This window comes from Bufo gargarizans, chromosome 4, assembly GCF_014858855.1.
Source record: "Bufo gargarizans isolate SCDJY-AF-19 chromosome 4, ASM1485885v1, whole genome shotgun sequence".
NCBI lineage: Eukaryota > Metazoa > Chordata > Amphibia > Anura > Bufonidae > Bufo > Bufo gargarizans.
This window is the reverse complement of record NC_058083.1, coordinates 142392368-142536546: the sequence shown is the minus strand read 5'-3', so window position 1 is coordinate 142536546 and position 144179 is coordinate 142392368. Positions and strand designations below refer to the sequence as shown.

Below are 144179 nucleotides of genomic sequence, written 5' to 3'. Positions count from 1 at the left end.
ATGAAAGTGTCACAGCCTATGGTGTCACAAAGAGCCGTTTGAGTAGCAGCAGGACTGCAACACCCTCTAATGACAGGTTTCTCGGTGCAAGAAAATACATTGAGATGAGTGTAAGACGTTAAGCTTTCTGCCGCTGTACCCTTCTTAATTAGAATATTCACACATCTAAGAGTTGTGAGGGAGCTGTTGGCACCATCACAGAGCTAATTCTATTCAGCGCCACACAAAGAAAATTCTTCTAAATGTTTTCCCATGAGGAGCCGTTAGAGGCACAGAGGGACCCAGTGGAGTAAATTAAGCACTGTGGGTCCTTTTTATAGGGAATTGTATTGTCAGTATTGCTATGAAGCATTTTATTTATGTTAACTTTGATCTCCGATTTGCAGTCATTGCTGGTAAAGTTGGCATAACCAGATGTTAAAGTACAGTGGCATACGATGGAGGCATACCACATGACCGTTATGGGTAGTGTTGTGCAAAGCATTAGAAGCAGAATTCAGCCCAAAGTTTAGGAAAACTTCAATTTGCAACGCAGCCAAATTTTCTTGTGCTTCGTAGGAATGAATCAGGTTTTCCTAAAATGGCGGCTGCACGTGTTACAGAGTGAAACTAAGAAGCCCGGGAATGCAAAATCACCCATAATGCCATGCAGCCGACTGGTCCGCAGGGAGCCAACCCCTGTGATGTCACAGCGCTATAAATGTCTTATCCCGCGCAGTCTCCACCATTGTCCTGTGAGCTGAGCATAAGCTGAAATGGCCAGGGACATTGTTGCTGCAATAATCCAGCGGCCATGTTTGATCCATGCGGCATCTGGTTTTAACCCTAATAATTTTAAAAACAAAATACTATTAGGTTCATAGTAGAGAGGGATCCCAGACCTTGTGGACAGATCCACATTGGATTATGGTCATCCCAGTTGTGCATTCCTCAATTTTATTGCTTTTAGGAAGAATTCCTAACTAAATGCTGTGTACCATCACACAGCAGGACAGGGGCTGCTAGATATACATTTTGGCTCCACCGATCACTGCCGGTGGAAGCCAGAGCACACCTGAATGACCACAGAATCTGAAGGGCTAAAAGTCCACGACCCCCATTACTGCCGATCACAGACATTAGTGCCAGGTGTCTGCTCTTTAAAACAGAAGACACCTTGTGGCCATGCAGCGTGCAGTGGGTGCCGTTTTTAAATTTACTGAAACTTTAACAGTCAGTGGTCAAGAAAGGGTTAACGTTCAGGCCTTAAAACTGAGATTTGGCCACCAAGTAGGAAGAATATGATTAGGCAGAGTTACCTGGGTATACCTGATTTATAGTGATTCATGACCAATTAAATTTCTTGGTGAACTTCGGCGAATCAGCCAAATCAAATTTTTCAAAACTTTAATTATCTCTAGCTATGGGACTCAGCAGGAGTGCGGGCCTAGTGCTGAAATCCTTCTTCTGTTTACAACATAAAACAACTGTTATTTCTGCCAACTGTCAGTAGGAGGAGCTCTGCTTCTGTTACTTCCAAAGGCATCTGTATAAATTCCTATACATTGTGCTCCCTCTAGTGGTGGCTGCAGGCAGCCAGGTTTATCACGTACTATGTGATCATTTGCTATGGGGCCCCATAAGATATGCCCTTAAATAAAAGTTATTTAGCTTTCATTTTTTTAGTTTTTATTTCATTTTTTTTTAATTAGCAGAAGCAGAGCAACTATTGCCCATGAGTTGTGTTTAGTAGGCAGTTCAATCGCAAGTGTATAGCCAAAACAATCACATAAATAAATCTTCTTACTCTTTTATTTCATATATCCAGACTTATAAAATAGCACATTTCATAGAATATTATATAAAAACCTCAGTCCATATGATTTCTTTAGAATCTTTGGATCCAAATGATGATTGCCTGCATCTCCATGTGCTCTGTACCGCTCGGTCCTCCCCCCACCTCCCAGTTTCCTCAGTACTAAACTCCTCCGTTGCGCCACCGTTTCGCCTGCTCTGATACTGGCTTCAGGCCTTTCTGCTCGGGCCGAGACAATCTGTATAATGTACAGTAGGTGTAGCTGAACAGGAAGACTCAGAAACACACCCAATCGGGATAGGCCGTCTGAGCAGAGGAGAGAGGTAAGTACTGAGGAAATCATCTTGCTTCCACTGGTCAGAAGACAGCAAGATTTCCAGGAAAGCCTGGAGAACTGCTTTAACTCTCTGCCATCTCATTAACTGTACGTGGATCACAGGATCTTTGCTTTCAGCATTCAGTGGGGGCTCTCTGTTGAGTTGTTGCTGTGCCTGTGCTGTTTTTTCCTCGGTTTTCACTCCTGAGTGGTGAATAAGACATCATCAGCTGGTCACTCAACACATCTCTCTTTTGCAACATGTCATTCCTCTAGTTTTGCAGCACACTATTGCCCACCCCCACCCCAGTTTTGCTTAATATTTACTGACACAAGCATGTTGTGCAGCTTATGAGGATTGACTGTGCCAATTCCTCCCCCTTGTTCCCAAGGGATTTCAAAGCACTTGAACACAGAAAACGTAAAAATCACACTCCTTCTCCCACCTCCATGATTATGCTTTGCAATATATCTCCCAGGATTGTGCAGTGCTATCTCACAGACCCCCCCCCCCCCCCACACACACACCAGAATTGAAGTATCCTGCAGAAAGTCACTACCGCGTACTCAATAACCTCGATAGGCAGGCAGCAGACACCTCACAATATCTTGGGGCTTAGACCAATAATCCCACTCAGTCTACTGTCCCAGTCGGAGTCTAAACTCTCTTGTTACTGTACTGCGCTGCTCCCTCCTCCCCTAGAGTGCATTTGGCACTGCAGCTGCAGTGCACACACATACATGCAGGCAATCTGTGTCACAGACGGAAGGTTTAACCCTAGAAATTGATGCCGCAGCACGGGACTTCGTCAGGGCCATATAGTAACTTCTCTTAGTGGGCGGTGGCCTGATGTGAAGCTGGACTTCATTAATGAAACCTGATGATCTAGCACTGACAGATGACTGTTAGATTATGAAGTCTACTGACATGACAGGTTAGTGGGAGAGCAGCTTGTAGTATCAATGTCACTTTTGTGGTGACACACACAACTCGCCTCCTCTGAGGAGTAAATTTCACTCTTTTCAGGCAACTTAGCCCTCTCCTGGCAGGGACTTATTCTGGCAGTAAGTAGTGCCAGCAGAATACAGTCAGGAGGGTGGATTGGCACAACACAGCTCTGCACTGACACCACAATGAAGAGCGATAGTGATGCTGCTGTTCTACCAATCAACTTAATTGCAGAGGAGAGGGAGGAGAGCTTTTATCTCCCCTCCTTCTGGCCTGCCTGTCAGTTTAATAGTCAGGTAAAGTGGCGCCGTATGATGATTCTAGCTCCACAAGAAAATAAAAAAAAGATTTTGGCACCTAGAGGCACCTTAGACACAAGACCTCCAGTGCCTAGTGACAAATACAGCCCTGTTCTGTGTCTTTAACTACATTACATAGTCTATATTTGGGCATTACTGCCTCTACACCATCACAAACAATTCATTCCCTGAAAGCAACACAATCTTTGGATCTAGATTTCATTGCACCACTACCTCTTGGAATAGCCCTAGTGTAGTTGGCAACTGACACAACAGACTCAGAATCATAAGTGCAAGGCACCAGAAGCACAAGCAAGATCATAGACAGAACCAGACTGAGGACAAACAGGCAAAGTACATGCAATATCTATGGAACAGACTACTCAACCCAGTTCAGACATAACAGATACATGTGAACTGTGTATCTGCACTTCAGTGGTGGCCATAACCCCTGGAAACAAACAGTGTACAATGCGATGGAAAAATGAATCACGACAGCAAAAGAGGCAATAAACACCATCGGAAATAATGCCTAAAAAACTTCCATCACTGTCTTTAACACACATGTGAAAACATCTATAACTGTGTCTAAACAGGATTATTTTGTTCTTCATATTCTCAGGACACGGGATTTTAGCCGAAAGTAAGCATGCGTATCATAAATTGGTCTCATGCCAAGATATAGCCAAGGTCAGTGTGTTCAACTAACAAGAGAATACCTGGATAATTGGAACTTGGCTTCAAGAACATAAGAAACTATGTTTAACCCTCAGCTTACAGTTTCAGATACTAAGAAAATAAATCTTTGCAGCTGCACATAAAACAGAGCACACCGTAATATGGAGGATACGTTCACATCCAAAGTTGAAACAATGTCAGTTAAAAATCTGATTTATGTGATTGATGACGTCATCCTGAAATCCATATCATTTGAGAATCTCAGAAAAATAGATTAACCCAGTTTACAGAGCTATATTAGCATTCTGGACATTTTTCATTGCCTAATAGCAATTTTTCTCAGCAATGCGGGCACATAAGATGGGACCAACACAGATGCCTTCGGCTGCCCAGTGCACATGTAACAGGTCAGCCAGTGTCATAGGTACAAATCTGCTGACAGAAGCCCTTTAACCTTGCCAGTCACTGCACCATCCCCAAGTGGGGTACCGTGTAAAGCTCATGAATTTCTAGGGGGGAAATGATGCCCTTGTGCATGTTAGATTATTACATCTATCTAATGTGTGTGGTCTAGTGCTGTGTTTATGTGCAATCTTTGTGCATTATCTAGCTACTGTAAGTCATTTGCTTCTCTACAGTAAGTCATTCCCAGCAGCATTTGATGATAGGTAATTTCTAATAAGCTTGCCTGTAATAATGAAATTATATGCAGCAAATTATAGTTCAAATGAATTATAATCATTTCTTTGCATTAGCATGATTAATATAATTTAGTTATGCACTACTTTTGTCATATATGACCTCAAAGAATTGCAGATCAAGGCATCCTTCCCTTCCGGATAAGCAGTATGTGGTTGCTATATTTAGCTAGATCAAGTTCTGGGCTTGACAAAAGCACAGCCGGGCGGTTTTCTACCAAATGGTACATTTTCCTTCTTTGCATTCAATGATGACTTTATTTAGTACTTTTGGGAAGCAGTTTTTTATTTTTTTTCTATTTGTTGGATAATAAGTACTTCTGATTGTTGTAAGGAGTATATTTCGCTATAAAAGTAGTGGTAAGCTATGACGGTGAAACCTGACGCTGTTGTGCCCTATTTATTAGCGCAACAATCGCTGTCTTGATGGATCGAGCACATGTGCTATATAGAAAGTGAATAACAGTGTACTGCTTTTCACTATGTTCCCCTTACAAGCTATGTCTATCTTTCCAATCATTGTCTCAATGCCTCTAAAATGAAAAATTAAATGGGGCCACACAGTGGCTCAGTGGTTAGCACTAGTACCTTGCAGCACTGGGGTCCTAGGTTCAAATCCAAGCGAGGACAACATTGTCCTGGAGTTTGTTCTCTTCATGTTTGTGTGGGTTTCCTCCCACACTGTAAAGACATACTGACAGGGAACTTAGATTGTGAGCCCCATTGGGAACGGTGTGATGCTGATGACTGTAAAGCGCAGCGGAATATAGTAGCGCTATATAAGTGCATAAACTAAATAAATAAATAAAGGAAAATGAAACCTGTCACCATGACAATGCAGTGCAAACTGCAGGCAGGAGGAGCTGAGCAGATGGATATATAATTTTGTGGGAAATGATTCAGAATAACTTGTAATTTATTTATTTTGCCTCTAGAGGACACAAATGTTTTTTTTATGGTTTGCACTCAAACTATTAAAGGCATCTTAGTTACAGGTGAAAACAGCCCCCTGTATGGGGCATTGTACACAAGTAGGCCTGCTGACACCCTGGAGCTCTACTTTCTCTCCGGGACACCCAGCAATCATGTGATCGTCGGGTCCAGTAGAGTAAGCGGTACAGAGTTGTTTGTTGTCCGTTACCATGGAGACACATAATCTGCATGCGAGCCGTGGACAAAAGCACTTTATAATATTGTTATTAAAAGGGGTTGTCTGCTTTTTTTGATATTGATGACCTATCCTCAGCAGAGATTTCAATAAATTAAATTATCGACACGTGTAAAAATAAGTACAAAATTCCAATATAAGTAAAAAAAATGTCCACGCCAACCAAAACTGATGCCAAAGTATCCCCGTTTACACAAAACTATAATTATATTTTAAAACGACTGACCCAAAATAGGGAATCCATTTTAATATACAGTCCTGATCAAAAGTTTAAGACCACTTATTTAGCATGGCTGGATCTTAACAAGGTTCCAAGTAGAGCTTCAACATGCAACAAGAAGAAATGGCAGTGAGACAAAACATTTTTGGAGCATTCAATTTAATGAAAACAACGCATAAACTGAAACAGGCTGTTTTTCAGCTGATCAAAAGTTTAGGACCACAACTCCAAAAAAAAACTAAACCACCCCCAAAACTGAAATCCAACTTCCAAACATGAACTCAGTAATGAGTAGCTCCGCCGTTATTGTTTATCACTTCCAAAAATTTGTTTCGGCATGCTTGATGCAAGCGCTTCCATGAGGTGAGTGGGAACATTTCTCCAAGTGGTGAAGGCGGCCGCACAAAGGCCATCTACTGTCTGGAACTGTTGTCCATTTTTGTAAACTTCCCTTGCCATCCACCCCCAAAGGTTCTCAATTGGATTTAGATCAGGGGAACACGCAGGATGGGCCAAAAGAGTAATGTTATTCTCCTGGAAAAAGTCCCTTGTCCTGCGGGCATTGTGTACTGTAGCGTTGTCCTGTTGTAAAACCCAGTTGTTACTACACAGACGAGGGCCCTCAGTCATGAAGAATGCTCTCTGCAACATCTGGACATAGCCAGCGGCCGTTTGACGCCCCTGCACTTTCTGAAGCTCCATTGTTCCACTGAAGGAAACAGCACCCAGACCATTATGGCGCCCCCTCCACTGTGGTGCATAGAAAACATCTCAGGTGGGATCTGCTTGGATCCCACCTGGAGGTGTGTTTGGGGTAATTGTCCTGTTGAAAAATAAATGATGGTCCAACTAAACGCAAATCGGATGGAATAGCATGCCGCTGCAAGATGCTGTGGTAGCCATGCTGGTTCAGTATGTGTCACAACCAGACAGCTGAGAAGCTCTGACAGAAGCCTTTCAGAACCTCCTCCTTGAGTTTTCTTTGTTGTGGTGTTCAGTTCCTCATCTCGTTAGCCTCTCTCAGCTGTCATGTAGTTGGACTGATTGCTTCCCTTTAAATTCCTCCCCATAATGCGTTACTGGCTTATACTTCCTCCTGCAGTGTGTGTGCATGCTGATCCTATTTCCCACTCTGCTACTAAGTTAAGTGCTGTACATTTATCTGTTATTTTCTGTTTGCTGGATCCCAGGTGACCCTGACTCCCTCCGTGTCTGGTGTAGGGAGCCGGTGGTCGTGTCCCCTCACTATTGTAGGGTGTTTAGGTGTTATATAGTCGAGGTACGTGGATATGCAACCATCCACCTTTGGGATTTTTGCATAGGCTGAGCAGCCAAAGGTCTTGTGCCAGGTCTTGTGCAGGGGTCTCCCTTTTGGTTCCTTAGCTTTGGATCCAGTGAGTCATATATGCATGTTGCATTGTCTTGTTTCCTGTACACCGTCCGTGACATTATAAGCCGCCAAAACCGTCTCAAGCATGGATCCGGTTTCACTTTTGGCTGAACGCTTCCAGGGTCTTTCATTGGAGGTAGCTGATCTCCGTAAGACTTTTTCTCAGCTTCAAGTGACCAGTTCAGCTTGCGTTCATGGAGTTTGTTCTGAGCCTAAGATCTCGCTCCTGGATACGTTCTCCGGGGGTAGTGAGAATTTTGTGCGTTTTAGAGAGGCTTGCAAACTCCATTTTCGCCTTCTTCCCCATTCCTCTGGTGATGAGGAACGGAGGGTGGGGATCATTATATCGCTGCTCAGGGGTAACGCTCAGTCTTAGGCCTTTTCGCTGCCGGAGGGGGCACAGCCTCTACGTTCAGTGGATGAATTCTTTTTAGCCCTGGGTCAGATATATGATGATCCGGATCGTATTGCTCTGGCTGAGTCTAGACTACGTCTATTATGCCAGGGTAAACAATCCGCAGAGATATACTGCTCAGAATTTCGGAGATGGGCAGCTGATACTGGTTGGAATGATGCTGCACTCCGAAGTCAATTTTGCCATGGTCTTTCAGAGGGATTGAAAGATGCATTTGCCTTTCATGAGAGGCCTATTTCCTTGGACTCTGCTATGTCTCAGGCCGTTCGTATTGACAGGCGTCTTAGAGAGAAAGGAGAGATATCTCCTTCCTGTCATACTCAGTCCCAGGACAGTGCAGCGGTCTCATTCTGTGCGCAGGGGTCTCGGTCGCTGTCAGCCCCTTCTGAGCAGGAGCCCATGCAGCTGGGGTTGATTGCTTCTGACAATAGAAGATTCAGCTCACATGAAAGGGTTTGTTTTTGTTGTGGAGGTATAAATCATTTGGCAAATGTTTGTCCCTCTAGGAGATTCAGGCAGTTTTCTGGGAGTAATAAAGAAACAAACAGGAAAAAATCTTTTAAAAATGTTCCGTCTGTTACTATTGGCAGGGTTGAGGTGGAAATTGAAGGTTTTCCGTTTGCTTGTAGTTCCCGTTTTGTCCTGCCTGCTAGGGTGGCGCTACAGAGCAAGAGCATTTTTTGTGAGATTTTTGTGGATAGTGGAGCAGCTGTCAATCTCATTGATAATCAATTTGCAATAACTCATGGTTTCCAGGTGCGCACTTTGGGAAAGGATATTCCTGTTTTTGCTATTGATTCCGCTCCACTTTCTCAGAAATCATTAAAGGGCATAGTTCACAATATCCGTTTAATTGTGAGTGATGCTCATGTTGAGGATGTGTCATGTTTCATCCTTAGCGGTTTGCCTACTCCTCTAGTGTTGGGGCTACCCTGGCTCACTAAACATAACCCCACCATTGATTGGCAAGCGAGGCAAATAAATGGTTGGAGTGACTTTTGCAGAGAGAATTGCCTCACGACATCTGTTTCTGAGGTTGCTACTAAGACTGTACCATCTTTTCTCTCTGAATTTTCGGATGTCTTCTCTGAGAGTGGAGTTCAGGATTTGCCCCCGCACAGGGAGTACGATTGCCCTATTAATCTCATCCCAGGCGCCAAGCTGCCTAAATCTCGTTTATACAATCTTTCCCAACCTGAGAGGATCGCTATGCGTGCTTATATCTCTGAGAGTCTGAGAAAAGGACACATACGACCCTCGAAGTCACCTGTTGCCGCTGTTTTTTTCTTTGTTAAGAAAAAAGATGGTTCTTTAAGACCTTGTCTGGATTTCAGGGAGCTGAACAGTATCACTATTCGTGACCCTTATCCGCTTCCTCTGATCCCGGACCTGTTTAACCAGGTTGTTGGGGCTAAAGTCTTTTCCAAATTGGATCTAAGAGGGGCATACAACCTGGTCAGGGTCAGAGAAGGAGACGAATGTAAGACGGCCTTCAATACCCCTGAGGGCCATTTTGAGAATTTGGTTATGCCTTTTGGTTTGATGAATGCCCCAGCCGTTTTTCAGCATTTCGTGAACAGCATTTTTTATCATTTGATGGGAAAATTTGTATTAGTGTATTTGGATGATATTTTGATTTTTTCTCCTGATTTCAAGACTCATAAGGAACATTTACGTCAGGTCTTGCTCATCCTGCGGGAGAATAAATTATATGTGAAACTGGAAAAATGTGTGTCTGCGGTTCCAGAAATTCAATTTCTGGGGTTTCTTCTCTCCGCTTCTGGTTTTCGCATGGACCCCGAGAAGGTCCGCGCTGTGCTTGAGTGGGAGCTTCCTGAGAATCAGAAGGCGCTGATGCGTTTTTTGGGCTTTGCCAATTATTACAGGAAGTTTATTTTGAATTATTCCTCTATTGTTAAACCACTCACTGATATGACCAGAAAGGGGGTAGATTTTTCTTCTAGGTCAGTAGAGGCGCGTAAGGCTTTTTCTAATATCAAGGAGAGTTTTGCTTCCGCTCCCATCTTGGTGCAACCTGATATTTCTTTACCCTTCATAGTTGAGGTTGATGCTTCTGAGGTGGGTGTGGGGGCGGTCTTGTCTCAGGGTTCCTCTCCTGCCAAATGGCGACCGTGTGACTTTTTCTCGAAAAAACTCTCCTCCGCAGAGAGAAATTACGATGTGGGAGATAGGGAATTGTTGGCCATCAAGTTGGCTTTTGAGGAATGGCGCCATTGGCTAGAGGGAGCCAGACACCCTATTACCGTATTTACTGACCATAAAAATCTGGCCTACTTGGAGTCAGCCAAGCGTCTGAACCCGAGACAGGCCAGATGGTCTTTGTTCTTTTCAAGGTTTAATTTTGTTGTCACGTTCCGCCCTGGAGTTAAGAATGTGAAGGCAGATGCCCTGTCACGTTGTTTTCCGGGAGGCGGGAATTTTGAAGACCCGGGTCCCATTTTGGCTGAAGGTGTGGTGGTCTCTGCTCTTTTTTCTGAATTGGAGGCAGAGGTGCAGGCAGCCCAGTCAGAGGCTCCTGATCTTTGTCCTCCTGGGAGGTTGTTTGTGCCTCTCGCTTTAAGACACAAGATTTTTAAGGAACACCACGATACGGTCCTTGCTGGGCACCCGGGGGCAAGAGCCACACTGGATCTCATCGCTCTGAGATTCTGGTGGCCTGCGCTTCGTAAGTCGGTTGAGGGTTTTGTGGCAGCCTGCGAGACTTGCGCTCGTGCCAAAGTCCCTCATTCACGGCCATCAGGTCCTCTCCTTCCCTTACCCATTCCTTCCCGTCCTTGGACACATCTGTCCATGGACTTCATAACGGACCTGCCTCGTTCCTCGGGGAAGACTGTGATTCTGGTGGTGGTGGACCGTTTTAGCAAAATGGTGCATTTCATCCCTTTTCCTGGTTTGCCCAATGCTAAGACGCTGGCGCAGGCATTTATTGATCACATTGTCAAATTGCACGGTATTCCTTCAGACATAGTCTCTGATAGGGGCACGCAGTTTGTTTCCAGATTCTGGAAGGCTTTCTGTTCTCGCTTGGGGGTTCGGTTGTCATTCTCTTCTGCTTTCCACCCGCAGTCGAATGGCCAGACAGAGCGCGTCAATCAGAATCTGGAGACATATCTGCGCTGTTTTGTGGCAGAGAATCAAGAGGATTAGTGTTCTTTTTTGTTCCTTGCTGAGTTTGCTTTAAATAACCGTCGTCAGGAGTCCTCTGATAAGTCACCATTTTTTGGTGCATATGGGTTTCATCCGCAGTTTGGGACTTTCTCGGGAGAGGGGTCTTCTGGTTTACCTGATGAGGACAGATTCTCCTCGTCTTTGTCATCTATTTGGCAAAAGATTCAGGATAATCTAAAGAGCATGAGTGAGAGATATAAGCGTGTGGCAGATAAGAGACGTGTGCTTGGTCCGGACCTGAATGTTGGTGATCTGGTGTGGTTGTCTACCAAGAATATCAAATTGAAGGTTCCCTCCTGGAAGTTGGGTCCTAGGTTTATTGGGCCTTACAAAATCCTGTCTGTCATCAATCCTGTTGCCTACCGTCTTGATCTTCCTCAGACTTGGAAGATCCATAATGTTTTTCATAAGTCCTTATTGAAACCTTATGTTCAACCCATTGTACCCTCGCCTTTGCCTCCTCCTCCGATTATGGTTGATGGCAATCTTGAATTTCAGGTCTCTAGGATTGTGGATTCTCGTCTTGTCCGCGGTTCTACTCAGTACCTTGTTCATTGGGAGGGTTATGGTCCTGAGGAGAGGATGTGGGTCCCAGTGACGGACATTAAGGCCTCTCGTCTCATCAGGGCTTTCCATAGGTCCCATCCTGAGAAGGTGGGCTCGGAGTCCACTCGTAGAGGGAGGGGTACTGTCACAACCAGACAGCTGAGAAGCTTTGACAGAAGCCTTTCAGAACCTCCTCCTTGAGTTTTCTTTGTTGTGGTGTTCAGTTACTCATCTCGTTAGCCTCTCTCAGCTGTCATGTAGTTGGACTGATTGCTTCCCTTTAAATTCCTCCCCATAATGCATTACTGGGCGGCTTATACTTCCTCCTGGAGTGTGTGTGCATGCTGATCCTATTTCCCAGTCTGCTACTGAGTTAAGTGCTGTACATTTATCTGTTATTTTCTGTTTGCTGGATCCCAGGTGACCCTGACTCCCTCCGTGTCTGGTGTAGGGAGCCGGTGGTCGTGTCCCCTCACTATTGTAGGGTGTTCAGGTGTTATATAGTCGAGGTACGTGGATATGCAACCATCCACCTTTGGGATTTTTGCATAGGCTGAGCAGCCAGGGAAAGTGCCAGGTCTTGTGCAGGGGTCTCCCTTTTGGTTCCTTAGCTTTGGATCCAGTGAGTCATATATGCATGTTGCATTGTCTTGTTTCCTGTACACCGTCCGTGACAGTATGCCTTCAATTTTGAATAAATCCCCAACAGTGTCACCAGCAAAGCACCCCCACACCATCACACCTCCTCCTCCATGCTTCACGGTGGGAACCAGGCATGTAGAGTCCATCCGTTCACCTTTTCTGCGTCGCACAAAGACACGGTGGTTGGAACCAAAGATCTCAAATTTGGACTCATCAGACCAAAGCACAGATTTCCACTGGTTTAATGTCCATTCCTTGTGTTCTTTAGCCCAAACAAGTCTCTTCTGCTTATTGCCTGTCCTTAGCAGTGGTTTCCTAGCAGATATTCTACCATGAAGGCCTGATTCACACAGTCTCCTCTTAACAGTTGTTCTAGAGATGTGTCTGCTGCTAGAACTCTGTGTGGCATTGACCTGGTCTCTAATCTGAGCTGCTGTTAACCTGCGATTTCTGAGGCTGGTGACTCGGATGAACTTATCCTCCGCAGCAGAGGTGACTGTTGGTCTTCGTTTCCTGGGGCGGTCCGCATGTGAGCCAGTTTCTTTGTAGCGCTTGATGGTTTTTGTGACTGCACTTGGGGACACTTTCAAAGTTTTCCCAATTTTTAGGACTGACTGACCTTCATTTCTTAAAGTCATGATGGCCACTCGTTTTTCCTTACTTAGCTGCTTTATTCTTGCCATAATACAAATTCTAACAGTCTATTCAGTAGGACTATCAGCTGTGTATCCACCTGACTTCTCCACAATGCAACTGATGGTCCCAACCCCATTTATAAGGCAAGAAATCCCACTTATTAAACCTGACAGGGCACACCTGTGAAGTGAAAACCATTTCAGGTGACTACCTCTTGAAGCTAATCAAGAGAATGCCAAGAGTGTGCAAAGCAGTAATCAAAGCAAAAGGTGGCTACTTTGAAGAACCTAGAATGAGACATATTTTCAGTTGTTTCACACTTTTTTGTTATGTATATAATTCCACGTATGTTAATTCATAGTTTTGATGCCTTCAGTGTGAATCTACAATTTTCATAGTCATGAAATTAAAGAAAACTCTTTGAATGAGAAGGTGTGTCCAAACTTTTGGTCTGTACTGTATATATATTTATTATTTTTAATTTTTTTCCTAGTGGGCCCCATGGCTACTTGTTACATCAGTGTCTAAATAAAAATATATCTCACTCAGTGTTACGATACAATGTACAATGTGTGCAGATGGCCATTCTCTAAGTGCATCTAAAAAGTTGAGTAGTATCAGCATAGATGTGCAGATCGTGGTCAGATTTCAAGTTTTACAGATTTTAAGATTAATTTGCCTTTAGGATGCACTAGGCAAATAAATTCACTAGTCTTGAAGATATATTGTCCAGGTGAGTTTAACCCTTTCAAGACAGAGCCACTTTTCACCTTAACCTCTTCAGGACACATGACGTACCGGTACGTCATGTTGTCCTGGTACTTAAGGACACATGACGTACCGGTACGTCATGTATGGTTCCGATCACCGCCGCCCGGCGGGCGGTGATCGGAACCCGGTGCCTGCTTAAATCATTGAGCAGGCACCTAGGCTAAATGTGTCAGGGGGTCCTGTGACCCCCCCCCCCATGTATCGCCTCTGATTGGTTGGTGGAGAGAGGAGTGCTGCTGCACCTCGTGGATCTTTGCCAGCATCACCCCATCTGTGCCCCCCAGGACCCGATCTGTGCCCCAGCACCCCCCATCTGAACCGCAGGTACTTAGGGAAAGAATAGGAAAAGGTTTAGCTAGGCTGTGTGACCCTAGACCCCCCAGGGGTGCTGCTGCTTGCCCCCCCCCACACTTTTTCGGGGTGCAGGATTTTTTACTTTTTATATTTTTTGTGTACGCTGACTGTGGCTGGCACTCTTAGCGTCCGGCCACTGTTAGCGCATTGCACACCCCACCGCTGATCAACTTCGGACGGTTGATCAGCGGTTTTGAATTATTTTTTTTCCAATTTTTTGCCTTTTTTCATTTTTTTTTTTCTGTTAGTTCTAGGGTGAGTTCGTGAACACCTGTGCTCCCACACACACGCACACCAAATAAAGATTTCCACACACGCACATACATACACGCAGACACACACTCCCCTATGGCCCGCCGGACGTTCTCGGCCGAGGAGGCATACGCCCAGCTTGCCTCCAACTCCGAGAGTCCCAGTGAGGACGAGGATGACCCCACTTTCCTGTTGTCATCCATGTCCTCCTCATCACCTAGCGATGATGATGAGCCCCCAAGGTGGTGGAGATGCCGCCAGGCGGAGCAAGGGGACCGCCATGTTAGGGACCCTGTGGCCCACCCTAGTACAAGCAGCTCTGGGGCTCGTACTAGTTTTCCGGCCCACCAGTTAAATCCACCGGAGCACCCTGCCGGTGAACTTGTCTGGTGTACCCCAGAGCGATACGAGCCCGTGATTCCTGATTTTGTAGTCCAATCAGGAATCCAGATTTCCACAGTGGGCTACACTGAATATGACTTTTTTTGTCATTTTTTCAGTGACCCACTGGTAAATCTGATGGTGGAGCAGACGAACCTGTACGCCCAACAGTTCGTTGCTTAAAACCCGGGCTCCTTTTTGGCCAGGCCTGGTGGCTGGACGCCGGTCAGTGCAGCCGAGATGAGGACATTTTGGGGCCTCATGCTGCATATGGGCCTGGTCAAGAAACCCAGTGTCAGGCTGTACTGGAGTGGGGATGTCCTCTACCAGACCCCACTTTACAGTACGGCCATGACACGCCCCCGGTTTGAGGCCATCCGGAAATGTCTGCATTATTCAGATAATGCAGCATGTCCCCCCCGAGGTGATCCTGCCCGTGACAGTCTGTATAAGATACGGCCGGTCATCGATCACTTCGGGGCCAAATTCATGGAGGCCTATGTACCTGGAAGAGATGTCGCGGTTGATGAGTCTCTCATTGCGTTCAAGGGGAGACTCATTTTCCACCAGTATGTGCCCTCCAAGCGGGCGAGGTATGGCGTGAAGCTATACAAAATTTGTGAGAGTACCTCAGGGTACACTTACAAGTTTTGTGTATACGAGGGGCGAGATTCCCGTATTCAACCCCCAGAATGTCCCCCCACTCTGGGTGTTACCGGGAAACTTGTGTGGGACCTTATGTACCCACTGCTAGATAAGGGTTACCACCTTTACGTGGATAACTTTTATACTAATATCCCCTTGTTCCAGTCCCTTGCCGCCAGATCCACGTCCGCTTGTGGGACCATGCGGAAAAATCAACGCGGCCTCCCTGCCCTCCCCCTCCAGGTACCTATCCCCAGGGGTGAGACCCGTGCCCTTACCACTGGAAATCTGTTGCTGGTCAGGTATAAGGACAAGAGGGATGTCCTTGTACTGTCCACAATTCATGGTAATGGTATCACCCCTGTGCGAGGTACCGCGGCAACGGTCCTCAAGCCTGATTGTATCGTCGACTTAAATCGGTATATGGGAGGAGTTGATCTCTCTGATCAAGTCCTCAAGCCATATAATGCCATGCGCAAAACCCGGGCATGGTACAAAAAAGTTGTGGTCTACTTGTTACAGGTTGCCATGTACAACTCTTTTGTGCTGTCCCGGAGCGCTGGCAACACAGGAACATTCCTTCAGTTCTATGAGGCAGTCCTCAAGTCCCTGATCTTTTCGGACTGGGAAAGAGCAGGCCAGAGTACCTCGGGAACTGTAGTCGCCCGGATTGTCCCTGGCCAACACTTTCAAGGTGTGGTTCCCCATACTGGAAAGAAGGGACGAACACAAAAAAGGTGCAGAGTGTGTCACAGGAGGGGGATACGGAAGGACACCACTACTCAATGTGACACGTGCCCTGATCATCCGGGCCTCTGCATTATTGGTTGCTGCAGGGAGTACCACACTTCCATGGAGTACTAAATTTATATCCCAATTTAGCACTCACATCGGATAAAAAAACTAATTCTCAGACTTGAGACACCCAAAAAAATTGTAAAAACGAAAATAATTTTATAAAAGTATACAAATTAGGTATCTCAGCGTCGGTAAGAATCTCCTCTATAAAAATAGCCCATGACCCAACCCCCAAGATTAACACGGTCCCCCCAAAAAAAAAAAAAACTGTGCAAAAATATATATTTTTGGCCCCTTACGTAACAAAAAGTTTAATAGCAAGCGATCAAAAAGTCATATAGCCCCCAAAATAGTGCCAATAAAACAGTCCTCTCATCCCGCAAAAAATGAGCCCCCACATAAGATAATCGAGAAAACAAAAAAAAAGAAATGACTCTTAGACTTTAGAGATACAAAAATTATTTTTTGTATCAAAAAGGATAATAGTCTAAAACCTAAATAATTGTAAAAAAAAGACTTATTAGGTATCGTTGCGTCCATAAGAATCTCCTCTATAAAAATACCTCATGACCCAACCCCCCAGATTAACACGGTCCCAAAAAAAAAAAGGTGCAATTTTAGTTTAATATTTTGTCACCTTACATAACAAAGTTTAATAGCAAGCGATCAAAAAGTCATATAGCCCCCAAAATAGTGCCAATAAAACAGTCCTCTCACCCCGCAAAAAATGAGCCCCCACATAAGATAATCGGCTAAAAATCGACTCTTAGACTTTAGAGATACCCCCAAAAAATTTTTGTATAAAAAACGATAATATAGTCTAAAATCTAAATAATTTTATAAAAAGTAGACTTATTAGGTATCGCCGCAATGGTAAGAATCTCCTCTATAAAAATACCCCATGACCTAACCCCCCAGATTAACAGTGATTATACAAACTTTATTAGGTGTTTCTCAACAGTTAACGGCAAATGGAGATGAAATTTCAGATTTTAAATTTTTAGTAACCTTCCCTCCAAAAAATGTAATATAGAGCAACCAAATATCATATGTACCCTAAAAATAGTCCCAAAAAAAGCCTCCAGGGGTGCATCAGGGGTGCAAATAAACCGGGCCTTAAAAATTAGCCCTCCAAAAACCACAGGGCGCTCCGTTCCCTCTACACCAGGCCGTGTGGCCGTACAGTAGCGTACGACCACATATGGGGTGTTTCTGTAAACGGCAGAGTCAGGGCAATAAAGATACAGTCTTCTTTGGCTGTTAACTCTTGCTTTGTTAGTGGAAAAAATGGGTTAAAAAGGAAAATTTGGCAAAAAAATGAAATTCTCAGATTTCATCCCCATTTGCCAATAACTCTTGTGCAACACCTAAAGGTTTAATACAGTTTGTAAAATCAGTTTTGAATACCTTGAGGGGTGTAGTTTCTTAGATGGGGTCACTTTTAGGGAGTTTCTACTCCAGGGGTGCATCAGGGGGGTTGAAATAAACTGGTCCATAAAAAACAGCCCTCCAAAAACCACACGGCGCTCCGTTTACTCTACGCCCTGCCATCTGGTCGTACAGTAGTGTACGGCCACATATGGGTGTGTTTCTGTAAACGGCAGAGTCAGGGCAGTAAAGATACAGTCTTGTTTGGCTGTTAACCCTTGCTTTGTTAGTGGAAAAAATGGGTTAAAATGGAACATTTGGCAAAAAAATGAAATTCTCAGATTTCATCCCCATTTGCCAATAACTCTTGTGCAACACCTAAAGGGTTAATACAGTTTGTAAAATCAGTTTTGAATACCTTGAGGGGTGTAGTTTCTAGAATGGGGTCATTTTTGGGTGGTTTCTATTATGTAAGCCTCACAAAGTCACTTCAGACCTGTACTGGTCCCTAAAAATTGGGTTTTTGAAAATTTATGAAAAATTTCACGATTTGCTTCTTAAAGGGTTTCTACCACTTCGTTTTCACATAATTAGCTTTCAGACACTAGCGATCCGCTAGTGTCTGCTCTGCCAAACAATCCTAATATAATAGCTTTTGGGGAAGCCGTTTCGCTAAAAAAAGAACTTATATTGATATGCTAAAGACCCTCTAGGTGCTATGGGGGCGTCATTAGCACCTAGAGGATCGGTCTACCTTCACAAAATGCCGCCGCCCAGCGCGTCCCTCCAGCCTGCCCATCTCCTCCGGAATGCGATCAAGCGGACGAATTCTCGCGCATGCGCCGTGCGCGCCTGCATTCGGCGCATGTGCAGTGAATGTTCCGACCGCTTCCCTGCTCAGACATCTCCACTGCGCCTGCGCCGATGACGTCATAGTGCTCCGAGGAACAGGCGCAGTGGAGATGTCTGAGCAGGGAAGCGATTCACTGCGCATGCGCCGAATACAGACGCGCACGGCGCATGCGCGAGAATTCGTCCGCTTGATCGCATTCCGGAGGAGATGGGCGGGCTGGAGGGACGCGCTGGCCGGCGGAATTTTGTGAAGGTAGACCGATCCTCTAGGTGCTAATGACGCCCCCATAGCACCTAGAGGGTCATTAGCATATACAATTTAAGTTCTTTTTTTAGCGAAACGGCTACCCCAAAAGCTAGCGGATCGCTAGTGTCTGAAAGCTAATTATGTGAAAACGAAGTGGTAGAAACCCTTTAACTTCTAAGCCTTGTAACATCCCCAAAAAATAAAATATCATTCCCAAAATGATCCAAACATGAAGTAGACATGGGGAATGTAAAGTCATCACAATTTTTGGGGATATTACTATGTATTAAAGAAACAGAGAAACTGAAACTTTGAAATTTGCAAATTTCAAACCTGGTTGATGGACTATGTGATGAGCGCAGTGACGTCACCAAAGGTCCTTGGAAAATGTGTATATGAGTCAATGCTTGTGTTTTCAATAGAGAGTGACTGTTTTACCCGTCATCATGTTGAGGCTGGTGTTTGGGTAACTGATCGACACTGGGGATTGCTATACGCTGAAGATTTGCTATACTCCCCTGGCTAGAACTACTAGCTCTTGTAAGAGCTGTTCCTGTTTCCTGTGGTGGTTATGGTGTCGAGTGGAGTGCGTGGAGTCCTCGGGAAGCACTAGGAGCATCCATCAACGGAGGTACCCGGTCAGGGTGCCAGGAGATCCGTTACAGGCACAATTCTGTATTTGAAGAGACCCTGACCCCTACAATGAAAACCCTCGAAAAGTGACCCTATTTTGGAAACTTTACCCTTCAAAGAATATAGTAAAGGGGGTACTTTGACCCCCTAAGCATTCTACGGAAGTTGGAAACACTTGGCTGTGAAAATGAAAAGTTTGTTGCTTTAGCCCCACATTTTTCATTTTCACAAGGGGTAACTTTTCTTCTGAATACGACAACACCCCACATGTGGTGGTAAACTGCTGTGGGGGCACATGGCAGGATTCAGAATAGAAGGAGTGCCATATGGCTTTTGCAGCACAGATTTTGATGGATTGGTTTACAGGTGCCATTGGTTTTTATTTTTTAAGTGATTGTCTTATGTGGGGACTCATTTTTTGCGGCATGAGGTGACAGTTTGATTAGTACCATTTTGGGGTACGTAAGATTTTTTTGTTCACTTGGCATTACACTTTTTGTGAGGCAAGGTGAAAAAAAATGGCTGTTTTGGCATAGTTTTTGTAAAAATAATTATTACAGAATTCACCTGAGGGGGCATATAATGTGATATTGTTATAGAGTAGGTTGTTACGGACACGGCGATACCTAATATATGTTCATCATTTGTATTTTTGTTAAGTTTTACACAGTGAAAGCATTGTTGAACAGAATAAAATCTTGTTTTTGTGTTGTCATTTTCTGAGTGCCCTATGTTTTGGGCGATTGTCTTAGGTAGGGCTCATTTTTTGCGGGATGAGATGATTGGTACCATTTTTGGCTAAAAATGACTTTTTTCATCGCTTGATATTACACTTTTAGTGAGGCAAGGTGACCAGAAAATTGCTTTTTTTTACACTTTTTGTTTTTAACTTTTCTCACTTTTCCCACTCTAGGACTTCAACATTTGGGGGTCTGATCCTCTTTACAATGCATTACAATATTTCTGTATTGTAATACATTGGCTGTAAGTGTATTACCAGAGTAATACACTTACAGCCTTCCTGCCTGTGAGATCCAAGGGTCTGGATCTCACAGGCTCACACGGAAGGCAGCCACAATGCCACAGCAGAGCGGGGACCCGATGGCCACCCTGCACCTGGCAGAATACCGCACGTGCCGCGGTCAGAGCTGTCCGCGGCAATGCAAAGGTGAATGTGCTGGCATCAGTGTTTTCACCAATGCCGGTGCATACAGAAGGGGTCCGGCTATCAGTGACTGCCGGACCCTGCAGCTGATTGGGCAGGCACAGCTCCTGCACCCGCCTGATCAGAGTGCCGTAGCTGTATGGCCCTGGGATTTTTGTCCCAGTTTCCAGCGCCGTATTCTAAGGGTTAAGGACCCTTGTGATAAAAGTGCATTAGAGATGTTGACGCTGTTCACACCACTTATGGAAATTGGGCATCACTGTGTGTTCTCTTTTGGGAATACTCAACAGTCCAAAATACCATGTGGAGCACAAGACGCCAGCCTCTAAGTCCCAGTTCACAAAAGAAAAAAAAAATGCAGCAAGCCACTTAAAATGAAGGATATTGTCCTATTATTAACACAATAACTGCAGCGTTTTAAACCATATCCAATTCTTTCTTAAAGGAGTTGTCTCACGAAAAATATTTTACAGGTTTTCAAACTAGCACCTGCATGTGAATACGTTTGCAATTGCATGTAATTAAAAATGTTGCATAGCCACCGAGTTATCCAATAAAATGTTCCTGTATAGCGTAACCTGCTGTGTTTTTTTTTCTTATTTCTTTGCTCTGCTCACTGAGAAGGCCGCACATGCTCAGTTTCATCCTTCACCTGCTCCTGAGCTGTGATAGGGAGAGCATGGACACGCCCCCTTAGCTGCAGCAGAAAAGACACTCCTCCTTAGCTGCCTGCTTGATATAAATCTAGGAGAGCAATGAATGGGAGGAACGCTGGATCCATGTGAGGTACAGGGCTGGTTCTAGCTTTGTTAGAAAGAGATTGTCATGTAATATATGATGTCTAATTATCATTTTTGAAAAAAAAAAAATTATAATAATATGCAACAGCACTCTGCAAACTCAAATAAAAGTACAATAATACCATAGTTATAGAAAATATTCTGGTGCTAATGCTACACTTAATTTTGTAAGTTTGAGATTCCTGGCAAAAACATTTTGTACAAAATTATTTGGGCCTGTCCGCCAAACGTCAAGGCGATCTCTAAAAGACGGGAACCTAACACTAAATACCAACTGTTATGTGCCATACTGGCCGCCATAAAAAACAGAGAATGCAGGTTCCACATGCATGCTGGGTCCACTCTATACCTCTCCTGGTGCCAGACGGCTTCCAATGAATGCAGGGAGAGCAGGCTAGTTTTATACTTACACTAATTAAAATCAGTCTATGGGGCAGATAGGCTGGTCAGGGGTGCAAGACTAAGGCTACTTTCACACTTGTGTTTTGGCTTTCCGTTGGTGAGATCAGTCATGGGCTCTGACAAGCGGTCCAAAATGGATCAGTTTTGCCCTAATGCATTCTGAATGGAAAAGGATCCGCTCAGAATGCATCAGTTTGCCTCAGATCAGACTCCATTCCGCTCTGGAGGAGGACACCAAACCACTGCCTGCAGTGTTTGGCTGTCCGCTTGACGAAACTGAGCCAAACAGATACATCTTGGCACACAATGTAAGTCAATGGGGACGGATACGTTTTCTCTGACACAACAGAAAGCAGATCCGTCTCCCATTGACCTTCAGTGGAGTTCATGACTATCTGTCTTGGCCATGTTCACAGATAATATAAACAGCTCAGTTTATGACAGATGCATGCCGTTGTATTATTGTAACGGATACGTTTTTGCAGATCCATGACGGAGCCACGCAAAACGTCAGTGTGAAAGTAGCCTAACTAGAGTCAGCCACACCTCCAGCTCAGTACAACTGCAACGATTTTCATTTTTTACATCAGTCTTGGGATAACCCCTTTAACCTCCTCAGGACCGCCGCACGCAGGATTGCTTCTTTGCGGCGGCCCTGTTATTCCTCCTGGACGTGGCGGCGCGTCCTCTCGCAATAGCAGAGATTTCCTGTGAACACGCGCACACAGGCGCGCGTTCACAGGAAGTGCAGGTAAACTAGCTGATCTACAGCCTGCCAGTGGCGATCATTTGCTGGCAGGCTGCAGATGCGATTTTTTTAACCCCTAAAAGGTATATTAGAAGCCGTTTTGATAACAGCGTCTAATATACCTGCTACCTGGTCCTCTGGTGGTCCCTTTTGCTTGGATACACCACCAGAGGACACAGGCAGCTCTGTAAAGTAGCACCAAACACCACTACACCCCCCCTGTCACTTATTAACCCTTTATTAACCCCCTGATCACCCCCCTGTCATTGATTACCCCCCTGGAAGGCTCCATTCAGATGTCCGTATGTGTTTTGCGGATCCGCGGTGTCCGTGCTTTGCGGATCCGCAAAACACATACGGACGTCTGAATGGAGCCTTACAGGGGGGTGATCAATGACAGGGGGGTGATCACCCCATATAGACTCCCTGATCACCCCCCTGTCATTGATCATCCCCCTGTAAGGCTCAATTCAGACATTTTTTGGGCACAAGTTAGCAGAAATTGATTTAATATTTTGTTTAGTTTTTTCTTACAAAGTCTCATATTCCACTAACTTGTGCCTAAATAAAATCTCACATGAACTCACCATACCCCTCACGGAATCCAAATGCGTAAAAATTTTTTGACATTTATATTCCAGACTTCTTCTCACGCTTTAGGGCCCTTAAAATGCCAGGGCAGTATTAATACCCCACATGTGACCCCATTTCGGAAAGAAGACACCCCAAGGTATTCGCTGAGGGGCATATTAAGTCCATGAAAGATTGAACTTTTTGTCCCAAGTTAGCGGAAAGGGAGACTGAGGAAAAACAAAAAAATAATCAATTTCCGCTAACTTGTGCCAAAAAAGAAAAAAATCTATGAACTCGCCATGCCCCTCATTGAATACCTTGGGGTGTCTTCTTTCCAAAATGGGGTCACATGTGGGGTATTTATACTGCCCTGGCATTTTAGGGGCCCTAAAGCGTGAGAAGAAGTCTGGGATCCAAATGTCTAAAAATGCCCTCCTAAAAGGAATTTGGGCCCCTTTGCGCATCTAGGCTGCAAAAAAGTGTCACACATGTGGTATCGCCGTACTCAGGAGAAGTTGGGCAATGTGTTTTGGGGTGTCTTTTTACATATACCCATGCTGGGTGAGAGAAATATTTCTCTACAATGACAACTTTGTATTAAAAGAAAATGGGAAAAGTTGACTTTTAGAGAGATATTTCTCTCACCCAGCATGGGTATATGTAAAAATACACCACAAAACACATTGCCCTACTTCTTCCGAGTACCACATGTGTGACACTTTTTTGCAGCCTAGGTGGGCAAAGGGGCCCACATTCTAAAGAGCACCTTTAGAATTTCACAGGGCATTTTTTACACATTTGGATTTCAAACTACTTCTCACGCATTAGGGCCCCTAAAATGCCAGGGCAGCATAAATACCCCACAAGTGACCCCATTTTGGAAAGAAGACACCCCGTGATGGGCATAGTGAGTTCATGGAAGTTTTTATTTTTTGTCACAAGTTAGTGGAATATGAGACTTTGTAAGTAAAAAAATACATAAATAAAAAAAAAAATCACAATTTTCTTGTGACAAAAAATAAAAAGTTCTTTGAACTCATTATGCCCATCAGCAAATACCTTAGGGTGTTTACTTTCCGAAATGGGGTCATTTGTGGGTTTTTTTTCTACTGTCTGGGCATTGTAGAACCTCAGGAAACATGACAGGTGCTCAGAAAGTCAGAGCTGCTTCAAAAAGAGGAAATTCTCATTTTTGTACCATAGTTTGTAAACGCTATAAAACTTTTACCAAAACCATTTTTTTTTACCCAAGACATGTAGAACAATAAATTTAGAGAAAAATTTATATAGAAATTTAGTTTTTTTGGAAAAATTTTACAACTGAAAATGAAAAATGTCATTTTTTTAATAAAAATTTGGTAAATTTCAATTAATAACAAAAAAAGTTAAAATGTCAGCAGCAATGAAATAGCACCAACATTAAAGGGGTTCTCTAGGAATTAAGAAAGCAAACATATTGATTTACTTTTATTATAAATATATTCCCAAATACCTTTAGTTTAGTTATAATGGCTTGTTTTGTCTAGGGAGCAATCATTAGCAGAAATAAAATGGCTGCCATCCTATTAGTACACACAAAACCTGTCCTAATCACTAAAGAGCTGCCTCATCCTCCTCTCTACTATGTTGTGTGTACTAATAGGACAGCAGTCATTTTTTTTCCCCTAATTATTGCTCCCTAGACAAGCTATTGTAAGTAAACTAAAAAGGTATTTGGGAATATATTTATAATATAGTAAATAAGTATTTTCGTTTTCTTAATTCCTCGAGAACCACTTTAAATCCCACAAAGTGTGTAAATAGCCTGTATTGATTAAATTTGTATGTGGATTGAGAAAATCTAATATGGTTCAAAAGGTTACATAGTAGCCATACATAGCCAACAGTGGTTGGATGACATGGGCGTTGGAGGAACATAGCAAGGACCTATTATATTAAAGAGATTGAACAAGAACAGAAAAACATAGCCACTTTCTTGTAAGAAGATCATCATACCTGCCAATGGTTTGTGTCTGGTATTGCATCTCATCTTCATTACAAAGAATGGGGTTGAGATGCACTACCACACACAACCTATGGAGAGCTGTGGGACTGTTTTTGGCAGAAGGCAGCCATATTTCTTTAATTCTACACAACCTTTTTATTCTGTTTTATCAAATTTTACATTAAGCAATCTCTGTAAGCGTAATGATATTTAAATTCTATAATGTTCTTGCAGTATTCCCTCATAACCAAGGACACAAAACCCAATATTTGTACCAGGAAATTTGAGGTTGGGCAGAGGTGCACAAAAGCATCCTTTTGATGTGAAAGGCACCATTGTGCTAGAACGTGTGGAGGTACAATATATCAGCAGATGCCACTGTCTTAACAAGCTAGCTTATTTCTCAAGTGTGTGCAAGCACTCAGCAGCTGTTTTATTCATTTTCTAAACACAGTAAGTGTCTTTATTTAATTCTAAAATTAAAATGCCACCTCCAAAACATAAAGGCCGGGTTCCCTTTGTTTCTACAACCTGTTAAATAATCTGATGGTTAACAACTCCACATAATGCAAGTCAGAATGTGTGCTCCTACTTTAGCTTAGCAGATTAGTCAGGAGAGTGAGCTCTGGAAAACCTTTTCTTATATTTAAAGGGGTTCTGCGAGAGTAGACCTGTCCTCAGGATAGGTCATCCATATCAGACTGATGGGCAGTGGCGGATTATAATTGGGGCGTTTGGGTCTGTAGCCCCGGGCCCGACATCACTGGGGGGCCCAACGCCGACCCAAATGCCCAGCATGGGTACATGGGTGCACCCTTTAGGATGAGTGGTGCTATAGTCACATTTAATATAAACACTGTCCAGGAGCTGTACTATTATAGGCCTAAGTGTTTGCATTAAATGTGACTATAACCCCCCTCATTCATAGGAAAACACCCATGTCCAGCAGTGCATGAGTGAATTTCTATGGATGAAGGGGCTTATAGTCACATTTAATATTAACACTGTCCAGGAATTGTGTAGTGTCCCACTAGGTAAAGGTGGGCACTACACAAAAGGGGTTAATATGTCTTATTGCATTGAATGCCATGTGCATGTATTTCCCTGTGTTAACTGGGTGTCAGGCCTGTCAGGGTGCAGTTTAGCCTCCCAGGCGTTAGAGGGAGCTAGAGAGCCCTAGTTATGTATAGGACGGCCCAGACAGGGGAGGTGTAGTGTATTCCAGGGGACTAGAGGAGTCACCTAGTCAGCCTGAAGCTCCTGAGGCTAAGGATAGCTCAGTTGAGATACCCCAGTAGTAGGAGAGCACCTCCTGGGAGAGACCTGCAGCCACCTTTCCCTTCCAACAGACAAGACAGCCAGGAAAAGGAGGTATTGTAATCTAATCAAGTGCCAATACTGGAGGAAGGATTATATACCAAGGATTCAAGCCAGCACTTAGGCATCCGGGCCTTGGGATCCAGCCAGCTAGAATAGCTGAGGGGATAGAGCAGCATTGTACTGCAAAGCATTAACTGTTTGCCCTCCAAGTATCTTGCAAGATTATACCTGCCATATTGTGAAGTAAACCTGCTGTGCACTTGTACTAGAAAGGACTGCATTATTTTCATCTACTGCAACTGTATGTATAAAGTTGGACTGTTTCCATAAAGTAAAGCAACGTTTGGTTTACCAACTGCGTACTCTATTAATCCTCCTACAAACCGGCTGTGCCACCGTTACAGGCACTGGCGTCACGATCCTTAAAGGGACCTTACCTAAGGCACTCAAACACCTACAACATCCAGGGCACCTCACATACCATCAGGCCTGGTACCCTATCTACAGAGTGTGCCCCAGAGGAACTAGTGTCTGCCTCTCTTTCACTGTCGCATGCCTGCCCAGGGTTCTCCTCAGAAAAGTGAGTAACCCTCGATTGCCCATACCGTGACTTACATCCAGGTGCATATTATAAAGCAAAAAATACGGTATGTATTTTAAATTTGGCAACAAAAAAATTAATTTTGCTCCTAAATTTTTCAGTTTAGGAGCCAATGGCTCCTGGGTATTTTTGCAGTCCTATGTAACACTACAGATAGCATAAGGTAAAAGGTTTCTCTGGGATTTATATATTGATGGACTATCCTCAGGATAGGTCATCAATATGAGACTGGTGGGGGACCGACTCCTGGCACCCTGGCCAATAAGCTGTTTGAGGAGACCGCAATGTTCCAGTAAGCTCCGCAGCCTCTTTGTTCAGCAATGTCATTTGATAGCACTGTGCTTGGTATTGCAGCTCAGCCCCAACCACTCAGATGGAACTGAGCTGCACCTAGGCCAAGTAACAATGAATGTGATGTCATATGGCCTAGGAAGAGACTGTGGCGCTCACGAAGCACCACAGCCTCTTCACATAGAAAACTAACAACTAAACTAAAATAGAGGGAGGGGCCCAAGTTGGGTAGAGAGCCCCGGGCCCATCATGCACTTAATCCGCCCCTGGATACAATTGAGCATACAGCAGCGTAGACAGAAAAAGGGTATCAATGGTGACGTAGACGGCGTGGTGACATCATCGCACCACCTGCGATATTCCACAGGAGAGGCCGGGTCTACTTGGCTTCATTATGGGAGCGCTCGGGGACAAGTGAGTAGAGACAGCCATCCCCTTTTTCTACATATGCCCTATCCCTAATATTTTGGTTAGGGTTTCACTAGGAGGTGTCCATCTTCCTTCCCTAGTTCTCAGGCCTGATTCCCTGTTTCCCCCTTCCCTCCTATGCTCGGTGTGGTGTTTCCCTCCCACACCGAAGCGTGACTGGTATTCGCTGCAGATATTTTCTTGGGATGGAAGACGAAAACCAGGGAATCCTCATCTATCCTGTACTCATCCGATCATGTTCCTCAGGTTGTGGAGCACCTCAATGTGAGAGGTGTTGGGCCCTTCTCTATGAGTTAGAGCACAGCCACTGAAATTCCGGAACTCCTGCTCCAGCAGACACAGCCCATTTACAGCCACTTGAATGGCCTTTAAAAGCCTGAGGTGGAGAAGTGCCCCAGGAGTGGTGACCTGGAGGTTGGAGTCCATTGATAGCACATTTGGACTCCCTTCACTTTCCCACGTTTGAAGCGTACTCACCTCTCTTTGCTCGGGCCTTCAGGCTGGGCAAGATGATAATTTTTTTTATAAGGCACACTTTATTTATTTATTAATTTTGTTTCACTGTGTGTTAACTTTTCACATTGTCCGTCACAAGGACTTGCAGGGTCCGGCACCCTTATGGGTTATCCCTGAGGTCTGGGGATGGGCGTGTATGGCCATTAGGTTCCTCGCCCCCCTCAACCTCTTGTCTTTCGCCTTTGGGGGGGGGGGGAGCCACACCTCGACTAAGGGTCCTTTTATTCAATACAGTGATCTATCAGATTATCAGGTAAGAGTGTTTCTACAAATGCCCATTCCCAATAAGCTACTAGCGATCACCGTCAGGTGATTGTGTCGTTCCGGCAGCACCAGAAATCATCGTTCCTGCTCAGCAGATCGTGGCGTATAAACAATGATCTACTGCACTGGAACAATGACTTTCTATGGGGACCAGCGGTCGCTGTATCGCTCTCTTGTCCCCATACGGCGAGGGATGTAAATGCTGATGATTATCGGGAGCATCTGCTTCGTTCCTGATAAACTGTCAGCTCATCGGTCCAAGAAGAAGGACCCTAAGGCTCTTGGCTAACACCTGAGGTGGAAGCCAGAGCAACAACAAGCTCTTCCTTGGCTTTGGCTGAAGTGGGCCACCTGTTCCTGACCCTCACAGGGCCTACTGGCTTGGAGGGATGGGGAATGGTTTTATGGGGGGCTTGCAATAGACTGCACCTTTTGAGGCACATGGGTGAAGAAAGTCACGTTCCTCAGGTCACCATGTAGTAGGACGGATCACGGACCCATACAAGTTGAACATGATGCCCTGTGCATTTGGGAGCGCAAATTGCGGTCCCCAATGCATTCATTTTCCTTTCCGTCCTAATAGAAGTCTATGGGCAGAGGAACGGATCCGTCGTCCTTCCGTCTTATGGATTCCATTATAACCATGTTATAATGGAAAGCCATAACGGAATCCCTAACACTAGTGTGAACCCACCCTACGTGGCATTCTTAGTAACGGTACTGACCCGGAGAGTAACCTCATCATGTTGTTTGTGATTGATGAAAAATTTAGAATGTAAAAACGTAGTATTGTTGTTTTTTTCCTATCTCCCATGCAGAAAGGGTTAATGAAAGTTATGTGTACCTCAAAATGGTGCCATTAAAAACTGCAACTTGTCCTACAAAAGCCAAACCCTCATAAGGCTACATAGACAGAAAAATAAAAAAAATATAGCTCTTTTAAAAAAATCCCTTGGTCAATAGGGCCCTAAACAGGCTGGTCATGGAGGGATTAATTATGTAAAATACCCTCACAACACCTCAGTTCAGGGGGTCGGGGTCTTGTGAGACGGCATGTGGTTACTATATGTTGCCCCCATTGGAAACCAGTGTAATAAGATCAGATATGTTAGTGATGGGCCTTGGTTTGCCTCATCCGCACAGACTTTGTACATTCCCCTTCCCTTCAAGATGGAGTTCATGACATCACAATCCACTGCTGACCTCTGTCCACTGAATATGCAAATCCCATGACATCACAATCAAGTGCCCTCCTTCATCCACTGAATATGCAAATCAGATGACATCACAAACCAGGACTTGGCAACCTCCTGTAGACTATGACATCACAATCACCAATGACATCATAGAGTTCCTTTTTACAGTTCCGAGACTCCTGAAGCTCAGTCTTTCCAGACACTTCAAACTGGCGCGACACTTCTGTGTTATTTGCGAGTTTGGATGTAAATTGACTTTATTTTTTAACGTCTTTTGGAATCGTTGACAATGAGCTCCAGGAAAAGACGTAGAGGGAGGAAAAAAGAGGAGGCTGCGGCCGAAAATGAGGAGGAGAAAGATTCAAAGCGAGTTCCACATAAGAGACCCAGGATCGGGACCGAAAAAGAAGCACCAGATGGAAAAACGCCGTCCAGTCCATCACCTGCCATAGAGGAAAAGATCAAGCGAGCAACTTGACGGTAGCAAAACCAGAGAATCCAGACAGGGTAAGAAAAAAATCAAAAATGAGGAACCTGTGCTAGCTCTCAGCCAGTCCTGCTCCGGCCTCCAGAGAGTTTGCGCCTCTTTAAGTGCGGATAAGTTTTGCTACCATCACATACTCGGAGAGGGTGGGTTCGGCAAAGTCATCTCGGCGACAGATGTCGTCCTGTAGAGAGCAGGTGGCAATTAAGATACAGTCAAAATCCAAGTCATTAAAGTCCCACATTACCGAGAGATACATCCTAAGGCTTTCCAACGAGTGTCCCTTCCTAGTCCACGGGTATGGCGTCTTCCACACAGCAGACATTTTTTGATCTATCAACTGGGCGGACCTGGAGGCTGGAAGAAGCGAGTCCCCAGTAACATTGCCGGCTGATGATCTAAGTGACTTTCTCAACCAAGCAATTCCTGTGCCTTATAGTGAAGTCTACAAAAACGACATTGAAGAAATAAACCAGAATCTCTTTAAGAACATCTGTTTTGTGGGTCATGAATGGGCTGAAGATTACACAAATACCACCGTCCATTCAGATGTGTTACCACCGGATACAGCACAGGATCACAGATCTGATTCAATTACCTAATCATACCCGAGGAACACCATCGTTCAGAGGAGCACCATCCTGCTAGATATCCATGATGCAGAGGACCACCATCCTACCAGATTTCCATGATGCAGAGGACCACCATCCTGCCAGATATCCATGATGCAGAGGACCACCATCCTGCCTGATATCCATGATGCAGAGGACCACCATCCTGCCAGATATCTATGATGCAGAGGACCACCATCCTGCCAGATATCTATGATGCAGAGGACCACCATCCTGCTAGATATCTATGATGCAGAGGACCACCATCCTGCTAGATATCTATGATGCAGAGGACCACCATCCTGCTAGATATCTATGATGCAGAGGACCACCATCCTGCTAGATATCTATGATGCAGAGGACCACCATCCTGCTAGATATCTATGATGCAGAGGACCACCATCCTGCTTGATATCTATGATGCAGAGGACCACCATCCTGCCAGATATCCATGATGCAGAGGACCACCATCCTGCCAGATATCTATGATGCAGAAGACCACCATCCTGCTAGATATCTATGATGCATAGGACCACCGTCCTGCTAGATATCTATGATGCAGAGGACCACCATCCTGCTAGATATCTATGATGCAGAGGACCGCTATCCTGTTAGATATCTATGATGCAGAGGACCGCCATCCTGCTAGATATCCATGATGCAGAGGACCGCCATCCTGCCAGATATCCATGATGCAGAGGACCTCCATCCTGCTAGATATCTATGATGCAGAGGACCACCATCCTGCTAGATATCTATGATGCATAGGACCACCATCCTGCTAGATATCTATGATGCAGAGGACCACCATCCTGCCAGATATCCATGATGCAGAGGACCACCATCCTGCTAGATATCTATGATGCAGAGGACCACCATCCTGCTAGATATCTATGATGCAGAGGACCACCATCCTGCTAGATATCTATGATGCAGAGGACCACCATCCTGCTAGATATCTATGATGCAGAGGACCACCATCCTGCTAGATATCTATGATGCAGAGGACCACCATCCTGCTAGATATCTATGATGCAGAGGACCACCATCCTGCCAGATATCTATGATGCAGAGGACCACCATCCTGCCAGATATCCATGATGCAGAGGACCACCATCCTGCCAGATATCCATGATGCAGAGGACCACCATCCTGCTAGATATCTATAATGCAGAGGACCACCATCCTGCTAGATATCTATGACGCAGAGGACCACCATCCTGCTAGATATCTATGACGCAGAGGACCACCTATCCTGCTAGATATCTATAGGACCTGCTAGATATCTATGACGCAGAGGACCGCTATCCTGCCAGATATCTATGACGCAGAGGACCACCATCCTGCTAGATATCTATGATGCAGAGGACCACCATCCTGCTAGATATCTATGATGCATAGGACCACCATCCTGCTAGATATCTATGATGCAGAGGACCACCATCCTGCTAGATATCTATGATGCAGAGGACCACCATCCTGCTAGATATCTATGATGCAGAGGACCACCATCCTGCTAGATATCTATGATGCAGAGGACCACCATCCTGCTAGATATCTATGATGCAGAGGACCACCATCCTGTTAGATATTTATGATGCAGAGGACCACCATCCTGACAGATATCCATGATGCAGAGGACCGCCATCCTGCCAGATATCCATGATGCAGAGGACCGCCATCCTGCCAGATATCCATGATGCAGAGGACCGCCATCCCGCCAGATATCTATGATGCAGAGGACCGCCATCCCGTCAGATATACATGATGCAGAGGACCGCCATCCGGTCAGATATACATGATGCAGAGGACCGCCATCCCGTCAGATATACATGATGCAGAGGACCGCCATCCCGCCAGATATCCATGATGCAGAGGACCGCCATCCTGCCAGATATCTATGATGCAGAGGACCACCATCCTGCCAGATATCCATGATGCAGAGGACCACCATCCTGCCAGATATCCATGATGCAGAGGACCACCATCCCGCCAGATATCCATGATGCAGAGCTCCACTAACATCTCCAGAATTTCTATATTATTAATGAACTTAGTTAATAAAATCTTTCTGGGTTCTCTAAGTTCTTTGGTTCCTTTTTATTTATGCAGTTCAGGTCTATACACATGGTACAAGGAGACCCCAACCAGGAGTAACAGCCACACCCCAAAAACAGCCATAGTGCCTCCATTAAGAGCACTGTTAGCGTGACCCCCATCATTAGTGTCAGCACAGTGTCCCTTTAGACAGTATGACCTTGCCTTCCGACCATTCCAGATCCAGCAGGACTGTCCCTAATTTCGCTCTCTGTCTTCCGGTCCCTGAGAGCTGCCGCATATTCCGACTTCATCTGTATGTGGATCCTCAGGACACAGCGGTGAAGAAGGAACCATCAGCTTCCTCCTGCTCCACCATTTAGCTGCTGCCAGTAGTTCAGCGCAGGCGGGCCCGATACAGTGACATCACCGAACCTGCTGCGCTGGGCCACACATGACGTAGACGGGAGAAGAGCAGTCCTGCTCTGCACCGCTCCTTGTGGGAACATGGGATGGGTTTATTTCAAAGTTAGGAATGCATGGGGCACTTAGGGGGCCTCATAATGTGTGGAGTGCACTTTTGGGGGTGTCACACAATTTATAGGGGGCACTTAAGGGGCCTCACACTGTGTGGAGTGCACTTATGGGGGTGTTATACTGTATAGGGGGCACTTATGGAGGCCTCATACTTTTTGAGGAGTACTATGGGTACATTATACTATAATGAGGCATTCTTACAGTGCTGCCACTGGGTGGAGTAATAGGCTTGGCTTAGTGTATAAATATATATTGCCATGGTGGGCTACACGTGACAGATTTTTTTTCTCCCCTTGGGCTTTCCACAAGGGGGGGGGGGGTCTGAATATTGCTCCCTATTTGTAATCAGTAAATTCAGCTGAAAACGTCCGGCTGCCTGCAGCCACCACCAGGAGGAGCTCAGTACATACCTCCCTATAGGTAGATAAGACTGTGGCGCACCCCATACTGCTGACTGAACCCCTGCCGCGGGAGCGAGACCGTATTGATTTCCTGCCACGTCCTCTGCTCCTGCATTGTGTCTGCGCCATTTATACCCGCAACTCGCCTGCGCCTCTTTACACGCTGCCTGTGGGGAGTAGTAGTCATTCACTAGGCTGACACATGTAATCACATATGTTTTGGGCACATCCACACAGAATGGATCCACTTGGGATGCATATCTTATTTAAAGGGTTAATACTGCCACCGACCCCCTGTATTTACACCGGCTGGGTTAAGTGTAACGTTATAAGCCAATGAAAGACTATTATTACCGCTGTCCTGAGGATCGGCCATCAGTATTAGGTCAGTGGCGGTCTGACTCTCGGCATCCTCGCTGATCATGTGTTTGAAGGGGCTCCAGCAGGAGCGGTAGATGTTTAGGGCCGCCGTTTTCTGACTGCGGACCCTGCACTCAATTGTATCTGCTTCCACTGGACCGAGATACAATCAGTGGCGGATTATAATTGGGGCGTTTGGGTCTGTAGCCCCGGGCCCGACATCGCTGGGGGGCCCAACGCCGACCCAAATGCCCAGCATGGGTACATGGGTGCACCCTTTAGGATGAGTGGTGCTATAGTCACATTTAATATAAACACTGGCCTAAGTGTTTGCATTAAATGTGACTATAACCCCCCTCATTCATAGGAAAACACCTATGTGCAGCAGTGCATTAGTGAATTTCTATGGATACAAGGGGCTTATAGTCACATTTAATATTAACACTGTCCAGGAATTGTACCATAATGACCTGTGTATATTAAATGTGACCATAAGTCCCCTCATCTATAACATTCTTATGGATGAGGGGGGGGGGGGGTTATAACACAGGTGAATTACGGTACACTTAACAGTGTTTATATTATATGACTATAACCCCCTTCATCCATAGGTATGAACCCATGTACTGCACATGTTTTAGCCCACCTTTAGGTTGAAAATTTATTTTTTTATTATTCTCCTTCTTTAAACCTGGGGTGTGTCTTACATCCAGGTGCATATTATAAAGCAAAAAATACGGTATGTATTTTAAATTTGGCAACAAAAAAATTAATTTTGCTCCTAAAATTTTCAGTTTAGGAGCCAATGGCTCCTGGGTATTTTTGCAGTCCTATGTAACACTACAGATAGCATAAGGTAAAAGGTTTCTCTGGGATTTATATATTGATGGCCTATCCTCAGGATAGGTCATCAATATGAGACTGGTGGGGGTCCGACTCCTGGCACCCTGGCCAATAAGCTGTTTGAGGAGACCGCGATGTTCCAGTAAGCGCCGCAGCCTCTTTGTTCATCAATGTCATTTGATAGCACTGTGATTGGTATTGCAGCTCAGCCCCAACAACTCAGATGGAACTGAGCTGCACCTAGGCCAAGTAACAATGAATGTGATGTCACATGGCCTAGGAAGAGACTGTGGCGCTCACGAAGCACCACAGCCTCTTCACATAGAAAATACAACTAAACTAAAATAGAGGGAGGGTCCCAAGTTGGGTAGAGAGCCCCGGGCCCATCATGCACTTAATCCGCCCCTGCTGATGGGCGTCCGACTTCTAGTACGGCCATCGATCAGCTCTTTGCAGAGCTGCAGTGCCATTGGGCACTGCAGTCTCTTCCAAGGCCAATCATGTAACGCTTATTGGTCACTTGGCCTACGTGAAGCTCAGTCCCATTCAAGTGACTAGGCCTGGGCTGCAGTGCCTCTGCGTGGTACTCTGTGTGAAGGATGCAGTGCTAGTCAGAGCTGCGACCCTTTCAAAGAGCTGATTGGTGGGAGTCGGACCCCCACTGATCTGATATTGATGACCTACCCTGAGGATAGTTCATAAATATTGTACTCCTGGAAAGCCCTTTTGCTGTAGAAAAATACCTGCGGATATTGATGCAAATCTACATCAAAATCCAAGACAACAAAATACACTTGAATCAAATGTTTTGATTTTGCTGCAGATTTCACTCTGACAAAATATAATGTAAAACCTGCACCATATGTCACTTTCCATGAGGTTCCCACACACTTTTTTAAGCACCATGTAAAGGAATTTTGGTGAAATCCCATCTGTGTCCTGTCCGCATCTGTGCAGCTGTGTCGCAAATGATAGAACGTGTCCTATTCGTGTCTGTTCTGTGGGCAAAAATAAGCATTTTGACAATGGGGCCTGCGGAAAATGCGGGATACACACGGTCAGTATCTGCATTTTGTGGATTCTATGTGTGTGGACTGCAAAAGAAACAGTTGCGTCAATTTAGCCTAAAAAGGCAAATTGACCTTAAAATAAAATGATTAAAATTGGTTCCCTATTTTGTGCCTGTCGTTTTGACATATGTACAGTTTTATGGGAACAGGACCACTATGGCAAAAGTTTTGGTTGTGTCGATGTTTTCCTTTGATATTATTTTTTACTTTTTAAAATTTCTTTTTAGCAAATAACATGTCCCCCTAAGAGGTCATTAAAAGACTTCTGGGGCACCCAAATTATTATTTTTTTTATAGCATTTTGCACTTTTCCAGTGTAACTTGGACATCCAAAAGGAGCCTCAGTTATAGGAAAAAACAGCCACTCTTTGGGAGGTTTGTAAATGGCAGAGTTGATCAGGGTCTGCTTAGACACCCGGAAATCATATGATCTCTGGGTCCACTATTCCCTGCATAGCGCTCATTGAGTGAGGAGAGGGCAGACTCAGTAATACACTGCTTCTGTCTTCTCTTCTCCACGGCTGTCACTGACAGATGGGGACCTGACCTGTTCCTGCCAAATTGCAGGAGCTTTAATCAGGTGCCGTACGGCGCTCTGGATTAAAGCCCAATACCAAACGCTGTTATGGAGTTAAACCATGACTATGATTGGATTGTTAAATTATTTCACCCCTGAAGGGTTATGGCCACACTTGGCAAGTCCACAGCAGGAAATCCTCAGTGGAACTACTGGAATCCTACATTTTGTTGTGAAAATCTTTGTGGATTTGCTGTGACTTTCAGTGCAGAAGATAATGATATGCCACAAATGGAAATATCCCTTTAACCACCTCAGCCCCCCTAGATTAAACCCCCTTAATGACCAGGCCACTTTTTACACTTCTGCACTACACTACTTTCACCGTTTATTGCTCGGTCATGCAACTTACCACCCAAATGAATTTTACCTCCTTTTCTTCTCACTAATAGAGCTTTCATTTGGTGGTATTTCATTGCTGCTGACATTTTTACTTTTTTTGTTATTAATCAAAATGTAACAATTTTTTTTGCAAAAAAAAAAAAGACATTTTTTACTTTCAGTTGTAAAATTTTGCAAAATAAACGACATCCATATATAAATTTTTCGCTAAATTTATTGATCTACATGTCTTTGATAAAAAAAAAAAATGGTTTGGGTAAAAGTTATAGCGTTTACAAACTATGGTATAAAAATGTGAATTTCCGCTTTTTGAAGCAGCTCAGACTTTCTGAGCACCTGTCATATTTCCTGAGGTTCTACAATGCCCAGACAGTACAAACACCCCACAAATGACCCCATTTCGGAAAGTAGACACCCTAAGGTATTCACTGATGGGCATAGTGAGTTCATAGAACTTTTTATTTTTTGTCACAAGTTAGCGGAAAATGATGATTTTTTATTTATTTTTTTCTTACAAAGTCTCATATTCCACTAACTTGTGACAAAAAATAAAAACTTCCATGAACTCACTATGCCCATCACAAAATACCTTGGGGTGTCTTCTTTCCAAAATGGGGTCACTTGTGGGGTAGTTATACTGCCCTGGCATTCTAGGGGCCCTAATGTGTGGTAGGTAGTTTGAAATCAAAATGTGTAAAAAATGACCTGTGAAATCCTAAAAGGTGCTCTTTGGAATGTGTGCCCCTTTGCCCACCTAGGCGGCAAAAAAGTGTCACATGTGGTATCGCCATACTCAGGAGAAGTTGGGGAATGTGTTTTGGGGTGTCATTTTACAAATACTCATGCTGGGTGAGAAATATCTTGGCAAAAGGCAACTTTTCCCATTTTTTTTATACAAAGTTGGCATTTGACCAAGATATTTATCTCACCCAGCATGGGTATATGTAAAATGACACCCCAAAACACATTCCCCAACTTCTCCTGAGTACGGCGATACCACATGTGTGACACTTTTTTGCAGCCTAGATGCGCAAAGCGGCCCAAATTCCTTTTAGGAGGGCATTTTTAGACCTTTATTTTCCAGACTTCTCACGCTTTCGGGCCCCTAAAATGCCAGGGCAGTATAAATACCCCACATGTGACCCCATTTTGGAAAGAAGACACCCCAAGGTATTCAAATGAGGGGCATGGCGAGTTCATAGAATTTATTTTTTATTTTTTTTGGCACAAGTTAGCGGAAATTGTTTTTTTTTGTATTTTCTCACAAAGTCTCCCTTTCCGCTAACTTGGGACAAAAATTTCAATCTTTCATGGACTCAATATGCCCCTCACGGAATACCTTGGGGTGTCTTCTTTCCGAAATGGGGTCACATGTGGGGTATTTATACTGCCCTGGCATTTTAGGGGCCCTAAAGCGTGAGAAGAAGTCTGGAATATAAATGTCTAAAAAATTTTACGCATTTGGATTCCGTGAGAGGTATGGTGAGTTCATGTGAGATTTTAATTTTTTACATAAGTTAGTGGAATATGAGACTTTGTAAGAAAAAAAAAATAAAGAATTTCCGCTAACTTGGGCCAAAAAAAATGTCTGAATGGAGCCTTACAGGGGGGTGATCAGGGAGTCTATATGGGTGATCACCCCCGTCATTGATCACCCCCCTGTAAGGCTCCATTCAGACGTCCGTATGTGTTTTGCGGATCCGATCCATGTATCCGTGGATCTGTAAAAATCATACGGACGTCTGAATGGAGCCTTACAGGGGGGTGATCAGGGGTTAATAAGTGACAGAGGGGGGGGGGGGGGGGTGTAGTGTAGTGGTGTTTTAGTGCTACTTATTACTGAGCTGCATGTGTCCTCTGGTGGTCGATCCAAGCAAAAGGGACCACCAGAGGACCAGGTAGCAGGTATATTAGACGCTGTTATCAAGACAGCGTCTAATATACCTGTTAGGGGTTAAAAAAAAAAAAAAAAAAAAAAAAAAAAAAAAAAAAAAATCGCATCTCCAGCCTGCCAGCGAACGATCGCCGCTGGCAGGCAGGAGATCCACTCGCTTACCTTCCGATCCTGTGAACACATGCGCCTGTGTGCGTGCGTTCACAGGAAATCTCGGCTATCGCGAGAGGACGTGTATATGCGTCCACCCAGAATAGCAGGGCCGCCGCCAGGACGCAATCCTGCGTACGGCGGTCCTGAGGAGGTTAACATATGCAATAAAAACTGTATGTCAGCAAACGGCAGTATATAAAACAAGTCTTACTTATAAAACTTCTGTGTTTATAGAGGAAGGAATAAAAAAAAAGGAGTACTGATCAAGTGGGAAATTGAGCTTTTATTTTGATACTTTACATAATGTGATATAAAAAGGTTTAATTTTACACAGGTATAATGACTTTCTACATTAATATAACCTTCATAGTACAGTAGATAAGTTCTTGAGTATAGGCTCCTGCCCAAAGTGCATAAATCCAGAGAAATTATAAAGTTGAAAACCTTAAAATATACTCTCATACAAAGAGATATTATTTTTATTCTTTATTTAACAGATTGAAGAAAATACGTATGTCTTTATAAGCACTGCTTGTAAGATCTGCTGTAAAAGCAAATAACTAAGCTGCATAATAAATAATTAAAATTATAAGTCTGACCTATCTATTGTATTGGTAGCATTTTAAACCCGCACTTTACCTAGAAAATGGGTTTGTGCATCATGCCACACTTGTCACTTTGTATGTCATTCCTCCTGCAAACCTAGTCTTTAAAAGTATGTCCATTGTGCATAGCAAAGCGTATACATTGAAATGCTGCACCTCTAATCTGTGCTTAGAAGTCCATGAGATGTTTCAGTGCTGAGAAGAAAAAACGCATGCAGATACGGTTTGATCGTGTCCATTTCTTATCCCTAGCGTCCACTACTACTAGTAAAGCTTTCATCACCTAGCAGCTTTTCCTATTCAATATTCTGTAAATTTCTTTTAAGTTTGCCTGCAACCTCAAGACTTAATAGGCGGTATTTAGGTCATTGCTAAAGACCTTTTGTTGTGGTGAAAAAATAAGATTATTACATAGCATCAGATGCGTCAAGCACTTTTCACAAATTATGCCATTTAATAATTAAACCGTATTCCGTTCTTGAGAATCTCTTTCCAAGTTTTGCTGGAGCTGCACCACCACAGTTCCAGGGTTGTGCTCTTCATCACTGCTGTCACTGTCATCTGCGTCATCGTCATCTGCGTCATCGGCATCATCATCTTCATCAGATGACTCCACTATGCTCTGCTGAGAGCGCGATTCAGATATTGCTCCAAATGACTGGGTGCTGGCAGATGGCGCAGGTCGCAGTAGTGGGGTATTTTCTGAAACATCATTATCTTCTTGGCTGCTGTCCGAATCAGACTCAGAATCTCCATGGGATGGGACGACCTTTTGCTTGCAGACAGGGCACGTTTTCTTTGTTTTTGTTAACCATGGGTCAACACATTTGCAGTGATAAGCTGATAAAAGAAAATCTATTAAGACATCTGTCCAAATGATCTGGATTATTAAAACAAGTATATTATATTATTTCTAAAACAAAAAACAAATATGAGAAACATTCTTGAAATGGAATTTATTATGTAGAGAAAGGTAATGCCAGGCACTTATTAATGTATTGTGATTGTCCATGTTGCCTCCTTTGCTGGTTTGATTCATTTTCCATCATATTACACACACTTCTTGTTTCCACGGATTACGACCATCGCTGGAGCCAGATAAAGGGTGGCTGGGACAGGATCTGCTGCACATGCGTGCCTACGCGTACTCCCACGGACCTGGCCCTGGAGATTCCAGTGCATTTTCCTAGTGTGCAAGCACGACCGCTGCTGGATTGCAGGGTCATAACCATGGAAACGAGCAGCGTATAATGTGATGGAAAAATGAATCCAGCCAGCAAAGGAAGCAATATGGACAGTCACAATACATTAGTTAGTGCCTTGTATTAACTTTCTCTACATGATAAATGCCATTTACTGAAGTGAGACAACCCCTTAAAATGATTCGGTGATTCATTTCCTCCCTTTCCTAAAAAAAAGATTAGGGAAGTAAACGTGCATTCTTCTCTTACATCACACACTTTTAAATTTTTATTTATATTCGATCTACATTATATTGACATCAATAAAGTCTAATAAAAAGTAAAAAAATAAAATAAAATCCTAGATCAAAAAAATAAACAAAAATAAATAAAATCATAAACACTACTCCCTCTCTGAACTGTTCCTCTCTCCTTCCACCTAAAACTTAAATGGGTATTTCCATCTAGGACACTGATGGCATATCGCTAGTCTATGCCATGAATGTCAGAAAGGAGCAGGTCCTACAGGTTGAACCCATACATATCTCTAGAATTGAACTATAGCACACTGGGCATGCACAGCTTGCTCTCCATTCACTGTTATGGGACTGTTGGAAATAGTCGAGTCAGCACTCGTCTATTTTTGGAACTTCCATAGCGGTGAGCGGAGAGAAGCTGCACATACATGGTGGCTCTTCCTTCACTTCAGGGGCCCCGATATGGAGATAGGAGCGGATACCAGTGGTGGAATTCAGGCTTACCTGACAATGATCACAAATGCAAGTGATATGCCATCAATATCCCAGATGGGGATTGGACCAGAGCTGTGATACTGTCCAAAAACCACAGTGTAACAGCTCTAGTCCACTCCTTGTTGAGTGTTGCACCCCTGTGACAGTGAATGGCCAGACTAGAAAGGCACAGATTGCTTGGAAATGGGGAGGCTAGGCAAAAAAAACAAAAAAAAAACAGAATCTGTAGAGCAGCAGTTACAGCCAAGTAATGTTACCCACCATTTTTGAAGGACATGACAGGTCCTCTTTAAATCTTAAATTAATATAAAAAGGTGGGAGAATTGTGCAGTCCTGGATGACACATGGAAACCAGTTAACCCCTTAAACCACAGCCTTATAATAGTTTGTCACTGCAAGTTGATAGTTAGACCTCAGTAACATATTACTATTGCATTGTGATGGGGCATGCTTAAAGGCTATGGAAACCTTTGTGCAATAAAAATCAATAACCCCATATCTTACTGTAATCCAGCAGATAAAATTGCACTTGTTTGTTTACTGGTATCAGCTTTGCTTCACATGCTCTCAGAAATGCTCTTCTATGAGTTTTGCTCATTGCTCTGCTGCCCCGCCCCCACATCCTGTTACATAGCACAGCTAGCAGCCACTTACATATAGGCTGCTGGAACTTGCAAGTAACTTGGTAGTAAGATTTCATTCAAATGCACTACATTGTGAGTCTTACAGCATGCTACAAGCCTGTAATCAGCAGATCTATTTCTCACTTTCCATTCTGTAGAAAGTCCATTATTTGTAGACACGATAGATATTTCTGCTGATAACATTAGTGCAGCGATCTACAGTTAGAGCAGGATATAGAGCAGGATATATGGCGTTATAAGCAGGATATAGATCTCATTACTGATAGCTCTCCCTAGCTGTACTCTGTTCTGAATACAGTTGTCTGCAGTCTGCACAGTAAGCGCTCCTCACTTTTCCCACACAGATTAGTACAGTGTGACGACACACAATGCTATGTACACATATGAGTACACAGTGGGGGAGATTTATCAAAACTGGTGTAAATTAGAACTGGCTTAGTTGCCCATAGCAACCAATCAGATGCCTCCTTTTATTTTCCAATGAAGCTGTGAAAAATTAAAGGAGATTGGTTGCTATGGGCAACTAAGCCAGTTGTACTTTACACCATTTTGCGGATCCACCAAACTCGGTCACCGGCTATGTGTGTTCCGCATTTTGTGGACCGCACATGGCATTTCTATTATAGTGTCGGCCTATTCTTGTCCGTGGCTGCGGACAAGAATAGGACATGCTCTATTTTTTTGAGGGGCTGCGGAACATAAGTGCTGATGCGGACAGTACATGGTGTGCTGTCAGCATCTTTTGTGGCTCCTTTGAAAATGAATAGGTCCGCACAAAAAGAACGGAGGCGGACCCATTATGCGGACGTGTAAATGGACCCTTAGTTATGGTCCGTGGTAGCGGAATCCATAATGGAATTCTTACAAACCCCAAACCTGAACTTGAAACACAAGTTCGCTAATCCCTAGTTGCGACCACAGGGGTGAATAAAGTGTTTCTTTTTCTGAGTATGCTGCCATTTTTTAAAAATTCTTATATTGTCCTGGATTTGTTTCCGGATCCATTGGCCTGCATCTCCGTATTTATATTTGGCCTGATGTGCTGCCATTGTTATAATATCTATATATATATCTCTCTCTCTCTCTATATATCTATATATATATATCTCTCTCTCTCTCTATATATCTATATATATATATATCTCTCTCTCTCTCTCTCTATATATCTATATATATATATCTCTCTCTCTATATATCTATATATATATATATATCTCTCTCTCTCTCTATATATCTATATATATATATATCTCTCTCTCTCTCTCTATATATCTATATATATATATATATCTCTCTCTCTCTCTCTATATATCTATATATATATCTCTCTCTCTCTCTCTATATATCTATATATATATATCCTCTCTCTCTCTCTCTATATACTATATTATATCTCTCTCTCTCTCTCTATATATCTATATATATATCTCTCTCTCTCTCTCTCTATATATCTATATATATCTATCTCTCTCTCTATATATCTATATATATATCTCTCTCTCTCTCTCTATATATATATATCTCTCTCTCTCTCTCTATATATCTATATATATATATCTCTCTCTCTCTCTCTATATATCTATATATATATCTCTCCTCTCTATATATCTATATATATCTCTCTCTCTCTCTATATATCTATATCTCTCTCTCTCTCTCTATATATCTATATCTCTCTCTCCTCTCTCTATATATCTCTCTCTCTCTCTCTATATATCTATATCTCTCTCTCTCTATATATATATCTATCTCTCTCTCTCTCTCTATCTCTCTCTATATCTCTCTCTCTATATCTCTCTCTCTCTCTCTCTTATCTCTCTCTCTATAACTCTCTCTCTATATCTCTCTCTCTATAGCCTCTCTCTATATCTCTCTCTCTATCTCTCTCTCTAGCTCTCTCTCCTATATCTCTCTCTCTAATCTCTCTCTACTCTCTCTCCTCTCTATCTCTCTCTCTCTATCTCTCCTCTCTAATCTCTCTCTCTCTATCTCTCTCTCTATATCTCTCTCTTCTATATCTCTCCTCCTATATCTCTCTCTCTATATCTCTCTCTCTATATCTCTCTCTCTAATCTCTCTCTCTATATCTCTCTCTCTATATCTCTCTCTCTATATCTCTCTCTCTATATCTCTCTCTCTATATCTCTCTCTCTATATCTCTCTCTCTATATCTCTCTCTCTATATCTCTCTCTCTATATCTCTCTCTCTATATCTCTCCTCTATATCTCTCCTCTATATCTCTCTCTATATCTCTCTCTCTATATCTCTCTCTCTATATCTCTCTCTCTATATCTCTCTCTCTATATCTCTCTCTCTATATCTCTCTCTCTCATTTTTTTATGAGGCAAGGTAACCAAAAAATGGCTATTCTGGCAGTTTCTTATTTTTTGTTTTTACACAGTGTTCACCTGACAGGTTAGATCATGTGATATTTTTATAGAGCATGTTGTAACGATGCGGCGATACCTAATGTGTCTATTTTTTTAATTTTGGATCTACACAATAAAAGTAAAAAAAATTAAAAAAAATCATGTTTTTGTGTTTCCATTTTCTGAAAGCCATAATTTTTATATTTTTGGGGCGATTGTTGTAGTTAGGGGCTCATTTTTTGCGGAAAGAGGTGACAGTTTGATGGGTGCTAACTTTGGGTACATATGATTCTTTTTGATTACTTTATACTATTTTTGCGGAAGTGAGTTAGGAAAAATGTTAATTCTATAATTTATTATTTTTTTTATGCCATTCACCGTGTGGGGAAAGTAACATGATCCTTTTATAGACCAGGTCGTTACAGACGCGGTGATAACAGGTTTAGTATTTTTTTTTATTTTTAACTAATTATATTTGCGGATATAGGAAGAAGGATTTTTTTTTTTTACTTTTTTCCCAGACCCACTTTTTTGAAGATCCAGTGGGTCTGATTGTTTGCAATACACTGTATAGTCTACTGCAGTGTATTTTCAATTACATTTAGGCCTCATGCACACGACCGTTGTTTCATTCCGTGTCCGTTCGCGATTTTCTGCGGAGCCATTGACTTTCAATGGGTCCGTTGAAAACTCTGTTTATGCAGTTTGTCATCCGCGTCAGTGATCCGTGGTTTCAGTCCGTCAAAAAAATATAACCTGTCCTATGGGCCCGTGAAAAAATGCGGAGGTACACAAGATTGTCAACCGCGTCCACTTTTTTCCTATCATTTGCATGGCAAACTTGACTTTTTTTTACTTTCCTTCATGTCTGGAGATCCTCCAAAAATAAAGGAAGACACATGGAAACAAAAACTGACACGGATCACGGAACGGAACCCCTTTTTGAGGACCGCAAAAAAATACTGTCGTGTGCATGAGGCCTTAGTCTGCTCAGGCTCTTGCATTTAGCAGGAGCCTGATCAGGCTCAGATATACCACAGCAAGCCGGGATGCCTGTAAAGGCGTCTGGTTGCCATGGCAGCCTGATGATTAGGCCCTTCCATTCAGTGGGCCCTAAGGACCGCAGCATGGAAGGGGTTATCAAACAGAGAGGCAGCTGTATGTTACAGCTGACACTCTGCTGCGCTCGGCTAGCCTGAATGGGGGGAGGGAGGCGGTTTGGTGCTTAGCAGCCTTCAGAGGGTGGGGGGAGAGAGGGATAGAAGACGCTGCGCCAGCCAGGAAGGGGCGGGGGGGGGGGCAGGGTTATTTCCGTGGTTAGCCCCTTCCATCCAAAAAAGCAAATGGAAAAAAAAAATATTAGATATATATATATATAATATATCTTTTATCCTTTCCAAACACAATTAAAAAAAAATAAAACTATACATAATTGGTAGCTATGTAATACCTAAAAACGCAATAAAAGTGAATGGGTTTCAGCTGCAAAACCAAGCACAGCCACTATATAATATACTGACTGTGCTGTGTTTGGTGTACTATGAAGATCAGAGGAGTTGAAAATTTAACCCCCACTGATGTGATATTTATGACCCATCCTGAGGACAGGTCATTAATATTTTACTACAGGAAAACACCTTTCATTTTAACATGGGAATCTATGGGCAACAAATTTAATATCATCCTGCTGTTGTATACTTCCTTCTGTCACTGCAATTTTAGTGGGAATCACCCTAATGCACACACAGAGCCGATATCCATTCCTTACCTCTTTTCATATCTTGCCTGTAGGGCATAAGAAATAACACATTTTGCTGGTGTAGGGGCTGAAAGGGAACGTTTGGCTCAATTCTGGCATAAAAATAGGTCTCAAAGTAAGCCAATACCAGTAGTTGGTAGGTGTCGAGTTAGGGCTCGTTCAGACGGCCGTATGAATGAGTCTGCATCAGTTTTTTTCAACTTGGCGGAACAGGTGCAGACCCATTCATTTCAGCTCCACGGAAGAGAGTCCTTGTCCTATTCTCGTCCGCAATAGAGGACAAGAATAGGCATTTGTTATTATGATTGTGGAACGCACACGACCGCTATCCGTGTTTTGTGGATCTGCAAAGCACTATGGCAGTCTGAATGGGGCCTCAAGAGAAAGGTTTCTCTCCCTGCACCAGATTGATCATCCACCCTGAGCCCCTGTGATAAATCTGGTGCAGGTCTAGACAGCCTATCTATCCTTACACCATCTTTAAGATAAGTAAATCTGGGCCAATACCATGTAGGGCCAACTCAGCTGAATAAAATATCTTTCACTTTGTGATCAGTTGCTTCATACTGAAAATATATTTTTTATTCTTATGCAAGCAAACACTTAAGTGCCCAAGAATGGGCCCAAACCACTCTGTGCACCCTGTGTCCTCCTGCTTCATCCTCACTCACCTTAACTGACAAGCGTGGGCAAGAGCTTTATGCAGGAACCTAAATTACAAATCTATGGGGCACATTTATTAAGATCAGCATTTTAGTCGTCGGTCTTAATAAACCCCTAAGCTTGCGGTGGTTTCACCGAAGTTATGACGAGGCGCCGGCCTCTATTTAACGTCGGCGAATCGCGCTCCAGTTCTAAAATGTAAGAAAGATTCCTGGCAGTCTTAAATTTAGACCTTTTTCTACACCTAAAATAGTCAACGAGATGGGCCTGCTGGCCTGTCCCCTTCCCCGCCATGCCCACTTTTTTAGACCTGTTGCGAGCAGGGAATAGTCGCAGATTGCGGTGCAACTGACCACTGTGCTGCAATCTGCGCCTGAAATAATCTTAATATTGGAGTATTTTAGCATCATAAATTATTTTCTTTATATTTAAACACTGCATGAAACAGGGCCTAAAATCCACAAAAATTATCACAATTCATGTAGTAGCTTTGAATCCATATTGTGTAGAGATATCAGGTTTTTATTCAATTTCCAGTTACTTTGATCGTAAAGAGTTTTTCAGAGCTAATAAAAATACAAAAATGTACCTAAATGTGTGCCAAATATTTACCAGTTTGACACCATAGCTCAGAATGTTTTACTATCTCGCCCAGCTCTGTGAGGCACATTTGTTTTGATGCCGTTTGGGCTTGCTGTGGGTGAGACTACGATCTCCATTTCCACTGAGGCAGATTTACTAATACTGTGTAAACGTAAGACCGCGTAAAGATAGTCTTAAACTGCAACAGATTTATCACAATGATGCTGGATGATAACTCTGTTGCATCTTTAGACTGTCTAGTTTAGTTTATGTTGCCTTTAAATTGGCTTAAAGTAAAAGTATTCCAAAATTTTGGTGCATTTAGGTCACACCCCTTTACTGTGAAGCCAAATCCCTTTTCAGTAAGTCACATCCATTTGTCAGACAAGGTGTAAACAACTTACAAACTTAGGGGGACATTTCTTAAGACCAGCGTTTTCCACGTCTGTCTTAAGACCCTATGCGCTGGCCTCTACATAAGTTTGGCACTTCCTCCAGCAGGCTGTGCAACAGACTTAAATCTACAACAGCTCCCTTGCTGGCAAACAACTGCGACTTTAATACGCCACTATTGTGGCGTATATCTAGAAAAGTCCCCCTTTGCAGTTCAAAGCATGCAAGTCTGTTTTTTTGGTGCAAAGTGCGCAGACTCTTGGTATGTCTGCAACACAATGTCTGTCACCTATATAGTGCTGTCAGGAGTCTGCTAACATACATATAAAACAGGAGGACGTGTGGTTCCTGTTGGGAGAATGATAGTAACTATGCATGCATAAATACTGGAACATGATAAAAAATAAATAAAAATATATATATTTTTTATCTCATCTTTCTCTGCAAATCAGGGTATCTACAGACGTGTTCCGATTTCCTTACCATGTGAACATGGCAATACTCGCAGCTTATCCCCTTCCTCATACTCATCCAGGCAAACTGCACACACATCATATTCATCACCTGTAATTGAAACAGCATTAAAAAAAAGTTAACAAAAATAAGAGACAGATGGTGAAATATGTGCACAATGACAAAAAATGAAACGCATGAATATTACACATAGCGAGTGTCACAGGGTTAAATATAGACTCCTTCTGCACTGGACTAAGATGTCTCTGCTCCATATTTTCCCTGATTCATTACAGATGCTGATGGCAAATTCTTGCCGCATCCAAATATTTACACAGCGTTAAGCTGCTCACCATTTGGAAATGTTACAGCAACTTTACCGTACAAGGAGACACGGCTGTTCCCTTACACTTCTCCCTAGTTGTGTAGTTTCACTATAGACAGTCATTTTCACAGTATGTGTCCTTGTGTAGAAGACAAGCTGGTCAAAGTAAATCAAATATGAAAGTCCTCCAATTCACACATATGTCAGCAGAAGAACTTAAAGGGGTTGTCTGAGTTATGAAAAAATATATTATAGCACTGTAAATCTGATGGGCAGCAATATATAGCCAAGCAAGTTTTAGGCAAAAGTATATTTCCTCATTTCCCTGGTTCTCTTCTGGCCCTTTGTTTACCTGCAATAACCACAATCTGAGGTTTTCCTCATGAATGTGTGTGCCCCTCTCCCTGCTCTGCTAAGGATCCTGATCAGTCTTACAAATGCCATCAATGGAACTGCTTGCCGGATCACTCTGCCGCAAGTGTGAAAGTAGCCTTAGGGAGTTTACTTGCTACCAAACATGTATTTTACAGAAATCAGGTGAGGAGCACAAAGTCTGGAATTTGTAACTAAATGCAGAGTATATGACACATATTAAGGCTACATTCACACGTCAGTATTTTTCTATAATCCAAATTTCGGTCCTTTTTTTGCGGATCCGTTGTTCCTGAAAATGTTTCCGTATGTCATCCGTTTTTTGCGGATCCGCAAAAAAACTGAAACATGTATACATTTCAATAATCAAATAAAGTTGTTTGGATTTCTTTTAAAAAAAAAAAAAAAAAAAATTTGTTATGTGTTTCCAGGAACGGATTCTGCAAAAAACGGATGACATACGGAATGACATCCGAATGTCTTCTGTTTTTTTGCGGATCCATTGACTTTGTATTGTACCAGGATCCGAATTTTGCGGAAAAGAATAGGACATGTTTTATATTTAAACGGACATGCGGAACGGAACAACGGAAACGGACAGCACACATTGATTTTTTCCAGGACCCATTGAAAATGAATGGGTCCAGATCTGGTCCTGATCTGTTCTGCAAAAAACGGAACAGATCAGGAAAGAAAAAACGGACGTGTGAATGGACCCTAAAACTAATAACATGGCAGTATAGAATTCTTTGCAGATTTATTTTCCTCTTAAAAAGTGACAGAAAGTCACATTTAAATCAACAAATACCACTGCTGTTACAGCATGGTGGATGTGGTGACATTCCAGATTAGAAATATAAGTATAGTAATTCCTACCCATACCTGTGCTAGAAGAATTGTAACGGAGAACGATTTATGAACAAGTGTAATATGCCCATAATAGAAGATGAATAGCGTTACCTGGAATGCTGTATCACATCGACCCACATCTCATGATCTTACCTTTCTTAAATTTATGAATGGGTAGTTTTTTCAACTGGTCTTTGTGCAGTCTGTTCCTTCTTGCTCGGTGTCGATCTTGCACAAACTTAGTGATCTATGTTTGTAGAAAAAGAATGCAGATACAAAATCAGAAATGCTTCATTCTCATGGTCTGCTTATCTCAAAATGTCATTGGGATGCTTTGACTCGAACGTAGGATGTTAGAATATCCATCTCTCCTTTATCCAATATCCATTTAATATTCAATATTAGCCAATATCCAAAATTCACCAAAGAAAGCTGCAACTAAGTCTCTGATGCAGCACAATCACTAAAAGCTGAAAAATACAAAAAGAAAAAAAAGAAAAAGAAAAACCCATACGGTCGTGTGCAAGAGGCCTTATAATAAGTCGCATAAAATGCAAATCATTATTAGGCAGTCAGAAACTAAAGTCAAAGACTCATCAGGAATATTGCATCTTCAGTCTATTGATGGTTTCAATATCCAGCTAAACAAGTTGGTTGTCTCGTCAAACACAGATTACTACTTGAAGCTACAGCTCTACTGGATTAAAGCTCTGGAACAGAAAAAGATGGAGCACTGCAAACTCCACTTCTCCAGAAGGAAGATGTATCATAACACATCTGTTAAAAAGCACATATCACAAAAAGTGGCAAGATAAGGGGCTGGACTTGGCGTAAGGGGGCTGAAACTGGCATAAATCACAGCTGAAGCAGGACACCAGTCTTGATAAAATTCCCCCAACGTGCCTCCTTGTCCAACTCAAGTTTTATCTGATGGCTTCTTCTAGGACATAACCTCCATGGCACATCACACATATATACTCCATAGGGCATCACAAAATATTTAAAACACCCTAAACAAGCTCTAAAACCACATAACCCACTGTAAGTCTACTTTCACACTGGCGTTTTGGCTTTCCGTTTGTGAGATCCGTTCAGAGCTCTCACAAGCGGTCCAAAACGGATCAGTTTGCACTCTAATGCATTCTGAATGGAAAAGGATCCTCTCAGAATGCATCAGTTCAGTCTCAATTCCGCTTTGGAGACGGACACCAAAACGCTGCTGAAACTGAGCCAAACATTTTCACCAACACAATCTGGCACAATAGAAAACGGATCCGTCTTGGCCATGTTAAAGATAATACAAACGGATCCGTTCTAAACGGATGCAAACTGTTGTATTATCTGAACGGATCCATCCATGACGGATCGGCATAAAACGCGAGTGTGAAAGTAGCCTAATACATATATCACATCAGCAATGTCAGTGTATAATCTGTACATACATGAACCGGATTTAAAACCTAGAAATTGTGTTAATTTCAGTATTTATATAGTTTATAGACTGATAGTTTAATAGTTGTGATGTCACACGCTGTGCCTCCGGATTCCTTCACCATCACGCTCCTTCGTGCGCGTGCCAGCTGCCGGCCGGAGCGGCGTCCGCCTTTTTTGAAGTAGAGCAAGAAGAACTGCTACCCATCCCGCACTAAGACGTGGTTTCCGAACCGACATCCAGCTGAACAGGTATTCATTATTCGATTGTGCCCCATGTCTTTATTCCAGCGCTGATACCTCACTTTTGTATTTGATATATATTTATTTTGTGGATCGAGGCAACCGTCATCTTTCAGGTACTCAGCAGCGGCTCTGTGTACAGCTGCTCACAGAGAAAGGACATACTGTGATGGCGCAGATACAACTATTACATTTAACATACATTTTTATTATGTCCTGGTACATACTACCATAGAAATCAAGGTAGGTGTACTTTGTGTTTCTCATGACTGTAATATGAGCATCTTTTATACAGATATGTAAATTATCTTCATAATCAACGATATAAAAAAAATATAAAAAATAAAAAGTCCAAACTGTGCTACATACCATAAAAATGACGATTAGCACCAGACAAATCCCAACAATGATTAGAAACGGTATCAAGTAGTATTCCAAAGGAAGGTTTCCATCTGGCATCAATTCAATGTATGCACTATGCAAAAAATAAAATAAATAAAAAGTGATTATATATTATCTTTGACACAATGTAAAGTAGTCAGTGTGCAGCTTGTATAACAGTGTACATTTGGTGTGCCCTCAAAATAACTCAACACACAGCCATTAATGTCTAAACCGCTGGCAACAGAAGTGAGTACACCCCTAAGTGAAAATCGCCAAATTGTGTCCAAAGTGTCAATATTTTGTGGGGCCACATTTTCCAGCACTGCCTTAAAGAGGACCTTTCACCAATTATGACACTGAACTAAGAATACAGACATGGGGAGCGGCGCCCGGGGATCTCACTGCACTTACTATTATCCCTGGGCGCCGCTCCGTTCTCATGCTATGCCCTCCGGTATCTCCGGTCACAAAGTTATGGTAGGCGGAGTCTGCCCTTGTTCTGCTGTAGCACTGGCCAATCACAGAGCAGAGCTCACAGCCTGGGTAGTGAAAGGTCCTCTTTAATTTATATGCAAGTCCTGATGTGATGAGTTTTATAATATTTTTAAATTTGTTTTCATTACTCGGATAACCCCTTTAATGGCTGTGTGTTGAGTTATTTTGAGGGCACACCAAATTTACACTGTTATACAAGCTGTACACTAACTACTTTACATTGTATCAAAGTGTCATATTTTCAGTGTTGTCCCATGAAAAGACAAAATATTTACAAAAATGTGAGGGGTGTACTCGCTTTTGTGAGATACTGCACACACTTGAATATTTCTTGCCCCTCTTATATGATTCACCTAATGGAGCCTACACTTTCACTTGCTGCTAGTTGAGCAAGTGCAATGTGATGCAAGAGGCAAATGGAAAGTCAACATCTGTCCCCTAATTCACACTGCAGTCTCCGTGTATTCCTGTGTGATGCTGTTTCATTCCGTCTCCACTAGTTCCTGCTTGTGATATGTTTATCCCTATTAGTCCTTGCTGCTTCACACTGCTCTTCACACAGATAGTATAGCCAGCTATGCTGGCCAAACACATTCAATAGCTATCAGCTGAATTTCCTCATTCGTATGCACAGTTGGTTTGGCCAAGCATATACGGTTGTGTTCAAAATAATAGCAGTCAGACATCACTAACCTGATCAATCACCGTTTTTTGATATTGCTACATGGCAAATAATTTACTAGCAGGTGTGGTAGAGTAATAAAAATCCAACAGACCCTACAGTCATGACATGCATGCTGCTAATTCTGTGTAATTAAATCACAAATTGAAAGGGGCATGTTCAAGATAATAGCAGTGTGGAGTTCAATGAGTGAGGTCATTCATTCTTTGAAAAACAGGTGGCAATTATGGCCTTTATTTAAAGAAAGGAATGCAGCAAATGTTGTACATGCTGGTTACAGTGCATTGCTCTCTGAATTTGAGGAAAATGGGTCATTCCAGACATTGTTCAGAAGAACAGCATACGATGATTAAAAAGTTGATTGGAGAGGGGAAAACATATAAAGAAGTGCAGAAAATGATTGGCTGCTTAGCTAAAATGATTACAAATGCTTTAAAATGGCAACCAAAACCTGAAAAACATGGAAGAAAGCGAAAAACTACCATTCGAAGGGAAAGAAGAATAGCCAAAATGGCAAGGACTCAGCCAACAATCAGCTCCAGGAAGATCAAAGAAGGTCTAAAGTTACCTGTGAGTACTGTTACAATTAGAAGATGCCTATGTGAAGCCAAGCTACCTGCAAGAAGCCCCCACAAAGTCCCACTGTTGAAAAAAAAAAAAAAAAAACTGCACTGAAGAGGTTACAATTTGCCAAAGAGCACATTGACTGGCCTAAAGAGACATTTTGTGGACTGATGAAAGTAAGATTGTTCTTTTTGGGTCTAGTGGCCGGAGACAGTTTGTCAGACGATCACTCAACACTGAATTCAAGCCACAGTACACTGTGAAGACAGGGAAGCATGGTGGCGCAGGCATCATAATATGGGGATGTTTCTCATACAAAGGTGTTGGGCCTATTTATCGCATACCAGGGATCATGGATCAGTTTGAATACATCAGAATACTTGAAGAGGTCATGCTGCCTGATGCTGAAGAGGAAATGCCCTTGAAATGGGTGTTCCAACAAGACAACGACCCCAAACACACCAGTAAATGTGCACAATCTTGGTTCCAGACCAACAAGATTGACGTTATGGAGTGGCCAGCCCAATAACCAGATCTTAATCTAATAGAAAGCTTGTGGGGTGACATAAAAAATAAAATGCAGTTTCTGAGGCAAAACCAAGAAAGAGAAGAACTGTGGAATGTGGTCCAATCATCCTGGGCTGGAATACCTGTTCACAGGGGCCAGAAGTTGGTTGACTCCATGCAACACAGATGTACAGCAGTTCTCAGAAACAGCGGTTATACAACTAAATATTAGTCCAGTGATTCAAAGGAAAACAACATCTTCAAACATTTTTCAGTTTATATAGTGAATGTTTGGGTTTGTAAAGAAGAATACAAAACACTGCTATTTTTTTTTTTTAACAGTCTAATATTCACCACAAATTTGATATACATTTTTCTTAATGTTTTGATTTGGAATAGAATGTGTAGTGTCCCCAATGCATTGTGTGTATGGAAATAAAAGCCATTATAAGCATTTTGATCTTTATTCACTTTTTTAAACACACTGCTATTTTGAACACAACTGTACATGTTGTCAAGGGGGACACAGGAGAAAGTCGCTACAAGACACTTCTGGCAGTGGCTTATCTTCTGAGAGAACAAAATGATCATGTGAAAAAAAATTCAGTTGACCTGAAACTTTTTTGAAATCTAAGATATTTACATTATCTGTTAAACAAACTCCAGCTAGGACTGATGCAATGCCACTGCCACAGAGGACCCCCAGAAATGGCAGATGGGTTACTGTAGGTTCTGGAAGACTTAGAGTGGTGGATAGAAGACATGTCCCACAGTCGGTGATTCTCCAAAATTCATTTGCAGCACTCAGAATGTAAGGACAACATGAATATGGACTCAAGCACAGAGGGTGAGAAACCATCGACTCCTATGTCTAATGTATGCAAGACTGCAGCCAAGGACAAAAAAGATAAAGTGAAGTCTCAAAGGATCCAGCTGTTGCTGGGTGATTCAATCATAAGAAGTGTGGAGCTTAAAGAAAATGGTTTTGTGAGATGTCTCCCTGGGGCTACTGCTAGAAGAGATAGAAGATGTATTATTAATATTGTTAAGCAAGCAAAGCAGGAAGGGGACGTGGATGTTCTTGTCCATCTAGGGACAAATGACCTGGCTTGCAATGAAGTGTCAGAGGTGAAAAAATCTTTTATCACACTTGGTAATGACGTACAGGATTTTGCATCCACCATTTCATTTTCTGAAGTTCTGCCTGTGCATAATGTTCAGAATGATAGGCAGAGGCGCATAAAGGAGTTCAACATATGGCTTGGTAAATGGTGTCAAGAGCAAGGATTTGGCTTTGTTTCTCAAAATAGCTCTACTTGGAATAGAAAGGAACTGTACAAAAAAGATGGTTTGCATCTTTCTCTCAAAGGAACAAATGTACTTAGTGAACAACTCCAAGAATTTGCAAAAGAGTATTTAAACTAGGAAGGGGGGGCAAAAGAGTGAAAATAAAAGAGTCCAATTGCCCCCCGAAACAATGCCAGAACAGGTCAGAAGCACAGAGGGTAAGAAATGATAAGCTCCGAGTCCTCTCTACAAATGCTCGCAGTTTAGGTAAAAAAATCAATGAACTTGGGTCAATAATGGCATCTGAGAATGTAGATTTAGTGGCTGTTACGGAGACATGGTTTAATGAAAGAAATGACTGGGACATAACCATACCAGGGTACTCTTTATACAGAAGAGACAGAAGGCAAGAAAGGAGGAGGAGTGGCCCTGTATGTGAAAGATAGCATTAAATCTAGCCTAATACAAGTTGGTGAGGCCAACATAGAGTCAGTTTGGGTTACGTTGCAGTTTGCTAATCATGCAGTAACTCGTGTAGGTGTGATATATAGACCACCTGATCAAGTTAAAGAACTAGATGATCTACTAGTTGAAGAAATAGCTAAAATGACAATGAAAGGAGAAGTTATCATTATGGGAGATTTCAATCTTCCAGATATAAACTGGAAAACCAAAATAGCAAGTTCTACCAGGAGTACAGATATTCTAAATTCCCTACTGGGGTTATCCCTACAACAAATGGTTGAGGAGCCAACCCGGAGGGAGGCCATTTTGGATTTGATATTCACAAATGGGGATTCAGTATATGATGTCATTGTAGGCGAAACCTTGGGATCTAGTGATCACCAGTCAGTGTGGTTTAATATAAGAACTGTGAAAGAGTCCCACCACACAAAAACAAAAGTTTTAGATTTTAGAAAAACAGACTTTTCAAAAATGAAATTAGTCATAAATGAGTCCTTATCAGACTGGAACGGATTACATGGAGTCCAGGAGAAATGGGACTACTTAAAAGGTGCATTATTGAAGGCAACAGAAAATTGCATTAGACTTGTCAGTAAAAGCAAAAAAAGGAAGAGACCACTGTGGTACTCAGCAGAAGTGGCCCAAATCATTAAAAATAAAAAGCTAGCATTTTGTAATTATAAAAAAAACCAGAGCAATGAAGATAAGGAAATCTACAAGATTAGGCAGAAAGAGGCCAAGCAAGTTATAAGAACTTCTAAAGCTCAGGCAGAAGAAAAACTAGCTCAGTCTATGAAAAAAGACATTCTTCAGATATATAAATGAAAAAAGGAAATTAAAACAAGGAATAACTAAATTAAAAATAAAGGACGGAAGGTATGTAGAAGAGAATAAAGGGCTAGCCGACTGCCTTAATGAATACTTCTGTTCAGTTTTTACAAAAGAAAAAGAAGGAGAAGGACCTCCACTAGAAAGGATGACTATTAAATCGTTTGATGCATGTGTCTTTACAGAGGAAGATGTTCTAAGTTTGCTGTCTAAAGTGAAGACAAATAAGTCACAGGGGCCTGATGAGATACACCCAAAATTATTAAAAGAGCTTAGTGGTGAGCTGGCAAAACCGCTAACAGATTTATTTAACCAATCATTAGTAACAGGAGTCGTCCCGGAAGATTGGAAATTGGCAAATGTCGTGCCCATTCACAAGAAAGGTAGTAAGGAGGAATCGAGCAACTATAGACCAGTGAGTCTGACATCAATAGTAGGCAAATTAATGGAAACCCTATTAAAGGATAGGATTGTGGAACATCTAAAATCCCATGGATTGCAAGATGAAAAACAGCATGGGTTTACTTCAGGGAGATCATGTCAAACAAATCTTATAGAATTTTTTGACTGGGTGACTAAAATAATAGACGGTGGAGGTGCAGTAGACATCGCATATCTAGATTTTAGTAAGGCTTTTGACACTGTCCCACATAGAAGACTTATCAATAAACTGCAGTCATTGAGCATGGACTCCCATATTGTTGAGTGGATTAGGCAGTGGCTGAGTGACAGACAACAGAGGGTTGTAGTCAATGGAGAACATTCAAAACAAGGTCATGTTACCAGTGGGATTCCACAGGGATCTGTACTGGGACCAATTTTGTTTAATATCTTCATAAGTGATATTGCAAAAGGCCTCGATGGTAAGGTTTGTCTTTTTGCTGATGACACAAAGATATGTAACAGGGTTGATGTTCCTGGAGGGAAACGCCAAATGGAAAAGGATTTAGGAAAACTAGAAGAATGGTCAGAACTCTGGCAACTGAAATTTAATGTGGATAAGTGCAAGATAATGCACCTGGGGCGTAAAAACCCAAGGGCAGAATATAGAATATTTGACACAGTCCTGACCTCAGTATCTGAGGAAAGGGATTTAGGAGTAATTATTTCAGAAGACTTAAAGGTGGGAAGACAATGTAATAAAGCAGCACGAAATGCCAGCAGAATGCTTGGATGTATAGGGAGAGGTATAAGCAGTAGAAAGAGTGAAGTGCTTATGCCGCTGTACAGAACACTGGTGAGACCTCACTTGGAGTATTGTGCGCAGTACTGGAGGCCATATCTCCAGAAGGATATAGATACTCTAGAGAGAGTTCAGAGAAGAGCTACTAAACTAGTACATGGATTGCAGGATAAAACTTACCAGGAAAGGTTAAAAGACCTTAATATGTATAGCTTGGAAGAAAGAAGAGACAGAGGGGATTTGATAGAAACTTTTAAATACATAAAGGGAATCAACAAGGTAAAAGAGGAGAGAATATTTAAAAGAAGAAAAACTACCACAAGAGGACACAGTTTTAAATTAGAGGGGCAAAGGTTTAAAAGTAATATAAGGAAGTATTACTTTACTGAGAGAGTAGTGGATGCATGGAATAGCCTTCCTGCAGAAGTGGTAGCGGCAAATACAGTGAAGGAGTTTAAGCATGCATGGGATAGGCATAAGGCTATCCTTCATATAAGATAGGACCAGGGACTATTCATAGGATTCAGATATATTGGGCAGACTAGATGGGCCAAATGGTTCTTATCTGCCGACACATTCTATGTTTCTATGTAAACTTGTCTCCTCATAACATAATCTGTTGGAAGATCCCCATAAACATTAAATTGTTGGCCAAACCCACCATTCCCATAAGGTTCAGCCAACGAAACAGTAAGGGATATAGGGGTCTTTAGTGTGAATCAGGGGAGTTTTATAACTCTGCAGTTAAAGGAGTTATCCAATATCATTAACTGCCCCCCCCCCCCCCCCAATGTGCCGGGCCCCTCACAGGGAATATACTTACCCTGCTGGACCAGGAGCAGCGCAGGGAGCGGGGTAAGTATATTTAGCGTGAGGGGCCTGGCACATGGGGGGAGACAGTTCATGATATTTGATAACCCCTTTAACCCTTTCAAGACAAAGTCATTTTTCACCTTCGTGACCAGGTTTAATTTTGCAAATCTGACGTGTCACTTTATGAGTTATTAACTTTGGAATGCTTTTTTTTTTTATCCAAACCATTCTAAGATTGTTTTCTCGTGACATCTTATACTATGTTAGGGGCAAATTTGGGTCGATATGTTTTACCTTTACAAATAAATAAAATAAAAAATAGTCAAAATTTTTATTTCTACACCTTAAAAAGGCAGATAGTGATACCTCAAAATATAGTTTTTACTTAATATTCCCTATATGTCTACTTTATGTTGGCATCATTTTGAATATTCAATTTTATTTTTAGGACATTACAAGAATTTAAGAAGCAATTTTCGGTAAAATTTTCAGTTCTGAAGTCATTTTGAGGTCCTTATATAATAGAAACCACCCATAAATTATCTCATTTTAGAAACTACACCCCTCAAATTATTCAAAACTGTTTCTACACACTATGTTAACCCTTTCGGTGTTCCGAAAGAATTAAGGGAAAATGGAGGTGAAATTTAAAATTTTTGTGGAGGTTTTTAATTTTAATCCATTTTTTCCTATAACAGCAAAACGAACCTCAATATTTATTACCCTGGTTCTGCAGTTTACAAAAACAACCCATTTATGTTCGCAAACAGCTGTATTGCCACACCGCAGGGTCCAGAAGGAAAGAAGTAACATATGGTTTTTGGAGAGCAGATTTTGCTAGAACGGCTTTTGGGTGTCATGTCATATTTGAAGGCACACTAGGGCACCCCTACCGTAGAAACCCCCCAAAAGTCCTTGACCTCAGAGGTGTTTCATAATATTTATTAACACCACTGTGAAAATAAAAAATATATATTTCTTACAAGAAAAAGTCCCTTAAGGCCAAATTTTTCACTTCAACAAGGGATAACAGGAGCAAATGACCACCATAATTGGTTACCCATTTTCTTCTGAATACGGGGCAACACTCCATATGTGGTCGCAAACTGCTCTGTGGGCAGACGGCTGAATTCAAATGGAAAGGTATTCTCCATGTGGTATATTCGATAAGATACTTTTATTCTGTGGGTTGATACGGTTATGGTGATACCAAATTTATATTGGTTTTATTCATGGTATGCCACTTTTAAATCATAAAATCAACTTTCAGATTTTTCCGTCAGATCAGAGCCTGAAACCAGCATTTTTACACTGCCACGATCGGATTCGAATCGATTGTCGGCAAGGGACCACTAATTGGTCCCTTGCCAGCATTACTGCCCTCTGCACTGCCTGTGACAGTGGCAGTGCAGGGGCAGAAGCTTTAATCCAAGCGCTGTAAAAATCTGGGGGTATGTGCAGATAGCCGTATGGCAGTCGTGAAGGGGTTAATCATTGAATGGATTCATCTGTTATATCACTGCACCCTCGTCTTCAGCAGTACTCAATACATGGGAGGACCTACAGAGGAACAACAAGAGCTGGGATCCATTAATTCATACACTATGGCATGGCCAACACACTTTTCTAGAAGGGACTTCAAGTTCTAGAAGCACTCATGTAGTTGTTACCCGTTATACTTTCCATCATGTGCACATGTACACCATTATTGATCAAAGCAAAAGCCACTAGACCCTTACCCTTTATCCCAAGTAAATTGGTCTCGCATAATCTTTGCAGACTCCTCTCCAACAAACACTGATGGAATGTCAATTTTCTTGAGAATGTCAACTGAAAAACATAAAATGTGTGCATGTATATATTTACTCATGTATTATGCTACAATTTTAAATTCTATGAGAAAACATGCTAATATGCCCGTGGCATTTACTTTAGGCATATTTTGCTCATATTGGGTTCTGTTTCATTCAAAAGCATTTTTGATCAATGCAAGTCAATAAGAAGCTATTCACCAGTACAGTCATGGCCAAAAGTTTTGAGAATGACACAAATATTAGTTTTCACAAAGTTTGCTGCTAAACTGCTTTTAGATCTTTGTTTCAGTTGTTTCTGTGATGTAGTGAAATATAAATTACACGCACTTCATACGTTTCAAAGGCTTTTATCGACAATTACATGACATTTATGCAAAGAGTCAGTATTTGCAGTGTTGGCCCTTCTTTTTCAGGACCTCTGCAATTCGACTGGGCATGCTCTCAATCAACTTCTGGGCCATTACTTGCTGATTGGCAACCCATTCTTTCATAATCACTTCTTGGAGTTTGTCAGAATTAGTGGGTTTTTGTTTGTCCACCCGCCTCTTGAGGATTGACCACAAGTTCTCAATGGGATTAAGATCTGGGAGTTTCCAGGCCATGGACCCAAAATGTCAAACTTTTGGTCCCCGAGACACTTGGTTATCACTTTTGCCTTATGGTACGGTGCTCCATCGTGCTGGAAAATGCATTATTCACCAAACTGTTGGAAGAAGTTGCTGTTGGAGGGTGTTTTGTTACCATTCTTTATTCATGGCTGTGTTTTTGGGCAAAATTATGAGTGAGCCCACTCCCTTGGATGAGGAGCAACCCCACACATTAATGGTCTCAGGATGCTTTACTGTTGGCATGACACAGGACTGATGGTAGCGCTCACCTTTTCTTCTCCAGACGAGCCTTTTTCCTGATGCCCCAAACAATCGGAAAGAGGCTTCATCGGAGAATATGACTTTGCCCCAGTCCTCAGCAGTCCATTCACCATATTTTCTGCAGAAGATCAATCTGTCTCTGATGTTTGTTTGGAGAGAAGTGGCTTCTTTGCTGCCCTTCTTGACACCAAGCCATCTTCCAAAAGTCTTCGCCTCACTGTGCGTGCAGATGTGCTCACACCTGCCTGCTGCCATTCCTGAGCAAGCTTTGCACTGGTGGCACTCCGATCCCGCAGCTGAATCCTCTTTAGGAGACGATCCTGGCGCTTGCTGGACTTTCTTGGATGCCCTGAAGCCTTAACAAGAATTGAACCTCTTTCCTTGAAGTTCTTGATGATCCTATAAATTGTTGATGTGCAATCTTAGTAGCCACAATATCCTTGCCTGTGAAGCAATTTTTATGCAACGCAATGATGGCTGCACGCGTTTCTTTGCAGGTCACCATGGTTAACAATGAAAGAACAAGGATTTCAAGCATTACCCTCCTTTTAACAGGTCAAGTCTACCATTTTAACCCAACCTGACATAATGATCTCCAGCCTTGTGCTCGTCAACATTCTCACCTGAGTTAACAAGACGATTACTGAAATGATCTCAGCAGGTCCTTTAATGACAGCAATGAAATGCAGTGGAAAGTTTTTTGGGGGATTAAGTTAATTTTCATGGCAAAGAAGGACTATGCAATTCATCTGATCACTCTTCATAACATTCTGGAGTATATGCAAATTGCTATTATAAAAACTTAAGCAACAACTTTTCCAATTTCCAATATTTATGTAATTCTCCAAACTTTTGGCCACAACTGTACAAATATGTTACTCCACCGGCAGATAATGAGATAACAAGTGAATTAAAAAAATAAAATTAGAGAAATAAAATTAGAGAAAATACTGATCTAAAATGTAAAATAAACTTTTTACAAAGACAAAGTGCATTACATCTAATTATGCTATTTGCTTCAGACTACAAGTGTACTGCCGCACGGTGTGGCAGTGTTGTGCTTTGGATGCATCCGAGTACAGAGTGACCGTACAAGTAGCAAAGCTATCAAATTAACCAATTACAACCAAATTATTTGGTGTTCTTGGTTACCCACAAAATGGCCTTTAATAAAAAAAAAAAAAAAAAAAAAAAAAAAAAAATGAATTAGTCTTACCGGTATTTCCCTTTTTAAGAAACCTCCATGACGGCACCTTACAATGAGATTATCCTCCTCCTCCTCCTTTCAGGCAGGGACAGGAAGCTTCAAAAAGGGCCCACCTCCTTGCCATCCTCAGTGTCTTCTGGACTTAACAGGCCCTAAAATTTCAACATTCATACCACACAACTTCCATTCCTTAACTTGGAACAAAAGTCAACTAGCTATATACATTAAACACATGGTGCAGTCATGTAGGTTTCGTAAAAAAGGGAATTACAGGTAAGACTAATTCAGTTTTTCCCCTCACTTCCATGACAGCACCTTACAATGAGCACTACCAGATAATAACTTAGGGTGGGACAACCGCCTGAAGAACCTTTCTCCCATATGAGAGGTCCATCTTAGCATCAATATCCACCCTGTAGTGTTTGACAAAAGTATGGGGATTGGGCCAGGTTGCAGTTTTACACATTTGATCTAGCGAGGCGGATGCCTTTTTTCCGCCCAGGATGTCGATACTGCCCTGGTAGAATGTGCTTTTAAACCAGGGGGAGATTCCTTTCCCATTACTTTGTAGGCTTCACAAATGGCCGATTTTAACCAACGTGCAATGCTTGCTTTAGAAGCTTTTAGCCCTTTCCTGCCCCTTAGGAACTGAATTAAGAGGTTTTTTGATTTCCTCGAAGTTTTAGTCTCCGATAAATATTTTAAGACCTCTTTTTACGTCCAAACTGTGGAAAGTTCTTTTCATTTCAGACTTGGGGTTTTCACAAAATGAAGGAAGGATAACTTCCTGCGTCCTGTGAAAGTCGATGACTACTTTGGGTAAAAAGACGTTATCAAATCGCAAGATAATTCTGTCATCTAACAGTTAAGAAGGGTTCTTCAACAGAAAAAGCTTGTATTTCATTAACCCTGTGAGCCGAGGTAATTGCAACAAGAAATACCGTCTTGAGGGTCAAGTGCCTAATGTTCACCATTTCCAAAGGTTCAAATGGGGGATTAGTGAGCCCTGAAAGAACTAGGTTCAAATCCCAAGTGGCGACTAGGTCTTATTCTAGGTCTAAGGTCTCATGCACACAACCGCGCAGTCTTTTGCGGTCCGCAAAAAACGGATGCCATCCGTGTGCCTTCCGCAATTTGCAGAACGGAACAGGAGGCCCATTATAGAAATGCCTACTCTTGTCCGCAAGACGGACAAGAATAGGACATGCCTCATAATTTTTGCGGGGCCACGGAACGTAGAAACGGATGCAGACAGCACTCCGAGGGTGCTGGGTTTAAATCCCTTGTTAAATCCTTGTAAAAAATCCAGAATTGATGGAATGTTACCCACTGTAGTTGAAGGATTTTGAGAACATCTAGAAATTTTTTCCAGCTTTTTTGGTATATCCCATTAGTCACTCCTTTCTTGCTGGCTAGCATGGTATTGACTACCGCATCAGATAGGCCCTTAGATTTAGAAATTAACCTTTCAGGATGCAGGCTGACAGGTGTAAACTTACTGCTTAGGGATGGAATATCAGGCCTTGTGTTAGAAGTTCCTCGGACCACGTTAGAACCCAGGGTTCCTCCTTGGTCATTCTTGACAGAAGTGGATACCATGATTTCCTCGGCCAGTTTGGTAGTATCAGGATTAATTTCGCTCTGTCCTCTTATCTTCCTCAAGACTCTAGGAATTAGAGGCAGTGGTGGGAAGCAATAAGCTAAATGAAAACTCCACCGGATCACAAGAGTGTCTGTTCCCGCACTTTTTGTCCGTTGGATCCAGCGAGAAGTAAACTGGCAACTTTGCGTTGTTTGTTTTTGGCAGTAAATCTATTTGTGGAGTACCCCATCTTTTGCCAAGAGTGTTGAATATCTCCTTTTTTAGACTCCACTACCCTGGATCCAATTTTTTGCGACTTAGATAATCCGTCCTGGCGTTGTGTCCCTTTTAGAAAGACTGCTGATAGAGAGAAGACATTTTCCGTCCAGAAGAAAATCCTGCTGGTTAAGGTGTGTAAGATTTTGCTTTTTGTTCCCCCCTGATGGTTTACGTATTCCACTACTGTTTTGTTGTCTGATCTGATCTGTAGGTTGTAACCCTTCAACTTCACAGATAAATACGATAGAGCTTCCCAAACCGCTTGTAGCTCCCGGTAGTTTGAAGTCTGTCTCCTCTGGACTTGAGACCATTCCCCTTGGGCCAACATACTTTGCAGATGAGCCCCCCCAACCCCAGAAGCTGGCGTCCATAATGAGAATTAACTGATTCCTCACAACCCAAGGGACTCCTATTTTTAAAGTTGTGCATTTTTTCCCCACCATTTTAGGCATAATAGGATATCCCCTGGGATTAGAATCAGCTTGTCTAATGATTCCCGAGTTCGATCCCAAATTACGTAACATTTGTCTCTGAAGGGGTCGAGAATGTAATTGGGCCCATTTCACTGCTGGGATGCATGATGTAAGGGAACCGATGAGGGTCATAGTTTGATGGTATGGTATTTTTTCCCCCCCTGAAAACTCTTATTTGTGATTGTATCTTGTCCTCCGGCAAAAAACACATCTGATTGACTGAATCCAACAGTACGCCCAGGAACACTATCTTTTGCGTGGGAAGAATCTGGGATTTCTCCCAATTTATGATCCATCTCAGGTCCTTCAATCTGTCTCTGGTTTTCAAAAGATTGTTTTCTAGGTCTATTTTGATATCACCCACTATTAAAAGATCGTCCAAGTATGGTATTAAGACGTTTTCTTTTCTCAGAGGCGTTAATGTTTCCAACATAATTTTTGTGAAAAGTCTGGGCGCTGTCGTTATACTGAAGGGAAGAGCCTGAAATTGGAAGTCTTTTAGCTGGCCCTGAATCCACACTGCTATTCTTAAGTATTGCTGGGAATCTTTGTGAACGGGTATATGGAAATATGTGTCTTTTAGATATATTGATGCTAAAAAAATACTCCTTTCTGTAGAACAGTGTTTCCCAACCAGTGTGCCTCCAGTTGTTGCGAAACTACAACTCCCAGCATGCCCGCACAGCCAAAGGCTGTCCAGGCATCCTGGGAGTTGTAGTTTTGCAACAGCTGGAGGCACACTGGTTGGGAAACACTGCTGTAGAACACTGACCGTGGATTTGATAGATTCCATTTTGAATCTTTCATATTTTATTGACTGGTTTCATTTTTGAGGTTGATGATTAAACACATTTTTCTGCTGGGTTTGGGTACCATGAATACCGTGGAGTAGCAACCCAGACAGATTTGATTTGTCAGTACTGGTACCAGAACTTCCATCTGGACCAAGTCCAGAATCCCCTGCTCCAGACAAAGTTGAAGAGACCCTGAGCTTTGGACTGGAGTGCTCACACATCTTGTGGGGGGGGGGGGGGGGGGGGGGGTAACCTTGAGAAAGGGAATCCTGTAACCCTGGCAAAGAATATATATCAACCAAGATTTTGGTGAATTTTTTTCCAGGATTCTACAAACTCTCAATCTTCCCCCCACCGGATCTCTGGCGTCATTTCTTGGATGAGTCATTATCACAAGAGTTGAATAAAATCCCTTTCCTTTATTTTATTTGGTAGATTTCAAACTGTTTTCCCTTTTTTATTTTGAAACAGATTCGTTTTTTTTTTTTAATAAAAAATTTAGTTTATTTTCTTTTTAATCTTCTGGGAAACTTTTCTTTGAATCAGAAGCGTTCTTCAGTATTTTTTCTAAATATTTCCCAAAAAGAAACTCTCAGTAGAAGGGAATATTACATAAGCTGGCTTTGGAGCCAAAATCCTCAGACCATGATTTTAACCATAGCGCTCTCCTAGAGCTATTGGCCAGAGCCGTTGTCCTTGCAGTAAGCCTGATTGAGTCCGCCGTAGTGTCAGATAAGAAATCCACTGCCTTTAACAGTAGTGGAAAGAAATCTGCAAACTGTTCATATGGTGTATTTGATTTTAATAAGTCTTCTAATTGCACCAACAAGCTTTTCAAGGATCTAGCTACAGAAGTGGCCGCAATATTAGGTTTGAAAAGTGATGCAGCCGCGTCCCAAGTTTTTTTTGAGATTTGCATCCACTTTATCCATGGGATCGCGTAGAGATTCTGTATCCTCAAATTGTAATGATGTACCCTTTGCCAATTTGTAAAGGGAAACATCAATTTTAGGACAATTTAAGATTGTATTTAAATCATCGACAACGGGCAGTCTCTTTTCAATGGTTCTAGACAAGAAGACCTTCCTATCCGGGTTTTTCCATTCTCTTAAAATTAAAGGTTTTTTTTATGTACCGGGAATACACTCTTTTCCTCTAAACCTGAAAACATTTTGTCCAGAGCAGACCTCTGAACTTTCTTTTTTAATTTCCATTGTGACTGACAGCTTTTAACAATTCATTAATGTCTTCAGAGGAAAATAGATCCAGAAGAATAGCCCCATCAGGACCCCAAATGTCGTCACCCGCCGGGGCAGCCAATAGGATCCAGAGGAACTCCTCTTGAGTGTCCGGATGCCACGGCTGCGCCTCCTTACTGGCGCACAAGCAGGGAGTAATGACTGCAGCAGGCACACAGAGAGAGCTTACTTGCCCAAGGTAAGCTCCCGGCACCCACAAATGCTGGCCCAAGGTAAGCTCCGGGTGCAGTTTTCCGCTTCTTCAGTTGTTCTCATCGCCCCCGAACTGAAGCACAGGGACTCCTCCATAGCGTTTACAAACTATGGTGCAAAAATGTGAATTTACGCACTTTAACTTTCTGAGCACCTGTCATGTTTCCCGAGGTTCTACAATGCCCAGACAGTAGAAACACCCCACAAATGACCCCATTTTGGAAAATAGACAAAAAATAAAATTTTACATGAACTCACCATACCCCTCACGGAATACATTGGGGTGTCTTCTTTCCAAAATGGGGTCACTTGTGGGGTATTTATACTGCCCTGGCATTTTAGTGGACCTAAAGCGCGTGAAGTAGTTTAGAATCCAAATGTGTAAAAAATGCCCTGTGAAATCTTAAAGATACTCATTGGAATTTGGGCCCCTTTGCCCACCTAGGCTGCAAAAAAGTGTCACACATCTGGTATCGCCGTACTCAGGAGAAGTTGGGGAATGTGTTTTGGGGTGTCATTTTACATATACCCATGCTGGGTGAGAAAAATATCTTGGTCAAATGCCAACTTTGTATAAAAAAATGGGAAAAGTTATCTTTTGCCAAGATATTTATCTCACCCAGCATGGGTATATGTAAAAATACACCCCAAAACAGATTGCCCTACTTCTCCCGAGTACAGAGATACAACATGTGTGACACTTTTTTGCAGCCTAGGTGCACAAAGGGGCCCAAATTCCAATGAGTACCTTTTAGGAGGGAATTTTTAGACATTTGGATTCCAGACTTCTTCTCACGCTTTAGGGCCCCTAAAATGCCAGGGCAGTAAAAATACCCCACAAGTGACCCCATTTTGGAAAGAAGACACCCCAAGGTACTCCGTGAGGGGCATGGCGAGTTCCTAGAATATTTTTCTTTTTTGGCACACGTTAGCGGAAAATTTCATTTTATTTTTTTCTCTTACAAAGTCTCATATTCCACTAACTTGTGACAAAAATTTTATTTTTTTTACATGATCTCACCATGCCACTCAAGAATTACCTTGGGGTGTCTTCTTTCCAAAATGGGGTCACTTGTGGGGCATTTATACTGCCCTGGCATTTTAGGGGCCCTAAAACGTGAAAAAAAGTCTGGAACATAAAGGTCTAAAAATTTTTACGCATTTGGATTCCGTGAGGGGTATGGTGAGTTCATGTGAGATTTTATTTTTTGTCACAAGTTAGTGGAATATGAGACTTTGTAAGAAAAAAAAACAAAAAAAAAAAAACAAAAAAAATATGTCAATTTCCGCTAACTTGTGCCAAAAAAAAAAAAAAAAAAAATGGCGTTAGGCGGTTAACACTAACAAATGCCGCCCGCCCCCCCCCCCCCCCCCATATTCCGGGCCCCTCACACTAATTCTACTTACCTATCTCCCTGAACCGCCGCTTCTCCCTGTGTGCAGATGAAAATATCCAATGTCGGATGGGACAGGGGCAGCCAATGGCAGGCGGTGACAGGGATGTGCCTCCCTAGCGCATTTCTATGCAAAATTGCAATCTGATGATTGCAAGTTGGGGTCCAATTAGGGACCTACTGTAACAATAAAAAAAAATAAAAAAAGTTTAAATTTTTGCAGAAATAAAAGAATTGAAAAAAAAAAAAAAATAATAATTCTAAAATCACCCCCTTTTCCTAAAACCAAAGTAAACAAAAAAATTTAAAAAATAAGTCCGATTTTTCAAAGTTCGTCCCACCAAAAATAAGCTATCACATCTCCGTAGACGTACAGTTTTTCAGTATTAAAACACAGCAAAAACTACACACATGTGGTATCACCATAAAATCGTACTGACCTGGAGAATCAAGAGCACAAGTCAGATTTACCACATAGTGAACGCCATAAAGGCAAAACCCGTAAAACCGTGGTGGAATTGCGTTTTCTTTTCAAATTCCAACCGATTTGGAATGTTTCCTGCTTACCACTAGATTGTATGAAATATATAATAGTGGCATTAGAAAGTACAACTTGTTGCGCAAAAAAAAAAAAGTTACGGCTCCGCAAAAACTAATAATTGCTGCATCAGGAAAAGGTTCAATAAAATGCAGTGTGACCAATTGCCTTCAAAACTCACCTAATTAGTAAGTAGAGTCCACCTGTGTAATGTATTCTCAGTATAACTACAGATGTTTTATGAAGTTATTAGTGAACATTAGTGATGAAACAGCATCATGTAAACCAAGGATCACACCAAACAGGTCAGGGATAAAGTTGCGAAGAAGTGTAAAGCAAGGTTCGGTTATAAAAAAAAAAAAAAAAAATCCAATCTCTGAACAGCTCACAAAGCACTGTTCAATCCATCATCCAAAAATGGAAGAAGCATGGCACAACTGCAATCCTACCAAGACACGGCCATCCACCTAAACTGACATCTCAGGCACGTAAACACTAATTAGAGATGCAGCCAAGGGGCCCCCAGTCACTCTGGAGGAGCTGCAGAGATCCACAGCTCCAATGGGAGAGTCTGTCCACAGGACAACTATGAGGCTGGGTTCACACCTGAGCGTTTTACAGCGCGTTCCTACGCGCTGTAAAACGCTCAACAAGGAGAAACCAATGATTCCCTATGGGAATGGTTCACACTTGGGCGTTTTACAGCGCGTACGATCGCGCTGTAAAACGCCCGACGCTCCAAAAAGTACATGAGCGACTTTTGGGGCGTTTGTGGCCATAGGACACTGTAGTGAATCACACAAACGCGCGTCAAACGCGCGTTAACTATTACAAAAACGCGCATAAAAATGCGCGTCAAAAACGCGCGTAAAACGCGCGTTTGCGCAACGCTCAAGTGTGAACCCAGCCTGAGTCATTTACTCAAAAAACCTTTGGCTTTAAAGTGTCAAGAAGAAAGCCATTTTTGAAAGCAAGCCATAAGAAGTCCCATTTTCAGTTTGCCACAAGCCATGTACAGGTGAAACTCGAATACTTAGAATATCGTGCAAAGTTAATTTATTTCTGTAATGCAACTTAAAAGGTGAAACCAATATATGAGATGGGCTCATTACATGCAAAGCGAGATATTTCAAGCCTTAATTTGGTATAATTTGGATAATTATGGCTTACAGCTATGAAAACCCCAAAGTCACAATCTCAGTTTACCCTTTGCTCAGGGGGTATAGATTAATTAGCTGGCTAGAGTGACATTTTGAGCCTAGAATATTGAACTTTTGCACGATATAAAAATTTTTCGAATTTCACCTGTAGGGGGCATAGCAAACATGCGGAACAAGGTGCTCTGGTCAGATGAACCTTTTGGCCTAAGTGCAAAACGCTGTGTGTGGCAGAAAACCAACACTGCACATCGCCCTGAACACAATGTGAAACATAGTGGTGGCAGCATCATGCTGTGGGGATCCTTTTTTTTTTTTTTCTTCCAGCAGGGAAGCTGGTCAGAAATGATGTGAAGATGGCTGGAGCTAAATACAGGGCAATACTGGAGGAAAACCTGGTAGAGGCTGCAATAGACTTGAGCGGAGGTTCTCCTTCCAGCAGGACAACGACCCTTAACATTCAGCCAGATCTACAATGGAATAGTAGATCAAAGCATATTGATGTGTTAGAATGGGCGAGTCAAAGCCCAGACATAAATCCCATTAGGAATCTGTGGCAAGGCTTAAAATCTGCTGTTCAGATGCTGTCTATCCAATCTGACTCAGCTTGAGCCATATCGCAAAGAATGGCCAACAATTTCAGCTTCTATATGTGTAAAGCTGGTAGAGACATACCCCAAGACTCCAGATGGCGACCAAAATAGTCGCCAATGCGACTTAGAATTGAAAAATGGCGACAAGACTTTGTTGCCTTGTCGCCATTTGCACCTAGACCCTCCGGTGCTCTGCCTCAAAAAAAAAAAAAAAAAAAAAAAAAAAAAAGCCATGTGTATCACCATGAGGAGACGGCCATGTGCTACGACATGGTGACAGAAGTCCTCTCCATACTGTATTGTGCAGGGCATGTGATAGATTATTATTTATTCTGTATGTGATTTGTCTGTTTAACCATATATTTAATCACACTTCGCAAATCTTTTTTATCACTTAGCCTGTTAAGCCTATTTATTTATTCTCAAATCATCACATTCAAGTTAAAACTACAAACACGAATTGGCTTCTTATAAACTCCTGCACCTTATAATCCACATTCATGACTTTTAAATTAGACATAGTCAACATTTTCGAGCAAAATGAACAAGAACTGCATATGAAATACCCTTATGGTAGACTGCAGATTAACCAGTTTTCACCAACGTTTTTTGGTCTTCTCAAAGCTCCGTTTTAGAACTTGTCCCGTAAATTGCTAGAGTTCCAGAAGGAGATTATGGGGCGGGGATGTGAGGACATTAAAAAGGCTAAAAAGTGCCAGTTATGACATTACATATCTGATGGTTTGAGAGGGCTAAATTCTAAGAAAAAAAAAAAGATAAAAAAGCTCATCTTAAAAGGTAATTGCTTTTTTTAAATAAAATCCGAGTTCTACGCTCACTTTAAGCTGCTTTCTCAAAAGCATTGGTAATCACATTCGTTGGGCAACTCCTAATACGAAAACGCTGCATTCATTATTGTGATTGCGTCAGGAAAGTACTATATTCTCTATTGCCTCAAATACAAAACCTGCCCATAAAGGCAGGGATTTGTGGGTGTACTGGGTTTTCTTTCAAAAGGACCACGCTGCACCCGGACAGAGCTGAAAAATCCTCTTTTCCCGATTTTCACAGGAATTTCTTGAATATGGGTAAGCGATCAGCTCACTTAAGTACACCTCTCCTCCAGGTAACCTTATGAGAAATCAAGGTGCCATCAATAGTGAAGTACATTCACACGAGGTTCCAACTGCAAGATTTTTATTATACTTACAAGATGGATAAAATCACATGCGGTGTATACAAATCAATTCACCCGACCCGGGTTTCGCTTTGTGAAGCTTCGTCAGGGGTATCTACCTTCACTATTGGTGGCACCTTGATTTCTCATAAGGTTACCTGGAGGAGAGGTGTACTTAAGTGAGCTGATCGCTTACCCATATTCAAGAAATTCCTGTGAAAATCGGGAAAAGAGGATTTTTCAGCTCTGTCCGGGTGCAGCGTGGTCCTTTTAAAGACAAAGTGTCTATAGATGTGAACATTGCCCACTTCACTACTGGAATTCGCGACGCACAGAAAGAAAGGCAACGTACCTAAGGCTATTTTATATATTTCATATATATTTTATTTGCATTGTGTGTACTGGGCGATTCCTAACAAAAAATGTGTTGGCATTTTTTTACTAAATCCCTACCGGTCTATCTCCTACGTCAGAAAAACTAGTGTAGGGAGAATGACCTTACATGCCACTGCTGTTAAACAACCATATATCAAAGTTATTTTAATGGAAAGGGAACACAATTTGAAAATGTATTTTCTTTGCACCTTGGTGTTATTTAAAAATAAACAAAAAATTGTGGCAAAGGCTATATATATATATATTTTTTTTTTTTTATTTAATTTTTTTACATTTTCCATGGCACAAAATACAATATCAAATAATATGTATAAAATAAAGCCCATGTACAGGATCACTGAAAAAAGCAGCAAAAATAAACCAAACCGAAAAAAAAAATTGAGCTAGTTAACTACCATGTGTTTTAGACTATAAGATGCACTTTTTCCACCCAAAAGCGGAATGGGTAATGACAGCATGCAGCAGGCACGGGGAGTGATGATGGAAGCGCTCCAGGTGCTGGCTTTACTCGCTACATGCACTAAGATCTGACGCTGTACGACATCAGGTCAGAATGCAACATGGGCCTGCAGAGGACCAATGAGCAGTGAGTGGCAACGCGGTCCGGAGCAGGAGAGGAGAGTTCATTCATTTATTTTTTTGTCTAATGGAGCTTCGGGGGTCTGACCTGATGAAAAATATATTTTTTCTTCATATTTTCTTCCTCTATATCCTAGGTGCGTCTAATAGTCCGAAAAATACAGCAATTCACTTGCGTACTCCAAGTGTCATGATTTATAGGGAGAGGGGGTGGAATTTTAACCTGGTCATACATATTCAGTAGCTGTTGGCCGAATGATCGTTAGGCCGACAAACCTCTCCCCTAACACCTTCCTGGCTTCCCCATACACATTTGGCTCGGCCAAACATCTATGTGTATTCTTTGGAGAGAGCAGAAAAAGCCACTGCCACACTTCTGGAGACTTACCTCCTGGAAGAACAAAAGCATCTGGTGAAAATATGAATTTTGCCCGATCCTCGTCTCCCCCGACATGACCACCAGTCAGGGGAGAGTCGGGAGCTCCCCACACAAATCAGAGTTCTTAACAGGTTTGGCCAACAAAAGACTAATGTATGGTCAGCTTAAAGATCAGTTTTCATGGGCTGATTGGGAATGAAAAACGCACACACACTCGATGTTTGCCTCATGTCCTCGAACATCTGAGAAACGTGCAAACACTGGTTGTCTGTCCCTAAAAACAGTCGCATTTGTCGGCAGAGCATTGCCCTGTGTAAACAATATGCAAACTGAATTGAGGAAGAGAGATTGTAGTGCACATTCAGGGTTGAACTGCCCGGTGTAAATGGGGACCTAAATCAATTCATACTGCAGATAAACTTTATTAATTGTATTATTAAAACACCCAAAATAAAAATATGCAGTTAAACATTTTATTCAACCAAGTTGGAATCAAATTGTGAAACAAATGGACCACAAAAACTAACTGGTAACTCAGTAAGAAGCATATCTTTTTAATAAATGCCCAATCCACCACTGCATGGGAGAGGCTTGCCTTATAAATACATAAGTCACCATTCTATATCCTAATATATATATATATATATATATATATATATATATATATATATATATATATATATATATATATATATATATATATATTTTTTTTTTTTTTTTAGGGGAAATGTGTGAACAAAACATAACTATGAACATTCACAAGAACAATTTCTGAAAGCCACTTGCATTTTGATAAGATGGAAAACTGCATACTGTACATACCATCATTGGACCCCATGCTGATAAGGTCATCAGAGTCGACATTGTAAACCACTGCAGCCTTGTATCCTGCTTTCTGTGCATTCAACACCTAGGAGGAAGCACAATCCATTTCTCACATCTGCACGGGTGAAATTAGGTTTACTAGAATGTACAGTGGGTTTTGTCACATAATTCTCAACTGTTAGATTTAAGAGAGGATTTTTTAAAATATATGAAATGTGTCAAAACGCTGCACCAAGTAAAAGTAGATAAATCACATAGGAGTAGAAATCATACATAACCCAATGAACTATACCCAAACAATAAAATCAAATAAAGACATAGGCCCCGATTATTTATGCCTTCACCGTAGCTTCAAAAAGTTGAAGACTGGGTCTTTTGCGACTTTTTTGCTTTTTTACACAACATACTCCAGTTTGAAATATGGCAGGAAAGTGGGTCTGGATAGCTATGTTAATGAGTTTCACTCCAGATTTATCACAAACTGAAAAAAACAAAAAAACAAAAAACAAGCAAACAGGTTTTGTTCACCATTCACCAAGCAGCATTAATGACAATTTTATCAAAATTATAGTTTTTTTTTGTTTTGTTTTTTTAAATGCTTTTCAAATTTTGCACAATAACACTTTTACAAAGTAGTTATTGGGTTACTGCATTGAAAGATCCATAACATTTTAACTTTTCCTATCTACGGAGATGTCTAGCAGCTTACCTTTTGCTTACTTGCAGTTTTAGGCTACATGCACATGACCGTGTGTGTTTTGCGGTCCGCAAAAAAACGGATGATCCGTTTTTTTTGCGGATCCATTGTAATAATGCCTATCCTTGTCCGCAAACTAGAAAAAAATAGGACATGCAATATTTTTTTAGCGGAGCAACGGAACGGACATACTGATGCGGACAGCACACGGTGTGCTGTCCGTGTTTTTTGCGGACCCATTGAAATGAATGGGTCCACATCCTATCCGCAAAAAAATGGATCGGACACTTGAAATACGGTCATGTGCATGTAGCCTTAATGTGTGCCATCACCATTTATTGCATTTTTTTGGTAATAGGAATAAAAATAAAAAAAGTGTGTGTATGTGTGTATATATATATATATTTATATATATTTATATTTATTTATATTACAGAAATAGGCAATATGGGGTTTATATTACTTGTTTTTTTGTTTTTGTTCCATATTGAAATAAATTAGGCTGTCAGATTTATAGTAACAGACAAAAGAGGAAAAACTTATATTTGTATTCTTATTCCATGGTTTTGGATAGAATTATATTTTTGCAACTATGTCCATGAAACCGTTAAACGGTTCCAGGAAAGTGTTTAAATAGGAGCTTGTGGAGAAGGGCCAGCATTCCTGAAATTCCATGGCTAGCCTGATAGACACCGTCCCACCTAAAGACAACCCACCCAAAGAACTTTTAAAACAACATCACCACACAAAAACCGTGTTAGCAGCTTACACTGAAATCTTATATGCAAAATGATATAGTCCAAGGTCTAGTGAGACAACTAAAAGAACAGTAATGCTCTGTATGCAAATGAAAATTAATACTGCATCAGGGTAAATCTCTGCAGCATTAATCTGTCAGAGCATATCTGAATACAGTCTGTAAAAATGTCATGAATATGTTGCAAAGGAAAAAAAAAAAAATTCAGATTTTTGGGAGAGAAACACAGCCCAATAAATTTTTTTAAACAAATTTGACCCCTGCAAAAATAATTGAATAATCCAGAATACAGGTCCTTCTAAAAAAATTAGCATATTGTGATAAAGTTCATTATTTTCTGTAATGTACTGATAAACATTAGACTTTCATATATTTTAGATTCATTACACACAACTGAAGTAGTTCAAGCCTTTTATTGTTTTAATATTGATGACTTTGGCATACAGCTCATGAAAACCCAAAATTCCTATCTAAAAAAATGAGCATATCATGAAAAGGTTCTCTAAACGAGCTATTAACCTAATCATCTGAATCAACTAATTAACTCTAAACACCTGCAAAAGATTCCTGAGGCTTTTAAAAACTCCCAGCCTGGTTCATTACTCCAAACCGCAATCATGGGTAAGACTGCCGACCTGACTGCTGTCCAGAAGGCCATCATTGACACCTTCAAGCAAGAGGGTAAGACACAGAAAGACATTTCTGAACGAATAGGCTGTTCCCAGAGTGCTGTATCAAGGCACCTCAGTGGGAAGTCTGTGGAAGGAAAAAGTGTGGCAGAAAACGCTGCACAACGAGAAGAGGTGACCGGACCCTGAGGAAGATTGTGGAGAAGGACCGATTCCAGACCTTGGGGGACCTGCGGAAGCAGTGGACTGAGTCTGGAGTAGAAACATCCAGAGCCACCGTGTACAGGCGTGTGCAGGAAATGGGCTACAGGTGCCGCATTCCCCAGGTCAAGCCACTTTTGAACCAGAAACAGCAACAGAAGCGCCTGACCTGGGCTACAGAGAAGCAGCACTGGACTGTTGCTCAGTGGTCCAAAGTACTTTTTTCGGATGAAAGCAAATTTTGCATGTCATTCGGAAATCAAGGTGCCAGAGTCTGGAGGAAGACTGGGGAGAGGGAAATGCCAAAATGCCTGAAGTCCAGTGTCAAGTACCCACAGTCAGTGATGGTCTGGGATGCCATGTCACCTGCTGGTGTTGGTCCACTGTGTTTTATCAAGGGCAGGGTCAATGCAGCTAGCTATCAGGAGATTTTGGAGCACTTCATGCTTCCATCTGCTGAAAAGCTTTATGGAGATGAAGATTTCATTTTTCAGCACGACCTGGCACCTGCTCACAGTGCCAAAACCACTGGTAAATGGTTTATTGACCATGGTATTACTGTGCTCAATTGGCCTGCCAACTATCCTGACCTGAACCCCATAGAGAATCTGTGGGATATTGGGAAGAGAAAGTTGAGAGACGCAAGACCCAACACTCTGGATGAGCTTAAGGCCGCTATCGAAGCATCCTGGGCCTCCATAACACCTCAGCAGTGCCACAGGCTGATTGCCTCCATGCCTCGCCGCATTGAAGCAGTCATTTCTGCAAAAGGATTCCCGACCAAGTATTGAGTGCATAACTGAACATAATTATTTGAAGGCCGACTTTTTTTGTATTAAAAACACTTATTTTATTGGTCGGATGAAATATGCTAATTTTTTTAGATAGGAAATTTGGGTTTTCATGAGCTGTATGCCAAAATCATCAATATTAAAACAATAAAAGGCTTGAACTACTTCAGTTGTGTGTAATGAATCTAAAATATATGAAAGTCTAATGTTTATCAGTACATTACAGAAAATAATGAACTTTATCACAATATGCTAATTTTTTTTTAGAAGGACCTGTATATGATAATCCCTCATCTATCAGCTTGCATTAAGCACATTTGTTCTCCTTTCTCTCACTTATATAGCACCAATATATTCTGCAGAACTTTAAAGACACGGCCATCACTTGCTGTCCCCAGTGGAGCTCACAATCTAATTTCCCCATCAGTATGCCTTTGGAGTGTAGAAGGAAAACCTTGCCCTTAGGCTAGTTTCACCTCTGCGGCAGGGTGATCCGGCCTCCAGTTCAGGCAGAGAATGCAGACACAAACTGCAGTGGTTTCTGTCCAGACAATTCTCAGCATTTTTGCCAGATTTAGGCCGGATTATAGTTAACGGAGCCGGCGGGCAATCCACAGTGCCGAATCCGAAGAACTCCAACCAAAGTTCTCTGCCAGAACTGGTGCCGCAGATGTGAAACTAGCCTTAGGCTGAGTTCACACGAGCGTGACAGATTTGGTCCGGATGCGTTCAGGGTGCGTTCAGTTAAACTCGCACCATTTTGCAAGCAAGTTCAGTCAGTTTTGGCTGCAATTGCGTTTAGTTGTTCAGTTTTTTCCGCGCGGGTGCAATGCGTTTTGATGCGTTTTTCACGCGCGTGATAAAAAACTGAAGGTTTACAAACAACATCTCCTAGCAACCATCAGTGAAAAACGCATCGCACCCGCACTTGCTTGCAGATGCAATGCGTTATTAACGCAGCCCCATTGACTTCTATGGAGCCAGGGCTGCGTGAAAAACGCAGAATATAGAGCATGCTGCGATTTTAAAGCATTGCAGAACTGATGCATGAAAAAAAACGCTCATGTGCACAGCCCCATTGAAATGAATGGGTCAGGATTCAGTGCAGGTGCAATGCGTTCACCTACTGCATTGCACCCGCGCGGAAATCTCGCCCGTGTGAACTCAGCCTTAGTCAGATTTCAACCCTGGAACCCAGTGATGGGTTCTTGGTCACCCCCTCTTACCAAGGCCCTTCTTCTATTTAAGATTTATGGAGGCCACTGTGCTCTTGAAGACGTTCAGGGCAGCAGAAATGTTCAGGGCAGATAAATGAGAGGCTCCGAAAGCAAGTCAAAGCAAAGGGTCTGAATACTTCTGTCCATGCGACATTTTCGATTTTTACTTTAATAAATTTGCAAACATTTTTTATAAATGTTTTCATTTTTAAGGCAGATTCAGCGCAGATTGATGGGGGGGGGGGGGACTTGCAACTTTGTAGTAAAAGAAAAAATCAACACTACAAAATGTGAAAAAATTAAAGGGTCTAAAGACTTTACGAATACACTGTATATCCACATAAGCCATCAAAGCAAAAAGGGGTCCCCTAGCAAAGATCAAAACACCACACCTTTACGTCCTCTGGAGAAGGGCATCTTTTACAGATGTGAAGGATAAAAGTTGTCCCCTCTTTTTAAGGGTCTCGCAGCAAGGAATGCTACAGTGACGCACCTTTCAGCCCCAGACCCTTGCTCCTAGATATCCCGTTCATTTATCCGCCAATAAGCTGAACAGAGGCCTAATAAAGTATTCTGCGCAGCTTAAAACAAGTCTGCATATAAATAGCATAAAACCTACAGCAGCGAGGACTGCGGTGGCACAGTTACTGAACAAGTGTCCATAGAAACAGATTAACAGTGTCTTGTGCCCATAGAGATCTCTGTGGCTTTACACATTCTGTCCCCATGTAGCCCACTCACATCATTAGAATAATAAAATATTCACTGGAAAAAGAAAGAATACAATGAGCCAGACCTGATAAAATGTATACTGCTTAAAGGGATATTCTGGTTGTTGGACGTTATCCCTTATACACAACATAGGGGATAACTATTACATCTGTGGGGGTCCTACTGCTGGGACCCCCACCGATCAAAAGAACGGGGGCCCCGTATTCCCTGCAGCCTACTGTCTAATGTATATGAAATGTTTACCAGCCGTTTGTTCGGAATATGTCAAGGAGGGGAAATGGGTAGGGTAGCTGCTTAGTCCTTCCCCCCCGACTCTAAACACATAAAAACTACCGAACGTGCCTGTGTATGGAGGAGCTAGTTGGGAATAGCTGGTAGCCACGACCGGTCAGTCAGATACTTAAGCTTAATACACCCGCACAAGGGCATAGATTTACTAAGGGCCATAGAGAGGTTATATACGGTTATTTTAGAAATGATTGCCCATGCTTTCCTTCTCACCGTTTCAGGGCTCATTCACACAACCGTGGTGTCCTTATTGCAGACTGCAAATTGTGGTCCACAATACATGGGCACCAGCCATGTGAACTCAGTGCTATGGATGTGGACCCACTGACTTAAATGGGTCCACGATCCACAAAATATAGGCTCTTTTGCAGAGCGGAGGCATGGATTGGAAGCCCACGAAAACGCTTCCATTGGCTTTTCGGGTCTGTGGTTCACATGGCCAGTGCCTGTGCATTGAGGACCGCTATTTGCGGTCCACAAAACGGTCACAGCAACCAGTGTTGTGGATCACGGTCGTGTGAATGAGACCTTAGTGTGCTGGTGCCGCAAGTACAGGATTTCATAGATTAATATATTGTTTGGAAGCTGAAGTTCTGTGAAATCCTGTAGATAAAAGCAATTACTAGACATCAAATTATTCCAGTCTATCTAGGATTTGGATCACTGAATCAAGGGACAGTTATCAAAAGGACCATGAGTGTAAGGGAAACGTGGACATTACACCAACAAAATAGAAAAAATAAAATCACAATATCGAATTCATCCACTAGGGATTAACTGTTGTACGTGAATATAAAATTTGAAGACATCCGTCCGTAAATTACTTTTTCAGATAAATGGCCTCCAGCCATCGGATTTACAAACTAACCAGGGTGATTGAGTACATATAAAGAGATAATGTAAAACAGACAAAAGTCTGAAATTGCCTGTTTAAAGTCATTTCTCCAGCTCCAAGCAGCTGAACGCTATTGACCACAAGTCTCTATGGAGAAAGATCTTCACATGCAGGTAATGGAATCTTACATTAAGCAATGCAAATGCGATTACCTAAAAAGGCCTCGTGTCTGGCACCAGCGCTGCGGCCACGTCTTAACTCTTCACAGACTAAAACGCATTAGGCTCGCTACTGGGAGATGAAACAACTTTAGGACGTCTTGCAGCTATAAACACTCTAATGAAAGATATACAATAGATGTCTGGACTGAGACTGCATTTAACACTAGAATCCAACTACACGTTACAGTCACAGGAGTTTAGGAAGCAGAGATAGGAGAAGGTTCACAAAGCATCTTTCTTAAGGCTCATTTAGACGGCCGAATGCTGTCCGCAAAAATGCGGATCAGTTTTTTTTGCGGATTAGATGCTGCCCCATTCACTTCTATGAGACACTTATCTTCCATTGCATGGCTCAGCAAAAAATAAAAACAAAACATGTCCTATACTTGTCTGTGAAAATCAGGACATGGCCCTATTGAAGTCTATAGATAAGCAAAAAACACAGAATGCAATCCGTTTTGCGGACATGCTGAACTGTCCGCCAAAAAACCGGATCTGCATTTTTTGCGGACAGCATACGGCCACCTGAATGAGCCCTTACCTAGTTTTTTTGTAAATCGTGGTTTTCTAAAACCTATTGCTGTGATTTATTTAACCAGTTCCCACAATAGTAACGGTTAGGCAGAGTGCACTACGGCAGGAATAGGTTATTTGTCAAGGTCATCCAACTGGCCAGCTGTCCCTGTGCCCCACTTATCATTTGTTTCCGGATGCGGATCCGGCTGACAAATGCATTGCAATACCGGATCAGTCTCTCTGGAACACTTGGCACCGGATCCGGAATTAATACATTTCAATGGAAATTAAATGCCGGTAATCAGTCAAGTGTTCCGGAATTTTGGCCGGAGAAAATACCGCAGCATGCTGCGGCATTTACTCCGGCCTAGTACCGTAAAAGTGACTGAACTGAAGACATCCTGCTGCATACTGAATGGAATACTCTCCATTCAGAATGCATTGGGATAAAACTGCTTTTTTTCCGGTATTGAGCCTAGTCATGAAAAATGAACAACTGCACCCCACAGCAAATCTAGCATTTCCAGCACAACTAACTGCACCACATTATCAAGAAGATGCACAGCTAACCATAAGTCGATTGTGGGCACTGCCTCTATATGTTCCGGATGATCATCTGCAAGGTCTTCTACAGATGGATCAGTACTATGCAAAGATATAAGAGTGCCATGCAAATAGTATCTTATAATGAATTTGCACCAACTAAAGCATGACATTCTGGTAGAAATCTAATCCCTCAAAAATATCCAAGCTTTAATAAGTGATGATGGCCAGAATTGCCATTTTTATTGTTTACTACGATATCTGGCTTCTAATTATCTCATTTAGAAGAAAAATGTAATACGCCTTTACCATTTGATGGTAATAACCTTTTCAGTCTCAGAGCTAGATGAGCCCCACTGACCTACACCAACCAACCAACATCTGTATCTCTTTATCTACACCTCAATAATATATTCTTTTTATATAAATGATACCTGTATCTGCCATAGCGTAAGAACCATTGACAAGCGAGGTGAAGAACATTGATTATTTCATGACAATCGCACCTGTCAAAGAGTGCGATATTATTAGGCAGCCACTGAACAAATCGTTCATGAAATTAATGTGTTGGAAACAGGAAAAAATGGGCAAGTGTAAGAATCCGACTGAATCTAACAAGGGTCAAATTGTGCAGGGCTATAGGACTGGGCCATAGCATCTTCAAAGTGACATGCCCTGTGTAGTGTTCCTAGAAGGCAGTGGTTACTACCTCCTACTACCTAGAATGGTCCAAAGGACAACCAATGAACTGACGACATGGTCATACCCTCCCAAGGCATATTGGTGCATTCGAGTATTGAAGGATATTCCTTCTAGTCTGATCCCACAGTAGAACTATTGAGCACAAACTGGTGAAAAGAAAAGATGGCTATGCATCATGGACCGCTACGTATGGGCCTGCATAGCCATGCAGTACACTATATTAGTCACTGGCCACAAAATGGTTCATTTCCGTAGAAAAGCGTGATAACCCTTATGTATGCAAGTGTGCTGGACCATTTGGAGTCGGAGCTTAAGCGGGTTTGATTCTGTAGGAACACAAAATGTGAGATGCGACACCTAAGCAGGCTCCGACTGGCCCCCAGGGGAACAGGTGAATCCCCTGGTGGGCCCCTTGTCCCTCATCCTCTGCACAAGTGGCACATGACACAGTAGACTGACTGCACATAGGCAGTGTAGAGAATCTCAACCAGCCTAATAGTCCATATAAAAACTGGGCAGATTATTCAACAAAGTACCCAGATTGTTATTATAGATGTATCAGGTGGCGGAGATGACTTCTAGGTACCGAGGCAGACCAGCTAGTATCTTCTTTTTGTCTTCTGTACCAATAAAATCCTCTTCTAATACTGCACTTTGGAGCAGCACCAGAAGTTCCCAATTATTTTATTGTGACAGTTGTTTCCTCTGTATCCTGCCTTCTCTAAGTCACTGCAGGACCCCCATAATGAATCTTGTAGCATCTGTATGGGCAGGTAATATTTGCATGTAGCTTTACAGTGGGCCCTCTGAATCAATTTTATTGGTGGGCACTACACCTTATCCTGTTTGTTCAAGCTTCAAGGGCCAATTGAACCCTGTTAGGCTACATTTTGCATCAGTGTGTGCATAAATTTTCTGTCCGTGTGTCCATTTTTCATGTCCGTTAAAAATGGACATCAAGAACTGATTAGTTTGATTGGCAGTTATTTCTAGACCCACTCTTCCGAGAGCACCCAGAGAATGGTAGGCCCCCAGCTAAAATAATGTCCCCAGAGTGTAAATAATGCCTCTATAGTGGCCCCAGCTGTTTAAAAAAAACAAATAGACCTCACCTCGTCCACTTGATCGCGCTGCTTCAGTCTCCTCTCCTCATTGAACAGGACCTGCCATGTGCTCAGTGACGTCACAGCGTGCGCCCACGTAGATGCGTCATCACAGGTCCTTCGGCAGGTCCTGCTCAATGAGGAGAGAGATTGCTGCAGCACAATCAAGTAGATGAGGTGAGTTGTTGTTTTTTTTAACCTCCTAAATGGCTATATTGCACCCGTTTTTAACGGCTATTAGACGGATGCAGTCCTGTCTAAGCGGCCGTTAAAAGCGGTCCCATTGATTTAAATGCCATCCGTCTGGCCGTGAAAATGGGCAAAAATAGGACATTTCCTATATTTGAACAGCCGCTATTCACTGACCGTTAAATGAACGGCCATGTGAATAGCCCTTTAGACTTTCATTGGTGCTAAAAATGGCCGTGCGATGGCCCTTACGTAAACATGTGCAAGAGGCCCAGCAAATAAAAAATAAAAATAAAATACCCCTTTAAAACAACTGACCAGCCATACACAATAGATTCTGATAAAGAACCAGAATGGTAGCTCTAAAACCTGAGCAAATGGCTGAAATGATAAAACATGCCTGGTACAATAGGTATTCATGTTTTTAAAGGCCGGTCAAGTCTGAGGCGTGTAAGGTAGGTGCTGGTATGAAAAATGCAAAATAGTTTTTTTGGCACAATCCCTTTAAGAAAGAATTCTTCAACCCCTTAGTGACCAGCCTGTTTTGGGCCTTACTGACCAATCATTTTTCTTCCTTTTTTCATTGTCTCCTTCCAAGAGCTATAAAACTTCTTTATTTTTTTTATCTATGTAACTGTACACATAACTTATTAACTCTGTCTGGGAGGGAGATGGGGAAAAACCAGCAATACTGCCAATGAGTTTTTATAAATTTTGCAGCGTTCATTTGTCGGTATAAATAACATAAATATCATTATTTTTTGGTAATTGAAATTTTTACTGCTTTCACCATAGAGGATCATTTACATGATATTTGTGTAGTGCAGGTCGTTACAAACACGGCAATGCCAAACATGTGGAGGAGATTTTATTAATTTTTTTCATTGAAAAGTATATTTTCAAATGGTTAAAAAAAGCATATTTTTTTATTGGATAAACTTATTAACCACTTAATAGTCCCACAGCCGGTCGGGGCTGTTAGAACAGGAGCATGGCTCTCATGTGAGAGCTAAGCTCCCACTCTGCACAGGGGACCCATGCAGCGCTTAGACTGGGCCTCAGTGAAAAGGTGGCGGCCCAGCCTAAGGCCCCTTAGTGACCGCTGTTAAAAAGGCGTATTGGTGATAACTAAGGGGTTAAGAAAGTGACAAAGATATATCACTACTATTTTTGAAGTTCTCTATTTTACCTGAGGGTACTTTTCACATTAGCGGTAGGGGACTCCGGCAGGCTGTCCTGGCGGGTGAACAGCCTGTCAGATCCGTCCTGCTGCTAGTTCACGTGTGCCCCCGGACTGCCACTCAATCCACATTGACTATAACAGGGGCGGGCGCGGAGTTCTGTCAGCGGCACGGCGAGAGGCAGCCGGACTAAAAGTACTGCATGGAGTCCCCTGCCGTTAGAGCAACTGTTACCTATTGTTATCTTTTGGTTCTAAAAATACCAAAAAACAAATAGAGGGTGATATATGTAGAGATGGGACGAATCCAAAAGGTTCTCGAATATATTGAATCTTTCAAACCTTGAATCCTGTACATAAGAATCCTGTACATAAGAAATGGCCCCACAGTGCCACCCAATAATGTGCCAGTAAGAAGTGGCCCCACAGTGCCAGTCAATAGTGTACCAGTAAAAAATGACCCCCATAGTGCCCCCCAAATAATGTGCCAGTAAGTGTCCCCATAGATACCCCTCAATCATGTGCCAGTATCAAGTGCCTCACCCCCCCCCCCCATGTGCCAGTATCATAGTGCCATCTCCCCCCATAATGTGCCAGTATCATAGTGTCTCCCCCCCTACCCCCAATGTGCCAGTAACATAAAAAAAAAAAAAAAAAATTGACTTACCTCTGCTGAGATGCAGGCCTCTTTTGGCCTGTGTCCCGCACTGTACGGCTCAGGCGGAGCAATGATATCACACCACCCCATCACAGGAACAGGGAAGGGAGACTCCTCTCACTCCCCTGCCGCAGCAGCGAAGCACTCATCTCCTGCTGTGTCCTGCCACCGCGGCCACGTCTGGGCCCCATCGGGATTTGTCGGATTTGTATCGGGTAAATTACGTCGGGATTCGAATCCACGAATCCAGCAAGATTCAAGGTCCCACCTCTAATTATATATGTTTATCAGCAATTTTACAAATTTTCAAGAAAATTTCGAAATCCTACTTTTTAAGGACCATTTAAGTTCTAGAATGGCTTTGAGAGGCCAATATGTTAGAATGCCCCCCCCCCCCCCCCATAAACCTCCTTGTTTAAAAACTCCCCCCAATTTTTTTGTTTTGTTATTAGAAATATCCCATATGTGGCCCTAGAGTGCTACTTGACTCAAACACTGGCTTCGAGGAGGAGCACCTTGAAGGAGCACCTTGTGGATTATGGGTCTTTTTTTAACCACTTGCCATCTGGGCCATTTGCCCCCTTCCTGACCAGGCCTAATTTTGCAAAACTGACATATCTCACTTTATGTGGTAATAACTTTGGAACGCCTTTACTTAGCCAAGTCATTCAGAGATTGTTTTCTCGTGACACATTGTACTTCATGATAGTCATAAATTTGAGTCAATATATTTCACCTTTATTTATGAAAAAATCCCAAATTTACCCAAAATTTTTCTAAATTTCAATTTCTCTGCTTTTAAAACATTTTTTTAGGACGTTAGAAGGCTTAGAAGTTTAGGAGCAATTCTTAAAATTTTTAAGAAAATTGCCAAAACCCTTTTTTTAAAGGACCAGTTCAGGACTGAAGTCACTTTGTGGGGCCTACATAGTGGATACCCCCATAAATGACCCCATTGTAGAAACTACACCCCTCAAGTTACTTAAAACCGATTTTACTAACTATGTTAACCCTTTAGGCGTTCCATAAGAAATAAAGGGTTTCTACCACTTAGGTGTCACATATTTAGCTGTCAGACACTAGCGATCCGCTAGTGTCTGCTCTGGCCAACCATCCTAATATAATTGCTTTTGGGGTGGTGGTTTGGCTAAAAAAACGACTTTTATTAACATGCTAATGAGCCTCTAGGTGCTATGGGGGCGTCATTAGCACCTAGAGGCTCCGTCTACCTTCAGAAACTGCCGCCGCCCAGCGCGTCCCTCCAGCCCGCCCATCTCCTCCTGAATGCGATCCTCCTTGTGAGCGCCTGTATTCGGCGCATGCGCAGTAAATGTCTGACAGCTTCCCTGCTCAGACATCTCCACTGCGCCTGTTCCTCGGAGCACTATGGCGTCATCGCGCAGGCGCAGTGGAGATGTCTGAGCAAGGAAGCGGTCAGACATTCACTGCGCATGCGCAGAATACATACGATCGCATTCAGGAGGAGATGGGCGGGCTGGAGGGACGCGCTCGGCGGCGGCAGTTTCTGAAGGTAGACGGAGCCTCTAGGTGCTAATGACGCCCCCATAGCACCTAGAGGCTCATTAGCATATTAATAAAAGTAGTTTTTTTAGCCAAACCACCACCCCAAAAGCAATTATATTAGGATGGTTGGCCAGAGCAGACACTAGCGGATCGCTAGTGTCTGACAGCTAAATATGTGACACCGAAGTGGTAGAAACCCTTAAAGGAAAATGGAGATCAAATTTTTTAAATTCACTTTTTTGGCAGATTTTCCATTTTAATCCAATTTTTTCTTTAACACATCGATGGTTAACAGCCAAACAAAACTCAATATTTATTACCCAGATTCTGCGGTTTACAGAAACACCCCCACATGTGGTCATAAACTGCTGTATGGGCACATGGCAGGGCGCAGGAGAAAAGGAACTCCACGTGGTTTTTAGATGCCATGTCCCATTTGAAGCCCCCTGATGCACCCTTACAGTAGAAACTCCCAAGAAGTGATCCCATTTTGGAAACTAGGGGATAAGGTGCCAGTTTAATTGCTACTATTTTTGGGTACATATAATGAATAATAAAAAAATCATAACACTTTATGGGGCAAGGTGACCAAAAAATGGGTTGTTTTAGCACAGTTTCTATTTATTTATTTTTACAGCATTCACCTGAGGGGTTCAGTGAAGTGACATTTTTATAGAGCAGATTGTTACGGACGTGGCGATACCTAATATATATACTTTTTCTTATTTATTAAAAGTTTTACACAATAATAGCATTTTTGAAACATTTTTGTGATGTGAGGTGACAAAAATTGCTTGTTTTGACACCGTTTTTATTTTAATTTTTTTACGGTGTTCATCCGAGGGGTTAGGTCATGTGATATTTTTATAGAGCTGGTTTTTATGGACGCGGCAACACCTAATATGTATACTTTTTTTTTTATTTGTTTCACTTTAACACAATAGCATTTTTAAAACCATAAAAATGATGTTTTAGTGTCTCCATGTTCTAAGAGCTATAGTTTTTTTTTTTTTTTTTGAGAGATTTTCTTATGTAGGGGCTAATTTTTTGCGGGATGAGGTGACGGTTTTATTGATACCATTTTGTGGGACATATGCGTTTTTGATCACTTGGTGTTGCACTTTTTGTGATGTAAGGTGACAAAAATTGGTTGTTTTGACATTTTTTTTTTTTTATTTAATTTTTTTACGGTGTTTACCTGAGGGGTTAGGTCATGCAATATTTTTATAGAGCTGGTTTTTACGGACGTGGCAATACCAAATATGTCTATTTTATTTTTTCTATTTAACATTTTTTTGGTGAAACCTTTTTTTTATTTTATTTTTTCAACACTTTATTTTTTTTACACTTTTCTTCCCCCATAAAGGTCATACAAGACCTCTGGGGGACATTTACTTCTTTTATTTTTACTGTTGATTTCTCCTGTAACTGGGGCTGACATAGTAGCCCCAGTTACAGGAAAAATACACCCCCCAGAGAGGCTGTACAGCGCAATACAGCGCTGTACAGCCTCAGTGCAGGGCTGATCGAGGTCTGTGAAAGACCTCACACAGCTCCTGAACTCTCCGGCTCTGCATACACAGCGCTCGGCGAGCGCTGTGTATGCAGCGATCTAGAAGGCAGGGACACCTGGGCACTGTCCCTGCCTTCTCTTAGGGTTGCCCTGCTGTCACTGACAGCGGGCAACCCGATCAGCAGCTGCACGATTAGCGTGCAGCTGCAGTTTCTGAACGGACGTTTTAAAACGTCCATTCAGAAATAGAGATCCACCTCCTAGACGTTTATATCCTATGGGCGGACGGGAGGTGGTTAAGAAAATTTTTGGCCACCATTTTAGGTTTGCAGAGGCCTTGAGGTGCTAAAACATGGCTTTTAAAAACACAGATTTTACTGGAATGGGTTTGGATGCCAAGTTGAATTTGCAACACCCTTGAGGTACCAGTGCAGTGAAAGCCCCAAAGAAATAAACTAGACCTCCCAAATAATTCAGATAGGGATGTAGTGATTGTTTTGACTCAACAGGTGTGTCAGAATTTATTAACATTTTTCCAAAAGGGCGTTGCTTAGCCCCCCCCAATTTTTTATTGTTGCAAGGGTTAAAAGGAGAAAAAACACCAAATCGGCTAATCAATTTCTCCTGAGTACGGAAATACCACAATGGATACAGGAAAAACCATCCAAAATCCATAGTCTTGATGAAGAGGATTTTTCCTGCCGTAACGCGTAGACTATACTATAATAAAGACTTCCTTACATCATCCTTTATGTTGTTCGTCTGAATCCTGCTCCGACAGCGGCGAACAAGCGGTTCCATCCCCTATTTGATCTTCTATGTGTATACCTCCCAACGATCGCTTTTGTAGCAAGAGCAGAGAATCGTGGTTACAGTCTGGGCTTTCCGTTCGCTGGTCTCGACAAAAAAAAAAACTAAAACAAAAAAAAAAAAAACCAGCAAGGCCCTTCCTAGTTGTTGTGGCTCCTCACAACACTACACGGCATGCGTAATACAGCGTTACACCTTGATACCTTCTCACTGACACCGCACATGTGGCGCTGCCTCCTGTCTCCCTTTATCTTGTATATCCAGCATTGATGTGGCCACAGGGTCAGAACCCGGCCGATAAGATATTAAGGGCCTATCCTGAAGATGGGCCATCAATAGCAAAAATTTAAAAATAGAAATACAATGCAACATCTGCAGTTTCCTATGGAAGACACGCTTGAAGCAACTCTGTGTACAGTGGCTCACTCGTACTGTTGCCCTGCAGTGCTGGGGCTCTGGGTTCAATACCACCAAGAGAAACATCTGCATGGAGTTTACAAGGGTGGCTTCCCACACTCTGAAGATATACTGATAGGAAATTGTCCCTGTGTGTATGTCTGCAAATTAGATTGTCAAACCACTGGGAACATGTCAATGATGATAATCTCTGTACTAGGGCTGCAACGATTAATCGACTATCGATAATATTAGATAACGGGATTAGTTGACGAATCCAGTTATCGAATAATCGCCAATTCGTTGCTATGCGGGTGTGCGGTTTACTTTAAATCAGCGCATCTTTATTTTACCTTACAATTAAGCTCCAGTAACAGGCAGAGCCGACGGCGGCGTAACGTCACTTACTCACATGACGCGCCTGCTCCGCCTCCTTCATTCATAAAGTGGGCGGAGCAGGTGCGTCACGTGAGTGAGTGACGTTACGCCGCCGCACACTCTGCCTGTTACCTGAGCTTCATTGTAAGGTAATAAAGATGCGCTGACGCCGAGTAAGGCCCCATGCACACGGCCGTGTTTCACAGCCGTGTGCGGGCCGTGGAACCGCGGCCTGGATCCCTCCTGAGAGCAGGAGCGCACGGCGTCACTGGTTGCTATGACGCCGTGCGCTCCCTGCTGCCGGCACAATACAGTAATACACTGGTATAGATCATACCAGTGTATTACTGAATTGCGGCGGCAGCAGGGAGCGCACGGCGTCATAGCAACCAGTGACGCCGTGCGCTCCTGCTCTCAGGAGGGATCCAGGCCGCGGTTCCACGGCCCGCACACGGCTGTGAAACACGGCCGTGTGCATGGGGCCTAAAAGTTACTGCCGGATTAGTCTGCTGTGAGCAGCGGGGCCGGGGCCGTTATGGGGAGGGGGATCTGTGTATGGCACATATGGCATTAGATGCTATATAGTGCCATCCACAGATCCCCCTCCCCATAACAGTGCCATCCACAGATCCCCCTGCCCATAACAGCGCCATCCACAGATCCCCCATAACAGTGCCATCCACAATTTGTTTTAATATGGCATTTGAACATAATTTTTCAAGTAAAATCATATAAACCTCTTTATTTTGTAATTCTGGTGTTTTTCCCGATTAAATTAAATCGACAACTAATCGATTATTCAAATAATCGTTAGCTGCAGCCCTACTTCTGTACACTGATTATGTGTTCACAAAGTTGGCATGCATCTTCTTATATCCCCTCTACATGATTTCCGGGCAAATTATCGTGAATGACCATTCCTGACAGTCTGCCATTCTAAATGTGCCGCTGATCACCCAATGAACAAGTGAAATGCTCCTTCATTGGACGACATCGTCGTTCGTGCAGGAACATCAATCATCGTTTGTAGGAAGCAGATCTTGTTGTCTAAACAGCGATCTGCAACCCAGAAACAATGATCCTGTATGGGGATGAGGGATCGCTATAGCCATCCCTCATCCTCATACAGTGAAACCTCATAAAGCTCCTTTCACCTTCACTGAGCGAGCAGCCGACTATCAGGAAGAAAAGCTTCCTTCCCGACAATCGGCTGTAACATTATGCGGTGTAAACCTGCCTTAAAGCAATCTTGTAATTATTGCAGGAACTTTTTCGCTGCCATTTATTTTATGTTAAGAAATTCTTTCTGGAGTGTTAAGCATATCATAGAATGGACACAAATGGTCTTACCTTAATGTCAAAGTTGCAGTCGAGTCTGCGGATGAGTACTATATAAACGCTAGAAATGTTCTCCTTCTCCACTGGTGGGGGTGCGATGGGTTCACAAGCATTCTCTGGCTTGGATATCACCAAAAACCCCTAAAGAATATAAAAACAAGAAATTATATAAAAAGAGTCTATGACATAACCAAAAACACTGCCATAAATATTTCTAAAATCAGTAAAGAAAGTCTTTTCTATTACACTTTGACTTTCTTAAATTCTTACTTATTAAAAAAAAAGAACCTGTACCTGATATATAGTTTTAAGTGAAAAGATTCAGTAAAACTTGTGATTTAAACATTTATATTCCTGCTCATTCTGGTCTTTGACTTCAAGGAAGAGGTCCTATCAGTGATTGACAGCTATCTGTGTATACACAGTCAGAGGGAAGGCTGTCAGTTACTGATAGGACCATCTCCTTGACGTCAAAGTCCAGAATGAGCAGGAATATAAATGAATAAATTACAAGTTATAATGAATCTTTCCCCATAAAACGATATATCAGTCTGCTCAGCTCCTCCTGCTCTATAACATGCTGCCTGTAACTCAGACACCATGTTCAACGTGACTGGTTCCCTTTAAAGTTGCTGGTACCTCGTTTAATTAAGTGGATGAGAACCTAGTTGGTGTAGTGACCGCACAGGTGCAGGGCTCTTTACAAGACAGAACTGTGAAGAAACATGTACCTGTGTGACCACCTGTGTGAGAAAAATGGGCATGTTTGGTACCCAAACCCGAACTTCTTCAATGAAGTTCGGGTTAGGTAGAAACATAGAAAGTGTCGGCAGATAAGAACCATTTGGCCCATCTAGTCTGCCCAATATATCTGAATCCTATGAATAGTCCCTGGCCCTATCTTATATGAAGGATGGCCTTATGCCTATCCCATGCATGCTTAAACTCCTTCACTGTATTTGCAGCTACCACTTCTGCAGGAAGGCTATTCCATGCATCCACTACTCTCTCAGTAAAGTAATACTTCCTGATATTACTTTTAAACCTTTGCCCCTCTAATTTAAAACTGTGTCCTCTTGTGGTAGTTTTTCTTCTTTTAAATATGCTTTCCTCCTTTACCGAGTTGATTCCCTTTATGTATTTAAAAGTTTCTATCATATCCCCTCTGTCTCGTCTTTCTTCCAAGCTATACATGTTAAGGTCCTTTAACCTTTCCTGGTAAGTTTTATCCTGCAATCCATGTACTAGTTTAGTAGCTCTTCTCTGAACTCTCTCTAGAGTATCTATATCCTTCTGGAGATATGGCCTCCAGTACTGCGCACAATACTCCAAGTGAGGTCTCACCAGTGTTCTGTACAGCGGCATAAGCACTTCACTCTTTCTACTGCTTATACCTCTCCCTATACATCCAAGCATTCTGCTGGCATTTCCTGCTGCTCTATTACATTGTCTTCCCACCTTTAAGTCTTCTGAAATAATTACTCCTAAATCCCTTTCCTCAGATACTGAGGTCAGGACTGTGTCAAATATTCTATATTCTGCCCTTGGGTTTTTACGCCCCAGGTGCATTATCTTGCACTTATCCACATTAAATTTCAGTTGCCAGAGTTCTGACCATTCTTCTAGTTTTCCTAAATCCTTTTCCATTTGGCGTTTCCCTCCAGGAACATCAACCCTGTTACATATCTTTGTGTCATCAGCAAAAAGACAAACCTCACCATCGAGGCCTTTTGCAATATCACTTATGAAGATATTAAACAAAATTGGTCCCAGTACAGATCCCTGTGGAACCCCACTGGTAACATGACCTTGTTTTGAATGTTCTCCATTGACTACAGCCCTCTGTTGTCTGTCACTCAGCCACTGCCTAATCCACTCAACAATATGGGAGTCCATGCTCAATGACTGCAGTTTATTGATAAGTCTTCTATGTGGGACAGTGTCAAAAGCCTTACTAAAATCTAGATATGCGATGTCTACTGCACCTCCACCGTCTATTATTTTAGTCACCCAATCAAAAAAATCTATAAGATTTGTTTGACATGATCTCCCTGAGGTAAACCCATGTTGTTTTTCATCTTGCAATCCATGGGATTTTAGATGTTCCACAATCCTATCCTTTAATAGGGTTTCCATTAATTTGCCTACTATTGATGTCAGACTCACTGGTCTATAGTTGCTCGATTCCTCCCTACTACCTTTCTTGTGAATGGGCACGACATTTGCCAATTTCCAATCTTCCGGGACGACAATCTTCCGGGACGACTAGGTGTTCTGTATTTTTTTTATTATTTTCCCTTATAACTTGGTTATAAGGGAAAATAGCATTCTTAATACAGAATGCTTACTAAAATGTCCATTGAGGGGTTAAAAATAATAAACTAATTTAACTCACCCCATCCTCTTGGTCGCGTAGCGGACCTCCTCTTCTTTCTTAAGGATCTGGGAAAAGGACCTTTAATGACATCACTGCGCTCATAACATGTGATGGACCATGTGATAAGTGCAGTGATGGCAAAGGTCCTTTACCCAGGTCCTGAAGAAAGAAGAGGAGGTACGCTACGCGACCAAATGGATGGGGCGCGTTAAATTTGTTTATTATTTTTTTAACCCCTCCAACCCTAATTTACTTAGCATTCTATATTAAGAATGCTATTATTTTCCCTTATAACCATATTATAAAGGAAAAAAAAAAAAAAAAAAGATCAAGTCCCCATCCCGATAGTCTCCTTAACAACCATGCGTGAAAAATCGCACCGCATCCGCTTCTATGGGGCTTGCGTTGCGTGAAAAAGGCACAATATAGAGCGTGCTGCGATTTTCACGCAAGTGATGCGTGAAAAATCACCGCTCATGTGAACAGCCCCATAGAAATTAATGGGTCCGGATTCAGTGCGGGTGCAATGCGTTCACCTCACGCATTACACCCACGTGGAAAACTCGCCCGTGTGAAAGAGGCCTAAAGCAAACGGTACTCAAAATAGCTAATATACACACATTGTGGACCTAGAGTTGAAAACCAGACTGTCAGAGAATCCCTGTTTAAGGTCACTGACCTGAAGCAGCTTATGACTAATCTGGGAACAATGGCTTCAGGAGAAGGTGAGGGGTCGGAGTGTATTCTTCATCAGGAGTTCACCAACCTCAGAGGTAGAAAACTCCCAGCAATGTCTAAATCTCAGGCCATTCTGAGAGTTTTGGGGAACTCAGACTTACATCATCTACACTTTTAATGCACACAGCTACTTAATCATTATTACACATTTATTAGTGATCGGAATGTATGCAGAGGACATTGCAATGTGTAATATGGGCTACACAAAATACTTCATTTGTCAATCTGTGCATTCATTAGAGCATGTTACCTTGCACCAGTGCACTGTCGGCTAACTCGGTTAAGAAGAGCACAGCACCATCTACTGGACAAATGAGAACGCCTGCACTGTAACCAGTAGACTCACTGCACTGTTTACAGTAGATTACAGGGTGGCACAGTAAAGAGCTCCATTCAGAGTTCTGCTGGCTGTTATAGGAAATAGCCCCTTGACGGCTGTGATTATCAATAAGATTGTGTACCATCTCACAATGATCTCTGGCTTGCAAAAGGATTTGCTTCATCTAATGCTCTGCTGACATCACCATGCTCTGACCAGTGGCGTAAATAGAGAAGTAAGGGCCCCATAGCAATGATCAAACCGGGCCCCCGACACGGGACAAAAGGGTTTATGCCTAAGGCCTTTTTAATTACCCTTGGGCCATTTTTTTACTGCCTCATTTGCTAAAAGTTGTTCCTGAGGGTAGAGTCCTATTCTTGTCCGCAACTGCGGAAAAGAAAAAGGCATTTTCTAAGAGAGCGCAGGCGATGTGCGGTCCAGAAAATGCGGAACGCACATTTCCGGTTTTCGGGTTTTGCGGAACCGCAAACCACATACGGACGTGTGACTGAACCCCAAGACTCGGCCCCCTCTTTCCCTGGGCCACATAGCAGTTGCATGGTCTGCCGCTATGGTAGTTACACCCCTGGCTTGGACAGATCTGTCATACAACAAACACAGCACCAGCTGACAAACTACTGATTTATAATGGGTGCTTCTGGTTCCATCAAAATATCCATCATTTTCAACAAATAGCGCGAACAAAGCACGATTCCCACTATTCAGCTGTCATGGCCGATGGAGGATGCATCTATCCAAAGGTTTCCTCTACAGTAGCCTGGCCATTCAGATGAATGACCAACTATGTAATGCATGGACTGGCCAGGACCTTTTTAATAGCTTGGTTAAGCTTCTATAATGGAGAGGGCTATAGATTTCCCCCCCACACAACACACACCATCCTTTTTATTATGTTCATTTGCTTCCTAAATACAAAATTAATCAACTTTCTAAGGCTACTTTCAGACTGGAGTTTTTAGGGTCCGCTTGCGAGATCTGTTTCAGTGCTCTCACAAGCTGCCCAAAACGGATCAGTTTGGCCCCAATGCATTCTGAATGGATAAGGATCCGTTCAGAAGGCATCAGTTTGCCTCCGTTCAGTCACCATTCCGCTCTGGAATGCAAACGGATTCGTTCTGAACAGATACAATCGTTTGCATTTATAGGTGCGGATCCGTCTGTGCAGATACCAGACAGATCCGAACCTAACGCAGGTGTCAAAGTAGCCTAAATAGTTTTCTCTGCTCTCCCCCTCCCTTCTCTCAGTGTTACAGATGGCAGCAGGGAGGGGGAAGAGGATGTGCACTGCAGATTAGGCTGTGGAAAGGGGGGGGGGGGGGGATGCAAGGGTGACAACACACAAAAGACTCTTTGCAGGGGGAAGGCAACAGCATCCTCCAGGACACACAGATCCAGCAAGTAATACTGAGAAACTAGGAGCCCAGACATGGTGATGACATCATGATAAGAACAGTTATAGTATATTTAGTAGTCCATAATTTATACAGATGGGGCATTTCTTTATATCTTCGATATCACCGACAGAAAGGGTTAAATAGCTGAGAGAATACAAAATACTTCTGTTAGAATGTGACTCTTCTGGATTACAGTCACATACATAGGGTAAAACTGTTTGATACAGGCATTTATAAAGTGTCTTTTCATACACATTGCTAGTCAGATGTTATACATGGAGTCATCTGATACTGTTTACAAAGGGGCACAATGACTACATCTGACTAATCGCATCTTGTGAACTTCAAGAACATGGCAGAGATGGCTCACTATGAGCAAGAGCTGCCAAGATGAGAGTGACCAACCCATTTTGTGTATTAAGCCATGCATTGCCCCAAATTATGTTAAAGAAATTGTGCCACTTTATCCAATGGCATCATGTAGAGAAAGTGAATACAAACCACTTACTAATGTACTGCGATTGTCCATATTGCCTCCTTTGGTGGCTTGATTTCTTTTTTCATCACATTATATACTGCTCGTATCCAGGGGTTTACGACCACCCTACAATCCAGCAGCGGTGGACATGCTTGCACACTAAAGGAAAAGCATCGGCCTCTGGTGCACACATGGGTATTAGAGGGGCTTGGACAACCCCTTCAACTTTCTCTGCATAATAAATGCCATTTGCTGAAGTGAGACAACCCCTTTAACCACTTCAGCCCCGCTAGCTGAAACCCCCTTCATGACCAGAGCACTTTTTACACTTCGGCACTACACTCCTTTCACCGTTTATCGCTCGGTCATGCAACTTACCACCCAAATGAATTTTACCTCCTTTTCTTCTCACTAATAGAGCTTTCATTTGGTGGTATTTTATTGCTGCTGACATTTTTACTTTTTTTGTTATTAATCGAAATGTAACAATTTTTTTGCAAAAAAATGACATTTTTCACTTTCAGCTGTAAAATTTTGCAAAAAAAACGACATCCATATATAAATTTTTCGCTAAATTTATAGTTCTACATGTCTTTGATAAAAAAAAAAATGTTTGGGCAAAAAAAAATGGTTTGGGTAAAAGTTATAGCGTTTACAAACTATGGTACAAAAATGAGAATTTCTGCTTTTTGAAGCAGCTCTGACTTTCTGAGCACCTGTCATGTTTCCTGAGGTTCTACAATGCCCAAACAGTAGAAAAACCCCACAAATGACCCCATTTCGGAAAGTAGACACCCTAAGGCCCCTTTCACACGGGCGAGTTTTCCGTGCGGGTGCGATGCGTGCGGTGAACGCATTGCACCCGCACTGAATCCTGACCCATTCATTTCTATGGGGCTGTGCACACGAGCGGTGATTTTCACGCATCACTTATGCGTTGCGTGAAAATCGCAGCATGCTCCTCTTTGTGCGTTTTTCACGTAACGCAGGCCCTATAGAAATGAATGGGGTTGCGTGAAAATCGCATGCATCCGCAAGCAAGTGCGGATGCGGTGCGATTTTCACGCATGGGTTCTAGGTGACAGTCTATTCACTGTATTATTTTCCCTTATAACATGGTTATAAGGGAAAATAATAGCATTCTGAATACAGAATGCTTAGTATAATAGTGCTGGAAGGGTTAAAAATAATAAAAAAGTTAACTCACCTTCTCCTCTTGTTCGCGTAGAGGCCGGTCTGTTCTTTAGCTGTGGGCTGAAGGACCTTTGATGACGTCAGATCACATGCTCCATCACCACGGTGATGGACCATGTGATTGGAGCATGTGATCTGACATCACCTCAGGTCATTCAGTCCACAGCTAAAGAACAGACCGGGATCTACGCTAACAAGAGGAGAAGGTGAGTTAACTTTATTATTTTTAACCCTTCCAGCACTATTATACTATGCATTCTGTATTCAGAATGCTATTATTTTCCCTTATAACCATGTTATAAGGGAAAATAATACAATCTTCAGAACATCAATCCCAAGCCCGAACTTCTGTGAAGAAGTTCGGGTACCAAACATGCGCGATTTTTCTCACGCGAGTGCAAAACGCATGACAATGTTTTGCACTCGCGCGGAAAAATCGCGCATTTTCCCGCAACGCACCCGCCTCTTATCCGGGCAAAAAACATGACGCCCGTGTGAAAAAGGCCTAAGGTATTCGCTGATGGGCATAGTGAGTTCATAGAACTTTTTATTTTTTGTCACAAGTTAGCGGAAAACGATGATGATTTTTTATTTTTATTTTTTTCTTACAAAGTCTCATATTCCACTAACTTGCGACAAAAAATTAAAAATTCTAGGAACTCGCCATGCCCCTCACGGAATACCTTGGGGTGTCTTCTTTCCAAAATGGGGTCACTTGTGGGGTAGTTATACTGCCCTGGCAATTTAGGGGCCCAAATGTGTGAGAAGAACTTTGCAATCAAAATGTGTAAAAAATGACCGGTGAAATCCGAAAGGTGCACTTTGGAATATGTGCCCCTTTGCCCCCCTTGGCTGCAAAAAAGTGTCACACATGTGGTATCGCCGTACTCAGGAGAAGTTGGGGAATGTGTTTTGGGGTGTCATTTTACATATACCCATGCTGGGTGAGAGAAATATCTTGGCAAAAGACAACTTTTCCAATTTTTTTATACAAAGTTGGCATTTGACCAAGATATTTTTCTCACCCAGCATGGGTATATGTAAAATGACAAAACACATTGCCCAACTTCTCCTGAGTACGGCGATACCAGATGTGTGACACTTTTTTGCAGCCTAGATGCGCAAAGGTGCCCAAATTCCTTTTAGGAGGGCATTTTTAGACATTTGGATCCCAGACTTCTTCTCACACTTTCGGGCCCCTAAAAAGCCAGGGCAGTATAAATACCCCACATGTGACCCCACTTTGGAAAGAAGACACCCCGAGGTATTCAATGAGGGGCCTGGCGAGTTCATAGAAATTTTTTATTTTTTTTGCATAAGTTAGCGGATATTGATTTTTTTTGTTTTTTTCTCACAAAGTCTCACTTTCCGCTAACTTAGGACAAAAATTTCAATCTTTCATGGACTCAATATGCCCCTCACGGAATACCTTGGGGTGTCTTCTTTCCGAAATGGGGTCACATGTGGGGTATTTATACTGCCCTGGCTTTTTAGGGGCCCTAAAGCGTGAGAAGAAGTCTGGAATATAAATGTCTAAAAATGTTTACGCATTTGGATTCCGTGAGGGGTATGGTGAGTTCATGTGAGATTTTATTTTTTGACACAAGTTAGTGGAATATGAGACTTAGTAAGAAAAAACAAAAACAAACAAAAAATTTCCGCTAACTTGGGCCAAAAAAATGTCTGAATGGAGCCTTACAGGGGGGTGATCACCCATATAGACTCCCGGATCACCCCCCTGTCATTGATCACCCCCCTGGTAAGGCTCCATTCAGACGTCCGTATGATTTTTACGGATCGGATCCGCAAAACACATGCGGACGTCTGAATGGAGCCTTACAGGGGGGTGATCAATGACAGGGGGGTGATCACCCATATAGACTCCCTGATCACCCGCCTGTCATTGATCACCCCCCTGCAAGGCTCCATTCAGACGTCCGCATGTGTTTTGCGGATCCGATCCGTAAAAATCATACGGACGTCTGAATGGAGCCTTACCAGGGGGGTGATCAATGACAGGGGGGTGATCAGGGAGTGTATATGGGTGATCACCCCCCTGTCATTGATCACCCCCCTGTCATTGATCACCCCCCTGTAAGGCTCCATTCAGACGTCCGCATGTGTTTTGCGGATCCGATCCATGTATCCATTGATCCGTAAAAATCATACGGACGTCTGAATGGAGCCTTACAGGGGGGTGATCAATGACAGGGGGGTGATCAATGACAGGGGGTGATCAGGGAGTGTATATGGGTGATCACCCGCCTGTCATTGATCACCCCCCTGTAAGGCTCCATTCAGACGTCCGCATGTGTTTTGCGGATCCGATCCATGTATCCGTAAAAATCATACGGACGTCTGAACGGAGCTTGACAGGGGGGTGATCAATGACAGGGGGGTGCTCAGGGAGTTTATATGGGGTGATCAGGGGTTCATAAAGGGTTAATAAGTGACGGGGGGGGGGGGGGGGTGTAGTGTAGTGTAGTGTTTGGGTGCGACTTTACTGAGCTACCTGTGTCCTCTGGTGGTCGATCCTAACAAAAGGGACCACCAGAGGACCAGGTAGCAGGTATATTAGACGCTGTTATCAAAACAGCGTCTAATATACCTGTTAGGGGTTAAAAAAATCAGATCTCCAGCCTGCCAGCGAGCGAACGCCTGTGTGCGCGCGTTCACAGGAAATCCCGGCCCTCGCGAGATGACGTATATATGCGTCGTCGTGCGCAGGGCTGCCGCCTCCGGACTGCACATCTGCGTTAGGCGGTCCGGAGGCGGTTAAGAAGTGACCCAAGAATGATCTCTGCAGTCCACGAGACAAAAGACATTCAGTGCAGACTCTTACTTCCAGGTCCTTTTTATGCCAATGCTCACACACCATAGCGGGTGGCACAGATATGCAGGATTTTGTACACATGCACACACAGCGAGAAACCCAAAGATATATACACACACATGCAAGCACATAGACACACACACTTGCCTGTTCTGACAGAGCGGGCTGCGCAGCAGTGATGTGCAGATGCTACGGCTAGGAGAAAGCTCTCCCGTCCTCATTCCAGTTCCACTGCAGTCTGCCATCCGCTGATAACAGGTGAATATCTCCAAAGTAATATTCACCATTCACCAACAGATGGCAGACACCATTACGTATTGTCCGTCAGCCCAATGAGGAGAGTAGCAGAGAAGAGACCAGGGAGGAGGTATTAAGCCCCATCACCACCCCCTGGTATATACACAGTACTAAAGGGCCCCATACAACCATCAGATCCAAAACAGCTATAAACACCACTGGAGTTGACTCATGAAAAATGCTTATAATAAATTCAGCCCATTATAATAAGTGTGCAAAAAAAAATTGAAGTTTAAAATTAAAGTTTATTTAAAGAAAATGCTCAAATTCCTGTGCGGCAAGGTCATAGTGTTAGACCAGTGCCACCTGTTGGTGATACTGAACACCCTTCATGTTTCAGTGAGTGGACCCAGAAAGACTGTTCAACAGAAACAGCAGGTGGCGCTATACTAACATTATTCCTGGAATATACGGCAAAAGCATTATTAAAAGGGGTTGTCAGAGTTATGAAAAAAAATATAAAAATATAGCACTGAAAATCTGATATAACACTGAGCTAAGCAAGTTTTATGCAAAAAAAAAATATATATTATATTTTTTTCCTCATTTCCCTGGTTCTTTTCTGGGCCTTTGTTTACATGCAATAAAAACAATCTCTGCCCCTCCCCCTGCTCTGCTAAGGGAGTGAATACAAGAGCTGCCCTGAGTGACATGTCTGTCTGCTGGGAGACTCTGCAGCATGTTGTATGTGTAGGACTACAAGTCCCAGCTGTATAATGACACTGCTAAGGGAGAGGATACAACAGCTGCCCTAAGTGCTGGGAGACTCTGCAGCATGTTGCATGTGTAGAACTACATGTCCCAGCTGTATAATGACACTGCTAATACACACAGGATCTTCCCCCTACCTTCTTGTGCAATGCTCTCCCTAGTATATCAGCTCCAGTGCCCAGAATTGTGTCCTCATTGCCTGCAGAGCTGTGCAGCTGAAGGGGTTAAGAATCCCAGCAGAGAGTAGACGTGGCCAGCACAGTGACATTTACAGGCTTGTAAATGACCTTTATCAGAGCAGGGAGAGAAGCTGACATCACAGGTCATGTGACCCTCAGTGAAATCTGAGAAACCAGCCACTGGAGATAAAGTGAGTGAATTGGAAAGCTGTTACATTTGCTTAGTTAGGAACATAGAACAAAAAATAACTCGGATAACCCCTTTAAGTGTAAATGCAAAGATGCTTGTAATTATGGGCACGAGTTAACTATAAACACAATTTTTTTCTTGGAACAACCAACCCTTTAAGAGGGTTTTCCAAGATCTTGCAAATTCCCGGGATAGGATCTCAGCATTTGACCGGTGGGGTCAGACACCAGGGACCCCTGCCAATCAGCTGCCTTCTCCTTGCTTACCAAGCACAGCGTTGAACATTGTATAGCGGCTGTACTTGGTATCGCACTCAGCCCTATTCACTTCTGTGGGGCTGAGCTGCATCTAGGCCATATGACACATGAACGTATTGCCACTGGCCTAGGAAAAGCACTGCTGCCTTCCCAAACAGACGATCGGAGGTCCGAAGTGTCAGACCCCCACCAATCAGATACTGATTACCTATCATTTTGATACCTGAAAATGGGGGGGGAAGCATCAGTGTATAGAAATGTTCATTGTCAGCCCAATGGTGCAAGGGGAAGTGGTAGAGTAAAAAAAAAATATATATAATTATTATTTAACTGTTTTCTTTTTATTTGCATATTAACTATCCATATTGCAGGTATAAAAATTAGAACCCCCACCCAGTTCTACAGTGGATCTAGGGTGCTGTAATTTCAGTTCTACAGAGCCAGAGGGGGTGCAAGTGTTACCTCTGGGATATGGATGGTTACACAGCCACTATTCCCTACCTTAATGGTCTCATCTCTGGGGGGACCTCTAGAGCAGACTCCCACATTAGCTTGGCTGAACCTAAGGAGGGTATCATACTTACCTGATCCCCGCTGCTGGGTTCTGGCTCCTTTTCTTTCCCCTAGCCGCTGCAGCTCTCAGGTCTCCCTAGGTCACGTGGATGCTGCACCGGTGATGCGTCTCACGTGACCCAGTAAGAACATATTGGAGTCTCTTGCATTAAGTTCAAATGCAATAAAGTACAGTTCCCAGTTTGAGTGTCCACTTTTTGCGAGAGGAGGATCACTTCTTCCTGCCACCCACCTCAGGAGGATCATGCAAAATAAAGGAGGGAACAGCACCCTAGAGTCAAAGTTCAGTAGTGGTGGGGTGCACTTCCTGTGGGGACCAGGTCTGAACCAGCACCCAAATGGACTCAAAATCAAAGAAGAGGGCCTCTTTGATTTTGACCTCAGGCGGACATGGTGCAATTTGATGGATATTCACATTTTAGCTTCTCTAGGACACAAATATTTACTGTGCAGGTAAAAGCTTCGCTGCCTTCAGTAATGAGCAATCTACTGGTTTTTATCCAAGTAACACATATCACGGAACAGAAAGACAGTCGCAGTTCTGCACAGACAAGGAATCCTCAAAGGCGAGGAGCAATTCCTTCATCCACTGCACTGTTCTGAGTAACAGATTGTGGAAATAAATCCCATCTGTGCAGATTAAAGTGTCCCCGATTCATGATGGTGACTCATCACTGTAATGAATAGCTCGATACATTCAATCATTCCACGTCAAACATGCAGGAAATCTCCAAAAATGGTCCACCTGTCTGGAAAGTATAAAAAGGTCTCTATTCCCCAGGATTAAAAAGACGCAAGGGACTGTTTAGATATTCATTTTCCTATTAAAATTGTGGACATACCTACAAAAACAAGTTTTTTTTAATTTATATATAGCTACTATTAATTTGATCTCCACATACCTTTAGGCCATCACTGGGAAGCCTATAGCCAAAACGCGCAGGAAGGTCTTCAAATGACTTCGACACATTGTCAGCTGTGTACTGAAAAATATATTATATAAAATATAATAACTTATTTTTCAAGCCCCAGAGTTTACAGAAATATTAATGCCAACTGTTTTGGGGTGTTGGACCATCATCAGTACGGAGCAGGATTCTGGCTGGCTGGGTGCTGAATCTGTCCTGTATGGAGACTTACCGAAAGTACTCCAGGGTATGGAGACTATGCAAGTAATGTGGAATAGATACTCTTTATGCCAAACTGCATGACCTTGCCTATGCGTGGTTAAAAGTGCATCTAAAAAAAAACATGATGCAGTTTTCAGTGTGGTTGGGGTTTCTGCAGATTAAACAACGGTGTAGAAAACTACATCATGGTGGTCTTTACCGCACCTCAAACGCTACTGTGAACATGCCCTTTTAGCGCTTGATTATTAGGTTTTCCTAGTAGACAATTTAGGCAGGGTGATGAATCTCCTTAAAGAGACCAGTCCTGTATGGAGAGTTTGTGAAAGTACTCCATGGTATGGAGACTTATTGGCAATGCCTCATGGGAAAAGAATATGCAAAAAGCTATCTCCCAAGATAAGTGGCGCTGACGAGATGGTTCTTTTTTGGGGAGATAATTATTTGCATATTTGTTTCCCATGGAGCAATGACAATAAGCAATGACAAAAATACAGCAAGCATTGGACACTTACTATGTTAGGCCTCTTTCACAGCGTGACTGATTAGGTCCGGATGAGTTCAGGGTGCGTTCAGTGAAACTCGCATCATTTTGCAAGCAAATTCAGTAAATTTTGTCTGCGATTGCGCTCCGCTTTTTCACGTGAGTGCAATGTGCTTTGATAGGGTTTTTCACGCGCAATATAAAAAAAACTGAAGGTTTACAAACATCATCTCTTAGCAACCATATTGCGCGCGGATGCAATGCGTTTTTCACTGAAGCCCCACTCACTTCTATGCTGGGTGAAAAACGCTGAATATAGAACATGCTGTGCTTTTCACACAAGGCAGAACTGATGCGTGAAGAAAAATAAATATATAAAACGCTCATGTACACAGGCCCATTGAAATGAGTCAGGACTCAGTGCGGGTGCTATGCATTCACTGCACGGATCGCACCTGCGCAGAAAACTCGCCTGTGTGAAAGGGGCCTTATAAGGAGTCTGTCATCAGCATTCTCCCTAAAAATTTGCCAGACACATATCTGTAGTTTACCTGATTACAAGGTTGTTTTTCTTTTGCTGATCCGAGGCTTCATTCCCAAAATTATATTTTTTCTTCATATGTTGCACTCCAAGCTCCTTTCTGTGGCCAGACCCTCCCTGGCTGCTTTTGCCACTGTCTGGCCCTGTCAATAAAAGCAGTGAGGAAGGGGCTGATCACAGCAATGACACTGACCAGTTCGGGTCTATGCAGCCCCATACGCAGCCAGTGTGTGTTCTGGCACCTTTCTATAATAGCCCACATGCTACGTGTCTTCTGTGGGATCAGACTAGATGGGCTAGCCATTGCTCCCCAAGGCAGCAAGGAGTCTTGGTTTGGAAGCCCGTGACCCAATCGCCGGTTCACCGGTGGCCCTTCCTCAGACCACTGAGGACCACTTTTAGGTCTGTCACTGGATACTGGGCACCCATCAAAATCCACAATTTTGTTTTCCCTGGAACTGACTTCACTCAATGCTCTTTTTTTTCCCACCCCCAGCAAGGCGCCATTGTAAGACTATCAATGTAATTTACAGTATTACCCTTTGATTTTAATGTTATGGCTGATCATTGTATATTTACTTCTTTATACATACACCTATGTGCAGAAGGAAAAAATGTAATAAAAAGAAGATTACTGTCACTTACTGCTATAATGTCTGCATTAACGGGCAGTAGGTAAGTGATGGCAAAGACATGGACTGTCCAGAGACTGATTCTTCTCACAGACAAAACACACATTTTCAAGATGTCCATGTTGATATCCACGTCCTGAAAACAAAAGCAGACCATGAAGTTTCTGTGGCAAGTGTTCTGCACTCATCTATAATAGTAGCACACGCTATTTTGGCTGTTGCTTTGTTGTCCTTAAAAGAACTCATACCAAAAAGTGAAAAAGGAAAAACTTGAGAATAATAGATTCTACTTGCATATTTAGCTTATGTTGACTTTCCAGTCTCAAAATGGGAGATAATTATTTTGGCCAGACTTCCAGACCAGTATAACTCAGGAGCAGGCTTGGTTATGGGTGCAGTCCATCATGAGCATTAGGGCACGGCTACAGAGTTTTTAGAAGGAGGTTTTGAGGCAGATCTGCCTGCAGGATTTTCTGCCAAGGCCAGAAAGTGGATTCAAATGAAATCGGAACTATAGAAGGACTTCTACATCTCCCTCCTGGTGGATCCACACGCGTGTGCCAGCCGTGCCTGTGCTGCAGACCACAAATTGCACAGGCACCGACACTTGAATGAGGTCCGCGATCCGCATCAGATCGTCCAAACAGCAAAATACTAATGCATGCACTACTTTTTTGCGGTGTGGATGCACAGAAAAAAAATAAAAAGAAATACGGAAGCAATCTGTATTGATTCCGATCCGTGCCTCCGTTTCGCACTGTATTTTTTGGATTGAGGACCCATTTAAGTGTATGGGTCCCCATCCGTGATACGGCGCGCACACAGCTGGTGCCCCTGTGTACAGCCATCAGTGACTGACAGCTTTCTCTGTATACACACTTACAGAGAATGCTATGCATCACTGATAATACTTCCCCATGTGCATGTATCAGTGACTGGCAGCTAGCTATGTATACACACTTACATAGAGAATGCTATGTGTGCATACATACATAATTCCTCTGGGTAGCCATCTTATATGCTTCTGGCATATGTAAAAAAACCTGTGAACTCTCATCTTCCCGATGCCTGGGTCACCTATGATATAGATGGACACTTTTATTACCACTACTCTTTGAGGTCGGCTATAAAAAGGTCATAAAAGCTATACCAGGCCCAGCTCATCCTGTTCTTTAAGATAAGATCAGCTCGCTGTCAAGCCTGGCTGGAGCGTGACGTCATTAATTTCCAGGTCTGGCTTGAGGAGAGCTAATAGCCCTTAATTAGCTCTGGGCATAAAACCAGTCCACTTTCATATTTCATTTATGAATCAACTTATGCCCTTTCTGACACCAGATCCAGGCTCTATAGAGTATTGTGGTTAATTGGGTATCAAATATGACTAGAGGATGTGATTCCGTAGCTGACCTATGGGTGGTAGAAGAACTACAGGTCCCAGCATTACCGTGTGTGGTCTCATTCTGTATGTAAATAAATAAGGATCGCAAATCTGTATTCTGTATAAAAATATGCCGATGTATCAGGGAGATACGGGCTTAAGTATAATCCTCATTGTAGGAACTGAACTTTGATGGGGTCATAAAACACTTGGGGGCCAATCCCTAGGATTGACAGTCACTCTGCAGCCATTGGCTGACAGGAGTAAGTCTCCTGCCCATGGGAGAGTTCATAAAAACCCATGCACAAGGACAGAGGAGAGAGACCCATGGAACATCACCAGACACTTAATTGGACATTGACGGCATATCCCTGTATCAGAAGAACTTTGAGGGTCTCCCCTGATACATACTGAAAAGGGGTTTGCAAGGATTCAAAAAGGACATATGAACGACCATCTGAAACCCTCCAGAGAAACTAAGTATTCTTTCATTTTTTTCCCTTTCATTTGAACTGTCGTGATTATTTATATTGTTATTATTATTCTGTAGATTTATAGTCATTTTCATTAGACTTGTATGCACTGCTTTTTACCGCTTATTAAAGATTATAAAATCTAAATAGCCAAGTCTTCCATATTCTAAGCTGCTGAACAACGTACCTTGCCTTTGAAGAGACGTTACCAGGTAGTTAGTTACATTGCATTTAGGAATTGTAGCTGGGGGTGATTGACTGCGGTTGGTCAGTAAGTAATATCCGGTTCATCCACTGATCTGTGGGATAGTGAATTACCTGGATAGTCGGCTCGTGGACCGGGAACCCAAGTGGTGGCAGTTACCGAAGTGTAGTGGGGGGTGTTAGCCGAATGGTAATACCCCGGTCACGTGAGGTCTCTGTGTGTGCGCAGACTCCGTCACAGACCACTACGTCACAGCTGTGGGATCCGGAGCGATCGGATCCATAGTTCGTGACACTATGCATCACTGATAATACCTCCCCAATGTGAATGTATCAGTGACTGGCAGCTAGCTATGTATACACACTTACATGGAGAATGCTATGCATCACTGATAATACTTCCCCATGTGCATGTATCAGTGACTGGCAGCTAGCTATGGATATACACTTACACAGAGAATGCTATCAATCACTGATAACGTCTCCCCTATGTACAACTATCAGTGACTGACAACTATCTCTGCATACACTTACACAGAGAATGCTATGCATCACTGATCGTACCTCCCCCGTGTGCATGTATCAGTGACTGGCAGCTAGCTATGTATATACACTTACATACAGAAGGCTATGCATCACTGATCATACCTCCCCCGTGTACAGTGGTACCACATGGAACTGAACCAGAGTTCGGGAAATTGTTTTTTTACAGTACAAGTTATTACCCAAAGTCTCGTGAGACTTCGCGAAACAATAACTTCAGCTCATCAGAGCCAATACACTCTAATACTGTACGGAGCTCCTGCTCCGTACAGTATTGGAACAAATTTTTATGCAAATCGACTTGGGATGTTTCATCCCAAGTCGATTTTCTCATCCCTAGTTACGACCACCCTGAAATTCATCGCTTGCACACTATAGGAAAAAAAAAGTGTGGATCTCTATGGTAGCCAGGACTGTGGGGGCACACATAGGCTGATGCTTTTTCCTATAGTGTGCAAGCATGACCTCCGCTGATGGCTTGTAGGGTGGTCGTAACCATGGAAATGGGCTGCGTATAAAGAGATAGAAAAATTTATCCAGCCAGCAAAGGAAGCAATATGGACAATCACAATACATTAGTAAGTGGCTTGTATTAACTTCCACTACATAATAAATGCTATTTGCTGAAGTGAGACAACCTCGAAGTTACAAAAAGCAGAGATCTAAATGTATAAGATACAAGTTTTACTGAATCTTTTCCCACAAAATTATATATAATCTGCTCAGCTCCTCCTGCTCTATAACCTGCTGCCTGCAGATTGCACTGTATTTTGTGGGGACAGGTCCTCTAACTGAAATGGTTGGGTTTCTTGGGCTTTATTCAGAGCCTATTCTGCAGCCTATAACGTCATCATGGATCCCTATAAAATCCATTAGTTTGGCATTATAAGATCTGGGATTTGCATCCATAAATGCACCAATATGACCCTTGTGTAACACTTGGCTACAATGGTAAAAAGCATGAAACATCTCTTCCAAAGTACATTAACATTACTTCTGCCCTAATTTCTTTTTCTGTCGCAATGCTGGCATGCATCTACTGGCACATGTAAATGTTTACTTGTCATCAATTTTTAACTGAAGACGGATGGCGGTTACATCATTACTAAACGGGCAAATGTGTGAAAAGGACAGAGGTTTGGTAAAGTTCCCCCCAATGATTGCAGTTACAAGATACTCCTACATCACATACAGATGAAAGGTCTCAGCATAGAACTATTGGGCCTTCTTTGCACAAAATATCCCCATTCTAATGATTTTGGGGCCCCGGTGGTCAGACCTCCGCCTACCCTATGCATGTGCAGGGGATAAGCTGCTGTCATGGAACCCCTTTAAAAACTTACAGAAATTCCTGCCCATGCTTCAGACCGTGTGACAAACCTACCACATGTAGGGTAAGTTCACGCAAGAGGCAGCTGAAATCTGACTCATCTATGAGCAATACCAACGCAGTTATACATTTCCCCATATCAGGCTACAAAGGCCAAAACAGCTGCCATCCTTTCATGCATAAAAAGAGGAAGAGAAAGGTTGTGAAGGGTCCGAATGTAGAGTCGGTGCAGCCGGGACATTTTAGAGCGCAGTTCTGGAATCCTTTACACATACAACAGATTTATATGGTTCCTCTTGGCCTCTTTCACACCATGTGTTTTATCTCCGGTTAGCGGGAGTCATTTTTCTGTTCGTCTATCCATATCCTGTGCATTCATTTTAGCCATTTCTGTCAGAGATCCGTTATTTCAGACGGAAAGAAATACATACACAGTATGTGGGTTGGTATTGTAGTTGGGAGTGAGAGCTACACTAGTAAACAAAACCCAGTTGATACAGCGTCTCAGACTGGGAGCTGTCACACTGGGCAAATTGCGGAGCCGCAAATTACAGACGCAGATTATTGGAAACGAACGTTCCTGTAAACGCTCTTTCCCGACAATCTGCCAGTCTAAAAGGTGCAGCCAATCATTAGTGCAGGCACCTAAATTATCGTTTCTGGGCAGGAGATCATGCTGCTCAAACAGCGATCTGCTGCCCAGAAACAATACAGATGTATGAGGACGAGCAATTGCAATAGTAATCCCACATACTGTGGAGGGGATCACTGCATGTAAATACAGTGCTTCACCCCCATTGAACAAGCAGCCGACTGTCGGGAAAGAGCGCTTCCTTTCTGACAATCTGCGCGTCTAAATCTGCCTTTACTGTTAGCCTAGAGAGATACTAAGAGCTAATCACAGCAGTGTTACTGGTTATATTATCAAACCAGTGCGACAGCTCCCAGTCTCTCTTGACACATTGTACTGTATCATCTGGGTTTCACAACTGCAATACCAACCCACATTATTCATTTATTTCTAACCAGCAGCAGTGTCTGTTGCTTTAAATGAACCCTTAGGCCCCCTTCGCACGGGCGCGTTTTCCGCGTGGGTGCAATGCATGACGTGAACACATTGGGTCCGGATTCAGTGCGGGTGCATTCATTTATATGGGTCTGTGTACATGAGCGATGTTTTTCACGCATCACTTGTGTGTTGCGTGAAAAATCGCAGTATGTTCTATATTCTGTGTTTTTCACACAACGCAGGCCCATAGAAGTAAATGCGGATGCAATGCGATCTTCACGGATGGTTGCTAAGGAGATGATGTGAATAAATAGGGATGAGCCCAGGGATCCCATTAAAGTCCATTTACTTCATTATTTTCCATTATAACATGGTTATAATGGAAAATAATAGCACTCTTTAATACAGAATGCTAAGGTAAATGACCATTGAGTGTTAAAAATAAAATAAAAAAAATAAAGTACTTTTATTACTGGTACTCACCTCATCCACTTGATCACGCAGCAGTTATAGTCTTCTTTCAAGATCTGCAAAAGGACCTACTCTGACATCAGCACAGGTCCTTTTGCAGGTCCTGCAAGAAGAAGAAAGAAGACGATAACAGCTGCACGATCAAGAGGTAATTATTTTATTTATTATTTTTAACCCTCAATGGTCATTTTACTTAGAATTCTGTATTAACGAATGCTATTATTTTCCATTATAACCATGTTATAATGGAAAATAATAAAATTTACAGAACACTGAACCCAAACTTCAGTGAAGTTTTTTTATTACGCGCGTACACTTTGCACTCGCATTAAAACACTTTGCACTCGCACAGGATAAAAACTGAACGCAACACAATCACAGACAAAACTGACTGAAATTGCATGCGCACTCGCGCGGGTTTCCTACATTGTATCCAGACCTCTTCCGCAACGCCCGTGTGAAAAGGGCCTTAGGATACCAGAGGTTTTTGCGTTTTCATTTTCCTTCCCCATCTTCTTTGAGCCATAACTTTCATTTTTCCATTCACATATCCATATGGGGGCTTATTTTTTGCGTGTTGCACTTGCTAATGCCACGATTTAATATGGCATACAATGTAGTGGAAGGCATGAAAAAATAAAATAAAAAATAAAAATATATTAAAATAAAAATAAAAAATTTGCCATTTTGACCCTTTTTTCCGGTATGCCATTCGCTATATTAGAAAAATATTTTTATATTTTAATAGTACGGGCGTTTTTGGACGCAGTAATGCCCATGATGTTTATATTTTAATCGCCGTACATGTATGGAGCTGGTAGCGAAGAGGTTAAAATGAAAACAAATCATTGCAGCAGATATCCTGACTGGAGCATATCTGATAAAGTAATTATTACTCTGATACCCTGCCACTGTGCTGGCTACATACTGCAGTAATGGATAAGGGCATTATCTGCACTTTGCCGACTTTCATTTGTCTTTGTGGAGCCTTAAAAGGGAATCTGTCACCAGTTTTATAGTGACCCAACGTAAAGGAAATGTGTCACCAAAAATGTTATCTGCCCGTTACAACCAGATAATGACATCTTTTTATTTTATGATTATAGATGTTGTTTTTTTTATTCTATTTCCTAACAATACCACACTTGTATATTTTTTATGCCTTTTAAATACTGAAAAAAAATAAAAAATAAAAATTTAAAAAGTTTTTCTTTCACCATATTCTGACCCCTATAACTATTTTGTAGTTCTGCATACAGAGCTGTGTGAGGACTTTTTGTGGGGCAGTCTGTACTTTTCAGTGATACCATTCTGAAGTGTGTGTGAGTTTTTGATAACTTTTAAAAGAGTTGGTGACAAAAAGGTGAATTGAACTGATCCGCCTTTTTGCGGATAGCATACGGCCGTCTGAATGAGCCCTTATAGCTGCCGAAGCCTGCTTAAGGCTTCGGGCTATTAGAGAAGCATAATAGGTTCCCCCATCTCAGCTGGGGAACGCTGTTAGTGCCCATGTGCCATGGTCATATTTGAGCTCAGCATCTGAGGGGTGAAATGTATGTGATCAGCCTTATGGCTGATCACATACATGTGCAGTGGGTCTCTGCTGTTTGAAACCGCAGAAATGCGGCGGCTATGGCACCTGCTGCGCGCACGTGTGGGTGCCATGTTTAAAGATGCGCACGGCAGAGGTCATGAAGGGGTTAAAGCAACAGATGTGGCACCTGAGGGGTTAATTGCGCGGATCACAGCGTCCTCTAAGAGGTCGGGTGCCGGTAATGTTCTTCAGTCTCTGCATTGGTGGCAGTGGGCAGTGCGCCCCCCTCCCCAGTAGTAATCATTGTATGTTAGTTCACTAACATACAAAGGCAGCCAGGACTTCTGTAGCGTCCTGGCTGCCATGGTAACCGATCGGAGCCCCAGCATTACACTGCTGGGACTCCGATCGGAACTGCCCACTGCCACCAATGATTAATACTATGGGGGGGGGGGGTTGAGTTACTAGAGGGGGCTGGGGTGCTGATCAGAGGCTGGGGCTGTTTTTTGGACTTTTGGTTGGTCAGCAGTCACAAAATAAATGTGTTATTTATTTAATTGTTATAATTGGTATCGGTGAGTACTTAAAAAGTATCGGTACTCGTACTCTGTCAAAAAAATAAAAAAAGGTATCGGGACATCCCTACATCACATATTGTGAATGGAGGATCCTGTCTTATCTAAACACATAGGTGATCTCATTATAGGCAGGATTAGAATGACAGATAAGCAAGTAACTCCTGTATTGTGATCTGTACAGACCTAGAAGTGGCGCCTATTGGGCTTAGTGGTCAGTGTAAACTGCAGGATTTTATGTTTTTTGTTTAAATATAGATATTGACATGGAAAATTAAATAACATAAAAAAATTCTTTAAAAAAATAGATGTTAGACATAAAAACCTGATGACACATTTCCTTTAAGGCCCCTTTACACTGCCCAATGTTCAGGCAGAGTTTTACTGACGGGCATTTGTACAGACGCTCGTTAGCGATAATCTGCCTTTGTAAAAGTGCCGCTGATTACCGATGAGCGGGCGAAAAAACACTGCTTTTGAGCTGATCCAGTCAGTGAAAAAACAAGGATGTGTGAATAAACACAAAAAAAAAAAATCAATAGACACGTGGGCTGTCCACATTAAAATCAGACAGCACACGTCTGTAATGTATTAACATGTGAATAAGGCCTAACTCTCATTCTTTCATCTAAACTTGGGTGTGCCTTGGATCCAGGGCATATAGTCAGAAAAGTACAATTGGGCTCCTTATAAAACAAAATCCAATGACTGACACACCTAGAAATGCAACTTTTCCCCTGATGAAGCTGATGCGAAACATGTGTCAGGGTTTTGGAGGTGTCGATCAGGTCTGTATTGTACTACTTTGCTTTGGATATTTAAGCGTGGGAGTGTGAACTATATGGCTTGATTTTTTTATTTATTTTTTTAAATACACACCTACATGTACTCTATGGTCTTTCCCCATGTATATAGTTATACTTGACCCTTTGTGGCACACTCCCAGTGCTTGTGTTTGTCAATGCCAATTTATGTATTTTATAGGTTTTCTTTTTTTAATTCTAATAAAGATATGTTTTGGTAAATTACCGTGTAGATTTTTGGATGCAGAGTGTTGGGTTTTCCCATATAGACGTTTTACACCTAGAAATGTACAAAGTTATGAATTCTAGGAATTCTGAAGGCAGTCATCCATCTATACTAAAACTCTGTCAAATGTCAAACCAATGCAACATGGGACAACATTTAGTGAACACGTATGAAAGGGGTCAGTTCCGTATAGGTTACCCAACATTGGTAAACATCTTCTTGTGTAATCAAAACTTTTTTTGCACAACCATTTCACTGACAACATGCAGATTGCTTCACACAAGGGCTCTAGATGTGCAGTCATTCACACAAAAATAAGCCAGCTCCGTTCAGAAGAAGGCTACATACAGAGCACAACACTGCAGGGTGTGGAAATGCTCTACTTTCTCAGGTGGAGAACATACAATACTAGCACTTCAAGTCTTAGGCTGGGTTCACACCTGAGCGTATTCGATAAGCGCTTTTGACAGGCGTTTTTAAGGCGTTTTAGTATTTTTAAAACGCGCGTAGTATGCACGTTTGTGTGATTAACCCCAGAGGCATCCAATCAAAAACTGCCACAATACGCGCCACAATATGCCCGAAAGAAGCTCCTGTACTTCTTGGGGCGTAGGGCGTTTTACAGCGTGTACGAACGAGCTGTAAAACGCTAAGAAGAGAACCATGCCCATAGGGAAACATTGGTTTTTGCCTGTTAAGCGTTTTACAGCGTGTAGGAACGCACTGTAAACCGCTCAGGTGTTAACCTAGCCTAAAAGTCACCATCGACCTGTCCCTAATGAAATCTCAAACAATTCTTAGGGTACCACCACGTGGTCAGGTTTCCTGATGCAGATTTGGAAGCCAAAACCAGAAATCAAAATAGAGAAGTTGTATCTGGCAATAATATTGCTCCTTCTATGAGCCACTCCGGATGTGGCTTACAAAACTGCATCAGGAAACCTGACTGTGTGGCAGGACCCTTACATTTCAGCAGTGTAAGAAGGAACAAAGGGGCAGTCATTGACGGAAGATACACGTCACCGAGGTTCCTGGTGAGGTAAGAACCGGGTTTTTCCCTGAAGTGTCAGTTTTGCAGTCTGACACTTCAGCTGTTAGTATGGCTGTAAAGCCGATCCAGGCCGGTTCTTATTGGGAGCAGCCAAAGAGCAGGGTGGGTGGCTGTTCCCCACGATTCCAGGCCGGGTTTTGACTGGGATATAAAAACCCAGCCAGCACGTTCAGCTGGTGTGGATTATCCTCCATGACAGATAAGCTCTGGAGTCTGTGTCTTGAGAGCCGCATGCTGGGGAAACAGGCCTCTAACGCTGGGTTCAGACCTGAGCGTTCGCGATGGAGCACTCTGTATGCGCGATTGTAATCGCACATACAGAAACAAGCGAACGCCCATTGTCGCGCGTTCCCGCTGAAGTCTATGGACAGGAACGCGCGACAAGACGCCCCAAAGAAGCTCATGTACTTCTTGGGGCGTCAGGCGTTTTACAGCGCGATCGTATGCGCTGTAAAACGCCCAGGTGAGAACCATTCCCATAGGGAATCATTGGTTCTTGCCTGTTATGCGTTTTACAATGCTTAGGAACGTGCTGTAAAACGCTCAGGTCTGAACCCAGCCTAAAGCCTGCTGTGGACTGCAGGTGGAAAACTGCTGCTCAGGTGAAGGATTTTTGCACTGTGGACTTTGTGTGGTGTGAACAGGCACCAAAACAGAACACCGTTACTTTTGGCTTGTTTTTTTCTTGTGTGTGAATAAACACTGAACTTTTCTTTACAACCTTGTTTTTGCCTCTGCACTGCGTCCGCTTACCCTGCCACAACAGGGAGGGGGCACCCTCCAATGCCGGAATGGTAAGATGCTGACGGATTGCCCTGGGGGTCTAAAACAGGTGTCAAGGTCTCCTATGGACGCGAGATTAGGCCCTATACACATGTACTGCAATGCATTTCTTATATTGTACACCTATGTGTGGGGTACCACTGTCAGAACTCAAATGGACATGGAAGTTGAACCCAAATCCTTTCTCTGCAATAACCACAAAGAAAATGAAGCAACACTCCAAAACAATGTTGTGAAAAAGATTACCGGTAATTGCATTTTCCATTTAGCATCCCCAACAGCACTAAACAGGAAGATTAACAAAAGGATTCAATTAGGGCGGCCACCACTGCGGACAAAACTTTACGACCGAAGGACAGATCCCTATTAGCAACAACATCTAGTCTCTAACAGGGTGGATTTGATTTATATTAAACTGATTTAAAATCACAATTTAAATCACTAGTCAGTAAGGCTTGATTTAAAATCATAGTTTTCTACATAAAGACTAATTCTTGCTGGTATAACTTATTCTAAAAATCTTCATCTACTTTCATATTATAACAACTTTTCATATTAGTTTGATTAGGTCGATTCTGCATTCATAGGTTTGTAGAAGTTAGGATTAAGGTCTTTTTCTCAACTCTGTTCAGGTTATAACATTTTTGCTGTGAAGAGGCATGTGATCTCTGCTGAGTCAAATTCAGTTTTGAGAACGGCAAAAGTAAACCAAGCATCTGTGATAATATCTTGTAGGCAGAGAAACTGCCCAATAATCTTACAAAAAACACTGGAAGAGCATGACATTGTGAATGGATTAATGGAATTTATTTACCAAAATCTTTTTGGTCAATATGGAGCTATTAGGAATAACGGACATCTTTCTTCAACTACCTTTGTGATAACTCTTGGTATCAGAGATTGGGGGGGGGGGGGGGGGGGTATACAGCACCAGAAAAGGCAAGATTTTGACATCCCGTATTTAGATGGTCGGAAGGAAGCTTTTTAGTGCCAGATAGACTGCTAAGAGCTCTTTTGAGTTTGAACCAGATAGACTGCTAAGAGCTCTTTTGAGTTTGAAGATAGAGGGAGAAGTTCCAGATTCCAGGCCCCCTGTACTAGTTGATTTCTGCAATGGGCACCCCAGCCTGATCCGCTTGCGTCTGTTGTCATAACAATCCGAATGATAGATCGCCAGATTCTTTGGATTCGGCCACCACCACAGGGAATTCTTTACCCGAGTAGGCAGGGATACTTTCTTGTTCAGAGAACGTTGGCTCCGGTCCCAGGAATTTACAAGGAAATTCTGCCGAGTCCTTCCGTGAAATTGGGTCCACTTGACCACCAGTATTGCTGAAGATATTAGACCCAGAATCCCCATAATTTCTCTGAAGCACATAATTTCTCTGAAGGAGTAACCTGAATGAAGAGATCCTTGAGATAATGTCCTGTTTCTTTTGCTGTGGGAGAAAAGAGGTCATAAGATGGAGTCTAGAAGAATTCCGTGAAAGACTTTCTTTTTGCAGGAAACTAAGTCCGATTTCTCCACATTCAGTTTCCAGCGGAAACTAGACAAATGATCTCTAGAATCTACAGTAAGTGGAAATGAACCTTTTTAATCTTTTCCCCACCGGGTCTCTGGCGTCATAGTCCCGATTGTTTAGCGGACTTATCAGGGCTGAACAGGAAACCTTTACCTCTGCCTCTCGTGGGTTGCCAGGAACCTGAACTACCTTTCTTCCTTTGAGCTGGTTTACTCTTTTTTATTATGAAAGGAATGATGGAAAAAAGTTGACTCTGTCAGGAACCCCTTTTTTCTATCGGATGCTTTATCCAGTATATCATCTAGTGTCATTCCAAAAGAGTCTGCCCCCTTCACAGGGAATACCACATAACCTACTTTTAGAGGTAGTATCCCCTGACCAAGATCTCAACAAGTTGCAAAAGTCGAAGATTAACAGCACTCCTTAGTATAAGTGTAGTGGGTGCTCGTCTCCAGGGGGGTGGTAAAATCCCCCAAAGGTAGTGTGAACAATAAAGATAGAAGAAAGGGAAAAAAAAAAAAAAAAAACAGCATGTCTAAACCTGTGGAATTTTAATCCAGATGCCAGCATCTGGATTAAAATGCCACAAGTTTGGACGTGCAGTCTCAGTTTTACATTTTTTCTAGATCTCAACCAGACAGATCTTCTGGCAGTATTAGATAGAGCCGCCGCTCTAGTGGAGAGTTTTACCAGATCTGCTGATGCGACCATCAGGAAAGTGGAGGCCAGTTTCAAAACTGGCACGGAGGACAAGATATCTTCTCTTGCAGTAACGGAGATTAAGTGTTCCTCAAGTTGGGATAACCACAATGAAAGGGTCCTAGCAGTATAAGTGACAGCAATACTGGGTCTTAGCATGGACGTACAGGTTTTCCAGGATCTTTTAAGAACCGATTCCAATTTTTTTTATCTAAGCCTTGACGAAGGAGCCCAACATCCTCAAAGAGTAAGGGTAATTTCTTGGATCTTGGCTATAGGGGCGTCCACTCTGGGAGTTTTATCCCAGTGAGCCAAATCGGATTCATTAAAATGGATACTTTAAAAGATTTTTGAAATGCCCAATCTCTTTTCTTGATCCTTCCATTCCTCAGAAATGGACAGGAAAAACCTCACCCTTTTTATCCCCCAGACCTTTAAACATTTGGTCTTGTATTGAGTGTGGCTCTATAGACTCCTCTATATTTATAGTAGCTCTGATTGTTCAAAACAATGAATCTGTCTCTTATATAGAACATAAAGGCCTTCGAGATTCATCATCAGATGAGAGTCAGAATTAGATATAACTTCACCCTCGTCTAAATCAAAATCCATATCAACCTAAGTTTCGGGATTAGATGTGGATGTAGAGGGTTTTTGCGGAATTAAAGCCATCTTTGTGTCAATAGAGCTTACTTCATCTTTTATGATGGATTTCAGACTCTCAACCAAAGAAGGAGCTTTATCTGACATTACTTTGTCTGTACATTTTTGACAGAGGCATTTTAGTATGGGCGGCTAACTGCTACTTGCAAATTGCACATTTCTTCTTTACTGAAGGTTGAGCGGAACCTAGGCAGGAGGGAACCCTGCCATTTCATCCCCAAGGGACAAGAAACAACTGGACAAAGGTAAAGGGTAGGAGGCTTTTAAACTTTTACTCTCCACGTTGTTTCCTGTCCCTAGGAGGCGGGGTACCCTCTTGTTTAGTGCCGTTGGGGAGGTGTATGGAAAAAAGAAATGCAGCAATTTATTCCACAAATGAATCTCAACGTTACAGTTCCTTGATTTTCGAATGGTTCCACAGAGGAAATGAAACGTTCCTGTTCATGGGACAAATAAAGCTTTGAAATGCCGACTGATTTTCTTGCAAATAAATAAAATAAAACATCTGATAATGCTCCAACACAGCGGTGGTGAACCTATGACATGGGTGCCAGAGGCGGCACTCAGTCTTCTCTGTGGGCACCTGCACCCTGGAAAAAATAAAATAAAAATGTCTGCGCCGTGGTGGAAGGCTTGAACGAGGCGGAAGAGTGGAGAGGACTCAGAGCACCGAGAGCAGGCACGTGACTCAGTAACTCGCTGCAGCTCTGCCTCCTCCTCCGAAGGAAAAGCTGCAGTGCTCATCCCCGCCACCAGCCGCCGATGTGCCTGCCCACAGACCCACGCCCCCATCTGTGAGTGTGTCTGTGTATGACCTAATGCCCGTCCCCCAGTCTTTTCAGTGCCAGCCCAGCAGCCAGATTCATCAGACAGCAGGCTGGGTCTGTGGGGGTGGCAAGGAGTGGAGCAGCAAGCAAGGAGGACCTGCTTCCATCTCCAGCAGCAGCCAGAGTTAGCAGCAGTCAAAGCTCCATCCACAGTAAATTTTAATGAATGTTAATGGTGGACAGCAGGGCAGTGGGCACTCAGAGCAGCATGGGAAAAGAGAGACTCACTGAGGCCAGCAGCAGCCATTTTAGTCCGATTACAGCCACTCTGCAGCTTTAGCTCTAATTTGACTGAAATGGCTGCTGCTGGCCTCAGTCTCTCTACCGCTGCTGTTCTGCCTTTTTTTTTTCCACAGGTGCCACTGCACAGCACACCAAGTGTGTTTGAGCATATGGGACGGTCACCTGAGCATATCATATGGGAGGTCATCTGAGAAATATTAAAACACATTGTGAAAAACAAAGATTGCCAGAAGTCTCACTAAAGCTGTCAACATTAGGCCTCATGCACACAACCGTTGTGTGTTTTGCGCGTCAAGGTGACAAAAAAAAAAAAAAAAAAAAAAAAAAGGCAAATTGCGCGTTATTTTTGTTTTTTTTTCCTGTTACGGCGTTCACCGCATAGGAGATATTTTTAACCTGTTTAGGACATCAGGTCGTACCGGTACGCCCTGATGTCCCGATCCTTAAGGACACAGGATGTACCGGTACATCTTATGTATTTCCGATCACCGCCACGCGCACCTTGGCTAAATGTGCGGGGGGGGGGGATTGGTGACCGATCACCGCAAGTCAATTCAGACCTGCGGTTTGCGGCTTTTACCTGGTGCGGTGGCATCGGATCCCTATGGGGCTGTAGGGGTGACCCGATGGCATGGAAGGCAGCACGATGCCTTCCTAAAGGCATCTGCGCTGCCTTCCGGTGATGAGCCTGTGAGATCCAGCCCCCTGGATCTCCCAGGCCTGAAGCTGTAAGAGTAATACTCACTGTATTACTCATACAGCTAATGCATTCCAATACAGAAGTATTGGAATGCATTGTAAAAGGACTAGACCCCCAAAAGTTGAAGTCCCAAAGGACAAAAAATTAAGTGAAAAAAAAAAGTAGGAAAAAAATAAAGTTCCCCCCCCCCCCAAAAAAAATTAAAAGTTTCAAGTAAAAAAAACAAACGTAATTTCCCCCCCCAAAAAAAAAAATTGGTATCGCCACGTCCGTATCGACCGGCTCTATAAAACATATCACATGACCTAACCCCTCAGATGAACACCGTAAAAATTAAAAAATTAAAACTGTGCTAAATAAACCATTTTTGTCGCCTTACATCACAAAAAGTGCAATAGCAAGTGATCAAAAAGTCATTGGCACTATTTTGGGGTGCATATCAAACAGTCATCTCATCCTGCATAAAAATCAGACCCTACCTAAGATAATCGCCCAAAAACTGAAAAAACTATGGCTCTCAGAATATGGAGACACTAAAACATGATTTTTTTTGTTTTAAAAAATTAAATCATTGTGTAAAATAGAGTTGAGATGCCAAAATGTTGATTCGGTTTCGATACCATAAAAAAGTATTGTGATACTTGATACCATCGGGAAAAAAAAGAAAAAAAAGCCACGTGCATTCCACATTTTAAAAAATTTCGAATCACACTTTTATTTATTTTTTTATACTTTAATAGTTTGGACTTTTCGGGTGTGGCGATATTTATTTATTGTTTATATATTTTATATGTAAAATTGGGAAAGGGGGTGATTTATACTTGATATTTTGGTGTGTTTATAAAAAAAAAAAAAAAAAAAAAAAAAAATTTTTTTTAGCAGTTCATTTAATAACTATCCTGGGATCTTATCCCTTTATCCTATTCACCCTAATAGAGCTCTATTAGGGTGAATAGGAGCTCACACTCTCCCTGCTGCTCAGTGCATAGTACACACAGCAGCAAAGATTACCATGGTAGCCAGGGCTTCAGTAGCGTCATGGCAGCTGGGGCTCTGATCAGAAGCTGCCACTGCACCAATGAGGAGGAGGGGAGGGGACCCTGTGACCACTGCCATCAATGAGAAGGGGAGGGGACCCTGTGGCCACTGCCACCAATGATTATAATACTGGAGGGGGTTGAGGGGGGCGGGCGCACTGCGCCACCAATGATAATTAACCCTAAATACAGGAGGCGGGTACTGGCAGCCGATCAGCGGCACCTGAGGGGTTAACTGCCGCTGATCGCAGCTCCCTGTCAGAGGCAGGGTGCCGGCTATGCGATTCTGCTGCCAGCACCTGCCTCCTGAATTAAAAGTTAAAAAGACTACCTTATATGGGTTCGGACTTTGTTAAGCAGCAGACTACAAAGAGCGGCGCCCAGGGATGTCCCTGCGCTGCAATTGGACAGCGCTACAGCCAGGGGAGAAGGAACAGCCACTAGAGAAGCTGCCGTCTCCTCCCCATTGCCCCAATAGCAATTAGCATATGGAGCAGGACTGCAGGAGACAGTAATGGGGCACAGGCGGCGAACGGAGCGGCACCCAGGAATAATAGTAAGTGCTGGGACATCCCTGGGCGCCGCTCTGTGTAGCCCAAGTCCAGACCCATTAAAAGTACTATCATTGGTGGCGCAGTGCTCCTGCCCCTCTCACCCCATTGGTGGCAGCAGCACAGGGGGAGGGAGACACTGCTTCCTTTTCCCCTGTGCTGCTGAGGGAAGTTTGTAAAATCAGTTTTGAATACCTTGAGGGGTGTAGTTTATAGAATGGGGTCATTTTTGGGTGGTTTCTATTATGTAAGCCTCGCAAAGTGACTTCAGAGCTGTAGTGGTCCCTAAAAATTGGGTTTTTGTAAATTTCAGAAAAATTTCAAGATTTGCTTCTAAACCTTGTAACATCCCCAAAAAATAAAATATCATTCCCAAAATAATTCAAACATGAAGTAGACATATGGGGAATGTAAAGTCATCACAATTTTTAGGGGTATTACTATGAATTACAGAAGTAGAGAAACTGAAACTTTGAAATTTGCAAATTTTTCCTAATTTTTGGTGCAAAAAAAAAATATATATTTTTTTACCAGTGTCATGAAGTACAATATGTGACGAAAAAACAATCTCAGAACGGCCTGGAGAAGTTAAAGCGTTTTAAAGTTATTAGCACTTAAAGTGACACTGGTCAGATTTGCAAAAAATGGCCTAGTCCTAAGGTGTAATAAGGCTGTGTCCTTAAGGGGTTAAGATATGTTGCAGAGGCAACTTCTTTCCTGCTGGATTTAAGGGTATTTATGGCCTTCTCTGATAGCCCTCTGCTTTTTAGGTCTTCGCGTTCAGGATCCAGGCTGATAGTTTGAATAGGCATGGATTCTGGTGAAGAATTGGACCCCGAGAAATAATGTTCTCCTGTGGAAAGGGGGGGGGGATTATCCAGGGTTCTTCCAGAGCTAGCTCTTTTAACACTGGGAACCAATTCCTTTTTGTCCAGTACGGGACAACCAGTTTCTGCAGCACTCTGGGTATTAATGGCCAAGGGGGGGGAGGCATAGGCTAGATCCCAAGTCCACCTGACTGGAAATGCATCTGTCGCCCAAGGGTTGTCCCTTGGGTTTAGGGAGCAAAAGAGATGGACCTTTGCGTTTTTTCTTGATGCAAACAGGTCCCCCACCTCCTGGTAATCTGATCGAAAACGACTGAGTTTAGGGCCCATTCCCCCGAATCTATGGTTACTCTGCTGAGAAAATCCGCCTGTATGTTTTCCGTACCCTTTAGATGGATAGCTGTGATGGAGAGAACATGTTTTTCGGCCCAAGAAAATATTTTTTCTGCCAATTCTTTTAAGCTTGTTGATCGTGTTCCCCCCTGATGTTTCAGGTATGCCACGGCTGTTACATAGTCCGAAAGGATTTTTAGGTGTTTTCCGGAGACCTTGTCCTGTGACACCTTCAGCACCTCCCAGATTGCCCTCAGTTCTCTGTGATTTGACGAACATCTTCTCATGGTGTCTGACCAAGTGCCCTGGTAATTTAGCAAGCCTATTTTTCTCCCCATCCAGTACCACTTGCATCCATGTTTATTTGAATCTCCGGATCTTTTACCCAGGGTACACCTTTTTGCAGGTTTCTCTCTTTCGTCCACCCTTTTAAATCTGATATTACCTGATTCGGAATGGGGATTCTTTTCTCTAGAGAGCACTGTCTCTTGTCCCAAATTCTCAGGATCCAAGATTGGAGAATCCTGGTGTGGGCCTGCAGGAAGTCATCGTACCTAGGAGGCTCATGGCATTGCGAATGGAGCACTGGGATTGACTTCGGAATTTTTTTGTTTTGTCTATAAACAACGTAATTTTTTCCTGAGGGACGGTTGTAACCTGGGAGTGATCCTGGATTCAGTCTCCCAGAAATTTCATTTTGGTTGAAGGGATTAAACTTGATTTTTTCAGGTTTATTACCCAACCCAGGTCTGAAAATCTGCGCATCAGGTCTCTGGTAATGCTGGTTGTTTCCTGCTCCGAGGGTCCTAGGACCAGAAAAATTATCCAAGTATGGGAAAAATTTTATCCCTTCTGCTCTCAGGGGGGGATATAATTTCTACTACGAGTTTCGTGAATACCCTTGGTGCAGATGAGATTCCAAAAGGGTAACACGGTGAACTGGAAGTGTTTTACATCTCCTGAGCTGTCCACTAGGGCAAACCTGAGGAATTTTTGTGACGATTTGTTTATGGGGACATGATAGTACGCGTCTTTTAAGTCTATGGACGTCATGAAGTCTCCTGTTCTGATCAGGGGAATGATGGATGTTACGGATTCAATCCTGAATTTCCTGTATGAGACTGCTTTGTTTAATCCTTTTACATTTATAATAGTGCGGAAGGTACCATCTGTTTTTTGAACCAGAAATAAACTGCAATAAAACCCCTTCCTCTTTCTGTACTTGGGATACCCTGCCAGATCTTTTCTATAATGTTTGGGCTGTGTGAGGTTATTTTGAACCTCTTTGGAGGGGTTGAGGAAAATTCTATCCGGTAGCCGTCCCGAATTATGTTTAAGGCCCATGGATTTTTTGTAATGGACTCCCACCGGGACAGAAAATTCCGCAGTCTTCCCCCTACTCTGGAGTCATTGTTTATCTGACTTTATTTTGGGGGTTAAGAAGGAAACCTCTGCCTTTTCCCACTTTCTGGTAACTCCACCTACCCCCCTTCCCTTTGCCCCTATAGGGTCAAGTTTGGGAATTGGAGGAACGAAAGGGCTTCTTTTTGGTCTCTTCCGGAAAACCCTTCTTTTTATCTGCAGCCTTTTCCAGGATGGAGTCTAATACTGGTCCCAGAAAACGCTATGGCCATAGCTTGGCTTTTGATGCTCTATCCCCTCCCCAGGCTTTCATCCACAATGCCCTTCTTGCAGAATTGGTGAGGGCCGCATCCTTAGCGGCAAACCTCACCGATTCCACCGAGGCATCCGCCAAGAAGGCCGTGGCAGATCTGAGGAGAGGGATAGAGCTCAATATTTCCTCTCTAGGGGTCTTGTTTTTGATATGCTCTTCTAATTCGTTAAGCCAAAAACACATAGATCTTGCGAGCGATGTTGCGGCTATGTTGGTTTTGACCCCAAACATTGCTGCCTCCCAGGATTTTTTTAGGAGAGAGTCGGCCTTCCTTTCCATTGGGTCTTGTAGTTGTGAAGAGTCCTCAAATGGGAGGGAAGTCTTCTTAACTACTTTCGCTACTTGGATGTCAATTTTGGGTGTTTCATTAAATAATTTGACATCCGCTGGATCAAACAACAACCTGTTTCTGAATTCACGGCATACCCCCAGTCTTCTCTCGGGGTCAGTCCATTCGTCTAGAATCATGTCCTTTAAATTTTCAGTCATTGGGAAAACTTAATGTTTTAGCTCTGAGGCCCCCCGAACATCTAGTCTAAGACGGACCTTGGTTTTTTCACCTCCTCAATCCCCATGGTTGCTCTAACAGCTCCTCCATATCCTCGGAAGAAAAGTAGTATTTCTTACTATCTTCCATTATTTCACCCTCTGATAGAACGTCAAGATCCACATTCTGTCTAGAGGTGGAGGCCTCCTCATCCATGATCTCCGAAACAGAGGAGGATGGGGCGGATAATCTAGGTTTTTTTGCCGGAGGTGTAGACGGGACTGATCTGAGGGAGGCCAGAGAGGACTTAATTTCATTTTGAATAAGCGATTTGACCTCAGACAAAATTAACGGTTGCTCCTCTTTTATAAGATCTTTTATGCAACCCTGGCAGAGCTTTTTATAATTCTCAGGAAGCCTCTTGCTACAAGTTGCACATCTCTGCACTTTAGACCTTGTTCTGGGCTCTTTAACTCCCTTTAAGAGAGGAGCAGCCAGGTATCAATAGACAAACAGGCAAGCAAGTCAAAAAATGATACATCATTTTGTTCTTTCCCCACAGGGGAACTCCCTGTTGGAGTATCCGAGGGAGTTTCAGAGTCCATCTGGGCTGTAGAGGCGACCGGGGCTTCAGGAGCAGACATTAGTGCTGTATGCGCCAGGAGGAAGATCGGGCCACTGCCTGTTTGAAATTGCCGCCACAAGTAGGCAGCACCGCGTCTGACGTCACTGCCCTGCGCCTGATCCAAGCTCCGCCCCTTCCGCCTCCAGCCGCCGGGAGCAGAGTGTAATGCTGAGGCTTCCCCCCAGAGTCGGCGTGCAGCATGCTCGTGCTTCCCTGCGGTCAGCTTCCTCAATATAGGGAAGAGGGACCGCACTGTGGGGAGGGATACAGGCTCCTAAGGCAGGAACGAGATAGGCTCCATATGGATCCCCTGCCCAGCTTTGGACCAGACCGCAGGGGAAGAGGACAGAATCTTCAGGTATTTTTAAAATAAAAAAAACTTCACCTCCACCAGGAGGGCTCTCTGTGTGGTTGACCCCGTAGGGACAGGAAACACTAAGGGTGAGAGTGGGTGGTGGCCTTTTAAACTCTGCGTGTTCCTGCCCCTACAGAGATCAAGAGTCAATCTCATAGTAGATCGGTCATGGTGGACGAAATGGAAAATCCAGATGCCGCTCCTTCCATATCCCCAAATAACAGTTTACGACCAGAATTGGGGTGTTACTGTATTCAGGAGAAAAGGGGGGAAGCAAATTGTGGCGGGGATACACTCCTGTTTTCTTTTGTGAAAAAGAAAGTTTGGACCTAAAGCACCATTTTCTTATAAAAAATAAATAAATAAAAATGTTTTCATTTTCACACCCAAAGTATTAAAAATTCTATGAAACACCAATTGAGTGAAGTGCTTGCTACACCCCTTAAAATTCCTTGGGTGGTGTAGTTTACAAAATGTGGTCATTTATGGGGGGGGAGTTCAACATGGTGCCTAAAAGACCATTCCAGCAAAATCTGCACCCCAAAAACCATATGGTGCTCCTTGCCTTCCGTGCCCAAACAGCAGTACACGACCACATATGGGTTGTTTCTGCAAACTGCAGAATCAAGGTAATAGATATTGTGGTTTGTTTTGTCGTTAACCTTTGATGTGTTCAAGATTAAAATGCAAAAAAAAAAAAAAAGGGAAATTTTGAAAGTTCACCTCTATTTTGCTTTAATTCCTATGGAATACCTAAAGGGTTAACAACATTTCTAAAACCAGTTTTGAATAGCTTGACGGGTGTCGTTTCTAAAATGGGGTCATTTATGGGTTGGTTCTATTATGTAAGCCCCACAAAGGTGACTTCAGAACTGAACTGGTCCTTAAAAAAAAGTTGACTTTGGAAATTTTCTTAAAAATGTAAGAAATTGCTTCTAAAATTCTAAACCTTCTAACATACAAAAAAAAAAAAAAAAACACACATTAATAAAATGATGCCAACATAAAGTAGACATATGGGGAATGTTAATTAATGAATATTTTATAAGGCAAATTTAGAGTTAATTTTTTTTTAAAGTTATTACCACATAAAGTGACACGTCAGATTTGCAAAATTAGGCCCGGTCTGGAAGTGGTTAATTTTCATCCCAGCAGAGTCCGTGAAACATGGATTATACACACAGGGCAAAAACATGGACTAAACGCAGATTCTTCATGGATGATCCACTGACTATCATGGACATATAACAGGAGAGGTCTTATATCGGGGTCACCCAGCTTTCCTCGACATCTGATCTGCTCATCAGTAGTACATCATCTTTGATCTGGGGATTTCAGAAAAACTAGGTGACCTGCCATCTAACAATATTACTCAGTTCACCTTTGCAAACGTAGACATCTTTACGGTAAACCAGAGTGTTCAGTAACCATTTGACATTGCATCAATCTACTTACATGTTCTGCTCTAATGCTGCATATGCAAGTTGGCACGACTTCAAACCCAATCTAATGAATTCTGACATTCACTGCAGAACAGGCTGCCTCAGCCGTCCTCCACAGTCAGGCCTCCTGCACACGAACGTGTGCTGCCCCTTGCCTTATTGCGGACTGCATTTGCGGATCCGCAATACACGGGCACCGTTTCGTGGGCATTCCACATCACAGATGCAGACCCATTCACTTTAACGGGTCCGCAAATCCGGAGATGCGGAATGGAAGCACAGAACGGAAACCCACAGAAGCACCACGGAGTGCTTTTGTGGTGTTTAGTCCCGTACTTCCGTTCTGCAAAAAGATAAAACATGTCCTATCTTTTTGGGGGAACAGGCGGATCGCTGACCCTTTAAAGTGAATAGGTCCGCGATCCGCTGCGGCTGCCCCATGGTCGGTGTTCGTGCATTGCGGGCCGTAATTTGAGGGCCACAGCACGGCCATACACACGTTCATGCGCAGGAGGCCTCACAGAAATACAAATTCCATAGTCAGGCGTCAACAGCAGGCTTATACATTGCACTTTTAGAGGCAATATTTTTTTTATTATTGCATTGTACTCATTTTGAGCTTAAAAACATTTTTTCAGCTGGTCTTTATTAAAATTTTGGAATCCCTGTCTCTGTGCAGCCATGAGTTTCTCTAGTAACAGGATCTGAATTTTTACTCTGTTCCATCAGGCAGGTCAGCTGACGGCTTCTCATCTCTGACCTCCTAAACACTCATTATGGCTCAATTCTTATCTTACTGATAAGCATGTAGCTTAAGGCTAGGTCTACACGACGACACGCACTAATGTCATGCAACATTTTTTATAATGATAGTCTATGGCCTATGCGACACCATAGACTACCACTATAAAAACTGTCGCAAGACAAATAGGTTGTCGTGTAGACCTAGCCTAAGCCTGTAATTAGACAGGCAGATTATGCAGGCGATTTTTGAAAAGGAGGCGTCAGCAATCGCCTGCTTGTCAGTGGAGGAGACAGCGATATCCTCCAGAGCAGCGTTTTTCAACCACTGTGCCGCGGCACACTAGTGTGCCGTGAGATATTGTCTGGTGTGCCGTGGGAAAAATTCCAATTTCATCCGTAACATGCGGCTTCGGCTCACAAATAGACCAATCATTAGATTCTAATGATTGGTCTATTTGTGAGCCGAAGCGCATGTTTCGGACTATAAATAGCTCCGGTGTCACTGTAACACTGACAGGAGACATCGCAGTAGATCGCCGATGTGCAGAAGAGCGCCGATGGATCCGGACTCTGGAGGATTATCGCGACGCAGCAAAGAAGAGCACTGAGTGATGGATCTGGAGGAGACATGAGCAGAAGAGCGCTGACTGATGGATCTGGATGGAGACATGAGCAGAAGAGTGCTGAGTGTGACGGACAGCGGCTATCTGGAGGAGACAAGCACAGTAAGTACTGAGTGAAAGTGAGACAGGAGCAGATACTGCAGTGATGGACAAGTTTTTGAAAAGGAAAGAACTGGACTCTGAACAAAATTCAGAGCCAGATGAGAGCCCAAGTATGAGTGGGGATCAAAAGAAAGCAAAGATGAATAGCTCAAGCAAATTCTCTGGCACAAGGCAATATAGCGAAAGCTATATTTCATTTGGATTTACTTTCACCGGAGATGCAAAGAAACCCACTCCACTGTGCGTGGTGTGTGGTGAAAAGCTATCTAACAGTGCTATGGTCCCAAGTAAACTTAAACGCCATCTCCAAACGAAACACCCTTCGCTTCAAAACAAGAATGCGGACTATTTTGTTCGCCTGCGTGAAAACACGGAGAAACAGGCAACTTTCATGAGAAAAACCACAAAAGGTAAATGAAAGAGCTCTTAAAGCTAGCTATCAAGTTGCTGAACTTATAGCCAAGTCAAAAAAGTCGCACACTGTGGCAGAGACATTAATACTTCCCGCCTGCAAAGCTATTGTAGAGGAGATGCTCGGACCTGAAGCAGCTAAGGAAATAGCCAAAGTCCCTCTCTCAGACAACACAATTTCCAGACGCATTAATGACATGTCTGCAGACATCGAAAGTGTGGTTTTGGAAAAGATCCGTATCAGTGAGAAATTTGCATTGCAACTTGACGAGTCTACTGATATCAGTGGACATGCTCAACTCTTGGCCAATGTGCGTTTTGTGGATGGTGATGCAATTAGAGAAAACTTCTTTTTTTGCAAGGCATTGCCAGAAAAAACAACAGGAGAAGAAATTTTTAGGGTCACATCAGAATACCTTGAACAAGGAGGACTTAAGTGGGAAAATTGCACAAGTGTCTGCACCGATGGAGCTGCAGCCATGGTCGGGCGCACCAAAGGCTTTGTAAGCAGAGTGAAGGAAAGAAATCCAGATGTGATTGTTACGCATTGTTTTTTACACCGTGAGGCCCTCGTAGCCAAGACTTTACCAGCAGACCTAGTTCCTGTGTTGGATGATGTTGTGCGCATGGTAAACTTTGTTAAGTCACGACCCGTGAAAAGTCGCATATTTGCAGCTTTGTGTGAGGAGATGGGAGCGAAGCATAAAACCTTGCTGTTTCATACGGAGGTCCGGTGGTTGTCGCGTGGCAAGGTCTTGGTTCGTGTGTATGAGCTGCGGGAGGAACTTAAAGTGTTTCTGACAAATGAGAGGTCAGATTACGCAAAGCTGCTTGCAAGTGATGAGTGGTGTGCAAGGCTGGCATACCTGGCAGATATTTTTCATCATCTGAATGAACTGAACACACGAATGCAAGGCCGAAATGAAAACCTGCTTACAAGTACAGATAAAATAAATGGATTCCGTTCAAAGGTGCAACTCTGGCATCAACATGTGGAAAGTGGCAATCTTGAAATGTTCACACTCGCCAAGCAATGGCAAGGTGTTCACACTGCTGCACTGTGTGAGATCATAGTTAAACATTTAAAAACTCTTGAGGAGAAGTTGTCATTTTATTTCTCTTCAGTCTCCACTGAATGCCTTGACTGGGTTAGGGACCCTTATAGCTCAGCATCAGTCGGTGGAAAGGACATGACTTTACAGGAGCAGGAGGAACTAACTGAACTGAGACAAAATCGTGGTTTCAAGCTAAGATTTGCTGATCTACCTTTGGACAGTTTTTGGTTGGATACTGCCAAGGAGTTCCCCGTTCTGGCAAACAAAGCTATTTTGACATTGCTCCCATTTTCCACTACATATCTGTGTGAGATGAGCTTTTCAAGCCTGACTGCTATAAAAACTAAAGACAGAGAGAGACTGAGAGCTGTTGACGAAGAGCTACGTGTGTGTCTTTCTTCGATTCCTGCCAGAATATCAGCTTTGTGTTCAGCCAAACAGGCCCAGGTTTCGCACTGACTAAGTAAACAGAAATATGAACAATTATAAAATACTTTATTTCATAATAAAGTAATTATAAAATTATTTATTTGTGTTTATTTGATTCCTATTCAAGAGAATTACGTTATATATAGTCAATATAGGCACAGAGTTAATTTTTTTTAACATTTTCTAATGGTGGTGTGCCTCGTGATTTTTTTCATGAAAAAAGTGTGCCTTTGCACAAAAAAGGTTGAAAAACACTGCTCTAGAGCAGTGATGGTGAACCTTTTAGAGACTGAGTGCCCAAACTGCAACCAAATACCCACTTATTTATTGCAAAGTGCCAACACGGCAATTTAACCTGAATACCAATATAGTATATCTTCCATGTACTTTATCATTTCGCTATAATAGCGCACTGCCCACCAATGTAAACATTGTAGAAGGCACCCGACCTCTGACAGGGAGCTGCCGTCACACATTTAACCCCTTGGGTGCTGCGGATGGCAGCGCCCTGTCAGAGGTGCGACCCCATCACCATGGGAACGCCTCCGGGTTAGAATATACCATCAGATCGGAGTGTATGTGATGGAAGGAGGAGGGGGGAATGTTTAAGTGGGGAGAGCTCCGATTGGTTGATGTGCAGAAGCTCGTTCATGAGAGGAGCTGAATGCATTGTGGGTAGTGAGGGCAGGCTGGCTTAGTCTCAGGGGGAGGGCATCGGCGGCCATCTTAACAAAAGAGTGAGATTGTAGTTTTGTGCAGACTGGTTGCTAAGGGCTGAATCTTATTAAATATGGGGTAAGTCAGTCTAATAGTTATTGATTCGGGAATATCCTGTTATTAGTAACTACATATCTGAAAATTGAAATTTTAGTCTAAATGTGACAGTTATTCTTTAAAAGGTAGGTAGACAATGTCAGAGCAGCAGGAAATGCTAGCAGAATGCTTGGGTGTATAGGGAGAGGCATTACCAGTAGAAAGAGGGAGGTGCTCATGCCGCTCTACAGAGCACTAGTGAGACCTCATTTGGAGTATTGTGCGCAGTACTGGAGACCATATCTCCAGAAGGGCTTCAAAGAAGAGCTACTAAACTGGTACATGGATTGCAGGATAAAACTTACCAGGAAAGATTAAAGGACCTTAATATGTATAGCTTGGAAGAAAAACAAGACAGAGGGGATATGATAGAAACTTTTAAATACATAAAGGGAATCAACAAGGTAAAAGAGGAGAGAATATTTAAAAGAAGAAAAAAACTGCTACAAGAGGACATAGTATTAAATTAGAGGGGCAAAAGTTTAAAAGTAATATCAGGAAGTATTACTTTACTGAGAGAGTAGTGGATGCATGGAATAGCCTTCCTGCAGAAGTGGTAGCTGCAAATACAGTGAAGGAGTTTAAGCATGCATGGGATAGGCCTAAGGCCATCCTTCATATAAGATAGGGCCAGGGGCTATCCATAGTATTCAGTATATTGGGCAGACTAGATGGGCCAAATGGTTCTTATCTGCCGACACATTCTATGTTTCTATATCACTAAGGCCGAATGCAGGAGCGCACGGCGTCATTGGTTGCTATGACGCCATGCGCTCCCTGCTGCCGCCGCAATACAGTAATATACACTGGTATAGATCATAGACAATTTTCCCAGGGACCGGGTGGGGGGCTGACTGATTCACGCGCATAACAAAGCACAAGGTGCATATTAAAATATATAACACTATATAAAGCTGCACTGGTCTCTGCTGCACCTAGGTTTTAGAGGAGAACAATAAAAATAAAAAATATTTTTCTTTACACCTCAGTTCAGACCGGCAATCAGACCCCCAATGTTAATCAGACCTCAGATCAGACCCCCAATGGCTCAGATAAACCCCCAAACCTTTAGCCATCTATCAGCCCCCAATGTCAGCCATAACCCCCCCAATGTCAGCCATCAGCCCCCAGTGCAAGTAAAATAAAAATAACCACTTACCTCTCCTGCTCCTGGTCACCATTGCGATCCTCTTCATTCTGCTGTCGGCTGGCTGTGTATAGCGGCGCACAGTGTGAGGTCACAGAGTGACCTCACGCTGTGCGCAGCCCTGCACAGCCGATAGCCGAGCCATGGACCAGGAAGTGGCGAGTACAGATCCTTTACCGCTTCCTGGTCCTTCTGTACTAATGAAGCGCTTCCATAATGGAAGTGCTTCATTAGTACAGCGTTAAAGACTGCCCTGATCGCCGCGGCCCGGCAAACCATCTTCCAGGGCCCGATCCTGGGGCGCGGCCCGGCGGTTGGGGACCGCTGCTCTACTTCACCGCTGGATCTCCATGGACTAAAACGAGGTCTGGCAATGATGTAGGCTTTTGGTTGAAAAAAAATAAATAAACGTTGCATGCAACTGTTTCTTGCAACATGCAACAGCCAGCATTTGCACCGGATCTACTTAAAGGGGTATTCTCAACACGCCGTTTAATACTTACCTGCTCCCGGCGCGCTGTCCACTTTCTGGTTTCGGGACTCGGCAGGCTCCATCTTGATTGATGTCTTCTCCCGGCCGGGCCGCACGCTGTACTAAACACGCACGCCGAGTCCGCGCATGCGCCCTGGTGACTTTTTCCTGGTAAGTATACTATACTGGCCATATCACCATGGCGCATGCGTGGCCTCGGCGTGCGCGTTCAGTACAGCGCGCGGCCGGGAGAAGAAAAGAAGTCGTCTGTGCACGCGCGGCCACCGCGATTCCTGAGAAGAGCGGTGGCCGTAACCAGGGGAGACGGAATACAACAGTCAGGTAAGTATAGGTTTATTTTTTTTCTAAGGGGTGGGGATTTGTTAATGAAATATATTTAGAAAAATGATCACTGTTAAATCATTAACAGTGATCATTAAGATGATAATACCACTTTAATGGAGATGTGAATGAGGCCTTAGGCCTGATTGGCATGACTATTTTTGGCCCACCTCCGATCCACATAAGGATGTCATCCGTGTGCTGTCCGCACATGTCTGTCCCACAAATTATAGAACATGTCCTATTCTTGGGCCTGGGTTGCTCACTGTCCAGAAATTTCTGGAGAGTCCGTAAAAATAGGCAACTTTTTTTTTCCTGGGTCCGTAAATAAAAATATATGTGTCTGTAAACTTTTTGAGTCTGGTGGTAACTGACTAGATTATTTTGGTGGCAATTATCATTTTACAGCTCACAGTAAATTCTGGTGATGCATTCCCATCAGTATATTGAGCTACAGACATGGATTACTTAGGCCCCTTTCACACGGGCGAGTATTCCGCGCGGATGCGATGTGCGAGTTGAACGCATTGCACCCGCACTAAATCCTGACCCATTCATTTCTATGGGGCTGTTCACATGAGCGGTGATTTTCACGCATCACTTGTGCGTTGCGTGAAAAAAAAAAAAAAAATAAATCAATCGCAGCATGCTCTATATTCTGCGTTTTAAACAGAACGCAGGCCCCATAGAAATAAATGGGGTTGCGTGAAAATCGCAAGCATCCGCAAGCAAGTGCAGATGCGGTGCAATTTTCACGCACAGTTGCTAGGAGATGATCGGGATGGAGACCAGATCATTATTATTTTCCCTTATAACATGGTTATAAGGGAAAATAGCATTCTGAATGCAGAATGCATAGTAAAATAGCGCTGGAGGGGTTAAAAATTTTTTTTACTAAATTTAACTCACCTTAATCCATCACCATGGTAAAAGATCATGTGATGGATCATGTGATGACTGGAGTGACATCACCACAGGTCCTGTTACTGCACACAGCTAAGATGAAAACAGAAGGAGATGCCGGCTGCGCGATCAAGTGGATTAAGGCGAGTTAAATTATTATTATTTATTTAATTTTTTTACCCCTCCAGCGCTATTTTACTATGCATTCTGTATTCAGAATGCTATTATTTTCCCTAATAACCATGTTATAAGGGAAAATAATACAATCTACAGAACACCGATCCCAAGCCCGAACTTCTGTGAAGAAGTTTAGGTACCAAACATGCAAGATTTTTCTCACACGAGTGCAAAACGCATTACAATGTCTTGCACTCGCGCTGAAAAATCTTGCGTGTTCCCGCAACGCACCCGCACATTTTCCCGCAACGCCCGTGTGAAAGAGGCCTTATAATCTTATCATTCATTATGGGTTTTCAATCTGTCCATAAAAAAAAAAAAAAAAAAAAAAAAAAAAAAATATATATGTTGGCTGTTCACGATTTTGGGATAAGTTGTCCAGAATAAAAATAAGATTTCAGGTTGGCAATCCTGTCTTGGACCCATGAAAAGCACGGCATACACAGCCAGTACTGTAAAATACATAGGGTCGGGGGCATGAGACTTTAAAGGGAACCTGTCAACAACTTCATGCTGACCTCACTGAGCGCAGCATAAAATAGTGACAGAAATGCTGATGTCAACGATGTGTCACTCGTGCGCTAAAAGTAAGTGGGTGCCGAGAACCAGCATCATAATCATTGCAGCCCAGACCTTGAGAAGAGTCCTGGTTATTCCCAATCTCCTGCCCATCTGCTGATGATTGGCAGTTCTCTCCTAGAGAGAAAGGGAGAAAACTAGGTAGAAGCCTGTCAGCCATCAGCAGGTGGGCGGGAGAGCAGGAATACATGAATAACCAGGACTCCTCTCAGGGAGCCGTGACTCTTTTCCAGGCCCAGTCTGCAATAGTTGTGATGTTGGTTCTCGGCAACTACTTACTTTTATAATAAATGACCGACCGCTGAAATCAACTCACCTGTCTACTTTAGTCTGCCGTTAGTATGGGCAGCATAAAGGTGATGACAGGTTCCCTTTAAAGACATGTCCAAGCAGAGTAAAAATACTTACCATTTCTGGAGCAGTTTTAGCCGTGGAGTAGTATGAAAGTTGCAGTAATTCAAATAAATAACACATAGGCCTAGATAATGTATATTGCCCCAAATTTTTTTTTTAATAAATGACTCCGTGCACATTCCTTGTCCAGTCTTCAAAAAAAAATAGAACATGTCCTAATATTGTCAGCATTAGGCTACTTTCACACTAGCGTTCGTCGGTCCGCTCGTGAGCTCCGTTTGAAGGAGCTCACGAGCGGACCCGAACGCTTCCGTCCAGCCCTGATGCAGTCTGAATGGATGCGGATCCGCTCAGACTGCATCAGTCTGGCGGCGTTCAGCCTCCGCTCCGCTCGCCTCCGCACGGACAGGCGGACAGCTGAACGCTGCTTGCAGCGTTCGGGTGTCCGCCTGGCCGTGCGGATCCGTCCAGACTTACAATGTAAGTCAATGGGGACGGATCCGTTTGAAGATGCCACAATATGGCTCAATCTTCAAGCGGATCCGTCCCCCATTGACTTTACATTGAAAGTCTGGACGGATCCGTCTGAGGCTATTTTCACACTTAGCTTTTATATGCCAATATAATGCAGACGGATCCGTTCTGAACGGAGCCTCCGTCTGCATTATTATGATCGGATCCGTTCAGAACGGATCCGATCGAACGCTAGTGTGAAAGTAGCCTTACGGACAAAGATATGACTGTTCCATTTAGGGCCGGCCGTTCTGTAAAGTGTGGAAAGCACGCGGCCACTATCTGTGTTTTGCGGATCCGCAAACATCCAATGGTCGTGTGCGACCTTATTTACTTGCTAGGTTGCACTGCAGTCTTGGGTTTTCTGGGAAGAAGACTGATGGCCTACCACTAGGACAGACTAAATGATCCGCCACATGCATCGAGTCATCTCCCAAAGCCAGACTATGAGCTTAAAAATCCTAGAGAAAAAACACTTTACCAGCGTCGCTTCCGGCTCTGTGGTTCCACCCCTGTCTTCACTGCCCGGGTTTAAACCTCCGGCATCCAATGACTGGTCGTGGCAGTGACGTGTCCCCGTCCTTTCCAAAGTTGACATGCAAAGACCGAAGCACAGTGAAGACAGTGGTGGACCTGAGAAACAAGCAGGTGTCCCTCCACAGGTCCCACTGGGTGGAGTATTAAAAAAAAATATATATATATATATATATTTATTTTTAAAAACACACACTATATTAAATTGGACAACCTTTCACTGGTCCCGACATAACAATATTAGTACCTGGCAGTGTAGGGTATGATCAGTGGGGATGTCCTTGCGCTATATATTTTTCCCAGATCGGCTGTTCCGTTGGGGCGCTGTGCCGCCTTGTATGCTAATTAATAGCATCGTTACAGGGAGGAGACAGCCATGTTTCTCAACCAGGGAGAAGGTGAGGTTTTCCCCCTCCCTGGCTGTGACGTGGCAGGCTGTTCTAGGAGATGTGAATGTAACCTTAGCCGTGTAAACATACCCTAAAAGTTCAGCAGCTCTGGTCCATTCCAGATCTTCCCTGACCGATGCAGTCAGTGGTCACGTGCATGAACAGAGTGCATCCACTGAGGCCAGTAATTGGCTGCAGCAGTCATGGGAGCAATGAATGGCACACAGCATAGACTTGAGCAGTGTGTGTGTGCTGTCACTTCTTAAGAAAGTCTTGGACAATTCCTTTAAGGTACAGTAATGAGTGACCTGATCTCTGCTGGTCCACATGTAGGCAGACTTCAGCGCCGACTGCTTCTCACCCTGGGTGGCTGGGACATGTGATGTGACAGCAGCGGTCAGTCTCAAATATGCTGTCTGCACACATACTATGGCAACCGTTTTCTACACAACTCCAATAAAATAAAAATCTAAATACAAAAAAAAAAAAAAAAAAGAGAAGATATTAACTTTACAAAGCAGGACAGCCCCCATGTCAGGGAGGTGGAGGAAGACCAGCTGACTGCCGACACCTCGGTCATGTGACCCCACTGAATGTCAGCTCCCTGACCCATAGTACTTTCTGGGTAGCTTTACCTGCAGTACAATATGACACCGAGCACACCTTGCGGTCTTGTGCAGGTGACAGGCGCGCACCCAGAGGACGCAGAGTTCTCAGTGCAGCCAGTGTCACGCCCTCCTCTGGAGCACACACAGGAAATGGAGAGGGGTCACGGACAGCGACGAAGGTTACCTGCTAACTTTAGGACCGCTGCCCCGAGTACAGCGGAGACATGCAGCTCGCAGACACCACCGCTCATTCCTTGTACACAGCACCGCTCGGCCCACAGCAAGCAGAAGTATGGGGAGAACTCGCTGGGCGGCCTCGCTGATTGGCTGGCCTGAGGCACTCCGAAGCGCTGATTGGTCGTTGTATCTGTCAGTTCACTTTTGCCGTAAAGAAGATCCACTTTTGCACGTGACAGAGCAGCATGGATTGCCAGAGGGGAGGGGTCAAGAGAGGACGTCACGCAATTGGAGCGAGGGCTAGTAATACTGCGCAACAACGCTAGAGGGCGGCACTAGACATACATTGTAATGAGGTCTTGTGCGCATAGTGCACCGCGGAACGTCAGGTATCAAGTGCAATAGTTCGAGGTCAAACAGAGCTGCCGGCAAGTACATAGAAGAGGGGCTGGTAGTTTTTTAGGGTGCTATTACACTGTAGTGATTTGTTTTGCAAGCAAAAGAAAATGTAAAATGTATTTTTAAAGGGTTTTCTGGGACCCAGAGATCACCACAAACCCACATTAACCCCTTTAAGGATTCAGCCCTATTTCACCTTAAAGGGAACCTGTCACCGGGATTCTGTGTATAGAGCTGAGGACATGGGTTGCTAGATGGCCTCTAGCACATCCGCAATACCCAGTCCCCATATCTCTGTGTGCTTTTATTGTGCAAAAAAAAACAATTTGATACATATGCAAATTAACCTGAGATGAGTCCTGTACATGAGATGAGTCAGGGACAGGACTCATTTCAGGTTAATTTGCATATGTATCAAATTGTTTTTTTTACACAATGAAAGCACACAGAGCTATGGGGACTGGGTATTGCGGATGTGCTAGCGGCCATCTAGCAACCCATGTCCTCAGCTCTATACACAAATCCAGGTGACAGGTTCCCTTTAAGGACTTTTTTATTTTTGCAAATCTGACCAGTGTCACTTTAAGTGGTGATAACTTTAAAACGCTTTGACTTATCCAGGCCATTCTGAGATAGTTTTTTCGTCACATATTGTACTTCGTGACACTGCTAAAATTGGGTCAAAAAAGTTAAATTTTTTTGCATAAAAAAATACCTAATTTACCAGAAATTTGGAAAAATTTGCAAATTTCAAAGTTTCAGTTTCTCTACTTCTGTAATACATAGTAATACCCCCCAAAATTGTGATGACTTTACATTCCCCATATGTCTACTTTATGTTTGAATCATTTTGGGAATGATATTTTATTTTTGGGGGATGTTACAAGGCTTAGAAGTTTAGAAGCAAATCTTGACATTTTTCAGAAATTTTCAAAATCCCAATTTTTAGGGACCACTACAGGTCTGAAGTCACCCCATTCTATAAACTACACCTCTCAATGTATTCAAAACTGATTTTACAAACTTCGTTAACCCTTTAGGTGTTGCACAAGAGTTATTGGCAAATGGGGATGAAATTGGACATTTTCATTTTTTTGCCAAACTTTACGTTTTAACCCATTTTTTCCACTAACAAAGCAAGGGTTAACAGCGAAACAAGACTGTATCTTTATTGCCCTGACTCTGCCGTTTACAGAAACACCCCATATGTGGTCGTAAACTACTGTACGGCCGCACGGCAGGGCGTAGAGGGAACGGAGCGCCATGTGGTTTTTGGAAGGCAGATTTTGCTGGACTGTTTTTTTGACACCATGTCCCATGTGAAGCCCCCTGATGCACTCATAGAGTACAAACTCCCTAAAAGTGACCCCATCTAAGAAACTACACCCCTCAAGGTATTCAAAACTGATTTTACATACATCGTTAACCCTTTAGGTGTTGCACAAGAGTTATTGGCAAATTGGGATGAAATTAGAAAATTGAATTTTTTGGCCTAATTTTCCATTTTAACCCATTTTTCCCACCAACAAAGCAAAGGTTAACAGCCAAACAAGACTGTATCTTTATTGCCCTGACTTTGCCGTTTACAGAAACACCCCATATGTGGCCATACACTACTGTACAGCCACACAGCGTGGTGTAGAGTGAAAGGTGCGCCTTATGGTTTTTGGAGGGCTGATTTTTATGGACCGGTGTATTTACACCGTGTCCTGTTTCAACCCCCCTGATGCACCCCTGGAGTAGAAACTCCCTAAAAGTGACCCCATTTTGGAAACTACGGGATAAGGTGGCATTTTTTTGGGACTATTTTTAGGGTACATATGATTTTTGGTTGCTCTATATTAGGGATCGACCGATTATCGGTTTTACCGATATTATCGGCCGATATTGAGGATTTTGACTGTTATCGGCATTTATTTTGCCGATATTCCGATAACGTATTGGGAACACAGATCGCGCTGCTGACAGCGCTCTCCGTGTTCCCTCAGCAGCACAGGGGAGAAGGAAGCAGTGTCTCCTCCCCCTGTGCTGCTGCTGCTGCCGCTGCCACCAATGGGAGGACAGGGGACAAGAGGAGGGGAGGAGCTATGGCCACTGCGCCACCAATGAAGATAAGTCTCTCATTAATTCATATACAGGTCAGGAGGCGGGAGCTGGCTGCAGAACCACATAGCCGGCTCCCGACCTCTATGAGCAATAGCTGCGATCTACGGTAGTTAACCCCTCAGGTGCCGCGGATCTCAGCTAATGCTCATGGAGGTCTGGAGCCGGCTATGTGATTCTGAAGCCAGCTCCCGCCTCCTGTATATGAATGAATGAGAGATTTATCTTCATTCGTGGCGCAGTGCGCCCCCCCCCCGCTATTAATCATTGGTGGCGCAGTGCACCCGAGGCCCCCCACCCCAGTATTAACAACATTGGTGGCGCAGTGCGCCCGCGGCCCCCCCACCCCAGTATTAACAACATTGGTGGCGCAGTGCGCCCCCCCCCCCCCCAGTATTAATCATTGGTGGCAGTGGCCACAGGATCCCCTCTCCCCTGCTCCTCCGATCGGAGCCCCAGCAGTGTAAGCCTGGGGCTCCGATCGGTTACCATGGCAGCCAGGACGCTACTGAAGCCCTGGCTGCCATAGTAAGCTCCATGCTGCTGTGTGCACAAAGCACAGAGCAGCAGGGACAGTGTGAGATCCTTTTCACCCTGATAGAGCTCTATCAGGGTGAATAGGACAAGGGTTCTAGTACCTAAGGGGGCTAAAAGTTTGTAAAAATGTAAAAAAATAAATAAATATTAAGTATAAATGAAAAAGAAAGATTAACAAAAATAAAAAATACACATTAACAATAAACATTCATTTTCAGCAGGATTATTTTTTTTTTTTACAAATGTGGCATTTCTGTAAACTGCAGTATCAGGTTAATAAATATGAACTTTTTTTGTTTTTAACCCTTGTTTTGTTACCGGAAAAAACGGATTGAAATGGAAAAGTGGCAAAAATAGGTGTTTTGGCACAGTTTTTTTTTTTTTTTTGACTGTGTTAATCTGGGGGGTTAGGTCATGGGATATTTTCATAGAGGAGATTCTTACAGACGCGACGATACCTAATAAGTCTACTTTTTTTTTACAATTATTTAGGTTTTAGACTATATTATCCTTTTTGATACAAAACATTTTTTTTGTATTTTTAAAGTCTAAGTGTCATTTTTATCCGATTATCTTATGTGGGGGCTCATTTTTTTGCGGGATGAGTGGATGGTTTTATTGGCACTATTTGTCGGGCTATATGACTTTTTGATCGCTTGCTATTAAACATTTTGTTATGTAAGGTGACAAAAAAATTTTTTTTTTGCACCGTTTATTTTTTATTTTTTGGACCGCGTTAATCTAGGGGGTTGGGTCATGGGGTATTTTTATAGAGGAGATTCTTACGAACGCGGCAATACCAAAAAAAATTGTATCTCTAAAGTCTAAGAGTCATTATTTTTATCCGATTATCTTGTGTGGGGGCTCATTTTTTGCGGGATAAGAGGACGGTTTTATTGGCACTATTTTGGGGGCTATATGACATTAATCACTTACTATTAAACTTTTTATTATGTAAGGTGACAAAAAAAATCATTTTTTGCACCTTTTATTTTTTTGAACCGTGTTAATTTGGGGGGTTAGGTCATGGGGTATTTTTATAGAGGAGATTCTTACAGACGCGACGATACCTAATAAGTCTACTTTTTTTTTACAATTATTTAGGTTTTAGACTATATTATCCTTTTTGATACAAAACATTTTTTTTGTATTTTTAAAGTCTAAGTGTCATTTTTATCCGATTATCTTATGTGGGGGCTCATTTTTTTGCGGGATGAGTGGACGGTTTTATTGGCACTATTTGTCGGGCTATATGACTTTTTGATCGCTTGCTATTAAACATTTTGTTATGTAAGGTGACAAAAAAATTTTTTTTTTGCACCGTTTATTTTTTATTTTTTGGACCGCGTTAATCTAGGGGGTTGGGTCATGGGGTATTTTTATAGAGGAGATTCTTACGAACGCGGCAATACCAAAAAAAATTGTATCTCTAAAGTCTAAGAGTCATTATTTTTATCCGATTATCTTGTGTGGGGGCTCATTTTTTGCGGGATAAGAGGACGGTTTTATTGGCACTATTTTGGGGGCTATATGACATTAATCACTTACTATTAAACTTTTTATTATGTAAGGTGACAAAAAAAATCATTTTTTGCACCTTTTATTTTTTTGAACCGTGTTAATTTGGGGGGTTAGGTCATGGGGTATTTTTATAGAGAAGATTCTTACCAACGCTGAGATACCTAATTTGTATACTTTTTATAAATTATTTTAGTTTTTTTTGGGTGTCTCAAGTCTGAGAACCATTTTTTTTTATCCGATGTCAGTGCTAAATGGGGATATAAATTTAGTACTCCATAGAAGTGTGATACTCCCTGAAGCAACCGTCAATGCAGAGGCCCGGATGATCGGGGCATGTGTCACATTGAGTAGTGGTGTCCTTCCGTATCCCCCTCCTGTGACACACTCTGCACCTTTTTTGGGTTCGTCCCTTCTTTCCAGTATGGGGGACCACACCTGGAAATAGTTGGCCAGGGACGATCCGGGCGCCTACAGTCCCCGAGGTACTCTGGCCTGCTCTTTCCCAGTCCGAAAAGATCAGGGCCTTGAGTACTGCCTCATAGAACTGGAGGAATGTCCCTGTGTTGCCAGCGCTCCGGGACAGCACAAAAGAGTTGTACATGGCAACCTGTACCAAGTAGACCGCAACTTTTTTGTACCATGCCCGGGTTTTGCGCATGGCATTATATGGCTTGAGGACTTGATCAGAGAGATCAACTCCTCCCATATACCGATTGTAGTCGACGATACAATCAGGCTTGAGGACCGTTGCCGCTGGTACCTCGCACAGGGACTGGGGTGATGCTGTTACCATGAATTGTGGACAGCATAAGAACATCCCTCTTGTCCTTATACCTGACCAGCAACAGCCGGTGGTCGTGTCCCCTCACTATTATAGGGTGTTTAGGTGTCATACAGTCGAGGCAGGAGGGCATGCAATTTTCTATCATAGAGATCTTTGCATGGTCTGAGAAGACAGGGAGAGTTTCAGGGCTTAAATAGGGGTCACCCTTTTGTTCCTTAGTTTCGGATCAAGCCAGTCGGATCCTTATTTGTAACTTCTTGTTTTCTGTTACACCATCCGTGACAGTAGCCCACTGTGGAAATCTGGATTCATGATTGGCCTACAAAATCAGGAACCACGGGCTTGTATCGCTCTGG

At 42.8% G+C, this 144179-nt stretch overlaps 2 protein-coding genes across 3 annotated transcripts; one reads left to right on the top strand and one right to left on the bottom strand.

Annotated features, from left to right (window-relative positions):
* Positions 1–39103: 39103 nt before the first annotated feature.
* RNF13 (ring finger protein 13) lies at positions 39104–138637 on the bottom strand. Of its 2 annotated transcripts, XM_044290374.1 has the most exons (10): positions 138487–138637; positions 105754–105876; positions 103859–103939; positions 91408–91536; positions 74175–74262; positions 60410–60500; positions 51832–51937; positions 49942–50035; positions 48273–48353; positions 39104–40285 (listed from the first exon to the last, which is right to left on the bottom strand). In XM_044290374.1, exons 2-10 carry the CDS (start codon positions 105859–105861, stop codon positions 39906–39908), a joined length of 1158 nt encoding a protein of 385 aa, XP_044146309.1. In that variant the 5' UTR covers positions 105862–105876; positions 138487–138637; the 3' UTR covers positions 39104–39905. The 2 variants fall into 2 exon arrangements, with proteins under 2 accessions (XP_044146309.1, XP_044146311.1); XM_044290376.1 differs by lacking the exons at positions 103859–103939; positions 105754–105876 and having other exon boundaries at positions 138487–138595.
* Positions 130107–131501, top strand: LOC122935276 (zinc finger BED domain-containing protein 5-like). The gene has a single exon (XM_044291036.1). It carries the CDS (start codon positions 130107–130109, stop codon positions 131499–131501), a length of 1395 nt encoding a protein of 464 aa, XP_044146971.1.
* Positions 138638–144179: the final 5542 nt, after the last annotated feature.

Bases quoted from the DNA above. Each gene is read 5' to 3' on its own strand.
- RNF13 (XM_044290374.1), bottom strand. From the start codon at position 105,861: ATGGACATCTTGAAAATGTGTGTTTTGTCTGTGAGAAGAATCAGTCTC. The intron at 103,940-105,753 runs GTAAGTGACAGT...TATATTTTTCAG, and splicing joins TTAATGCAGACATTATAGCA to TACACAGCTGACAATGTGTC. The intron at 50,036-51,831 runs GTATGTAGCACA...CTACAAACATAG, and splicing joins TGCTAATCGTCATTTTTATG to ATCACTAAGTTTGTGCAAGA.
- LOC122935276 (XM_044291036.1), top strand. From the start codon at position 130,107: ATGCTCGGACCTGAAGCAGCTAAGGAAATAGCCAAAGTCCCTCTCTCA.